The sequence below is a fragment of the Ceratotherium simum genome, chromosome 19 (assembly GCF_057802395.1).
Source record: "Ceratotherium simum simum isolate JZ-2026a chromosome 19, ASM5780239v1, whole genome shotgun sequence".
In the NCBI taxonomy this organism is placed as follows: domain Eukaryota; kingdom Metazoa; phylum Chordata; class Mammalia; order Perissodactyla; family Rhinocerotidae; genus Ceratotherium; species Ceratotherium simum.
Window position 1 is genome coordinate 46,012,342 of NC_141918.1, and position 144,179 is coordinate 46,156,520.

Genomic DNA, 144,179 nt, shown 5'->3' on the forward strand with positions numbered 1-144,179 from the left:
GTCTTTCGACCTGAGGACAAGATCTACTTTTCTCCATTTCGAGAGATCTTGCTTTTTGGAAATTTGACCTCAAGGTACTGAGTCATTCTTAAATCAACTGCAGCTGCTTAAGTTTGAACTGTTGCCTCAAAGTCCCAACTTGTTCGGTTTTGTTTCCAGAGGGTACCCTGTGTTAGTTCTCTCTTCTCTTCCTGAATTATCTTCATTAAGATTGAAGATACTGGAGATCCTTCTGGCATCTCATGAAATTAGAACTCTCTCAGGAATGCTTCGCTATAGCAAAGTTTCCATAGTTCTTATATAACTTGTTCCAATAAAACTTTATTCTCCAAACTGTTCAAAAACCCCTTGTTTTTCACTCATTGCAAAAATCTAGTCTTAATACATATGAAGAGAACATTTCTCCCTCTCGTGGGTGCACAAATTCTTATGGTTCTCTGTGATACTGAATCTCTTTTCAAGTGTTAGATGCTCAGCCTGAGACAAAGGTATGACACTTTTTTTGTGTGTGTGTGTGTGAGGAAGATCAGCCCTGAGCTAACATCCATGCCAATCCTCCTCTTTTCTTGCTGAGGAAGACTGGCGCTGGCTAACATCCATGCCCATCTTCCTCCACTTTATATGGGATGCTGCCACAGCATGGCCTGACAAGTGGTTGAGCCCAGGATCTGAACCTGTGAACCCCGGGCCGCCAGCAGTGGAGCACGCGCACTTAACAGCTACGCCACGGGGCTGGCCCTGTATGACACTTTTGACATTACACATGACCTCTGCTCCTGGGACCTGTTAACTCTCTACTCATTTCCTTTCTTCACTGACTCTGTGCTACTAGTCTTAACACTGTAGTGGCCTATTATAACCACAACTTAAAATTCTTCTCTCCAATTCCTAGTCCTTACTTCCCAGGAATGCCTCTGGCTTTTTAACACTCAGCAGCCTATACCAGAGGCTGCAATGCTTGCCACAATAGTAATCTCACAGGAGGAGCCGAGTCTCTAAGAGGTCTGCCCTGGTAGATGAAGCACAGATGAAGCTTTGGGCCAGTTCCCAGGAGACAGACTATGAACCTCCTTGTCCCTTCCAGTACAAATTGAAAAAAAAAAAAAATTGCAAGTCTCTAGATGCTAATTTGAACACCACCTTCCAAATCCACACTCTCTCGCTGCTCCTTAACTACTCTAGTAAGCTCAAAAACATTGAACAGGTCTGGCTGTGAGTCCCTTGAAGGCAGTTTAATTGATGTCAGAGTAGTTCCACACTAATCCTAATGGCCTATGCAGGGTTACTTTCTAGTTCCCAGACCATGAATCCAATAGTTTGAGATTCATGATGTAGATGCTCTCCTGCTCATTTCTGGAGTGGAGAATTAGCGGGGATTTAGTCGTGAACCTTAGCTCAAAGGATCCCATGTGAAAAATGAGTGAAACTTGAATTCATCTGGGTTTTCCTAGGCGGTGTATTCTCATTTGCTGTCTCTGCACAGCATCGTATTAACCCAGGCATGAAAATCAGAATCTCTGATATCCCTGAAAAAGTTGCCCGATCAAAATCTTATGTTTGGTAATTCTGACAAGTGTTGGGGATGGGGTATATCATGCACTGCACATCCTTCACCAAACATTCAATTGGTTCTCTGACCCACCTTGGCCTCTCTTCTCAAAGAGGAACCAACTTCCTTTTCGTATTTCATAGCATACTTTTATCCCCTTCTCTGAAGCCCTGGGGCCAAGAGACATCAATGCTCCTCAGAGACTCACTTACCTCAAGTGGAATTATCAAGAAATTTTCCTAACAAAGGCGGATTGCTTGCTAAGAGGAATTCTCATATATATTTTTTTTTGCTAAGGAAGAGTTGCCCTGAGCTAACATCTGTCGTGAATCTTCCTCTTTTTGCTTGAGGAAGATGCACCTTGAGCTAACATCTGTTGCCAATCTTTCTCTTTTTTTTGCTTGAGGAAGATTCGCGGAGAGCTAACATCTGTGCCAACCTTCCTCTATTTTGCATGTGGGTCACAGCCATAACATGGCTTGACGAGTGGTGTAGGTCCACGCTGGGAATCTGAACCTGCAAACCCAGGCTGCCCAAGCAGAGAGCACTGGACTTAACTACTATGCCACCAGACCAGCCCCTCATATTTTTTAAGAGAAGAAAAGTCTCAGGGCTGGCCTGGTGGCGTAGTGGTTAGGTTACGCACTCCACTTCGGCAGCCTGGGGTTTGCAGGTTCAGATCCCAGGCACGGATCTATGCACCACTTGTCAAGCCATGCTCTGGCAGGTGTCCCACATATAAAGTAGAGGAAGATGGGCACAGATGTTAGCCCAGGGCCAATCTTCCTCAGCAAACAGAGGAGGACTGGGTAACGGATGTTAGCTCAGGGCTAATCTTACCAAAAAAAAAAAAAAGAGAAAAATCTTCTCCTTAAATGTCATTTATTGGCCCCATACAATATGCCAGGTGTTATATTAAACACTTTATGTACATTATTACAGTTAATTGTAACAATCCCTTGAGGAAGTGTTATTTCATTTCAGATAAAACTGAGGCCAAGGGAGGCTAAGAAATTTGCTTACGAGCATATACGTGGTAAATAAGGGAACTGAGGTTTGAACCTAAGACACCACAGCCTATGTTCGTCATCAATACTACTAAGCATCAACTCTGTTCCTGCCACATGGTGCTGGGAATACGTATGATACCTACTCTGATGTACTTTGAGCAATATTACGGTAGAATGCAAAAGAACGGCTCTCAATAATGCAAAGGATTCAGTACTCTCAAAAGCAACAACACGTATACATAGAATATGCAAATTACTAAAACTTTTAAAAATGCTACTGCTTATTTTATGTGCCACTATGAAATCTGTGCCAATGTTAATAGTTAGAAGCAACTTCTATCATTGTTTTAATTGTAATACAGCAGGCTGTGGACTGGACGTGTGTCTCACATCACAGCCTACTAATTCTTGAGTACTTTGAGGATCACATCCTTTTGCTTTCTGTGAGGTAGAGTATGAACCATAAGAGATGCTCTCGGTCCTCAAGAGCTTATTCTAATTGGCTTGTAAGGCACGCATCCTTGAAAAGTTATTGCAAAAATACAGAAAGTATACTAAATGTTAAATGAGCGGTCCAGGTAAGGCAGTCCCCAAAGCCTGCAGTGGTTAGAGAAGTCTGCACGGAAAAGGTGAAATTTCCGTCCAGTGTTGAAGAACCGGGATTTGAAGAGTTGTAGAGAAAGGTGGAAGTACATTCCAGGTGGGAGGACCACCAGGAAGTGCACAGCCCTATCACAACCTGCTCCTGAACACAACGCGGCCCCTCACGCCAGCTCCTGGCGCTGTGGACGCTCACCCAGACAGCGCCGAGCAGCACAGGCGGCCCCTCCAGGAGCGGCCGGGTTCAGACTCCGCGCGAGGAAGCGCGGGACCGCACCCCCGCTCGCCGCACTTCCGTTTCCGGCCCTCAGGCTCCGCCTCGCCGGAAACGGCTCTGTGGGCGCCGAAGGGGCGGGCCGCGCAGGCGCACCGCGGGCGGCTGCAATGGCGCTGCCGGGGGTCGTGAACAGGTATCTGCTGCTCATGGCCCAGGAGCACCTGGAGTTCCGCCTGCCGGTGAGCGCGCAGCGTCCTCCCCAGCCGCCGACGGGGCAGGACGGCGCGGGGGTGGGGGGGCTGGTGTGCGGTGGGGGCGTCCGCGCTGCCTGAGCACGCGGGGGTCCGGGGGGTGCGTGTCGGGGAGGTCGCGCGTCCGCAGTCCCTCGGCCCCTGGACGGTGTGTGAGAGAGAGGTCGGAGACAGACTCCCTCGGCCTGAATGAAGCGTTTTCATTCATTCCTCCGCCCCTGTGCCAGGAACCGAGTTAGGCAGGTGGATGTGACCGGTCCCCTCCCCCCTGGAGCCCTTCGTGTAGCGGAGACAGCAGACAGAGATGCTCAGGGCAGTGTTGTAAGTGTCGAATATGTGGGTCAGGTTCCGTGGGGGTGGGAGTGGTGGTGGTAGTGGTGGGTGGTAGGGATTAGGTGATGGAGAAGTTGGATAAGTGTTTTATTTATTCATTCAAGAAACAGTTTCAGAGTTCCTGTAATCGAATGTGCCGGACGCTGGAGATACAACGATGACAAAGATATTTTCTGTTTTCAGTGAGCTGGCTGTTTAGGCTAAGGGGTGAGCAGATGCATAAACTAGCTTTATGAAATAACGTTGCTAAGTGTAGTGACAGATGCGCAGGGAAATATCAGAGCAGGGAGAGGGGAGTCTAATCCACCTGGGCGTGGGGGATGTTGGCTTTTAAGATGGCTTCTGTGAGGGTTTGACACTTGAACTGTAACCTAAAGGATGAGTAGGGTTAGCCCAGCCAAGGAGAGAAATAGGTAAATTAGAATTGCAGGCTATTCGTTATTACTGCATTACCAGATACGTAGCAGAGATTGATAAGAAGAGAGCAGGAGAGGTGGCCAGGGGCTGGAAAATGCAAAGCCTGGAGTACCCTGGAGTTTGGAAGAGGAATTTATTGAAGAGTGTTAACTAAGGAAGTGATAGAATCAGATTAAAAAAAATCACTTTGGCAGCAATATGGAGGATGAATTTGAGAGGAATAAGACTAGAGTCAGAAAGCAGTTAAGAGTGTGTTGGAATAGTCTTGTTAATAGATTAAGAAGGCCTGAACTAGGGCAGGGGGTGAGAGGATGGGATAGCATGGGCAAATGTTTAGGTGGTAAAATCATCAGGGCTTGATGACTGGTTGAATGTGGGGGGAAGAGGGACCAGTCAAGGATGACTCCTGGGGTGGATATAAGGGTGTCCCCATTTAAAATAGAGAGCACAGGCAAATGTAAGATTTAAATTTTGGTTATGCTGAATTTGATGTGCTTCTGTATCATCAAATGGAGATGACCAGAAGACAGTGAATATGAGTATGCATAGAGCGTGATGGAGGGGTCTGGGCTGGTAGTAAATATTTGGGAGCCTTCTGCATATGAACACTAGGAGAGAAAATGAAATTATTCAGAGAAAGTATAGTGTCAGAAGAGTGGTGGGCCAAATACAGGTGCTTGGAAGCATTGATATTAAGGGGAAGTGAGAAAAGAGGAGGTCATGAAGAAGGTAGACAAGTGTCAGAAGGGTATGAGGAAGGGTGTGAGAACATAGAAGTCAGAAAAGTAAAGTTTTAGGAATTTTGCTAGAGCTGTTGTGTAGTTTTAGGGGAGAAGCCAGATTGCTTGGTTTAGCGGTCACTGGAAAATGAGGAAGGAGAGATAGAGTATACCGCTCTTAACTAGAGCATAAGAGGGGTAAGTAAGAGATTGGCAAACAATCTGAGGTGGACCTAGGGTCAAGGAACCCCCACCCCCACCCCACTCCCTTTGGAGAGATTTTCATGTTTGTGGGCTGAAGGGAAGAGGAGAATGGATATAAGGGCACAGTAGGAGGTGTTGGCCTTTCAATAGAAGGGGAGAATGGGCAAAGGAGAATTCTGATGGGTTTGAGGTAGCTGCCCAGGGGCCTGTTTTCCAGGTAATGAATGAGTCAAGGTTATTTCTTGAGAGATGGGGGACCAAGCAGTTGAATAGAAAAATGAGAAAAATAGTAAAATTTGAAATAGTCACTGAGAACAAAAGAAGGAGCTGACAAGTTAAACCGTTGAGTGGAGGAGAACACAGGTGTTAGAGTAATGCTGAAAACCTAGCTGAGGGTGAAGATTGTGTGTTTGTGATTGTGCCAGGATTCTGTGATTTTCTTCAGTTGTGCTCAACTCGCTGGCCTTAGGAGTTATGAAGGAAGATTGGGGCATTGATTCTGGATTAGTTTTGTTGGGCAGGTGCATTGGCAAAATAGGGGTGCAAGGGCATGGAGTTTCATGGAGGAAGTAGTATTTTATTTAGATCTTAATTGATAAAGGAGATATTCTGTGGGTGAAGAGCACTGGAAGCCCACTTCAGTGAGGTAGAAAGAAAAACAAGTGTAAAGACACAGAGGATGGTTGATTATGGTGGTGTGGGGTGTGTGGGGAGGGAGGATAAAATAGTGGGCGGTGAGACTAGAGAGGTAGGTAGGATCCAGATTTTGGAGTGTTTTGAAACCATTGCAAGTGTTGATGCAAATAATCTGTAATCAATCTATAAATCAAAATTGGGGTGAGTTTATTATGAGCCACATCTGAGGACTAGCCTGGGGCCTTCCTTCCCCAAGGAAGGAAGAGCACCAAAGAAGTGGGCGTACAGAGTGGTTATATACTGTCTTGGAACAAAGAACATACGTCACATATGATAGGATTGTCCCTTTTACAGTTGTCACTAGATTGCTTTGCTGGCACAGCAGATTGGTGAACACAGCAGGTCAGTGGTCACAAGGTGAGCATGGCAGGTCAGTAATTAATCCTTAGCTTAGGGAGAGATGTTTATCCTTAAAGAAATGCTGATATGGGGGAAGCTACATCCCTATCTTTAGGGGCATGATTCTTGTCTCTAGGACATAGTAAATATTTAAAGCAGATGTACAATGCATGCTCAACAGGCCACGTCAGGCCCTTTTGGAAAAAAACAAGGTCAGGCCAAATTAGTTTTACACCAAGTGGCTTACTCATGTATTCCTGTATATAGTATTTCTTTTCATTTATTTATCACAAGGAATTTGGATTTTATTTTAGATTTGATGGGGAGCCATTGACTCCTTTTTCCTTTTTAAGCCAAGAAGTGACAAGTGTTTTTTCTTTTTAAACCAGGAAGTGACTAGTAATCATTTGTGTTTTAGAAAGATAATTCTGGGCCGGACCGGTGGCTTAGCAGTTGAGTGCGTGCACTCCGCTACTGGCGGCCCGGGTTCGGATCCCGGGTGCGCACCGACGCACTGCCTCTCCGGCCATGCTGAGGCCGCGTCCCACATTCAGCAACTAGAAGGATGTGCAACTATGGCATACAACTATCTATTGGGGCTTTGGGGAAGAAGAAAAGGAGGAGGATTGGCAATAGATGTTAGCTCAGAGCCCGTCTTCCTCAGCAAAAAGAGGAGGATTAGCACGGATGTTAGCTCAGGGCTGATCTTCCTCACACACACACACAAAAAAAAAGAAAGATAATTCTGAAGTACCAGAGAAGGGATACCACTTAGAGGATACTGGAATGGAACTAGGAGAAGCCAAGGAGGGTGAGTGCCTGTGGTGAGGCAGGGTAGTGAGAATGGAGTGGTTAGGCTGCAGTCTTAAGAATAGCATCCCTGGTACCTGGTGATTTTACCTGTTTCTTCCTCCTTAAGTTCTTCTTAGTAAGTGTCTTAACTTGGCACCTGTTTAGTCTCCCAAAAGCTCAGTTCTATTTTACGTCGTCATTGTCCCAAGGCTGAAACTCCTTAGTCTGGCATTCAGGGCCCATCACTGCATGATTATCTCCTCTGTCTCCTTTCTGCCCTCAGTACAGCCAAAACTACTGACTCCCCATCATTCCCTGAATGATGCCCCCTGTTTACCTGCTTTGGCCTTTGCTCCCTGTGCTCCCCTTTGTCTGGTTTGCGTCTTTCCTATCCCTGTCTTCAATCTTAATTATTTATTTATTTTATTGTGAAATTTTTGTTGTACATTATTATTTGTCAGTCACCATATAAATGCGTCCTTCCACCCCTTGTGCCCACCTCCCACGCCCCTTGCCCCTGGTAACCACCAAACAGTTCGATCTGTCCGTGTGTTGGTTTATCTTCCACATATGAGTGAAGTCATGCAGTGTTTGTCTTTCTCTTTCTGGCTCATTTTGCTTAACATAATACCCTCCTGGTCCGTCCACATCGTTGCAAATGGGACGATTTTGTCTTTTTTTATGGCTAATATTCCGTGGCGTATATATACCACATCTTCTTTATCCAGTCATCAGTCGAGGGACACTTGGGTTGCTTCCATGTCTTGGCTATAGTGAATAATGCTGCGATGAACATAAGGGTGCATAAGCCTCTTTGGATTGTTGATTTCAAGTTTGTTGGGTAGATACCCAGTAGTGGTATAGCTGGATCATAAGGTATTTCTATTTTTAATTTTTTTTTTTTTTTTAAAGATTTTATTTATTTTATTTTTTCCCCCCAAAGCCCCAGTATATAGTTGTATGTCATAGCTGCACATCCTTCTAGTTGCTGTATGTGGGACTCGGCCTCAGGATGGACGGAGAAGTGGTGCCTCAATGCGCACCGGGGATCCGAACCCGGGCCACCAGCATTGCAGCGCGCGCACTTAACCACCAAGCCACAGGGCCGGCCCTCTATTTTTAATTTTTTGAGGAATCTCCATACTGTTTTCCATAGAGGCTGGGCCGGTTTGCATTCCCACCAGCAGTGGATTAGGATTCCGATTTCTCCACAGCCTCTCCAGCATTTCTTGTTTTTTGTCTTTGGGATTATAGCCATTCTAACGGGTGTAAGATGATAACTTAGTGTGGCTTTGATTTGAATTTCCTTGATGATTAGTATGTTGAGCATCTTTTCATGTGCCTATTGGCCATCTGTATATCTTCTTTGGAGAAGTGTCTGTTCATTTCCCATTAATTTTTTAAAGTCAATATTCATTTAGATTTATGCACATATTTATTTATTTTAGGTTTATATTTTTACTTGATTCTTTTTCAAATCTGCAGTTTCTTTTTTTAAAAGTTTTTCATCCACTGCTAAATTCTTAATTTTGTTTTTTATCCCCTTCAATATAGAAAGCATAATTATGTTAAATATGATAAAATATAGAAATAGAGAAAGCATAGTTATGTTAAATATGATAAAAGAGGTCCTGTGGGTCTGTTTCTTTTGTGTATTGTTTCTCTTGGTTCTTTTTCATATGTGTGCTGGTTTTTTTTTTTGAGTATGTGCCAGATGTATTTGAAAACTTATTTGAAGAAATAACATGAGGCCTAGGATGATGTAAATCCTCTTAAAGACGACAAGAGCACATAGGAGCATTTTGAGGCATTAAGTTCTGTTTCTGTTGTGAGTCACACATACTCCGAGGCTGTGTAGCTTTTTGGGATCCCGATCTAACCTGGGTGGTGCATCCAGCCTCCTTTCCTCCCCATGGATGGCCCTATACTCTTTTTGTCCCTCTAGCTCCTTTAAGCTGTCAAAAGGGCTGTTCACTCTCAGAGCTGCTTTTGGAATTGGCAACTGCCCTGGGGAGCAAGTGGCTGCACCTTGGGATTTCTGTCCTCTTCTGGATCTTGGTTTGGTAATGCTTGTAATCTCTCCATGTCTTCAAGCAGATGTCAGGTTTTTCCAGTTCTTCTCAACAGGAGGTGTAATCTGAATTACTTAGTGTGCCATCACTGGAAGTGGAAGTCCTTTTTCATCTGTATAGATTCTTCCTGTTTTCAGGGCTTAAGTCAGTTTCCATTGAAACTTCTAAAACTGAAGTAGTCTTTTCCTCCCCTGGACTCTAGTATCATACTTTTTTGCTTTTACTTCTTTAAGAGCATTCACTCTTTTACATCTCACATTTCAGTTAGAGTTAAATGTTTTGTTGGTTCTACTAGACCTTAAGCTCCCTGAGGATAAATATGTCTTTCTCTCCACATAGCTCAGTGCCTTGCACATATCAGTTGTTTAATAAATATTGAATAGAGTGAAAGGATCCCTTCAGGGAAGGCCATCAGAAGGATCGGCTACACTTTTGGGCCTGTGTACTGTATTGGAACTGCTAGGCAGGAGAGTTGTAATGAAGAGCTGCCTTTATGATTTAAAATGAGAGATAGGAATGTAAGTGTGGTCCAGTTTTACCTCTGTAGAGTTAATCAGGGCCAATTTTAATTGGCAGCTGCCTTATTGTACTAAAGTAAAGTTCAGACACCTGGGTTTTATTGCTGGTTCTGAAGCAAACTAAATGGATGAAAAAGTGAGTGGCTAAAAGAACTAGAAAGCTGATGTTAATTAATGCATCAGGCATACCCCAGGTCATGCCATATTTTTATATCCAATATAAATTCTTTTGTTCCTAATGTAGAAAGATTCTCGACTAGAAGGTGACTTTGCCATAAGATGAGTCAATATTTTGTGTTTTGCTCTTTCCGAGTAGATTGACAGAGTAGTTTAATCCATGTTTTGTTTTTAAATTTGAAACTTCGGTTATCACCTTTACTCTCAGTTTTGAGTCATTGCTTAAGTTTTGGGTAGTGGAGCTGATGCTATGCCATAAAACTTTCAATAATCCTTCACTTTTTTTTTTTTAAACTGATAGAGCCTTTGTGTTTTAGCCTGTTGCTGATTCTTACTGGTTTATTCCAGGAGCAGCAAACTTGGATGTTTTCAATGTAAAGCTGATTTCACAATATGCTTTAGTATAGAATGAACAATAGTCATTCTAGACCAAGTAACTTAATCTATAACTTCATTTTTTCTTTTAGTATTATAACTGTCAGTCAGGCCTGATTTCTTGAGCTGCTGGACTTCAAGGACAGGGCTGTGGTCATCATCATCATCCTGATTCCCTACTAACTGCCTGGGTTCTGTGCTCCCCTCTCTAAGATCTCCTCACCTCGTGAGGTAGCTCTGATTCCTGTTTTACAGATGAGGGAACTGAGAGTCGAAGGAGCTGGTGTCTTGTATAAAACCACTAGCTGCTATTTGGAAGAGCTGAACATCCAATTGTGGTCTGACTCCCAGGTCCAATTAGGCCTCCTTTTTAAATTTGTGTCCTGTGTTGCAAAATGGCTTTTGGGCTGCCTTCAGTGATTTACTGCTAGTCTGTGCTAATTCTTGGTCTGTCCATATGATTCAACTGAATATAGCCTCTTCTAATACTGGGAATTAAAAAAAAATTTGTTGCATAGACAAAAGGAAAAATAGAAAAGGCACTAGTTGCTCAGACCTCCCATTCTGTTTGATCTTGAGGTAGAGGGTGTTCGTGGTCTGGGTATACTTTCTCTCGTGGCTGTGGCTTATGATGGGCTTGGTGTTAAAGGCTCCTTCTGCTAGTTGGGAGGAAAGAGGATTGTAGGCACCCAGCAATGGGGACACTTCTCTCTCATTAGGTTACCTCTTCTGTAAGACCTACACAGACGAGTGGGATTCTACCTGCTTTATGTTATTTGAGGAGACAAAATTTGTTAGTACAAACCATAAAATTTGTATAGTCATCTTATGTTTATCAATACAAAGTGATTGCTTCATAGAATATGCATACTGTCTGAACAGATTACTACTTTGCATACTTGATATTTTTAAAGTAGCTATTCTGTTCTCTTTCTAGTTCTGTAACTTTATCCAGAAAGAAGAGGAGGTTAACTTACCATAGCTTGTGTTTAATGAATCTGCAGTGATGCTCCCTAGTTAATTGCTTATTTCTTTTCTAAACATTCTGAAATCATCTGTTTAATTATTCATTTTATTTTTATTGATCAATTGTCAAATTCACTAATCTGTAGTTTTTGTCATCTGTTTTTTTCTCTTTCAAAATCAGGGCATTTTCCGACCAAGTCTTTTGGCAACTCTCCTGTTGTCTAAAATAGCTCAGAAATTACTTACTGTGTTTGTGACTGTAAAATTTTTTCAGAACTCAAGGTTGTAATTTGTCTAGTGTTGAAATTTAAGTGCCTCAGGTAGATCATCAACCCACTCTTTATTTTTTTTTGGAATCTTATTATACATGTATCTGTTAATGGACTTTGAGTTCCCTGTGTTAAAATGTGTTCTCTGTAATATTTTCAATATAGGAAATAAAGTCTTTGCTTTCACTTTTTGGAGGTCAGTTCACCAGTAGTCAAGGAGCTTATGGAAAGGTAAGTTGATTTATATTTTTCGTTAAACCATGTGTAGTATACTTATAAATAGAACCTTGAGTTTGAAGAGAAGAACTGCAAATCTTAAATTTACATTTGTATGGCTACTTGTTTCTGTTTCTGGGGGCAATTGAATAAAGAAGATATTTTGGAAAAAAATTTAGGTTTATTTCGAGTATTCATTTAGTTTACTAGTTTTTAATTTTTTTTTTAAATTTTTTATTTATTTATTTTTCCCCCAAAGCCCAGTAGATAGTTGTATGTCATAGCTGCACATCCTTCCAGTTGCTGTATGTGGGACGCGGCCTCAGCATGGCCAGAGAAGCGGTGCATCAGTGCACGCCTGGGATCCGAACCTGGGCCGCCAGTAGCGGAGCGCGTGCACTTAACCGCTAAGCCGTGGGGCCGGCCCTAATTTTTTTTTTTTGAGAATCTGTTTTTTGTTTTGTTTTTTTTTTAGGAAGTTTGGCCCTGAGCTAATATCTGTTGCCAGTCTTCTTCTTTTTCTTTTTTCTACCCAAAGCCCCAGTACACAGTTGTATATTGTAGTTGCAGGTCCTTCCAGTTCTTCTGTGTGGGACACCGCCTCAGCATGGCTTGATGAGCAGTGAGTAGGTCTGCACGCAGGACCTGAATCGGTAAACTGTGGGCCGCCAAACGGAACACGTGAACCTAACTGATATGCCACCAGGCTGGGCCCAGTTTTTAATTTGACAGTTGTACTGTAAATCGTATCTGTCCCTTCATTAAAAAAAAGAATATTGATAAGGTATGATTAGAATTCAAATTCAGAATTTAGCAGAATTTCAGACTTATACTGAGAATCATTTTAAAATGTGAAATTGTGCATGTGTAAGATTGTGAATTTATTTTGTATTTGATAGCTTATCAATGTATTAGGGAAGTTTGGAAAATAGAAAAAGAAAAAATCATTCACAGTTCTTCCTCCTTGACATGACTTATAATTTGGCGATTCTGCCTTCCAGTCTTTTCCATGTACTTTTTTCCCCTCGGTTGTAATAGTACTTAGGTACTTCTGCAGTCTCTTTTCCACTTGATAGGGCTAATATAGGTACGTGTTGCTACATAGCCTTCATCACTAACAGGGCTATGTGATATTTTCTACCATTGATTAGCTCTACCGTAATTTATCTAACCATTTCATTTCATTCAGGTTACTTTTAAATTTTTTCTAATAAAAATAATAGTAAGATTACCATCTGTTTTCCTGTTTGGATTATTTTGGATTTTTCTGTAGTGTAGTATCAATATTGGAAGAAGAAAGACTGGGTGTGGTAAGGAGGATTTCTTGCAAAAGATGAGAGAACTGAAGTTGCAAGTCCCCTGGTGTTGGACTTGTTCTCCTGACTGACTTGCACTTATGGAGGAGAAGGAAAAGAGGGAGAGTGTGGCTATAATTGGGTGAGGGTGATGAACTGAGGTCAGGGTCCTGCTGCGTTGTGCTGTGTTCTGGGTTCTCTGGGTGGAGTTTAAAAGTGCCTGTAATCTTGGGTGTTGACAGCGGGTTGGGAAACCCCCCTGATGCCGCTGGAACTTTTGTCTTTAGATAAAATAATGAAAATCAATGATAATTTAATAATACCCCCTTTGACTTTCCATCAAAGTTATTTCAAAGAACCCCTTCCCCTCCCCTCAGGTGACCACATCTACCTAGAAAAAGAGGGGTCATTCTAAGAAAAAAATTACTTAGAAGTTAAAAATAAAATAGCTTTATTATAAGGAATGACTAGTAACTAAAAAATTTTGAGATTGTACTTTGGGTTATAATATGCATTCTTTTGGTCAGACTACATAAGAGAGCAAATACAAAATTAACCTTAAGTTTAAATAACCTTAAATTTGCTGATGTTTTCATTAACAGAGTCATTTATAAAAGGTTGTCACCTTGCACTCTATTATCCTAACACGTTACCTATTAAAATAATTTACTTTTTTACTATTGAAGCAATTTTTCTTGGTTAGAGTCAGATCAGGTATTCTTACATAAAAGTAGCAAATAGGAATCTCTCCTTATTGACTTCTTGAATAAAAGCAAACGAGACCATAAAACCACTTAGAAGTAAGTTTTATATTGTTATTTCTTTCAGTCTCCTTTTTGGATTCTTAGCATTCCCTCTGAAGAGATTGCCAGAAACTTAATGAAACGGACAGTGTGTGCCAAGTAAGAGAAACCTGTAATGTTCTCCTGCCTGAGTGGACACCATACTTCTCATGACTTCTCTGTTCTACTTTTTGCTCTACTGGCGGGAAGTGGGAGGGGTTGGTTGCTGGGGGAGCTCTGTGGAGCTTGCAGTTACCTGCATTCGCCACTGGATGGTGGTGGAGAACAGAGGAGAGTTGTCTGCTGAAATTCAGGGTGAGAGAATCTCAGTGGTGAAATGCAGAAACGCTTGTTTTGGAATAATTTTTTTAAACTTCTGTATTAAGCAGGAATATGGGATAAGATGTAAATGCTATGTTGTTACATACTATAAATGCCACATTTAATTATAATCAAAATATTAAAAATCTAAAAATGTTTTTCTTGTAGATGGTTTTTACTTGGATGAGCAGATTAAAAGTATAAGATGATAAAAAGTGAGGACTGCCAGGAAATATGTCTTACTGTTTATTTGTTAGAGGAATTCTGGTGATCATGTCTTGGTATGGATTAATGTAATGATATCATTCATCGTTTATCCTGCCTGAGTGTTTTCTAGATTTTATCGTTGGCATCTGCTTTTTTTCCTTTTCTTCTTTTTTTTTTTTGCACAATTGGAAAATTTTCTATCTTTGGTTTTGAAAATTAAACTGTATTTTCAACTAACATCTTAAAAATTGAACAACTTATGTTATCCTTGGCTTGCTTTTTTTTCCTGAACATTTTGGCAGATTGCTGGAAACCTTCTTTTCCTTAGAAATTATAATATTTAATAATGCAGTGCAAATAGGAATTTATATATATCTAGTTTTATTAACATGGTTAGCAATGCCATGTAGCATGATATGTAATTGCTGTATTATTGAATAGACTTCAACCCCATCTTTAGTTAAATTCATCCTATTGAAAACTAGCTGCAGTACTAAATCTAATTTCTTAAACTGAAGCTTGTTAATGGATCTGTCTTACTCAATAAAAATGACTGGAAAATGAAAATGTAACTAGAAAACACATCCTTTGAATAATTATTACTTTAGATTAGCATATTAAAATTTATGGCTTTAAGAGGTGTTTGATTTCCAAAGATAAGGCTTATTAGGTTTAAAATAGCTATTTGAGGACTGAGAACTTGTACACTTTCTTCAAATCTCATATGTTCTGATGCATTTATTTTATTAATGGTACATTAGTAATTGTGTAATGATTGTATAATATTATAGAATAATTTCCTTGGCCATTTTTGATTCTCTGTATATTTTGCAGAGCTGAGGTTTTACCTTAAGTGATAGCTAAGTAAGAGGAGTATTACTGTAGAGGTCTTCTCTCTATAAACTTAATAGAAACCAAAGGAGGAATTCACTTTCAAAAGATAAAAATCACAATCCTTATTGTAATATTAATTGTTCCAGAAGTAAAATAGACTGTTACAAGCGTAGATTCAAAACTAACTTAAATTCAAATTTTTTGGTGGTAGAATCGGGATTGAAAGTTAATTTTGTTTAGTTGTTTATTTTTAACACAGAATATTTTGAGCATACCATAAAAAGTGAAAAATAGAACAAATATCTAGGTATCTACCTTGTTAGATGTCAACATTTTGAGATTTTGCCATGGCTTTTTTGTGTTTGTTTTAATTTTTAATTTTTTTATTGAGGTCATATTGGCTTTTAACATTGTGTAAATTTTAGGTATACATTGTTATATATCAGCATATCAGTTTCTGCGTAGATTGCATTGTGTTCACCACCAATAGTCTAGTGCCCCTTTACCTGATTTGCACTCCCCTCCCCCTTCTCTGGTAACCACTAATCTGTTCTCCTTATCTATGTGTGTGTTTGTTTATCTTCCATATATGAGTGAAATCATATGGTATTTGTCTTTCTCTGTTTGACTCATTTTGCTTAGCATAGTACCCTCAAGGTCCATCCGTGTTGTCGCAAATAGCACGATTTTGTCTTTTTTTTTATGGCTAAGTAGTATTCTATTGTGTATATATACCACATTTTCTTTATCTGTTCATTTTTTTATGGGTACTTGGGTTGCTTCCATGTCTTGGCTATTGTAAATAATGCTGCAGTGAACATAGGGATGCATAAATCTTTTTGAATTGTTGATTTCATATTCTTTGAATAAATACCCAGTAGTGGAATAGCTGGATCATATGGTAAGAATTTCTATTTTCAGTTTTTTGAGAAAACTCCATATTGTTTTCCACAGTGGCTGCACCAGTTTGCATTCCCACCAGCAGTGTATGAGGGTTCTCTTTTCTTCTCATCCTCTCCAACACTTATTTCTTGTCTTGTCGATTATAGCCATTCTGACTGGTGTGAGGTGATATATCTTTGTAGTTTTAGTGATTTCCTAAATAGTGATGCGTTTCCCTAATAGTGATGTTGAACATCTTTTCATGTGCCTGTTGGCCATCTGTATATCTTCTTTGGAAAAATGTCTGTTCGTATACTCTGCTCATTTTTTTGATCGAGTTGTTTATTTTGTTGTTGTTGTTTGAGTTTTTTATATATTTTGGAAATTAACCCCTTGTTGGATATATGATTTGCAAATATTTTCTCCCAGTTGGTGGGTTGTGTTTTCATTTTGTTGATGGTTTCCTTTGCTTTGCAGAATCTTTTTAATCTGCTGTAGTCCCATTTGTTTATTTTTTCTTTTGTTTCCCTTGCCTGAGTAGACATAGTATTCGAAAAGATACTGCTAAGACAGATGTCAAAGAGTGTACTGCCTATCTGTTCTTCTAGGAGTTTTATGGTTTCAGGTCTTACATTCAAGTCTTTAATCCATTTTGAGTTAATTTTTGTGTATGGTGTAAGATAATGGTTTACTTTCATTCTTTTGCATGTAGCTGTCCAGTTTTCCCAACACCATTTGTTGAAGAGACTTTCCTTTCTCCATTGTATGTTCTTGGCTCCTTTGTCAAAGATTAGCTGTCCGTGGATGTGTGATTTTATTTCTGGACTCTCAATTCTGTTCCATGCCATAGCTTTTTTTTTTTAAGAAAAAAAGAAATGGTTTACAGAAGCCATTTATGCTCCCTGTGCACATTTCCCAATTCCATCCCCTCCTTCCCTCAAAGGATATTTCCTTAAAGCATTTTTGTCAGAAAGTTTTCATTATTACACTGTAATCAGTGAAATATTTTAGATCATCGTTAACTATTAATAAGTTGACGTCCATGCTTATTTATATAGCACTCATGAGAAATAGGGCAATCCATATAAGCCTTATAATCTCTAAAACAGGGATCTTTTTTTTTTTTTTTAAAGGTAATTTATTTTGTTTTCTTTCCCCAAAGCCCCATACAACATAGTTGTATGTCATAGTTGCACATCCTTCTAGTTGCTGTACGTGGGACGCGGCCTCAGTATGGCCGGACAAGCCGTGTGTCGGTGCGCGCCCAGGATCCGAACCCAGGCCGCCAGTAGCTGAGTGCGCGCACTTAACCGCTAAGCCACGGGGCCAGCCCCTAAAACAGGGATCTTAATAGTACAATTATATATATGAAAACTGTTTACTCTGAAAATCTAAATCATAAAAGGTTTACTATAAATTAATGTTCCAATTATAACTCAAGCTTATATGTCTCACCTTTTTATTTTGACCTTTTTAAATGTAAATATATTAATATTTATAAATTCTGAAACTGATATGGAGTGGTCATATTTTATTGATTCTAGGTTATGATTACAAGCATTAGTTCCTATGTTATACTGTAGAATAGTTCATTGGGATAATTATGATCTGTGGAATTGTCTGTGCCTTTCCTGAATGGCCTGGAATGCCTGTTTTTTTTGCATTTTTATTTCTGAGAAGCAGTGTATCGTAGTGGTAAAGAGCATGGAGCCAGGAGTCAGAAGGATTGGGTTTGAATCCTAGCTTCATCAATTGCTGAATGACCCAAGGCATCAGTTGTGCCTCAATTTCCTCGTTGGTTAAATGGGTGATGATACTGGCAGCTACCTCATGAGGTTCTTATGAGAAATAAGTGAGTTAATATTAAATGGCCTTAGAACAGTTCTTTGTACTTTGTATTACATTAGGTGTTAGCTCTTACTATTTTTTATTATTTTGGTTTTCAAGGTTTTCCCTGTCAAGAGATTGCGTTGCCTATGTTTTCCCTCAATTTTTGCTTCCTGGAGTCTGTCTTCTCCCTTATGTTTCATGAAGGCAGTGAGCTTTGTTCTCTGCTGTATCCCAGTGCCTAGAACAGTTCCTGTCATCTTAATACATGTTTGTTGAATGGGTGAATTGACCAAGCTTATTATAATTTTTAAACAATAAGAATAAGACAGAAAAGCTGAATACATGGAATTTTGGGATATCTATTTTGGATAATTTTTTGTGTGTGTTGCTTTTCATTCACTTTATGTTTTGTGTAGCTGAGGTCACTGCTTAAGTGATAGCTAAGTAAGAGGAGAATTGCTATAGAGGCCCTCTTTCTATACATTCAAAGAAAGGAAAGCAGGAATTTGTTTTCAAAGGATAATATTCTCAATCCTAATGGCAGCATTAATTGCAGTTATAAAGTAGTTCGAATTTAGATGTGCAGAACTATGCTAATATATAGACCAAGTTCTGTTACAACTAATTCTAAAAACTGGTTGATTGCAATGAAATTTTGCTTTTAATTATTTAAATGTTCCTTGAAATTGATGGAAGCTTGAGAATATGTTTTATAGTAAGAGTTTTGTTTTTGTAAGTTATAAAAGTAACTATTAATTACTAAATGTTACTAAGTAATAGCTAAGTATTAATAGTAAAGTTTTTATCTGGTCATTTTTCTTTTTGTTTTATGGAGAAGACATTGGGAAAAATTAGATTTCCTGCAGCTTTTCACCCATTTCACTAAAATAAGTGGCTTTACTGCATCATTTGCATTCTAGTATAAAAATATAATGATGAAAATGTGGAAAAATCTTCATTTATGTTAAGTTTCCCTCCGTCTGTATAAAGTTCAATCTCTGTGTGTCATTTGGACTTATACTATATTTGTTTCCAGGATACGTATTTCTCATTTATAGCTTAGAAAACATAGGCAATAATTGTTTTAGTGGAACGAGCATAAAGAACTAGTGAAGTAACTGTTAGTTATTACTGCATGAACTAATTTCTACTGAGGTTAGTACCAATCATTTATTTCCTAGGTCCATATTTGAACTTTGGGGTCATGGAAAATCTTTGGAGGAGCTGTATAGTTCTCTTAGGAACTACCCTGTGGAGAAGATGGTGCGTAGTGAAATGTGGTTTTATATAGGCATATCTGCAGATACTGTAGAATTACTAAGCTTAAAGAATTTATTTGCCTTTATTTTAGGTTCCATTTCTGCATTCAGATTCTACGTATAAAATAAAGATTCACACATTTAATAAAACATTGACACAAGAAGAAAAAGTCAGACGAATAGATGTAAGTGAATGTAGCAAAAACCAAAAAACCTATGAGATGAATGTAGTTGAGCTACTGTTGATATATAACAATACCCAATGTCTATAAGGGCTTATTTTGTAGCACATTGTGTGCTAAGTACTTTTCATGTTTTGTCTTCTTTAATGCTGCTACCAAACTTACAAAATAAGTATTATTATATAAGCACTACTTTTTGCTTTTAAATTTTTATAGGACATTAGGATTACTTTTATTTTTTAGGCACTTGAGTTTCTGCCATTTGAAGGAAAAGTGAATTTAAAGAAGCCACAGCATATATTCTCTCTTTTGGAGGATTATGGTTTGGACCCAAACTGCATCCCTGAGAATCCACATAATGTTTATTTTGGTAGATGGGTAAGCAAGTGTTCTTTTTACCTATTTCAGTTTATTTCTTTAAAAGCTAAATGTTAGGGCTTTGTATTGGACTCTTTATATGTAGAACTTTAAAGGAGCTGAAGAGTTAGAAATACTGTATGAATTAAAATCAGTGGAAAATATGTGGTTATGTGTCTTGCTCTGTTTGTTTTTCCAGAGATTCCTGTAAAGTGTAAGAGACTTGTTAGATATAGGGCCCGGGTAGTAGGGGGTGGACCTGGAAGCATGAACACAAGACTTGTCAGAAAGTCTAAACTGCTTCTTTCTTCCTTTTTTTTTTTTGGTGAGGAAGATTCGCCCTGAGCTAACATCTGTTGCCAATCCTCCTCCTTTTGCTGAGGAAGATTGGCCCTGTGCTAACATCTGTGCCCATCTTCCTCTGCTTTATATGTCGGATGCCTGCCACAGCATGGCTTGACAAGTGGTGCGTAGGTCTGTGCCCAGGATCCGAACCCGTGAACCCTGGGCTGCCCAAGCGGAGCACATGAACTTAACCACTGTGCCACCGGGCTGGCCTCCTAAACTGCTTTTTTAATAAAGCAGAGAAAAGGCAGAGTACTGTGATAGCTGAGGGATCTCATTTGTGGAGCTCTCCAGTCTAGGTTTCCATTCTGAAAAGAAGTGAAATTACTTTAGGGCAGTTCTGCCCACTTCCCTGAGGCCATAAGTGGGTGAGTCGAAGCTGTGGCTTATGTTACGAAATATTGGTATTTAGGAGAAAAAACGAGATGGGTAAAGCTTCCTCACCACCAACCCCTGGAATAATTACATTCAAATTCAATTCAAATTTAGTTTGAAAAGTCAAAGTAAATGGAACACACTAAGAAATAAAAGGTATTTGTCTATAACTACCTCAATCACACTTTTTTTAACGGAACAAGTTTAGGGCAGTAGTAACTGGAAAGTTCTCATCATCAAGATACTGTGGTTTCATTGTGAATGATTATCTTAAATCTCTTCTGTACAGTGATACTAATGTGAAAAATATCTCTGATCTAGATTGCAGATGGACAAAGAGAGCTTATTGAGTCATACAGTGTCAAAAAGAGACACTTTATTGGAAATACAAGCATGGATGCTGGTTTATCGTTCATCATGGCCAACCATGGAAAAGTGAAAGAAAATGATATTGTCTTTGATCCGTTTGTTGGAACAGGTATTTATATTTAACTGTTAAGTTAGTGTAGAGACAATGCTTCTTAGTCACAGTCATAGTAATAATGCTAAAAGATTAAATGGACAGAACAGTGTTTTAATTATCATTAGATAGTGGCTAAGAGACAGCCACATATTTGTGTAATAGCAATATTTAACACTTGCACCACTTCAAAGATGATGCTGATAGAATTTTGTGCGTTTTTTCCCCAAGTAAACCACTAGGGGGGAGTATACAATACATTGCAACTGCACACACACATTGTAGAAATGTTGTAAAGCTATATAGGTTATGTAAATAGAAAAACTCTTGAGGGGAAGAAAGATTTGAGTGACAAGGTAAAAAAAATTGGTTCATCTTCTAAAATTGACAGCCACATACTTACGTGGAGAAAAATGGTTAATGTGCCTTATCTTTGATTTGGTTTGTGGAGGTTTATAAGTGTGAAAATAAGAAAAGTGACTAAGTATCAATGGGCTAGAGCCTCGCTGTTGAGGCCATGACCTGGGTTCTATACATACTTGGTTGGCTGTCCTCATCATTAACTTTGTGTGGAAGTCCTAAAATTGCAGTTTTACTTCATCTGACTCTGTGAAGACATTTTTCTGCTTCAGCCTATTTGTCCTCGATCTTGCCCGTACCTAGGGAATACTCATATTTAGGTTTGTGTGGCTAAATTCATTGTGATTCAGATTGTGTAGGAACAAATTATGCTGTGGTTGGAGTTTCGCCCTGTAGCCGTCTTTCCCCGTCAGAAACTCCCTAAGCAGTGATGCTGCAATAGCTAACCTTGGTTGAATAGTGAACATGCCAGGTACTATGCTGTGCACTCTATTGTTACTATCTAATTTAATTCTTACAACAACTGACATGGAGATACTTTTTAAAATCTTCCTGAGGACATGGTGGCACAGAGAGAGATGAAGTGACTTGGCCGGTGTTGTACAGTGTATAAATTTCATAGAGTCAAACTCAAGTTGTCTAGCTCCAGAGTTTATGCTCTTAACCACTGTCATAGAGCTGCCTCTCTCTGCATTAAGATCTCCAGCCAGCTACTACCCTGTAAACTAACTCGAGGAATAGGACCACATGTGATTAGGAAGAAAAGTATCAAAGTCGAGATTTCTATGGAAAATAATTTCTGAAGGAATGATTTTCTGTGTGTGTTGTTGAATTAATCCGCTAGTGAGTCTCTCTTCTCTCCGTCCACCCTATTCTCTGTATATTCCACCCCCAGCGTACTTAACTCCCTTCTTTCCTAACCTTGTTATCCTGAGTGCCTCCTCCTACTTTTTGAATTTTTACTGGAAATTATACCACACATATAGAAAAGTTACAAGAATAAAAATAGAACAAAGAACACCTACATATCCTTGACCCAGATTAAACTGTTGTTAACATTTAGCCTCATTTGCTTTATCATTTGTTTTCTCTTTATGCTTATATACATATTTTTTTCTGCACCATTTGAAAGTAAGTTGCATTCATCAAGTCCCTTTACCCCTCAAATGCTTTAATATGTTTCTTAAGAAAAAGGATATTCTCTTACATAACCACAGTATAGTTTTCAATGTTAGTAAATGTACTATTAACACAATATTTTAATTTTCATATTCCATTTTTATTAATTGACCCACTAATGTTCTTTATGCCATCTTTTTTCCTTTCCATTCTGGCATCAGGTATTATATTTTATTGTCAACATTTCTTTGATCTCTTTGATATGAAACATATCCAAAGCCTTTTTTTTAATGAAATTTGCACTTTTGAAGAATACTATCCCTCTTCCCTTTATTTTTTATCCAGAATGTTCCTCATTTTGGGTCATTTGATGTTTCCTCGTGATTAGATTCAGGTTATACATTCCTGGCTGGACTACTACATCAGTGATTTTGTGTCCTTCTCAGGGCATCCACATGATGGCTAACTGCTCTTCATTGGTAGTGTTAATTTTGATCAGCTGGGTAAGATGGTGTTCAATTTTTTTCCCCACTGTGTGGTTACAGTCATGTGCTACATAATTACGTTCAGTCAGTGATGGGCTGCATATACGATGGTGGTCCCATGATGTTAGTACCATAAGCCTAGGTGTGTAGTAGGCTATACCATCTAGGTTTGTGTAAGTACACTATATGGTGTTTGCAAAACGACGAAATTGCCTAACGATGTGTTTCTCAGAACGTGTCCCCATCGTTAAGTGACACATGACTTTACTATTTTTTTTCCTTTGCAGTTAATAGGCACATTAAGACCATGTAAATATTCTGTTCCATATCTAAGTCCTCCCTCACTCCTGTCAGGTGGTCAGGTTTAGCATCCACTGATGATTCTTCCCTGAACCAGTCTTGATTTTGATGGTTACAAAGGGATGATTTTCCACCTCCAGCACTCCCTCCACATTTACTAGTTGACACTCAATCTGCTGTAAGCAAGAGCCCTTTCTTCTCTCCTATGTATTCATTTATCTATTATTAATATGAATTAGTGAACTCTCCCCTTTTCCCCCCTAGTGGTCTATAATTCATTACTTAATTATTTTGTTGCTCAAATTGTCCCATATTTGTCTGGTGAGAGCCCTTTCACACTGGATCTGTCTTTGTGACATGTTCCTATCTTCTTTTCTTTGAGCACTTCCTTACTTTCTGGCTCATCTTCTACCTGCCCAAACCCTGGAACCAGTCATTTCTCCAAGGAACCCTCGTTTCTTTGGTGGGGAATGATATTAGAGACCAAGGTCTACATGCTAGGTATCTTCATTTCTAGACCCTTTCAGCAGGCACTCTAGGAAATATGTTTGTGTATGTACACAATATGCATGTAAATGTATGTGCAAATACACATGCACGTATTCCTGCATACATACTGTGTGTACATTTAGACATACATATACATATTTTAGAAATTGTGAATTTTCACATATACTACAAATTCCAGTCTATCCCTACAGATTTCTTTCTTGCCTAGCCCCAATTCCATATTTATGTGTACTTCCTTCCACAGTGAGAACCCTGGTTCCTATCAACATCAACACATTTACTCTCTTGCTCATTCATATAATACATTTAAAATAGTTTCAAAATTGCTTTGCCTATGCCATACAAAAAAAAATCTTATTAAAACATGTTTTCAGGATATGTATTTAGTTCCAACCTAGCTAAGGGGCAATAAAGTCAAATATTTTGCTTTCTTCATTTTCCCCTTCATTTAAAATTCAGTTGAGTTCCTTTTTTCCACTTTGCCCTCAGTTTTGGATTTTTACTCCTCCCTTTCCTTGTTGGTTTACTTTTATTTTTTTTATTTATTTATTTTTTGGTGAGGAAGATTAGCCCTGAGCTGATATCCGTTGCCAATCCTCCTCTTTTTGCTGAGGAAGATTGGCCCTAGGCCAATCACTGTGCCCATCTTCCTCTACTTTATATGTGGGCCACCTGCCACAGCATGGCTTGATAAGCAGTGCATAGGTCTGTGCCTGGGATCCGAACCTGTGAACCCCGGGCCGCCAGAGTGGAGCGTGTGAACTTAACCACTATGCCATCAGGCCGGCCCCTACTTTTAAAGATTTTATTTATTTATTTTTTCCCCCAAAGCCCCAGTAGATAGCTGTGTGTCATAGCTGCACATCCTTCTAGTTGCTGTATGTGGGACGCGGCCTCAGCATGGCCGGAGAAGCAGCGCGCAGGTGGGAGCCCGGGATCCGAACTCGGGTCGCCAGCAGCGGAGCGCGCTCACTTAACCACCAAGCCACGGGGCCGGCCCGGCCCCTACTTTTAATTTTTAAATATTTAGAAGATTAATTTGCTTCTGGAAGTCAGAACTACGCAAGAAGATATACTCAGAGAAATGTCACTTCTTTCCATATCCCTTCCGTCCTTCTCCCCCATCCCTTTAGGTAACCAACTTTGTTTTCTAGTTTATTCCTCCTGTGTGTGTTTTTTTTTTTAATGGTAAGCAGATATATGTACATTTTCTTATTTCCACTTCTTTCTTACACAAAAGATAGCATACTATATATGTTGTTTTTAACTTAACAGGATTTCCTGGAAATCACTTCCTGTTAGTTCATAGAGATTGTCTTCATTCTTTTTTATTTTATTTTATTTTTTTTTATTTTTTTTATTTTTTTTTTTTAAAGATTTTATTTATTCATTTTTTCCCCCCAAAGCCCCAGTAGATAGTTGCATGTCGTAGGTTCACATCCTTCTAGTTGCTGTACGCGGGACTCGGCCTCGGGTTGGACGGAGATGTGGTGCCTCGGGGCGCGCCCGGGATCCGAACCCGGGCCGCCAGCATCAGAGCGTGCGCACTTAACCGCCAAGCCACGGAGCCGGCCTCTTTTTTATAGTTGTACTCCACGGGTGTATGTACTGTAATTTTTTCAGTCTCCTATACCTGGACCTGGTAGTTTCCAGTATTTTGCAGTTACAAATAGTGATTGCAGTGAATAATCTTATACTTTTGTGCTGTTGGAGATATAGCTCTAGGATAAATTCCTAGAAGTAGGATTGCTGGGTTGAAGAGTGTATGCGTATGTAGTTTTGTTAAATGTTTTCAAATTCCTCTCCATTTATACCATTTTGCATTATTGCCAGCAATATCTGTCCTTTTTCCCTCACAGCCTCTCCAGCAGAGTATATTGTCAAGCTTTTGAAATTTTGCCAATCTGTTGGGTGAAAGTATTATCTCAATGTAGTGTTAATTTTTACTTTTCCTATTATGAGTGAAGTCTAATAGCTTTTTATATTTTAAGGGCCATTTTTCTAACTTTTTTGGAATTATCTTTCATGTCTTTTGCCCATTTTTCTGTCGTCTTTTTGTTCGCCCCTTATTTTTAGAAGTACTTTGTATGTTAGAGACATTAGCTCCCCTTTTTTCCTGTTTTTTATATTTATATAAAATATAATATATATAAAATATTTTCTTCCAGTGTGCCATTTATCTTTTGACTTTGCATGTAATTGCTTTTTGCCACTTGAAAGTTTTCCCTATATCCAAGTTATAGAGGAATTCAGCTATGTTTTCTTCTGGTACTTTTGTAGTTTTAATTTTTCTTTTTAGATCTCTGGTCCATTGGGAGTTTATTTTCTTGTATGCTGTGAGGAATGGGTCTAATTTATCTTTTCCCAAATGCTAAACCCTTTATTAATCCTTAATCTTGTTCTTGGACTTTCAAAAACCTTTTTTGTGAGATGAGAAGAATTCTTTGAGGTACATACATGTACATAATGTTTAATGTGCACACATATGTGTAGACCAGACCATAAAGTTTAAAAACAGAGTTTCTAGCATAGGTAAAATTTCCTTCCCTTGAGGTAGATGAGGCTGGGTATATTATGAAATGCCAACTTCCGTAGAAATCAAGGTATTGACTCCTTTAGTGTGGTAAGGGGTGAGGAGGCTTGCCCCTGATTTGCTTTAGGGCTGCTCCTTAGAGTGGTTAGCATATCTTGGTCATTTGGCAGTTTGTGTAAGACAGTTAATGGAAAATTAATTGAAATATATAGTTGAGTTCATAGAAGATTGCAAGAGGAAGATCTTTGCAGAGATGATGCTAAAATACATTTCATAATTTGTGTTTGTAGTTTAAACACATCTTTAGGACTTTGGCTAGTTTTTGCTTTTGTTTTGAAGCTAATAGCCAATAATTGTGAATAGACACAGTTCTTAAGCACAGTTTGTCCTCTTGGTCCTTTTCAGTCATTGATGGGTAGTACCTTCTGAAGGATTGGAGAAATGAGTGGTCCTGTGCCCTCCTCCATGGCCATAGTTTTCCACATAATATTTTTTGATATTTTTTCCTTCCTTTTATAGTATTTTTTTAAAAATTCAAGTGTATCCAATCCCTTTTCAATTTTAAAGGTTCACAACTGATATGTATTAGTTTCCCAAATGCTTTACCCACTGACTATTAATGACTTGTGATTATCTCAAGGTTATAGAGTAGGGTAGAAAGCTTCTGGGAAACTGAAAAGAGAGATGAAATCTTCTCCTGCCGAAATACCTTTCCTTTTTCTTTTAGACAGTCTACTGCATTGTCTAGAATGACAGTTATGAGCTGTAGAAACACACTTCCCTTTCCATTTTAGCAAATATGTTGAGTCTCATTTTAGTAAGTTTTTTTTTTAAGTTGTGTATCTCCATTTTCCAAAGGGGGAAGATATATATCATGGGTAAGCTCTCAGTAGTCAGGAAGTGCCTGAGCTGCTGTTCTGATATGAGCATCACTGAAAGAATGATCAGTGTGAATATGTTGAACACCTATGGTGGCACAGGCCTGCCTGTGATATGATACAAGACTTGAAGATGGTCTACGACTCTTTTTAACTGAGTGTGCAGCTTTACTTACTGAATTTAATTTGATTTGTTTAATATGTGTATCTGATTGGTAAGCTAATGTATATTTACTTCAGTTGCTGCTGACCCCAAAGGAGTAGTATGGTATAGACTACCACAGAGCAAACAGAGTGAGTTTTAAATCCTTACTCTATCAGTTACTATGTGACTTTGGGCAAGATTCTTAACTTGTCTGGGCCTCAGTTCCATCATTTGTAAAGTGGTAATAAGTAATACCTTGTAAGGATTAAGTGAGGTAATACATGTGTATGAAATTCTTAGGAAGTTACCTGATGCATAGTAGCCGTTCAGTGAACTGTACTGATTATCATTATTATTTTTTATTATTTTGTTAAGAACTCAGATGCCTTTTTGGTGTTGAATGATGTTAGATATAGCTAATATTGAATGGTGATGATGAACAATTTGGCCATGAACTCATTTTCTAGTCCCTTCTTTGGCTACATTCCAAGATATTCATATTTTGCAACTGTTGGCAAATTATGGCAGTAGGCAAGGAAATCGAGGGTTAAAATTTTGTAAACTTCTGGGGCCGGCCCAGTGGCGCAGGCGGTTAAGCGCGCGCGCTCCGCTGCGGCGGCCCGGGGTTCACTGGTTTGGATCCCAGGCGTGCACCGACGCACTGCTTGGCAGGCCATGCTGTGGCGGTGTCCCATATAAAGTGGAGGAAGATGGGCACGGATGTTAGCCCAGGGCCAATCTTCCTCAGCAGAAAAAAAGAGGAGGATTGGCAGATGTTAGCACAGGACTGATCTCACAAAACAGACAAAAAAAATTGTAAACTTCTAATTCTTTGTTTATAATGAAAAGTAATTTGTACCAGAGTCTGCCAATGGCTGTAGGTGGCTGTGGTATGATTTTATGACAGAGCTCCGTAGCTGTAGCTCTGATTCCTTCTCCCCTTCCCCTCAGGTGAGTCAGCTCCTTTAGTAATTGAGAGTACACCCAGGAGACTGTTGTACGCTCCTTGGCCTCTTCTGCCTTTCAATGGCCATGGGTAAGGAAAGGAGTGTAGCTCCTTTTGAAATTTTATTGTTGCAGAATGGTAGACACAGGAGCTGGGTGTTGGGAAACTGACTGTCCTGGTTCTGGGAGGAGACTGGAGAGGAAAAGAGAAGTTAGGAGAGAGATAGTGGATCTCTGTAAGTCTGTATAATAGTTTCTGCTTCCCATTTTATCCACGACTCTTTGTGGTCCCCTTTTCCTGAGTCTCATAGTCTGTCTGGTAGAATTTCTATTTCCTAGCAATATCATTTTGCTCAGGCTGCTAGTTTAATTTATTTCAGTTCTTTTTTAAAAAGGATAAAGTAGCTGTAATAGTATCACCATTTTTCGTCTTTTTCTGCTTTTCTTTCAGCAAAACCAAAGCCCAGTTCTCATTTCCACACTTTCGTAAAGCTTTCTACTTAACTCTCTAAAGATGAAAATCATAAATTAGTTTCTGTATCATAAATAAATTCCATTTATTGTGTCCTTTTGCCTGTAAGATATTACCCTAACCTTAAAGTGGTTACTCTTTAAGTAATGAGAAGTTAAAACACTGAGTTGCTAGTCTAGATCACATATATGGTATTCTTATAAGAAATTGGGTGAGTCACATTACCTGCCTCCTCAATCAACACTTTACTCCCCCCTTTTTTCTCACCCTTTGTTCCACCAAAAAGCTTCCAAAGAAACTCCAACTGAGGTACAACTAAATGCAAAAAAGTCTTCAGTTTAATTGAAAAAACAACTAGATGATTAACAGTGATTGTCCAGTGACCAGTTCAGAGAAGCTAATTTATAATGATTTTCTTTAAAACTTGAAAAGCATAAAGGGCACAGAGTTAACTAACAGATGCAGTCTAACAGATTATTCATCTCCTTTCAGCAGTGTACTCTAAATTGGGTCTTCTCAAAACTCACTAACCAAATGGATAAGGTTCTGTTTAAGGAAGCACAGGAAAGCTTTTCTGTTCCCCTTGACAACTAGTTCTTCTAGGTGAGTATCTGCCTTAATTGGCAGAATTGTAGTAATTCATCGTAATTTGGGTGAAGTGATTTTATGAGTATTCCAAGTCATCATGTACAGTACCTTTCCTGAATATGGACTCTTCCATTTATGGAGTAAGAATTATGAGGTCTTACTCACCTTACCCCTGATGCAAGTGCTTTTCGTAGTTAGTATGAGGGAACCTAGGTTTTGGTTTCTGCTGTACTTTAGTCCTCCATTTCTCTTCTTTGTGGACTCCAGTAGGGAGTAGTCGGTTAACGGTATTTTTCATGAGCGAAGTATTTTTAAGTACATGTTACCAAACTATGTTTTAAATGGCTATGGAAGGAACACCATTAATTTATAGATCTTGACCCTCTGGAGGCACTACCCATCTTAATTTTAGAGATCACATTTCAAAAGGATGTAAGGGAAAGAGCCCTAGTTATTTTCCCTTGTCTGAGTCTGTGCGTAGTCTAAGACTATATTTCTGATTTCAGTTTGACTGACGGCTCTTTCTACAGTATATTAGGACTTGCCCCCAAGCACTGAGAGCGTGTTAATCTAGATGATTAAAAAAAGTGAAGTTTAAGGAAAAGTACAATTATTAAAATATTTAACTTTGTGAATTTTTTCTTAAATAATTTAAAAATATTATTACTTTTTATTTTAAAGGAATTTCATTAATTTTTTTAAGCTTTATTAGGATTTTTCTTCATATGTGAGCTGGTCACACCTACCAAATTACTTAGTCCAGTCGGATTGTTTTGAGACTTTGATCTGAGTTCTTTGATCACAGCACTAAGTAAACAGAAAAGTCATTGTATTAATTATTTTTGTGTATGTTTGATAACACTTATTCAAAAATTCATATTTACAGTTTAAGATAAGAGAGAATTGCTTCACTGGTTATAGAAGTAACTATTCTTGTCCTAATATTTTAATTTTTGTAAAGATTAATGTCATATATTAATTATGCCCTCTTTAGTTATTTGAAACTGTCACTTCAGTGGGAATTGAGCCCAACTGTCAGAATTTATTTATTGCCAGCTCTTGGTGTAGCAGACTTATATGCTCATTTTTAAGAAAGGAAGAAGATGCTTTTTGTAGACCTTTCAAAATAAGATGAAAATGTCTAAATATACATTATTTTGATCAAAAAAAAGATAATTTTCCCTAACTAGTGCTGTTTAAAGTAATGATGCCAGGGCATACCTTAATTCCCTGCTTTGTGACCAATGTAGTAAGCACAGTTTAGGGGTTTGTCTTTTCGTTCTGAGGCCTCCTAAATATGGCCAGGACCAGTGTCATTCTAGGGTACACTGCCTGCAGCTAGTTTGTAAGAATCTGGATCAGATTAAATAGGGGAAGAAACGAGAGTCTGGGACTTTCTGGTTAACAGATCATAATTTTGTGATTTTTTTTAGGTGGCCTTCTGATAGCATCTGCTCATTTTGGTGCATATGTATGTGGGACAGACATAGACTACAACACAGTTCATGGCTTGGGTGAGTACAGGTTCTAGACAGTGTTACAGTCTTTGCTCTGTACCAAATGTGCCTTTAAAATAATTAAATAGTTTTATATGGTGTTATACATCTGTTTGTTTTTTTTTTTGAGGGAGATTGGCCCTGAGCTAACATCTGTTGCCAATATTTCTCCTTTTTTTCTTTTTTCTTCCCAAAGCCCCAGTAGATAGTTGTATGTCCTAGTTGTACATCCTTCTAGTTGCTCTGTGTGGGACACCACCTCAGCATGGCTTGATGAGTGGTGCGTAGGTCTGTGCCCAGGATCTGAACCGGTGAACCCTGGGCCACCGAAGTGGAGTGTGTAAACTTAACCGCTACACCACTGGGCCGGCCCCTATACATCTATTTTTAATGTTAAAATGCAGGGTTATGATATAATGTAGTTTCACTTATTTTTACAACAATAAGACTTCATTGGGTATCTGCTTTTTATGAAGTATCCAGTATGTGCAAAGTGATTTCTTGGGAGGAACACAAAGATGAATAAGAAAAAGCCCTCCCCTCAGAGGTATTTGTAATCTTAGTAAGAGATTTTTTTAAAAAATAGGCAAACTATAAGGTTATGAACTTATTGGGAAAGAAGTAGGAAAGAAGGGACTAGTCATTTTTAACTAAGATGTCCATGTTAATAAAACATACGGTTTCTATTTAAAGATTATCACCATTCTTTTGTTCAGTAATCATATGTTGAGTGTATACTGGAGTAATTTCTAGTCCTTGAGTACCATATACATTTTTAATTTCATAACTGACCAAAACATCTTTGAAACAGTTAAGATGACAGTAACTTTAAAGATGCTGCATCAAACTGAGGGTAACTAGAGACAAGCATCTGCTTGCTTTTGAGAAAATTTTGGAAAATATTTTAAAATCTAGAAGCTTAGCTAATAGTGTGATTGAATGGAATTGAATCAAACTGAAGAAGTATTTCTTTATAGCTGAATGGTATTAAAAATGTCAAGTTTCATTGATGATTTTGAAACTGTTTGTATTTATGTTGGTATTCCATTATACCTAGAATCAGCCTTTAAAACACTCTCCTTTTTCTCACCCAGTGAAGTTATTATATAGGTGAGAATTTATTATACTTTTTCTTTTGCTGAAGCAATTTGATACATTGTACTTGATCACCCGTCTTTTTTCCTACCTTGACTATAAGGAATTTAGTAATATTCATCGTAAGGAAAGTGAGTTATATTTTATAAAGTTCACCTAAATGGGCTAACCAGAAAAAGATATGCCCTGTCTGCAATATGTTAGAGTAGACAGAGTGCTCAGAAGAATTATTCTGGTTTGCTTTTAGTAGAAGCAGTATGTTTGCTTTAGGGAAATTGTCCTGTATAATTTATTTGAATTTTTATTTATGAAAGTTCTGTTTAAAAGTTATGTTAGAACCTTTCCATCTACTTGTGTAGAATTCTGATTGAGGTCGAGTTTTCTTAGAGCTGAGCCAAGATGCTGTTAGACATGCCAGCTGTTTCCTTTGCTTCTAACTCTTTCTGTACTCTCAAATAGTCTCAAGTTTCTCCTATTTTAAAACCTTTTCTATCAACCGTATAAGGGTCTTCTAGCTACCACTTGGTTTTCTTCTTCCTTTTGCCAAAGTGCTTCTTTAAAAACTAGTATTTAGTTGCTGTTTTCTCGTCTTCATCTCTTGCTCTCTGCTGCCCGTTATTTTCCAGCTTCTGTGTCTGCTGAAAACTCTAACTAAGGCCACAGATCTACAGCATTTGGCAGTGTTGACTTTCATAAAGCCTCCCTTGGTTTCCTAGACAGTGGTCTCATCCGATGGTACTGTTATTTCTTTGACTATCCATCTCAATCTCCTTAAGGCCCTGCAGTTTTCCTCGATGTCTGTTTGTATGTTGCTTTTCTCCGGGCATCTCTCTTTGACCCCATCTCTTATCACACTACATGTTGGCAGAGTCATGTCATTCTTCTCCTTTTGATTTTTAAGTTTTGTTTTTATTGTGAAGTAGATCATAATACATAAGAGTTTATAAAAATGGAAGAATAATTATAGAACAAACACTTATGTAACTGCCACTTAGGATAATAAAAAATGGCATTCATTCTTATGGATTTAACTTAAGTTTATATACTGTTGTCTCCCAAGTATATGTATTCTGGCCTCCAGCTACCTGCTGAATCTCTTTCTGAATGTTCTGTAGGTACTTCAGGGTGTATCAAGGTTGATATCTCAAATGAATCTCATCTTTTTTCCTAAGCTTGTTTTTCCTCTTGGTTTCTCCAATCTTAATTGATGGTATCATCGTCCACTCATGTCTCCTAAACTGGAACTTTTGAACTTCTTCCTTGGACCTCCACTTTAATTTTTCATCTACCATGCCTCCATTTTGCCTCTCTTCTCCATGGTCACAGCTCCTGCATTTCCCAAGTTAGCTCTCTTCACTTCTGTTTCACTTCTCTGATTCCTGAGATTCATGTTCTACATGGTACTGTTTTGCCTGAGGAAAGGGACCGTGTTCTGTTTGACGCCATGGTTTACTAGTATATGCTTTGAACTCAGTAAGTGTTGAATGAGTTTTTAAGCAGTTTTACTTGAAAGGTGACAGAACAAAATCAGTTAGACATCAATACATTTTACTGTTCAAAATATATTTTTATAACAAGTTGAAATAAAACTAATTGTGTAAATAAAATTAAGATTTTAAATGAAAGTAAGTTTTATTTGAATAGCTATAGGTTTAGGTGAGTTAAACATTACTTTTAGCTAAAGGACAAATAAGGATGCTCTGTTTGATTTAGTACTTTCTCCCTTTTTCTTTCCCTTCAGGAAAGGCTAGTAGGAAAAACCAGAAATGGAGAGGACCAGATGAAAACATTAGGGCAAATCTTCGTCAGTATGGTTTAGAGAAGTATTACCTTGATGTCCTGGTTTCAGATGCATCTAAGCCTTCCTGGAGGAAGGGTACATATTTTGATGCAATCATCACTGATCGTAAGTTTATTTTTATACAAAAGTGGGAGTAGGTTTAGTTTCCTAAAATCATTTACATTTAAAGTACAACATTTATCAACACACACAAAAAATGCCAACTTGTGCTAGTGTTCTCCCCATCCCCGACTTCTTCACATAAGAAGTGTGAGAAGGTGAAAAATTATGAGTTAGGGTGGGATACCAATTGAACTAAGTAGTTAAGAGCTTACTGTTTTGTTTCTTTAAACTATATACATTAACTTGTCATCGTTTTTTTCTCTTCAGCTTATTTTTTGAGGCATATATTTGTTTTTATGTTTGTTTTGTATTTGACTGTAGTTGTTTAGTACCAACTGGAGCCAAAATGTCATTTGCAGTTACTGTGTCAGATTTTGAAGAAGAGAGTTTCAGGTCACACGTTTCTCCATGTGGAAGCTTTTGTGTTTTTTTTGTAGTGCCTGATTTCACTGGCATCGCCTTTCTAGAGTTACATGAAATTTGGGGTTCTGAGAACCACTGGGCTTGTGAACCCACTGAGCTTCAGGAATGTGCATGAGAACTTGTTTCCTGTGCCTCATGAGTTCTTGGGCTTTTCAGGCATCCTAAGAACAGATCTGCCTTTTGTGTAGTATTTGGCAGTAAATATGTAAATAGTGGCAAAATGTATCTCAGCTGTTCTATCTCAGCCCTCTTCAGTTCTTTGGTAACTTAGATTGTTTCAAATCTAACAGAGAAAACTTATTAAGGCATTACAATGTATGAATGTACTTCATGAAAATTGGGTGACATTTTTTTTTTTGAGCTATATATATTTTTTTAATTGAGGTAACATTGGTTTAGAACATTATATAAATTTCAGGTATACATCATTATATTTTGACTTCTGTATAGACTATGTCGTGTTCACCACCAAAAATCCACTTTCCATCCGTCACTGTACAAATGCCCCCCTGTACCCCTTTCCCCCTCTCCCACCCTCTTCCCCTCTGGTAACCACCAGTCTGTGCTCTGTATCTGTGTGTTTGGTTATTGTTTCATCTTCTGCAGGGTGACTTTTTATTAGCAATCTACTTTATTATTTGCTCTCACTGGGTATGTATATTTATAAAAATAGATAATTTTTCCTCATTAGTTGAGAGTAAGTTATATACATACATTGTGTCCTCTTACCCCATACTTCAGTGTATGTTTCCTAAGAATAGAGATAGTCTCTTAGATAGCCAAAGTACAGTTATTAATTTCAGTAAATCGATACAGTACTTGAATCAATTATTTAATGAAGTAACATTCTTTATAGCATATTTTTCCCTCTGGCACAGTATCCAGTCTAGTGTCAGGTATTGCATTTAGTAATCATATCTTTTGGGCCTCCTTTAATTTGTAACACTTTCATTGCCTTTCCTTGTCATTTATGACGTTGACATTTTTGGAGAACACAGTCGCCTGCCCGCCCTCTCGGTGTTTTAAATAGAATGTTCCTCGTGTTACACATTCTCAGCTGGAATATTGCATAGTGATGATGTTTGTTCTTCTCAGGGTGTCACCCTTGGAGGCACATGATGCCCATCTGCCCCTCATTGGTCATAGGTGACATTTGACTATCCTTTTTACCTATGTTTTCTATCTAGCTCCATATGGAATCAGAGAATCTACAAGAAGAACAGGTTCACAGAAGGAAATACCAAAGGGGATAGAAAAATGGTAAGTGGGAGTCAAACATGATGTGTTACTACTCGGAGAAGAAACATATTGCTTCTTTTTAATTAACTTAGTTTAACAGTCTTAAAGTTTTTCACTGATTCTGAAATTTTGTTTTCTTTGTCTAGTCCAGAAAGCCACGTTCCTGTTTCCTTGAGTTATCATCTGAGTGATATGTTTTTTGACCTGTTAAACTTTGCAGCTGAGACCCTCGTATTAGGTGGAAGACTAGTCTATTGGTTACCTGTGTACACACCAGAGTATGTAATATTAAATAATTTTATTTTTAATTTCATTTTCCTTATAGTATTTGTATATCTAGCATAATTTTTTCCCTATCTCTAATTATATTCAGGGTAAATATGTTTGTATTTAATGTGTATGGTAGCCTTTATTTACCTACATATGTGTATAAAACAGGCCCCTTCCTCTTATCGATTGAATTGCTTTGACCTTTTTGTTTTACATCAAGAGTTGGCAAACTGCAGCCTGTGGGCCACATATGGTCCTTAGCCTGTTTTTGTAAGGCACTTGAGCAAAGACGGGTTTTTGCATTTTTAAAGGGTTGTTGAAAAAGAAAAAAACCAACAAAGAAGAAGATGTGACAGAAACATATGTGGCCCACAAAGGCTAAAATATTTACTGTCTGGCCTGTAGGAGGAAGAGTTTACCAACCCTGTTATCTACCACACTTAGCTCAGTGCCTGATGTATCATAGCTGTTCAGTAGCTGTTTTGCCAGGCCACAAACATAGGTAATTTTTAACTTAGCTGAGTGATTCATCTATCACTAGTTAGTTTTCATATATATTGTCTGTTATGATCAACTTAAATGCAGTAAATCTTTTTTAAAAGCTAAGACCAAAATAAGAGCTGTCTATATATTTAAAGCCCTGATTGTGTTCAACATTATTGGTTTGGGTTCTATTATTCAGTAATTATTAATTATAAACATAGCTGTGTACATAAACAATGACCTACAAGATGTCTTGAATAAGACAGGATTTTTAGATTTGAAAGATAGTATCAAGCTCAAAATTTGGCTATTCAGTCTGCTGTAGAAATCTTTTTAAAAAAATTATTTCAATTCGTATATTTACTATACATAATTCTACAAACACATTTTAGAACAGCATTAACTTGTCTTTCTTTTCATGATGACGGATGGTCCCCCAGCAGTTGAAAGCTGTACTGTTTTTTGTTGTTTGTTTTGTAAATGTTATATTGGAAGTTAGGATGGCCTCACTTTAGTCATGTATTTGTTTATCAGCTAATAAGACTGTGCACATTCATGCCCAGACCCTTAACTCTAGGCTTAGGTTCTGTTGCCAGCAATAGTCTCATTTAACCTCTTCATTTTATTTTATTTTTGTTTTTGTGAGGAGGACCAGCCCTGAGCTAACATCCAATGCCAATCCTCCTCTTTTTTGCTGAGGAAGACTGGCCCTGGGCTAACATCCGTGCCTATCTTCCTCCACTTTATATGGGACGCCACCACAGCATGGCTTAACAGTCGGTGCGTCGGCGCGTGCCCGGGATCCGAACTGGCGAACCCCAGTCCGCCGCAGCGGAGTGCGCACACTTAACTGCTTGGGCCACCGGGCCAGCCCCAACCTCTTCATTTTAGAAATAAAGAAAATTAATTCCAAAGAGTGAAATGATTTGTCTGAAATTAAAAGCTAGCTAGCTAATTGGTTTCCTTATTCCCAGTGCTCTGTTCACTCAATTCAACATCCTGACAGATCTCAGGTGTCTGGTATGTGAAGTGATAGATGGGATTTTATTAATATTTTCAGAGAAGAGCATATTTATTAATTTCTATGCAAAAGCGTTTCCTGCCTTAGACAAGCTGAATTCCAGCAGCAAGCATACTTGTCTTTTCGTTTTAATTCAAGTTATAGGGCTAAAACTTTTTAAAATTTATTTTTATTTTTTATTTTTTTGGTGAAGAAGATTGGCCATGAGCTAACACCTGTGCCCATCTTCCTCCCTTCTATATGGGATGCTGCCACAGCGTGGCTTGATAAGCGGTGTGTAGGTGTGTGCCTGGAATCCGAACCTGCAAACCCCGGATCACTGAAGCAAAGCATGTGAACTTAGCCACCACACCACCAGGCCGGCCTCTAAAATTTATTTTGAAATAATTTCAAACTTATGGAAAAGTTTCAAATATAGTACAAAAAACTTCTATCTCTCCCCTCATCCAGATTTTTCAACTATTAACATACACCTGCTCCACCCCACCCATTACATTATCTCACCCATTACATTAATCACATACCCATTATTATTAATCTTTTTTGGAACTATTTGAGAAGTTGCACATATGATGCCCCACACCCCTACATACTTCATTATATTTCTCAGAAACAGGAACATTCTTGTCAAACCACCATCAATCCCCGAAGTCTGGAAATCAGCATTGATAACACTGCTGTCCAGTTCATGGACCCCATTCAAATTTTACCACTGGCAGTCCATCCAAGAAAATGGATGGCCTTGACCCATCATGTCATTCTCCTCCAGTCTGGAATATTTCCTCAGTCTTTCCTTGTCTTTTGTGTCCTTCACAGTTTTATAGAATACGTGGCTTATATTATGAAGGTTGACCCTCAGCCAGGGTCCATCTGATGTTTCTTCTCTGACCGGACTCAGGTACTGCTCTCAGTAGGAATAGCACAAAAATTAGACTTTGTTCTTCATTCATTGCGTCACGGGGTGCACAAAGTCAACCCCTACTGGAGATCTTAAACTTGATTATCTTGTCGTGTTCTGTTAGGTTTCTCCACTGTGAGTCATCATTTTCTCCTTTGATTAGTATTGCAAGGGGGAGATACCCCAAGATTATACCAATATCTTGCTCTTCACCAAACCACTACTCACGTTGACAACTCCATTGTGGACAACCACCATAATGATGACTTTTCTGTTTCATCATTCCTTCTGCATTTGTAAGTTGGCATTTTAACTGTAAGGAAGCATTTTCCCTTCTCCCTCATTTATTTGTTAATTTATATTGATGTGAAGTTGTGGATTCATATATTATTCATTGAGTTATAATTTATTACTGTCATTATTTTGTTGCTCAGATTGTCCCAGATTTGATCAGTGGGAGTCTCCTTGAGGTGGCTCCTCTGTCCTTTTGAAATACCCCATTTGTTTTTGTGTACTTCTTACTTTCTGCCATTTCTGACCACTATTTTGAGTTTATTATTTAATGATAATTGAAATTAAATGTGGTTAAGAATATCTTTTGTAGTTTTTAAATTTATCCCTTTCTCTTTATAAAAAGTTAAATTGGAGGTACTTTTAACTATTTTTAGTATTTCTAAAGGCCTTAAAAAATGGCCATTGGTTATTTCTTCGGGGACTTCTCAGTTTAATAATTTTCGACAAGGGGAAATTTCCAAATGCATATAACCAAAAGGATATTTTAGAGGTAGAAGAGGGAGACGTGTTTTTATCACTTCTTTTTACCTTAAGTGTTTTATCAAGGGACAAATTTCATCCAGGTGTGTAGCTAGCAGACACATTGGAAGACCACTGTGGCATTTACTTTCCTGACTTATTTGTCCCTGGAGAGTTATTTCCAGGTCCTCTGATGTTCATTACTAGACTTCTGTTGTGTCTTCTCCCCTTCAGCCTAAGGTGATCTTATTAATGAATTCATTATTATTACTAACTGTTAACTTATTAATGAACTTAGTTTGTCTTGAGTTTCTTCTTCTTTTTTTTTTTGGGGGGGGAGGAAGATTAGCCCTGAGCTAACATCTGATGCGAATCCTCCTCCTCTCTGCTGAGGAAGACTGGCCCTGGGCTAACATCTGTGCCCATCTTCCTCTACTTTATATGGGATGCTGCCACAGCATGGCTTGACAAGCGGTGCGTTGGTGCGCACCCGGGATCCGAACCTGTGAACCCCGGGCCGCTGAAGCAGAGCGTGCACACTTAACCGCCGCACCACTGGGCCAGGCTCAGTTTGTCTTGAGTTTATGTTAGGAAATGAACTGTTTTCACTTTTGCAGCATACATCATCCAAAATCTTTACTCTTTTTAAAATAACACAGTGTTACGATGAATTTAAGACTCAAGTCACCTGCAAAAGTTTGAAATTATGTTCTTCCTTCTGAATTAAACAATTTAGAATTAGTTTGATTATGTTGTATTGAAAATATAGTTTTTTATAGGACTGGGAATAAAAAATTCATCTAAAAATTACATCTTGGCACAGCTTAATTTTAAACTTTTGTGTTTTTGATATAGTGAATATAGGCTTTTCGTCCTATTATTGAATTAGTTTACTCAACCAAATCTTGTTATATGATTCAAGTTTAAAAATAAGAATTACATATTATAATCAAGTTTGGGTATAAACCCAGGACATTTTGTAAAATATAAGACATAATAAAAACAAACTACTACCTAAAAGCTTAGTTATTTGTGAAGAATTGTCAGAGTTGATGACTGAAAAGGATTTTCTCACTGTTTGGAGATTTAAATTGCAGTGGAGACACTGCTGCTCAACAGACTCCTGCTAGTTTTCTTCCTCTTGTCTAGATTCTCCCCACTCCAGGGTACTGGGGTTTTGCCAGCATTGAGATATCCTGTCCACGTTGTATCTTTTCGCTTTTCTTTATTCTGTTCCCATCCCTTTCTTCTTTGCTCAGCTGGTAAAATTCTACTTATCTTTCAAAGCCTGGCTTAATTGTCACCACCTCTGTGACACTTGCCCAGCCCTACTCAACAGAATTAATCCGTCCTTCATCTGCGCTCTCAGAGCAGTTTATTCTTATCACTTGTAGAGACTTACCATGTAAAATTACTGTAGACTATTGGTATTTGAGGGTTTATTCACAATTTCAACTACTGTACTTGCAGATGACCCTGAAGATCTGTGTAGTATTCATTTGGACAGGGCATAAATTCAGCTCGTGTGTTTGATGTTACAGGAGTTGCTAAGCTACTGAGTGAGTGTATCTGTTTGCCCAGGTCCCACATATCCATATCATGTTGTTTTCTAAATGCCATTACACACAGATGACTCTGTTGAAGTGATTAGAAACGATGTTTCTTTGTGAAAGATGTCCTTTAGTAGAAATTTAGCTGTTAGCGCTCGTGATAAAAATGATGACAAAGTGAAGAAGACTAATAAAGTGCCCCAAAGTAGGATTTGGGGGTAAATTTTGATTGTAATAAAATGAATTTTTTCGTAGCTCAGAGAAGTGAAGAGAACATATTTTTCATCTCTCATCTACGAAACAGGAAAAAGTGATTCGTTAAACTGTTTTCAGTAAGGGCTCCAGTCAACACAAAATCTGTTTCTAGGTGGGAGGTGAAACTCTCATGACATTTGGAAATGGTTATCTTGAGGCATGAAGATTCGCAGGAAAATAAGCAACTGTCAAAGTTGATTCATGGAAAAGCTAGGGGCCTATACACACAGTTCTTTTGCTTTTTAAAAAAAATTGAAATATAATTTGTATACTATGAAAGTCACCCTTTTGAAGTGTACAACTCCATGATTTTTAGTATATCCACAAAGTTATGTAACTATCACCACTATCTAATTCCAGAACATTTTTATCACCCCAAAGAGACCCTGTATACTTAAGCAGTCACTACCACTCCTGTCCCTGGCACCACTTATCTCTCTGTAGATTTGCCTATTCTGGCTGCTGGAGGTTTTAAATAGATGTTTAGATTGTAGGGGAATAGTAATAAAACCAGGGAACTGAGATTGGATACTGTACTGTCGTACCAGTCCAGGCACAGTACAGATTCATAGCTTCTCCCTGGCAGTTTGCAAACAGTCCAGTGGTATGAAATATATTAGTAAATATATAGTAAAGAATTTTTTGTTAACTGCTATTTTTTATTTTTTAGTATGGTATTTTGGAAGTATACTATTAAATTGATTGGTTCATTAATAGAGTAGTGGTTAAAAACAAGTTTGTTATTGGTAATGATGACCCAAAATGATGTTCCTTCATGCTTAAACTCGAAGATCAAGTCAAAAAGATAATTGAAAACATGTAAATGTGTTTTTCTGCTGTTAGCCAAATACTGGTTAGCATCATTCATGTCATAAATATTAATTAAAGTTGTAGTGGTTTTGCACTTTTATATTTGATTTATAAATTTATTTTTGGTTTTATAGTTATATAAGGGAAATAAGCATAAGGAGTTTATGTCTAATTTATTTTTGTATATATTTAAGTAACATTTTAATAAAAATACTTTGTCAGCTCCGGCAGGAAATAAAAGATTATTTTTCCTTTACAAAGGAGTACATTACTAAGTTTCACAAACAAGTTTCAGACATCTATAAACCCTGCTGTTTGCAAGTTTAAGGTCAAGGCTATATCTTCTCTCTGTTAACACTTTTTATTTTAGTCTGTCAACCATGGTGTAGAATGTATTCCTTCATATCATAAATGCTCTGTATGAAGACTCAAAATTTGATGTCAACTAATGTTATAGAAGTACAACCTTTCCAACTATATAGTGAACATGAGAGAATTGTTAGATGAGGTGAAATCTGAAATGGTCGTTACTTGTTGGAAAGCCCCAAGGAAGGAGGCAGAGAATGACTTCAAGAGAATTCCTTCCACTGATAATAAAGTGAAGTGCATTATGAATGTTGCTTGGTAAGTGGGTGATGAAGGTTTTGAGCATGTGGTTGAGGTAATGAGGGAGAGCTCGCTGAAGGTCAGAGAGACCTAGAGAAGTCAGTAAAAGAGTGCCGGTGAGGACAATGTTGGTGCATCAGAACGGGCTTGCTGAGATAATGGTGGTCCTTGCATGAAGTGCTGATCAGCACCTTTCCCATTTTAGATCAGAGCTTTAAACTTTCTCATGTAATAAATGTTTGCAGAGATTTTCTAGAAAGGTATGAAGATCTGCACAGGAAAAATAAAAACTGGCAATCAGTGTTCTTAATCATACCCACACCTCATGAGCCCCCTCCCCTGCTGTTATTCTGAATTCTGCTCTGTATAGCTGTTGCCCACACATCTTTCACCTGTTTCTTCTGCCCAGATTGATGCCAACAGCCTGTCAGGTGTCAGGTTCTGAACGACTGCAGCCTGACTGTCCTGCTTTCTAGGTGTCGTCATCTCCATTCACACAGGACATGTGCTGCCCAGCAGCAGTCACCACCACTCATTGTCATGGCCTTGGTTTTATTTCATGGTTAAGATGACCGGAGAACTGATGTCATCTGTAGTGTGTATTTTAGTGGTAGTTTATTTGAACTTTAGTCTTGTATTTACAAAGTTAATAGAGGTCTCAAGATGCCATTAAGGTTTTGCAAGGGCACTTCATTTTATAGGGGAAAGTATATTCTCTACTGGACTTTATACTGTGGGAATTTATAAAAATTTCCAGATGAATTGGTCCCTCATGAATGTCAAGGGGTTGCTATAGAATGTATTTCTGCCTGTCTTATGTGGGATCTTGAGGGTGGAATCATTGTCTTGTATTTTTGTGGTTTAAATCCTTGGTGTTCTTCAACAAAACATGCTTGTATCCTCTCTCTCATTCTTGTTCTATAGGTAAAAATTAAACTGCTTTTTTTTGGATGTGGTAATACTAAAATACTTTGCTTTTTAAAAATATGGCTTGGTTATGGGTTATATGGGTTAGCATATGTGAAATAGAATGGTACAGTGTGTAGTGGAAGGATGTCCGGTACCACACTGGATAACCCCCGTGATGATCCTGTGTGGGGTGTGCATGTGCGTGTTCCTAACAGTCAGCCATTCTTTCCTCAGATACGTTGAAGAGATGGTACCCTCGCACCCTTGCCTGAAACTCATTAGCAACTGTGAGCAGAAGCTTTCTAGTCACACATCAAGGCGCTTGATAACAATGGAAAAGGTGAAGAATTTCGAGGTAAATTATCCGTAGTTTTTGGATAAATTCTGGAAGAATCTGAAGTAGATTTTTTCTAGTTTTCCTCTAATGGAGTTTGGAACAGTTAGTCCCTGATTTTTTTAATAGTTGTTGATGAATTCAGGAAGAGGCAGAAGTGAAGAGGTTTGTGGCATTTGGTGTGGTTTAGAGGGTAGCAATAAAATATAGAAGTTGGATAGAAGAACAGAAATAAAAGTTGACCCTAACTTCTTCAGGCTGTATTTGACATCCTTGTCGCTAACTCAAGTATAAAGCAGAGCACTCTTAATTAAATAACTGTTTTCTAATTAGCAGTCTACTTTTGTTACCATTTTTCTCCAAAAGCAGAACGTACTTGATTGCAGACTATACTGAGGAGAAAATGTCACTTTATATAAGGGAGAAAGTAATTTTCCCCCATCTATTAGGGCCCAGTATGTGTTCTCTTTCCCTCTCCGACTCGCACGCTTGTGCACACATGCACACACACACACACACACACGTACTCACAATTCATTTAAGCTTGAGGAGAAAGAACAAAACATCTGTTATTTCATGTCCAGATCAGAATTGATATGAATAAGGCCTCATGATGGAGCGTAATTAAATCTGCGGAAGGCTGCTTGGGCTGAACTTATCTGGAGTGACAACCAAAGCTCTCCCAAATGCACTGGAAACTTGGACGAGCCCCATCTTTGCTTTGGGATCTGTAGGGTACGCAGAAGAGGACAGGGTGTTAATGCCTGAAGATTTTGTCATACCCATCTCTACTCTGCATTTGATTTTTTTCATCTAATTCGCAGCTTATGGATTCTTTCACAAAATGAAAACTAATACTTGTAGAGTGCTTTTTGCATATATTATTTTATGTATTTCTTGCTTTTCTCTTTATTTCCATTTGCTGTCTGTCTCTAATTTAGACCCTTATTACCATATACCTGGTTTATGCTGATAGTTTTCTAAATTCTCTCTCATTCCATTTTCACACCTCTAGTTCTTATTTGTTAAACAAATCTTACTAAAACACCGCATTCATTATGTCACTTCTTTATGCAGAAAGTTTAGTGACTCATTTTTATTACTGAATAAGATTCAGAATTTTCAGTGTGACAACTTTCCTCAATAATCAGGCTCCAGTATCAGGGCATGTCAGAAAGCTAAGCTATATGTGTATATAAGTAGTTGATTGGTGTCCACTCTGTGTGTGTGTGTGTGTGTGTGTGTGTGTGTGTGTGTGTGTGTGTACTCGCATACATGTGTATAGGTTTATGTGATGTAATTAAAATGAGAGTATCTGATAGTCAATTTTAAAACAGAAATACTAGAAGTTTATATTCAAATGGCATATATCCTTGAGGTGGCGTCTTGTGTTCATTACATTTATGTGATAATTATTCAGCATGTTCTTGAAACTTTTAGATTTACATTTAAAGAAATGTATTCCTATTAAATAGTTATTTTGCTTTATAATAACACCTTGCTTTTCTTCAAATTGTATTTACTGGACTTAGCTGCTCATGTTTTATATACCAGACAGGTTACTTAATTGTTGTTTTTTGGAAATCAAATCCTGGTCCAAGGATGATAATTTAGCATTAAACATTTAAAACAGTAAGCAGATTCAGAAATTCCAAAAGAGGGGTTCCCAAATTGTTTAACATAGTGACAACCTTCCAAAGTGACAATTTTGAATGGTCACCATTTATTTGGATATATAGTAGAAACCCTCTTAACTAACCTCCATTTCAGACTTAATTGATAAACCAGTCCTGGCCATTTCTGCTCTAAAACACAGTATCTGATGCCTGTAATATGTCACATATTTCCAGCGGGTGAGTTGCTTCATATCTCCTCTATCTGTACACTTCTGTACTGACCAGCTGTATTATCTGTTTACCATGAGTCAGTTGTGTTTGTTCTGTGAGCTATTTATGCCAGTTATATTTGTTATGGTAATTATGTAATCTAATTAAATACTAGTTAGACCAGTGAAATATGAATGTTAGAATAAAGTTGTCATTTCTATGAAAACTAAGTTGAATGCTTTAGAAAAATAGGATAAAGTGAATTGCTAAAAAAGAATCTTGGATTGGGAATGGGTGAGATAACTATTTCTAAAAGGTTGGAAAAAAGTTATCACAATCTAGGTTTCTGTACCCAGCTTGCTTTGTAAGAGTTTTTAAGTTCTTGCATCATTTTACAGAAGCCAAAACTGGAAGTCTTTTTAGGTCTTAATTTTATATCAAAAGATTGATAAATGAATCTACAATTTTTTAAGTTAAAATAAGATGTTTAATATGTTTACAAAGCATTTGTATTCTTTCCTGCTTTTACTGACTTTTTCAATTAACTAACTGTACTATTCAGGCTGCCATAACGGAATACCACAGGCTGAATGGCTTACATAATGGAAATTTATTTTCTCACGGTTCTGGAGGCTGGAAGTCTAAGGTCAAGGTGCCGGCAGGGTTGGTTTCTGATGAGACCTCTCTTCCTGGCTTGCAGACAGCCACCTTCTTGCTGTGTCCTCTGTGCACACACACTGCTGACGTCTCTTCCTCTTCTTATAAGGACACCAGTCTACTGGGTTAGGGCCCCATAGTTATGATCTCATTTAACTTGAATCACCTCCTTTAAGGCCCTGTATCCAAGTATAGTCATACTGGGGGTTAGGGCTTCAAATATGAATTTTGACAGGGCACAGTTCAGTCCATAACACTAACGATTACCAATATACATTATATTGAGAGGCTTCTGTTGTACGTTGGGGTATGCTGTTTTCATACTCTCCTAGTCAGTTAATTCTCGTATATGTTTGTCTTTTAGTATTTTGAGGGAAGTAAGGAATTTGGTAATTCAAATAGTAACATTGCAGCTCTTAGAAATCACAGCACTTAATGTAATTATTTGAGTTAGTAGTAATAATAGTAACTAACATTTATGTGCCAGGCACATGAGTAATACATGTAAAAAACAAATATCACCTATAGATTTTGTAGTTTTATTAGAAAATAAAGTGAATGGCCTCAGCATTCTTTTTTTTATTGAGGTGTAATTGACATATAACATTATATTAGTTTCACTACGACACAATTTGATATTTGTATACATTGCAAAATGATCACCACAATAAATCTAGTTAACAGGTGTTACCACACATAGTTACAAAATATTTTTTCTTGTGATGAGGATTTTTAAAATCTACTCTCTTAGCAACTTTCAAATATGCAATAAATACAGTACTATTGACTATAGTTACCATGCTGTATGTTACATCTCCATGATTTATTTATTTTATAACTGGAAGTTTGTACCTTAAGACCACCTTCATCCATTTTGGCCTCCCCCCTACCCCGGGCAATCACCCATTTGTTTTCTGTATCTATGAGCTTGGGTTTTTTTGTTTTGTTTTGTTTTTTCAGATTCCATGTATAAGTGAGATCATATGGTATTTATCTTTCTCTGTCTTATTTCAATAAGCGTAATGCCCTTGAGGTCCATTCATGTCGTCACAAATAGTAAGATTTCATTCTTTTTTTTTTATGGCTGAATAGTATTCCATTCCATTGCATTCCACATTTTCTTATCCATTCGTCCATTGATGGACACTTAGGTTGTTTCCATATCTTGGCTATTGTAAATAATGCAGGGGTGCATATATCTTTTCAAATTAGTGTTTTTGTTTTCTTTGGATAAATACCCAGAAGTGGTATTGCTGGATCATATGATAGTTCTATTTTTAATTTTTGAGGAATCTCCATATTGTCTTCCTTGGTGGCTGTACCAATTTACATTCTCACCAACACTGCACAAGGGTTCTCTTTTCTCCATATCCTCACCAACACTTGTTATCTCCTGTCTTTTTGATAATAGCCATTCTAATAGGTGTGAGGAGGTACCTCATTGTGGTTTTCACTTGCATTTCCCTGACGATTAGTGAGGTTGAGCATCTTTTCATGTGCCTGTTGGCCATCTGTATGTCTTCTTTGGAAAAATGTTTATTCAGATCCTCTGCCCATTTTTTAATTGGATTGTTTGTTTTTTTACTATTGAGTTGAGTTCTTTATATATTTTGGATGTTAGCCCTTTATCAGATATATGATATGCAGATATTTTCTCCCATTCAGTAGGTTGCCTTTCATTTTGTTGATGATTTCCTTGACCATGCAGAAGCTTTTTAGTTTGATGTAGTCCCACTTGTTTATTTTTGCTTTGGTTGCCTTTGTTTTTGGTGTCAGATCCAAAAAATCATTGCCAAGACTGATGTCAAGGGTCAGTACAGCCTATGTTTTCTTCTAGGAGTTTTATGGTTTCAGGTCTTACATTCAAGTCTTTCATCCATTTAGAGTTAGTTTTTGCGTATCGTGTAAGATAGTAGTCTAGTTTCATTTTTTGCATATGGCTGTCCCGTTTTCCCATCACCATTTGTTGAAGAGACTGTCCTTTCCCACTTGTATATTCTTGGCTCCTTTGTCATAAATTAATTGACCACATATGCTTGGGTTTATTTCTGGGCTCTCCAGTGATCTGTGTGTCTGTTTTTATGCAAGTACTGTGCGGTTTTGATTACTATAGCTTTTTAACATAGTTTGAAATGAGGGAGTGATGCCTCTAGCTTTGTTCTTTCTCGAGATTGGTTTGGCTATTTGCGGTCCTTTGTGGTTCCATACAGATTTTAGGATTGTATATTCTATTTCTGTGAAAAATGCCATTGGAATTTTGGTAGCAATTGTGTTGAATTTTACTTTGGACATTCTAACAATAGTAATTCTTCCAATCCGTGAGCACAGAATCTTTCCATTTATTTGTGTCTTCAAATTTCTGTCCTCACTGTCTTGTAATTTTCAGTGTACAGGTCTTTTCCCTCCTTGGTTAAGTTTATTCATAGATATTTTATTCTTTTTGATGCAGTTGTAAATGGGATTTTCTTAGTTTTTCTTTCTGATCATTCTTAGTGTATAGAAATGCAACTGATTTTTGTATATTTTGTATCCTGCAACTTTACTGAATTTGTTTATTCTAACAGTTTTTTGGTGGAGTCTTGCGGGTTTTCTGTATGTATCATATCATCTGCAAATAGTGACAGTTTTGCTTCTTCCTTTCCAATTTAAATGCTTTTTATTTCTTCTTCTTGCGTAATTGCTCTGGCTAGGACTTCCAATACTATGTTGAATAAAAGTGGTGAGAGTGGGCATACTTGTCTTTTTCCTAATCTTAGAGGAAAAGCTTTCAGCTTTTTGCCATTGAGTATGCTTTTAGCTGTGGCCTTTTCAGATATGGCCTTTATTATGTTGACGTACGTTCCCCCTACCCACTTTGTTGAGAGTTTTTGTCATAAATGGATGTTGAATTTTGTCAAATTCTTTTTCTGCATCTATTGAGATGATCATATGATTTTTATCCTTTATTTTGTTAATGTGATATATCACGTTGATTGATTTGCAGATATTGAACCATCCTTGCATCCTTGGGGTAAATCCCAGTTCATCATGATGTATGATCTTTTTAATGTATTGTTGAATTTGGTTTGCTGTTATTTTATTGAGGATTTTTACGTCTGTGTTCATGAGGGATATTGGTCTGTAATATTCTTGTCTTGTGGTATCCTTGTCTGGTTTTGGTATCAGGATAATGCTATTAAAGTGTTCTCTTCCTCCTCTGTTTTTTAGAAGAGTTTGAGAAGGACTGTTATTAATTCTTCTTTGAATGTTTAGTAGAGTTCATCAGTGAAGCCATCTGGTCCTAGACTTTTGTTTTTGGGATGTTTTTGATTATTAATTCAGTTTCTTTACTAGTAATTGGTCTGTTCAGATTTCTTCATGACTCATTCTTGGAAGGTTGTATGTTTCTAAGAAGTTATCTGTTTCTTCTAGGTTATCCAATTTGATTGACATATAATTGTTCATAGTAGTCTCTTATGACCCTTTGTATTTCTGTGGTTGTAATGTAATGACTCCTCTTTCATTTCTGATTTTATTTATTTGAGCCCTCTTTTGTTTTCTTAATGAAATGTTTTCTTAATGAGTCTAGCTAAAGTTTTATCAACTTAATCTTTTCAAAGAATCAGCTCTTAGTTTCATTGATCTTTTCAATTGTATTTTTAGTCTCTATTTCATTTATTTCCACTCTGATCTTTATTTCCTTCCTTCTACTAGTTCTTGGCTTCATTTGTTCTTCTTTTTCTAGTTCCTTGAGGTGTATACTTAGGTTGTTCAGTTGATTTATTTTAATACAGGTAAAAAAATGTGTATTAAAATAATCTCAAATAAAAATATGTATTAAACACTTATTTTAATACATGTATTTTAATACATGAAAAAAACAAATATTACCTATAAATTTTGTAGTTTTAACTCTTGATATTAGAGAGCAAAGTGAATGACATCAGCGTTCTCTATTTTGTGGCTTCCATAAACGGTACTTGCCCCATATAATGGTTATGATAGCTTGAAACACTGTTCCAAAGAATTGGAAGGTGGATGATATAGAGAAAAGACTCTAATAATTAATGGAGCCATATAATAAAACAGTCATTTCTATTTTAATGTCAAACTTAAGACCCATTTTGGACAGTTTCACATTTGCTTTCCCCTGAGTTTAATTTGTTTAAGAAAGTCTAGTATTTTTTCTCCAGATTTATAGTATTTCTCTTAGCAAATTTATTTGATACTCAGAAGACACAGAATGATATAAGGATGCTTCTGAGAGTTTTTCTTCTGCATAAAAATGATAAATAAGGGCACGCACCTTAGATATTTTTAAACGTATGAGTGCAGTGCTAGTTTTTGTTTGGTTGGCTTTTATCATTTTACTTTTGTCCTTGTCAAATTGATTTTAAAAATGAAGAAAAAGGGCCGGCCCCGTGGCTTAGCGGTTAAGTGCTCGCGCTCCGCTGCTGGAGGCCCGAGTTCGGATCCCTGGCGCGCACCGACGCACCGCTTCTCCGGCCATGCTGAGGCCGCATCCCACATGCAGCAACTAGAAGGATGTGCAGCTATGACATACAACTGTCTACTGGGGCTTTGGGGGAAAAATAAATAAATAAAATAAATAAATAAATAAAAATAAAAATGAAGAAAAAAAGCCTAATATCAAGTAGTAATTTTTTGAAATGGTCTTCACTTTATAAAATCAATTTAATCAGTGAGTTTTAGCTAATATGGAGTTTACTATAACTGAACATACTTTGTCATGTTAAATTAATCATGTTTGCTTTTTAATTAATTACTTCATTTCTACCTTCTGTCTGTATGGAGAGGAGTGTATATAATTGCAGCAAGATCCTAGTCCTTTATAATGCAAGTGATGACATAAAATTGTCAAACAGTTCTCATACGCATCTAACAAATTATTCTCAGGCTTGTTCGGTGTTGTTGATTTTGGCAATGGAAGACTATTAATTTTAGATTTTTACACTTTTGTATACTGTGTCTCTTCATTTTTGATTTATCATTTGTTAGGTTTAACATCAGTATAACTTTTGGCCCACTTGATACGTTGTTATAAAGTGTTCTCCCTCTTCCCCCTTTTAAAATGTAAGCGTAAGTTATAAATGCAAAAACTGTCTACAGAATATAGATACTTCCTAAAATTTTGTATTTTTATATTATTGGCTATAGTTTTTAGACTTATTGAACATTGGTAGTAAAGAAGAAAATTCTTGCTAACCATGTTAAAATTATGAAGCTCCCTGATAAAAAGAGCCAGTTTTTGCCATTATTCCCTCTTAATATAGTCTGGAAGCTAAGGAATGATAAATAACACTTTCATAAAGCTTTGTTCTTTACAAAGCTTTCATATCCATTTGACCTTATTATTTTGCCCGTTTTAGAGATGAGGTAGTGGTGTAGGCCTCGCTCAGTTCACTTAAGTGGCAGGTGGCCAAGCTGAGACCGAAACTCCTCTTCATACTTGAAATTCTGTATCCTTTTTTCTACATCATGTTACATCTTTACCAAAACGCATTTCTGCCTTTAGAATATGCCAAGATTAAAAGGCAGATATTCTTGAATGACATATGACCAGTTTCTTGTAAAGACAGGCTTTCCTCATCGCTCATAGGGCCATGGTAGAGTGTGATTTGTTTTATTAGAGCTCATTTTTCCTGTTGATGGAACATGTAGTTGATGCTGCTGTGTATAGTTGTGATCACAGTGGTAACTCCTACAAAACACTTTTCTCATATAAAATTCATAGGAGAAAAATGGTAATCTCCAGAGTGGTCCAGAACAGATCAGAGTATGAGTGTAATAGTTATGTTTTCAGTGAAAGTCAGCTAGAACAATACTCTCTCAACCTTTTCTACCAGAATACTTAGACGAAAGAGTACCCAAAGTAGCCATTTTCAAGACTTCCTTGAGATCTTTTTTAAACATTCATGCAACTTTTATACTCTATATAGTACTTGTTTAAATATAAACAATTATTTTAAATTGCCATTGCACTAAATGGGCCATCACATGCCCTGTTTGTTTTGTGGCTTGTTTACCTGACATACCACCTTACACTCCTAGTGATTTGAGAAGTACTGAAGTATAGGTAAGTTTAGTTGTAGATATTATATAGACATTAATTTAGACTAAAGTTACAATATTGTGTAAATAACAGTTGTCATTATTTTTTATAGCTAGCCAGTATAGTTCAGATGATTTAAAATAGAGAATATTGGGAGGTCATAGTGGCAGGTGATGGAAGTTAATGTAATTTTTTATTTTGGACTGAATGAAAGAGTCCAGTAACATGAAGCTGATGAATGTTTCATTAATCAGAATGGAAGGTGGCGAAAATTGAGGGATTTGACTAAAGGACTGAAAGATTTTGAAGTTGTGTAGGGAGAAAGAAGCATTAACATTATAACATCATGTTTTATATGAGGAAGGGAGAGAAGAGACACTGAGGTCACTTGTTTGAGAAGATGACTCATGGATGACTCACTTGTGATGAGTAGTCTACATAGAATGATAGTAAAGCAGTGTGGCTAATCATGGACTATGGTGTTTTGCTGACATAATTCTGTGCCTGTTTCCATTATGCATTATCGTTTCTCAGGATTACTGTTGTTAGTTGTTTTTTCTTTGGCAGCTGTTTGAATTAAAGGTGGTTCCTTCTGGTTGACTATTCTTTTTGAAGTACTTTTTTTTTTTGTCTATCTCTTGCCAGGATGATGGGTATTTTCCTTTTGATTAGAGCTCTGAAATATTAGAGATTAGGTATGAAGTATTTCAATTGTATAACATGCCTGGTGGGAAATAGATTCTACTTCATTTGTCAATTAGAAAAATAAGACAGGGTGACACTAAGTAAGAACGTGGTAGTTGGATATGAACTCAGTCTAGGTCTTAATACTACAGTATTCATTACCATCAAAATGTGTGTCTCTGTAGGTGTGAGAGAGAGGGAGAGAGAGAACCTTTTTAACAATTATTTTGTATAGCAAAGAAGGCAACTATTTGCATTGTCTATAAGTTATGTTTTAACTTGAGATGTTTGAAAAAGACTTATAAAGCAGATAGGAGCCTGGTGATGCTGCATATCGTGTTGCATGAATTCACTTTTAAGGATCACTTCATCTACTTAGTTCTGAATGAATTGCTTTTGCTGTTAGTGGTACTTTACCTTGAATTTAAATCTTAGAGGGTCATCATTTGACTTTTTCTTTTATCCTTCTTCTAAACTAAATGATTTTGCCAAACAAACTGAATTCCTTGTTAAGTTAATGCTATTATGATAGTTTTAAATTATTGTTTCTGGTAAACCAAGAAAAAGCGAAAATCTATCCCCTACCAGCTCCAGGAATATAGTCATTTAAGATATCTGGATCGTTCTGCTTCTGTTGCTCTTTGGATATGACTGTTACTTGCAGGAAAAAGCAGTTCTCTGAAGGCAGAGAGAGCATTTGTCTTTAGGCTCCAGCTCTAATGCTCATATTTTTCAAGCTGTGACAGTAAAACAGTCTTTAATGTACTGATGATACAGAATCTTAGGCAGAGGTCAGTCTCGAAGTATAAAGTATGATTCAGGCATCCAAGGTATGAATGGTTTAGGGAAATGGGAAGTTTATGTGTGGAGTCAGCATAATCCTCTGGAGCTTTTATAATTCTCAAATGACGAACTTTCTACTTTTAATTTTTTGTACTTTTCTTTATTTATCATATGGTTATTTTAGAATTATCTTTCTAATGTTTTTTGAAATTCAAACATGAACTTGTGTCTTCTTCCCACTCTATGACCCACCAAGAATCCAACCTTGAGATTTTAACATGTATTTTTTTACCCAAAAACATAAGTGTACAGTTTAATAAATAATTATAAAGTGAGCATCTATGTAACCACTGCCAAGGTCAAGATTAGATAGTGCCGCACCCCAGAAGCACCCCCTTTTGTGGCTGTTTCTGATCATAAACACCTCCCCCTGCAAGTGTGATTGCTGGTCTGACTTCTATGGTCATCACTTGCTTACTTTCCTTTGTAATATTGTCACTATTGAATTCATTCCTAAGCAAATAAATTTTGCTTGTTTTTGATCTTTATATAACTGCATATGTATTTTTATTAAATTTTTCGTTTAATGGATTGCGACAGTTTAAAAAGTCACCTAGGAGATGAATAATCTCCAAATTAAAGTGAGAGAGTATGTATGTGTGTGCCTGTGCGTGTTTTGGTCTGTTATTCACCCTTTGCTGCTTAGGGTAAGATTCTTCTTAATTTTAATTAACTACTAGAAATAGTAACTAAGTTGTCATTACCTTTTTGTCTGGTGTGTTGACCCTGTATTCTTTTAATATTTGAAGTTAAGTTTTGAATTTTATAAAGTTGTAGATTTTAGTGGGGGGTATGTAGAAAGTACTCATAGTTCTGTATCATCATGATAGCACGAATATCCATGATGGTCTTTTTACAGTTACAAAGAAATTATGTGCTGAGTGCCAGATGTCAAAGTTCAATTGTTAAATGTCACTCATTTTCAAAACTCTAGATATGAAGATTTTAATATATATTAAAATATTTTAATAGACTTTAAGTAACTTAATATCTTGCAGAGTAATGAAATTTTTTGAAGTACGGATGATATGTAAATACCTAATTTAGGGATGACGGTTTCTGGCCTCACCTTGTTCCCATTAAGAATGCCAGAGGTTTCTCTTAATAGTACTGGCTGCCAGACTCGTGACCTGCTTGTCCTTGGTTGGAAATGGCCTCGTGCTGTTTATAGTTGTATAACTTGAGCACAAGTGGTTTCTGTAGCTACTGTCCAGTGCCAGATGCAGAACAGTGGAAGCTTTGATAAGGGGAGCAGGATTTTTAAACAAAAGCCGGACATGGGTAATTACCCTGAAGCTGAACTGAGGCCCATTATATTCAGCACTGTCATTTACATTTCATTTCACTCTCTGCTGATTACAAGAAAGAAAAGCTACCCACTGTTTTTCTCTTCCATCTCTTTGCCTTCTTCCTCTCACCTTATTTAAGTGTGTATATCAGCTTTAATCCGTTTCATGAATCCAAAAGTCTGTCTTGACAAAATTAGAAGAGCATGGCCAGTTTGGTGTCTTTCACTATGATGACAGCATCATTGGTTTTCACTTATCATAGAATAAGTTTCATAAGCCATTTGTATTCAAGTGTTTGCAATGAAACTGCTGTTTTGTATAAACTACTGTCACTTTAAGAATATAAATGACTTGAGGTTAATACTAGTGAGGTAGAAGAAATTGTTATCTCATTATCAGGAACTGTCAGTAAGTAAAAGGACAACTTAAACCTGACCTACAGTTAAAATAGAAGCCATTTGGTTTTCTTCTGAATGGCTGTCAACTTCATCTCCAGAGTGACACCTTTCTCGGGGAAATCTCTTGTTTTTAAGCAGTAATTTTATACATTGATGATTATCCCTAGGTATTTTCATCAAAGTTTGAGGGATTCTATAAAAGTAACTCTTTTGGCAGTAAAGGGACACTATGAGAGAATTTTGGCTTTAGTCAGAATGTGGGTAAGGAGTGGTATGAGAGATGAGGCTGTAGAATTAATCAAGGGGGATCCAGTTTGTAGTAGAGGATGGGGTGAGGACAAGGAAGTTGAGGAAGTTCATACCTGGTTACCCCTTTTTTCTGTGTAAAGAATGTAAGTTTTTGCTGAGAGTGAATAAACAGATAAGGTCTTGAGGACAGGTGAAATTTTGGAAAAGGTGCAGGAGAAATGAGAAAGAAAACTATGTCTTTTAATGATTGCTTACATTCATGTATTTTTCCTATTTTTGTATGTTTTCTTTCTCTGACTTGATTAGATGTTCCCTGAGGAGAAAACCATGGCTTTCATCACTCAGGCTGTGTTTATGGGACCGTTTGTATAAGGTGTTGAGGCTAAACAGACTAATAAGGCATAGTCCTTATCCTTAGAGAACTTTGACAGTGAGACAAATAGTCACCCAGCCCATTCCCACATAATGCATTTGGTTGTGTAGTGGTCTGTGCAAGGTGCTACATGAACGCCAGAGAGCGCCTACCTGAGGAGATGGCGCTGGAGTTGAGAGGAAGCCAATATTTTAAGCAAAGGTACAGAGGCATGAGAGGGGTTGTGATATATTCAGGGAACTCCGGACATGACTGAAATACCAAGTATTTGAGACAGGAGTGGTTGGAGATGAAGTGGAAAACCACAGGGATGCCTAGTGGTGATCTTTACATACCAAAGAGTTTCAAGTTTATCCTGTTGGTGATGGCAAGCCCATGAGGGATGTTAGTTAGAAGAGGGGCAGAAGTTCGAGTTTTAGGAAGGTCACCGGGCTTTAATATGCAGGCGAGTTTGAGTTGTGGAAAAGTTCCCTATGACACCAGTGTGGAGGCTGCTGGTGTGGTCGTGAGAAGATGATGTGGCTGTAAACTCCGCAAAGAAGAATTGGAGCTTGTAGAGGAGAAAATGGAATCGAGAGTTTTGGGGGAGGTAGATGGGGCAGGACTTAATGACTGATTGGGTAATTGGGGTGAGGGAGACAGGAGTTAAGGATAACTTTCAGAAATCTGGCTTGGAGTAACTGAGTGGATGGTAGTTTTCTTGCATGTGTTTTTATCTTTCCCCCTTCCCCTGAAGGGTAGGTTCCATGCTGCTTTCCTGGGCTACTGACTGCAGTAGTCTCCCAACTGGTTTCCCTGCTTCTGCAATTTCTCCTGCCATTACATTTCCTATACAGTAGTCGGAGTACCTTTCAGAATGTAAAGAGATAATGCGACTCCCCTGCTTAAAAGTCATCAATGTCTTTTTGTGGAATTTAGAATAAAAGTCAAAATCCTTCACATAACCTTCAAGGCCAGCCTCATTTACTGGCCTCTCTCTCTGAGTTCATTTTGTGTCGCCTTCCCTTTTGTTTACCAAGCCTTAGCCACACTGGCCTGCTTTCAGTTCCCGGAATGTACTTATCTCTTTCTAGTCTCAGAGTCTCTCGGAGTATGTTTCTTCTCTCATTGTGTTCCCTAGAATGTTTTCTTCTCTTTCTCTGAGTAAGTTTAATTCATCCTTCAGGTCTCAGGTAAAAGTCACTTCTCAAGGAAAGCCTTTCTCGTCCATTCTCTTAACCCCACCTAACTAGATGTCTCCTTACGGTCTTATGGACCCTTTTCTTCCCAGTGTTTAGTCACAGTTTGAAAGTATATGTTTGGGTGTATATTGTGTAATGTCATTCTGTCAATAGTATATAACCTCTGTGAATTTGCTCACTACTCAGTGAATATTTATGAAATGAGTAGTAACGTTCAGTGATTATTTTGGGCCCTTCTAGAATAAAAACAATCAAATTCAACAGTATTTTAATCATCCATTTGAAAGAAGAATAGGAACAGTTAGATATGGCTAGCTAAAAGTTTTGTGTTTGAAAATACACTGAATTTTATCACTACCCTGACATCACTCTTCAAAAATCAGTGTTACAGAAACATTTTAAGCTCATGATACCTAGGCCTCATTTCTCGTGAAAAGCAAACCAAAAAAGCAGCTAAATCGCCATAGCACCTTCCCTCTATTTGAGGAGGCGATGATAACAGAAAATGGCAAATTTCTGGGAGAAGACAGTAATTGGAAGGATAGTTTTACTTAAGTGGAGTTCTCATGACACATCTTTAGTTCCTTTAAAGTCTGAGCAGTTCATGACACTGAGTTTGAGAAACACTCTTACATATATGTGTTCTCACGGTATAATGCAGTGTCCTTAGTTCCATCTAAAGTGTTTCAAACGTTGCTGCACAATACATAGTTTTATTTCTTTTCTTGAGAATTTGTTCCCCTTTACATTAAAATTTATTACATTATAAGTGGCTGAAGTACATTCCTTTTAATATCTTTTTTCTTCTTTTTGAACCTCTATTTTTGATGTAGAGTTAGTTGTAAAAATAATTAAGGATTAACTTGAATAAGGTCTAGTTTATGTACTTTTTCTAGAGAATAATTTGCACTTCTAGGTAGGACATGAATGACAGTGATACACTTGAGCATCACCAAGGTGAATGTGTATTTGTATATTTCCACATCGTTCTTTAAAGAATGAGATGGTGTGAATCAGTGCTAATGCTCCCTGAAGGAAGATGGCCGTCCTGGTCATGTTGATGCTCTTTGACTCTCGATGTTTACAGCAATCAGGACTTACAAACAGTGAGGGAAACAGAGCGCTCCCGACTGTCGGATGTCTGCTCAGCTCTGTTTTAAACTGTCTTTATCCATGTCAGGAAATACTATCAAGAAGGATTTCTCTGCTTCAGCCAGCAGAGGGCAGTGTACACATAAAAGTGCACCACCAATTGTAAGGCTTCCTTTGGTTTCTTTGGCAAGTGTGTTAAAATTCCTCCAGTGGTTTATGTTTAGAATTAGCAGTACTGATAGGACAGGAAATTGGCTGGGTGGGACAGTGGTTAAAGGGGTTCTGTCTAAAAGTTTAGATCTGAAATATGTGCTACCATAATGTCGCTGTTCTGTGAGGAATCTCCTCTAAATGTCAAACTCCATTTTGAACCATCCACTAATCTACCATGTGGGAAGTTAACTCTTTAACCAATGTTTTGATGTGATTTCTACTGAAAAAAAAAAAAGTGTGATGGAAAAAGCATGAGCTTTGAAGTTTGATCTAGGCTACAATTCTGGCAATGCTACTTACTAGCTGCATGACCTGTGGCAGATTATTTAAACTCAATCAGTCTCCCTTTCCTTATCTGTAAAATTTAGATAATAATCTGCTATGAAAAGATGCATAAAATTAAATAATTGACTTACGTAAAACACATAGTTGTAGACATATGTTAGTGCTTTCTTGAATTAGAACTTGTGTATTTCTTGTCATATTTACAACTGCAATTTGTCTTACAAGGTTAAGTGATAGATCCAAAAGCTGTATATTTCTATTATGTAGCCATCTGTAGCTAGCATAAATTTTCCTACAGAAACTCTTAATTTCTGGTTATAAAAAGTGATAAACTATAGACTGTGTAACCAACAATCTTAATGTTTTATTCATATCTCCTTAACTACTGCCATGCTCCAAAATTTAACCAGTAGTTATGAAATTTGGGAAAGGTGTAATGTAATCTTTCATTGCCGTAGTTTTCTCTCCTGACACTTCCTAGTTCTGTGTGTGTTTTTGTTTTTCATGCTTTCTTGCTTACTAAAAATTGACGGAACTCAGGTTCTATGAAACGTAGATGATATCATGACTGATAGTGATAGATTTGGAAGTGTTAGAGAAACCAGCACTCGAACACTGGGGCAAGCTTGAGTTAACGAAGGACCTCTAGGGTTGTGTTGCTTGAGGATGCTCTTCTCCTTTTAAGTAAACACTTTGGCTTTCGAGATACTGAGTTGAAAAAAAAAATCTGTAGATAGTCTTGATTGAGATGAGCAGAGAATGTGAATAGAGAAGAGTCATGAAAAGGTGATGAAAAATATGTAGGGCTGAATATCATCATCTCAAGTGTGAGCCTTGGTAAACTAAACTAAAGATGGCATGAAAGAGAAAAGAGAAAAAAATATCGAGTTTGCCGTATTCCTTAGCATCGAGGTAACGTAAATTCTGAATGCTGCAAATAGTATATTTCATATGGACTAGGGTATATTTTAAATGTGTATTGTTCATAGGTATATGATATTTTCGTGTATGATATGTGTGTGATAACATGTGGTTGACCATAGATATACTGGATGTCTCTTTTGGAACATTTTATGAACCGTGCCTTTTCCACTTAGATGAAAGTGGTAGCCACAGTCCCTGCAATGTCTGGCTTTCCCTGAAGGACTTAGGCTGCTAGTAATAGAACGGCCCTTGCCAGATCCCTGGTGCACAGGGGATTTGGAGCTTTTGAGTTCTCTAGGAGCTTTTGTTATGAATGTCTTATTTCACAACCAGGGGGCAATCAGTCTTGTAGAAGGAGCCGTTCCAACATAGGACGCAAACGCATACCTCACATTGATTCTTGTCTACTCCCTGGGGGATAAAGAAAATAGGATTTTTCTTTTTTCCCCAGAGGTTGCATTTCTAAGGTTAATAGTCTTTCCCAACTTTTCCAGGAGCACATATTTGTCTGCCGTGGGTCCCTGTAGCACTGAACATGTGGTCTGTTGGGGCTTATTTTGCTTTTACTTTATTCTGAGGGAAACTTGAGGTCTGAGCTATTCAGATAGAGAATGTCGTAGGTAGTACATGGTTTCTTGATTTTGAGTTTTCCAGGCTTCTGCTGTTCACTCCCAGTCTCTGACTCTGATCTTTATATTCTCTGTTCTTTATCACCAGTTTTCTCTATTTATATCATTCAGATCAAAGACAAGCTATTTTGTAAAGCCCTCTCTGATCTATGAAGAAGCCTATCTTCCGTTGTGCTTTGGCTTTGTCTCCTGCCTCCTCTGGTGAGCTGCATGGTCGGCAGCTTAGGTGGGCTGGGCACAACTGCGCCCCCATCAGTCCCAGCCGTCCTCGTGCTCTCACCACACCTCTGCCTTCTGGAATCGCACATTTCTGCCCTGTCTCACCCTCCTCACCACTGCGGCTCCAGAACATCCTGTGCAGTAGTCTGCAGTGCATTCCACGTAGAGGTGATCTTGCTTGGCCTAGAGGACTCACAGGGAGAAGAGAGGAGAGGGCAGAGCTGGGAAGGACCTCGTGGCCTGACGGTGTTCTCATCCCTCTTGTAGGGAGGGGAAAGTGAGGACATTCAGCAAACTGGTGTGCAATTGAATCTAACTCCCAAACGTGAAGGGAAAAGCCTCAGAATTGGGGAAAGTTCGAACCCATTTAGATTTAGCCAGGAATGCTGGCATATTAGATTTGCATTTTAGTAACTTGAGTTTGATCTCCGTATGGACAGTAGACTGGAGAGGGAGCCACTGAAGGCAGGGCAACTGGCCGTTTAGGAGAAAAACAAGGAGAGATGAGGAAGGTTTAGACTATGGTACTGGAGTTACAGGTGAAGAGGAGAGTGGATTTGAGATATTTAGGATGCAGAATCTAAGATTTTAGGACTGACTAAATGTGAGGTGAAAAGGGAGCGGACTTTGACCAAGATTTCCGACTTTGATGACTTCGTGGAGACGGATGCACAGAGCTGTGAGGAGAAGTGGAGTAGCAGGAGAGATGTCAGCGTCTGGACATAGCTTTACAGGATAACCAAGTAAAGACTTTCTGCCAGGATTAAGCTAATGTAGTTCAGGAAGTGGACAGGTGATCTTATTGATTTAAGGACAGAATTTAGGACACTTGGAGGAGTAGATGGTGGATGTCCCTCCTTTTTGTGTGGCTCTTCAATCAGACTTTTGATAACACTTGAAACGCACAAGCCAAGGTTAGATGCTGCAACCCTGTTCTGTGTTGCTGCGGTCCCAGGTACAGTCCTGAGATGTGGACCAGACTTGAGTCCTCCTCTCAAGTCGACTGTGCTCCTAGGGTTGTAGAATCCCTCAAGCATCCCCGTGGCTCCTTCTGTCTCCTCCTGGTGTGAAAACTTTGTGTCATTGACATAATCCTCTTAGTTCGTAGAACTAAGCTGATAGTACTTCTGTCCAGTTCTGTTCCTTTCTGAGTAGGCAGCTCAGCTGTCAGAGCCTTCGTCCACCACCTGCTTATTCCGAGATTCTCCTGCTTCTTGAGTTGGGAAAAAAGTTAGCTCTTTTGGAGGAAACCTCATTCTCTTGTAGGTAAGAGTACAGTCTCTAGGGTCAGATATATGTGTGTTCCACTCCTAGCTCTGGCCTTAGTAGCTGTATTGTCTTGGGTCTGAGCTCTTAAAGAATTCCTCGTCTGTAAATGGAGATAATAGTGTACTTATCTCTTAGAGCTGAGTTTATGTTAGATAGTGCATATAAGGCATTTAGTATAGTTTTTGGCCCATAATAAATACCCAGTAAATATTACCTTTAATTTGGTATTCTTTAATTGTATACCTAGAGGTTGACCAGATAAAATTTATCTTTTATGTTTTGGGGATTATGTGGCCTGAAGTTAGTAACCATTGGCATATTTTCATGTGCTTGCAGGAGTTTGGAACTGTCACATACTTAGTGCCATAAAACTTAAGTAGCCACCTATTTTTTTTTTTTTTGATGAATCAGGAAATCTGGGTATGTTTAATTTGGTTTTTGTGCGATTTTTTTTTTTAAGATTCTGTGGCAAAATAGTTTCTGAATAAACAAATCAACCAAGATAATTTTATTTTGGCTAAACCTGGGCTTTTATTCATGTTAGTTATGAGGGAAAGGGTGAAGATATTCATCTCATACAGAAATAAGGAAAAATATAAAAATATTTTGAGGATTGTTATCTTCCAGGTGTATTTGTAGATAACCATTTTGGTACTGAAACCAGGATAAAAAATTAGGCTTCATATTTTCTAATTGTGTCTCTATACCTATTCTCAAAATCACATCAATCCACATGCAATTGAATATGAATTTACAGTAGTACATGGGAAATGAGATTTTATTTCTAATTAGATTTTTTTTCACAGTTTGAGATAGCTAGTGAAATTGGATGAGAAGCTGATGTTTCAGTGTTTTCTGTCAGTCTTCTTATCCCTCAGTTTTCTAAGCTGAAATAGGGCATTCTGACCCAGATGGATATTTCCAGTGTCCAAATGCCAGTCTGAGCTCTAGTCCGTACCTGTCTCTGGAGTCTAAATGTGTGGAAGTCACTTGTTTACCCCGTACCTTCATCTAGTGTGGCTACTTGAAGTTGCCAGGAATCATTTATTTCATTAACTGAATATGGATATACCCTCAGACAATTTTATTTATCTGTATGACTTCATGCAAGTACAATAATTTGTGATTATATACCTTTGGAGTAGAAGCTTCCTTGTTTGGTAATTCTTGTAGTCATAGATGATTTCGGTTTGTGCTGAACTAAGAATCAGAAGATGCACGTGCTCGTCTCAACTGTGTGGCCTGGGGTGATTCTCTTTGCCCTCTCTGGGTCCCTGTTTTCCCAGTAAAAATGTTTGTCCTCTCTGTGCAGAGAGACTCAAAGGAGGTGAAGTAGGTGAGAACACTTGGGATACCCAAGCATGATGCAAACAAGTGGTGGTACATTTCTAATTCAGGTAGTAAAAAAAAAACAAATGTGCACCAGAGCGTGAGATTTTGCTTCAAGTAAATGACTGCTTTGGTCGCAAGTTAACTAAAGAAATAACTCAAACATCTTTATTTTCTGTATTTTCCAACCAACCAGAACCGGGACCAGTATTCACATCTGCTAAGTGATCGCTTTCTGCCGTACCAAGGTCATAATTCCTTCCGTGAGAAGTATTTCAGTGGGGTAACCAAAAGAACGGCCAAGGAAGAAAAATCTAGCCAGGAGTGAAAATTAAGACTTTGACAAAGGAGAAAGAGTAAAGATTTGATAGAGAAGACATCTGGATGTGAACTTTTATGTATGATACAGAAAACGTGTACTGTTTCAAATGATTTTATGTAACAAAATAAATGCTACAAAGTAAATTGAGTAATTCTTTTATTTTTTTTTTATTTTTTTTTTTTAAAGATTTTATTTATTTTATTTTTTGCCCCCAAAGCCCCAGTAGATAGTTGTATGTCACTGCTGCACACCCTTCTAGTTGCTGTATGTGGGACTCGGCCCCAGGATGGACAGAGAAGTGGTGCCTCGATGCGCACCCGGGATCCGAACCCGGGCCGCCAGCATCGCAGCGCGCGCACTTAACCACCAAGCCACAGGGCCGGCCCGAGTAATTCTTTTAAAATTAGCTTTTTTTATAGACTATTTTGTTGTATGTGGTCTTTTGAACCTTATTTAATTTGTATTTGTACTTTCAAGTATTATGGAAAGTGACTGAAAACAGTTATATTTTTGGTAATTAATTTACAAAAGGAACTAATATTGACTTTTTAAACAGATAACTGCTGGGTATGTTATATAAGCAGTTCATGGTGGTTGAGAATTTATTCATTAGGTGGATTTAATTTGGTTTTTGATTGTAATTGGTTTAATAAAGCTTACTGAGGATTCCTAAAATTGTGTAGTGTTCAGTGCTTTCGGGGGGGATGTGATGAAGGAAATGAATTTTTATTTATAGAATCTGGACAAGTAAGTATAACAGTGATAATGGTGATGATGAGAAAGGCTAGGACCTGACAACCTTAAAAGATTCCAAACTTCTTGAGGCCTGTCCACATTTGAAGCTCGGCTGTACCTTGGATTTGCTCCTGCATTCCTAAACCTTGACTACCGGTCAAGTTAACTACCCACAATTCTTGGTTTAGAAAGTAACTGATAGTTAACAGCAGTAACAAGAACACAAATCCTTGATGGTTCCCTAATGGTGTTAAGACTAATCAGAGCTCTTTGAAATAGAAGCTATATTTTTCTTGAAGGAGGAACTTTGCTGAGTCCACATTGTGTCCATCATGAAAATGTCTTGTTTGAAAACCACTATACTCATTAATTCAGGATGCTAATAGCTTTCTTGCTTTTGGTGGTCAAATGTACCTCAGCAGGGTAGCAGTAAACGAATCCTCTCCCTCTAACCAGAGCTTATTTTTATTTATGTTATTATTATTATTTTAATGTTACTGCTGGCTTTTATGGACTCACAATTTGAACGTGCATGGCCTGGGACCTCCAGAAGACCAGTGCTGCCCAAGCAGAGAGAGCAGCCCATCCGCTGAGTTCTCTCTTTCTGTCCTGCAGCTCTGAGTTTCAGCAGTGGGTCTGAAACATTTCAGTGATTGTTTTGTTTGGGTTTCTGGATGTGATTTGTGGTACACTGGGGAAAATCGAAAAGTATTCAAGGATGATTTATTTTCAGTATTTGTTATAAACCATCTTATTTAAAATTTTTTGAGGTTATATGGGGGGTGAGTTTGAAACTTCGTAGCTGACTAAATTTGGAATATGAGATTTTAGCCTTGCCCCATTTTATGCTTGTCACAAAAATTAGTCCAAACAGTTCTGGAAAAGTTGCAACATTAATTTTAGTCACTTTGTCCTTAAAAATTATCCAACATTTAAACAAATATTTTGGATTATTTCTTATTACCGCTAATTGAGGTCTTCTGATCTTTAATTCTTCATTCTTGTGAGACTTATTTTCATATGTCAGTAAGTTCAGTCTCCCCTTCTTGAAATGTCACTCAGCTCAGAGTGTGAATTCATGTAGTTACTTTAATGTTGGTTCTCAGAAGTGAAAAAGAAACCTGATTGCTTTCAACCAATTTTGATTTTAGAGTAGAGGTTTCAGGTCCTCTTATTCTAAAAAGAGAGACTTTATTTTCTGGCGTCAGGATCTCATTAATTCTGCATAGGTTACAGCAGATCATTTGCAGGAGTGCTCCAGTTTTATGTGTGTTCCTCATGCACTTAGCAGCAGGAATATCACCCAGCAACATGCCTGCCTTTTGGATAGTCCTGGAGTCTGAATTCATGGTATAATCTGCGAGTGAACCCTAGGTGGTCTGTGGGCTGGCCTATTTAATGTTTATAATATGACAAAATCTATAATTTTGTTCCTGGCATATATTAAATGCTCGTAAAATCCAGACGGTTACCTTGGTGGTGTTTCATGAGAAGTAACCTCCTTCCTATCCATCCTGGCGGGAGTTTTTTGCTGTGATGGCTGGGAGGGAATAGTGGAGTAGGTGGTCTTGGGTGTGTTTAGCCAAAGTGGCCAGCAGATTATAAAAAGCTTAAAATCTGCTACAAATATCTCAGCCACTTCCTACCCAGGGTGACCCAGGTTTGGGCCAGCTCACCACTAACTTCCTCATGACTAATTCTTTAAATACAAAGAATGAGTAATAAAACCTTTTAAAACTGTTTAAACTCTGGGAGGTAAGACAGGGTTACCACTATTTCCTTGTGGAGAAAACTCACTTAAAATTTGAGATTCCCTGCATATTTAAGAAGAGTGGTGATTACAACTAAAAAGAACCTTATTTCAAGTTTGGTAGGGAAAAGTAGAGTAAGAGTTAACATACCGGATGTATTGTAATGAATGTGTTTATATTATTGGAAGAAAAATGTGCTTTAAAAGTTTGAGACATAGAAACAGCTTTTGAGGTAATATGTTTTATAATTAAATTAAAGAAGCAGAGATTTGATTTTTTTTTTAACATCAGGCAAGTAGAGGTGAAGGTTGTGTTATCTAGATGCCAATATAAGCAAATCTGGCTCTTGACTCAAAGGCCTTAGTCGTTTTGGGTTAGAACTGCTGACACTATGCTGGGAGTATTATCAAGTGTTGCTAATCCAAAGAGATATGGAATAAAACATAATGTTTATGTGTTGAAAATTGAAGGTGACATTTTTTGGACAAGTGATCTGCTTTCTATATTTTAATAAATCTCCCTTGAAAAAGCACAATGGAACTAAGCTGATGTTAATGGTTCTAACAGAAAAAAAAATCCTTTGTAGATAAATCAGAGTGTAAATAAATAAATTCATTAATGGAACATAGAGGTGGAAGTGGAGGTGAGTGTTGCTGAGAAAATTGATGACCTTATTGTTGATTTTCCCATTTGACCAAAAGGGAATAAATTTTACCAGAATAAGGACCTTGGCTCCTTTTACAAGAGTATGGTTTTGCTCCATTATGAAGTTATTTAGAAAACTAAACACTTGTAAGAATCTTTTTTCTTAGAAGGATTGTATTCACAGAATAAGCGAAGTCTACTTTCATTTCCAACTCACTCCCATTTTTGTCAGATATTTATCAAGTAATGTGGTTTGTAATCCAAACAAAAAAAAAGTGCCTTAATCCAGAACATACACATGGCCACAATAACACTAGACTGATGATGTTTGTACTTTACGAAAACATTGAGATCTTCTCTAAAACAGAGTGGTTGAAGAACATAAGGTCTAGAGTGTAAAGAATTGTAATGGAATGGTAAACATATCTGTGATTCTATCTAGCCATAGAATCATAGAGACAGCACATTCCTGTCCTTTGGGGTGAAAAGCTTCCTAGGGAGCCTGACCCTATTCTCTTAACAAAGATCTGCCTCAGGATGCTCAGAAGTTTCACTGTGTGGGATAAGCAAGTTGACATTTAGACATAACTGAGGCCAACCTGGAATTTGGCTCTTATCCCTTCCTTCCTAAGCCATTGTAGACAGGCTCTTAGGGGGATGGAGGCTAAAGTGTCATGGCAATCTCTTGAGAAGCCTGGGTCCTGGAACAAACTGGGGCTTAATAGATGAATGTTAGCATAAGCCAGCTTCACTTTATGTAACTGCTAGCCCTGTTTCTTGGGATATTAGGATGTGCTTAGTATATTTTTGTTCTGGAATTTGAATGTTCTTTCTAAGATAGTCGTATTGCAGTGATGCCAAACTGAACTGTCTAAAAAGGAATCTGCTTTGACCCCTATGACTTTAAAATCTCTCCTTTAATCATGCCTTCCTGGCTCTCCTGAGGGCTTATCAGAAGAACTCTATTTTGTCTAACATCCAGCAGTGAGGATTAGCTGGGCTTATGTGTAAAGTTAGTCAAATTAAAAAAGAAAAAAAAGGTTGAGAAAATTAAAATTGAAAATGTAGATGGTGCTTGAGTTGGACTTTGATGGCCTGCCCAAGTATTTTATCTAATGTGCTGTAGGTTTGTGAAGTGGATCAAGGTGGTCAGAGTGGTATTCGTGAGCTTTAGAAACCTATAAAAGCTCCTTTATATTTGTTTATTGTTTATAGTCATGGACTAGAGTATCTCATCACAAGTCTAAGTGCTTCCAGTACAAACAGCAAAACTTTTTTTTTTGGCAGTATTTCATTTTTCTACAATTTATACCTGTTGGGGAACAATTCTCTGTAGATGTCTTGCATTTCTGTATATCGTTCCAAGGAGACATGGACCCCCTGCATCCTAGACTGTTTTTCTGGGCATGTGTGAGCACCCTTGAAAAATATAATATTTCCACCTTCCCTGCCACTTCCCCCTTCTGAAAAACAACAAGTAGCAGGCTACTGGGCTCTTGTCAAAACTGAACACCTGAGCCATCTGACCTGCTGCTTCCATTGTGGAGTGGATCAAACAGACTCGTGACTACCAAGATGAGAAGGGCCCAGCAAGCCTCACTTGTCAGATGGAATGGGTATAGTCAAGAATGTGGCTGGCTTAGCCCCAGTAGCACCATCCACTTGGGGAAAACTTTATCCCCCATTCCACTGCCTAAAACAAAGGCACTGACTCAATGGCATTCTTGATTCATAAAGGCTATATTTAGTGGTTTAAAAATACATTTAGGTTGCATTCAGGTGATTCCTCTAGATACCTGCTGCCTCTTTCACTGATGGATTGGCTAAGCTGAAACCCTGCACTATTCAATGGGCTGCTATGGCTGCTCCATCCCAGCTCCAGGTATGCAGGACCGAAAATGGGTGTGGCTGGCCTGGTCAATGGGCAGAACTCAAAGCCATTCTCATAGCCCCAGCCAGTATCCTCCTTGCTGAGCCTTGTTATATTTTTACTGACTTATGCTGTTGCTATGACCTATGGTTTGATCTGTCACTTGGAAAACTACAGATTAGCAGATTAAAGACACCCTTCTTTAGGGGCTACAAACAGTGGAAACAGGTTGTGGCTGCTGACCGAACTGTCTGGGTCATTTTCTGATGAGACCAACTAGAGTAAAGCTATTCGTTGGGCTGGCACCACCCAGATTGCCATCATTGTTGCCTGGATCCACCATTGTCCCAGACATGGCAGCGCATCCACCATTATGGACAGAACACAAAGTAAAGGACTATGTTTCTGATGCAGAGCTGCCATTTGATGCTAGACTTGTGACTCCTGCCAAAAACTGACCTGGTTGCCTTGTGGTAAAGGAGACCACATTGCATGGAGTGTTGTCCTGCCTGCTTCTGGCAGATTGATTACTTCAGATCTTTGCACCCACTCTCAGAGCTATTGGTTGTGGGTCACTGCTGTTGACACTTTCTCAGGTTACAGTGTTGCTGTTCCAATCTGATCAGTTGACTCCAGCCACACCACTTTGGCCCATGAAACTAAACTGTGCCACGTGTTTGGACCATTTGGTATAACAATGGTATTATACCTTTTATTGCAAAAGCCACTCAACCATGGGCTGATAGTCAAGGTATTTGATAGACTTTCCATGCTCCCTACCATCCACGGGCATCTGGGATTTTTGAGCTTTGGAAATTTTCTCTGCATTTATTCTATGTTTTCTCTGGCAGTCCTTTACCAAGCCTTCTCAGAAAGGCTCAGTACATTGCTTCAAAGTTAGCTCTGAATAGTGCAGTGTTTTTTCCCTTGTCAGACACCTAAGTCTTTTAATTGGTGGGTTTCAACTCAGAATTCGTGATTAATACCTTGAGTCTCAGGCTGGGAAGATTTTCCAAAACCAGCACCATAGAGGGAGCTATGACAATCCGGTCCAAAACGACTCCTCTACCTGGTATGTTTTATTATCAATGTCGAAGCAGGAAAGTCAATTCCAGCTGATTTATTGTCGTTAATTAATTTTCTTCTTCTCTTTACATTTTTCTCTAGATCCCAAAAAACATTAAAATAAAACCACATTTTTTGTTTTATTTTAGGGGTAACTGCTGTTCCCTTTAGAAGTTGTACGTGTTACTCCACTTTTCCTGTTACACGTGTTCTAAGGCTTGCCTGCTGGTGACTGGTTGATGCAAAGGCATAGAAAGAGCATGATGTGTAGGGGAACTACTTGCAATTCAGAATCACTCAAGTGTGATGTGTGAACTGGGAATCGACAAAGTAAGGCGAGAGAGTATGGCAGGAGGGCTTTCTACCTCCTGTACCCCCGCCCTGAGGGAGGAAGGGGAGCTACCTCAGGATTTTCAGTGGGAAGGCGATATTATCAGGCTGGGTCTGACCGTCCCTCTGGTGGTAGTGGTTTGGAATGAAGGGAGAGAGACTAGAAGGTTGATGCAGTCATCCCGGTTAGAGATGTAAGGATCACAGCTAAAGCAGCGGTAGTAGGGTTGATTAGAGAATATTTAGAAGATGAAATGAGCAGGTCCTGGTAATTGTTTGGATACAGGATGAGGAGTAAGGGATGATGTCCAGGGTTCCAACTGGGTGACTGGGTGGATGGCATGACACAAACTGGAACAGAAAATGGTGGAAAGAGGATGCATTTAGGTTTGGACATCCTGGACACCAGGAGCCTATGGCAAAGACATGGAGAACTGCACAGCAAGCCGCTGAGTAAGCAAGAGCAGAGCTAGACAGAGATTGCGTATGTGAGGAGCAGAAGGTCCCTGAATGGGACAGATAACCTGAGTTAAGATACACTACAGCCGAAGGTTCATCACGTATTTTTCCCCTTGCATGATATGTGTGTTTACCAAAGCAAATTGGCACGACCCAATTCTCAGGAGACTGGATCAGGCAATTCCAAGTTTATTACAAGAAATTTATACTCAAGTTACTAATGAGATGAAATTATTCTGTTGCAGGGGACAACACTGGCTTTGGGGTGCTGTGCTTCTGCCTGAACTGGGTGGGTGGATGTACTCCATGTGTTGCATCAGTTAGTGCTAGATCGTAGAGTTAGGACTTAAAGAAACCGATAAGCTCTTGTTAGTTGCCTCTAAGAAAAGCCTGCTAAAGAAACACATAGGCCACCACTGTTTGGACACAGAATGTAGAAAAAGAAAAACTCAGAGAATTTTTTCTCTCTCCTTATCCTTTAAAATTAAAAATACTTCCCCTTCCTTTCTCTTAAGTAATTACATGATAGCTTTTAGGCAGCAACATAAAAATTGCAGGGTAGGCCAGAACGTGGGGAAAATTTTAATTAAATCGGGGGTTTCGTTTGTTTTTTCATTTATTAAGAAATGTTGGACCCAAAATCCCGATTTCCCCCTGCCCTCTTTTTATATATCCTTATGCATTTGGCAGAGAGCATGACAAAACCTCTTCCCAGCTGTGGACCCGCCAAAAGACTTTTCTGAAGCTCCTACTAATTTGGATTAAACTGACTGCTTGAAAGCTTCACACAGAAATCTTGCCAAGAAATGTCATAAGCTCCCTTGACATTTAATTCTACAAACAATCTTATCTTTTGGAGCAAAATAAACAAATAAAAATTTATTTTTTGATTTTGCCTTTGTTAGCTTCTTTTCTTTCTTAGTTTTGGAGAAACAGATCAAGAACCTGAAAACAATAGAACCTTGTTTTTGCCTCCAGTCTGGCTTTCTGAACCCACAGAGAGGAACTTGCAGGAGGCTGAGTGGATTCCTAAGGCAAGAAGGACAAGACTGGTGCTGTGTAGTTAATCAGGCTTCTGGGAGAAGAAGTGACCCATTTCCACTAGCTGTAAAGTGGTCCAGAAGACTCAGTCTGACAGTAGGTGATGTCACCTCGTGTGTCAGAACCAAGGGCTAGACCTTGAAGCCTGTCAAGTTGATCTCTGTGTACTTCGTTGCCATTCTCAACAATGAGAAAGACACAGCCCCTGTCCTCAATGAGGTTATAGCCCCAGGGCTAGCGGTGGTGGTAAACAAAGAGCTAAATAATCAGTTAATATAGCGGTCAGTCTTTCCAGAAGGTAAGCCCAGGGTGAGTGTAAGAGGAGCACTTAGCCACGTCTAACAGTGGTTGGTGTGTTAACCATGTCTTTCTGATATTTTAACATTTGGGTCCTTGCTGACCCAGGAGAGACTGCTCCTCCCAGGCTCAGCCAATTCCTAGAGGTAGTAAGGGGCTTGCCTGCAAGTGTGTCTTTCATATGCAAACTCAGCAGTGCAAAGCCCGCATTCCCCACCACCTCCTCTCTTGGCTGGTACACTCTGGGCCACCATTCCCTTGTCCTAACCATTCCAGGGCCAGGTACCAGGCAACGAGCGACAGACCCTATACCCCAGAGCCTGCTGAAACTATTCGAACTAGCCAATCCCAAGCCTGCTTACCCTGCCTCTCTCATCCCTTCCTGTGGGAACCCCAATAAAGGCTCTTGCTTATATTTTCCCCTTGCTCCCCTCCATCTCCTGACCATGCTGTGTGACCCTGCGTTGCAAAGCGTGCCCTCTTCTTTTGGGAACTTCAAGGACCAAACTATCTTTTCAATGGCAATTGTCTTCTGCTCTCCTGGTCTCGCCATACACGAATAATCATAAAATGTACTTTTTAAAACATGGGGGTGGGAGAAGATCGGGTCAAGGAAGACTTCTAAAACAGGATGACATTTAAGTAGACTGCTGAAGAAGAAGGAGTAGATGTTACCATGATGTCAGGTAGTGAGGGCGGGAGAGGGATTCCAGACTGAGACATCAGCATCTGGAAAAGCAAATTTGGATAACAATTCAAGCAGTTCGTATGCCTGGAGCTAAACTAAATGTGTTGGATGAAGAGAAGAACATGAAGCTGGAGAGGAAATGAGGGCCAGATCATAAAGGACTTACATGTCTTTCTACAGAGTCTGGACTTGATCCTGAGAGATGCTCCCTGCCTAAGATGTTCTTCCCTTAAGATGATTTGAAGGCTCTTTGGGAACTTCTTACAAAATGGCGCCCTGTGGCTGAGGTGCTTGATTTCCTTGACAAAGGGGTCCTGTGGCGATGGGGTTTGTGCCTTTGCCATTGCTCTAGGGACTGTTTCTCCCTTGGCTCTGGGTCTCAGTTCAGGGGCTCCGAGTTGGGCGAGCCACATATTTAAGGCTGCCTAAAGCAAAGTATTATCACCTCAGAGCCGCAATTTCTTCATCTTAAAGCCTTTTTAGGTTCAGTTACACTGTGTACGAGATTCCCCAAATAAGTGCAGCAGAAACCTCCCTGACCCTGACTGACAGATACTTGCTCCAGAGCCAAGAAACAGTCTGCAGTTGGCCTCTTGCAACGAGGGAGATGATTTTTGCTTATTTCACTCTTCACACAGTGCTGACGGTGTAGGCCTGTAGAAGAGCAAGCTGACGAAAATAAAGTTTGTGTGTTGCCAGCTCGTGTTTGTCGTTATTTCCAGGACAAACACAAACCCTGTCTCTGGGAGCTGCTTCTCCAAGACAAATGAGCTGTTGAAGTGCCATGATTTTGAAATCCTAGCAAGACACGTAAAGGATATTTTACTGATCAACCTCAAGGAATCTGTCGTAAATAAAAAATGGTTCGACATGCTTCAAACGGTGTTGCTTATTTCAGAACTTTGCCTTGGGGACCACTGTGCTGTCTTCTAAGACACAGAGTGTTCTCTGTAGGAAAATGGCTCAGAACTCCAAGCACTTCTTTTTCCAAACTCCTTGCATAACCTATCAAGAGCATCTAGCCTTTTTTGAGTCGCCGTATTCTGATGACCTTTTAAAAACCCATTGATAATGAGGATGAGAGGGGGGACTCGTTTGCCGTTCTTCTTTCCTCTTGGCCCCTCCCTCTCTCATTCTTTGCTTGCTTCTCTTTCACCATGTACTGCGTGCCTGATATATACCAACCACCAACAACCTTGCACAAAGTTATACATAGTCTTTGGTTAAATTAATTTTTGTTAAATTACTAAAAAAATAGTATTCATTCTGAGTTCCAAACTCTGGTACTTAAAAAAAAACAAGCAAAAATATCAAACAGAAAAGAAGATTATACCACTTTTACTAGACTGTTCTCTGGGTGAGATACTGGTGAGGCTGGGGATGGTGGGGAGGTAAAGTGGGGGGATATATTCAGTCTTAAAGGAATTGAAAATTTTTGTCCTTTAGTATGTATTATTTCTTTTTATGCCTTAACCATGTGCTTTAAATGTTCTTGTTTCCTCCTATAAAGTTCTACAGCCATCCTTTTCATGCTTCCTCAGTGTTCCATAAAGTTCTGCAGCCCTTTTTGAAAATTTAAAATTTTGTGAATAGGCAATAAATTTACATGGTTTAAAATTCAAAGCATTTCAAAAGGGTATACCCAGTGAAAAATTTTCCTCTTCCCCTCTTTCCCTCCCAGTCCCTCAGCTGCCCAGCTCTCTGCCCAGGGGACAACCACTGTCACAGATGACTTAGCTCAGTGTTAAACAACATAGGGTCCAAATGTGAAGCCATAATTGCAACACCCATGTGGAACAATGGCAAGAACAAAGGACCAGGAATTAGGGGCCCCGTCCCAGCCCTATCAGGACAGCGCTAACCTCATCTGTGTTTATTGCTCACTGTTAACATGGCAGTAATAATGATGTTTCCTTAGTTATGTCCCTCGGAATGAGAATCCATTGAGATGATGTGTACGAAAACATTTTGAAAAATTGTTCCATAAGGGAAAAGAAAACCCAGAGCCTAAAGCTAAACCCTTCAGGCGTGTTTGCCCCCGGAAGGAGGAATCGTCCAGGATATTGCCCAAGAAAACTTTCATTTGATTTCAAAGCTCCCAGTGAGGAGATGTGGAGAGGCTATCGGGCCCAATAGAGAAGGATACAAGGTGGATTTATTTCCTGTCAGTTTCAAATCCTCTCTTGAGTCCTCCCATCACCCAGCAGAAGCCATGGCCTCTTTTAGATACATAACTAGGCAAAGAATGCGACTCCTTTTGTAGCTGCTGATCTGCCACCTTTGGGGTCAGCTGAGGCTTATGTCCTGGGCTGCTTGATTCCTCTCTGGTTCCTAGAGTGGTTTCCAATCAAGGAAAGATACGGTCAAGGCCACTTTGAAAAAAGTGTGAGTTGGGAGAAAATACAGACTGCTGTAGGGCTACCGCTTCAGGATTGATGTCACCACTATCCTCAGGGCAAAGCTTGTCTTTTACTGCAGAGGAAGTTGTACTTGGGGAAGGAATGCAGACTCCGACTTGCAGTTAAATGTGCCTGTGTGAAGGGGAACCGGCCTGATAGCCGGGGCTGGAGCCCTTGTTTATCTAGAGAAGATAGGAAGCAAGGAGCTGAGATAAGGTGGGCTTTCGCTTGCTTGTGCCTGCACCTGGCCCCGGAAAGGCTGTGTCTAGTGCAGATAGGAGCTCTGGGTCTGCCTGCTGGGTCTTGTGCGGGGCCAAATTCAGAACCCTTCAGTAATATGGAAGGGACCCATGTCCTCTGGTCAGTGAACTCTGGTGCAATTTTATCAAAGGAACCCTAAGCTTATGCTCTTTGTAGGCTTCTTTCTTTTCTAAGAGACAATGATTAATTTGCAGAGACTCCATAAATGATAAACTTCTTTTGAGCATTGTTGTTCCTTCACAAAGCAGCCTAAGCAAAGCCCCAGGATGTCTGGGAGAGTGTCCGAGGTGGACAAGCCTTTGCTGCCTCGTCTCTCCCTCTTTCTCCTTCTCCATTCCTCTGTGGCAGGAAGGGAGGGTTACTCCACAGGTAACAATCTGATGGTGTCTATGGTCTTCTTGACTTTCTGAGACTGGGAATTGAAGTCTTGTGTCTTAGTTTATCTTTGAAGTTACTTACCTTTCATGCATGAGGGAAAAATCGGATACTTTTCAAAGAGGGTGTTTTGGTGACTTATATTAGGGTGTCTGGGGAGACACTGATTCTATTAGCTGCTCTATTAAGGGATCTCTGGAGAAGTGGGAGTACCCCACTGATTGTAAGGGATTGGTTGCTTTTTGGTCAGTGTTGCATACAAATCAGAGCTCTGAACCCTGTAACTCTAGGAGAAATCATAGCGACCCATGAACCAGGCTTAAAATGTGCAGATACCAGGAGCTTTGTAATGGGTTTGGTAATAATTAAAATATTTAAAATGTTTCTGCCCAGGTAGCAATTAGTCTTCAGGAAAAACACACAAAATGTGTCATTTACACCATTGCCTTCAGTCAGTCAAAGCCAGTATGCGAGATGGTTTCAGCTATTTTGACATCAATGGAACTCAAGGAACCTAGGTCAAGACCTCCTTATTGCCTTTGTTGTCTTCCGAGTCTTTCTACAAGAGCATCTTTGCTAAGGGGCAGGTAAGGATCGAGAGGCTTAGCTGGATAGCTCTGTCTCCCCAGTAGTATTTCAAAAGGTTAGGGCCAAGCAGATGACTGAGCTGGCTGGGTTTTGTTACTGCATCTCAGACAGGCCAGGGAGCCTGCTTCGGGTCTTGAGGTTATTCTCTTGTACTCCTCTGGATGTTTCAGCTCCTTGCACCTCTGCTCTCTGTCGGCACCACTGTATCTCCCTGTTGATGGCCAAAGATGGGGCAGATAACAGTTCTACTATAAACTGGATTAGTTACTAGATTTCTAAGTTTCTGTTCCCTTCTAAGATTCTGGACCCAGCAAGATCCCAGAGGTGGTGCAAGCCAAGAGTTTATCTCTCTATTCAGGGTTCTCCTCCTTACTCTCTCAATATATTTTGGACCAGGCATCATGTGGCTAAAATGAGTATCTATGACAGCTCTTATAAACAGAACAAAAATATGAACAGGAGGAAAAGCAGTTAGTGGATAGAAGGCAGAGGCTGGGAGTGAGGGATTCAATGAGCTGCAATGTTGATGATAATAATTCCTGGCATATACGAAATATTTAATAGGCTGACATTGTGATAAGTGCTTTTTATGTAATATTTAATCTTCATAACCATTCTATGCCCTAGGAATTATATCCATTTTACAGATAAGGAAACTGAAATTCATAGAGATTAAGCAAAGTGAGTGGTTTAATGGTGAGTAATGTTAGAGGTGGGATTTGAACCTACATCTGACCCAATGAGATCTGTCCTTCTTACCATTATGCTCTACTACCAATAGCTATCAGCTCTTGCCTCCTATAGACTGCAGGTTTCTCCAGGATAAGGCCTTTGGCCCGTTCCTCTTGGTGTTCCCAACGATATTGTCTGGTATAGAATTAAATCCTCCTCTCGCAAAACTATGGGGCCTCCATTGACATGGAACTGCACATTGTCATGTCTAAAGACAGCTCTGAGAAAATATTCAGAAAATTTATCTGGCGGAAAGGAAGGAAAAATAATCGTGGTCCATGGAAATGTGGGCAAGAACTGTTTCTGCTGACCATGACGTTTTCAGGAGCCCTCCACTCACCAGCATTCCAGTGAAAAGGAACAGACAAGGATCATCAGGAACCGGAGAAAGATTATATAGACTCGATGGATTTATTTCAAGTGCATTTTAACTTTTACTCTTCATGAACAGGTTCTGTTTTTTTCCTCCTGTCTTCATGCCATAGACCCAACCTAGACCTGGTGGAAGGATTTTTATGACACTTCTTAAATTCAGAACCTTAGGTCAAGAAATCAAATTTAGAAATTGAGGAATTGTTTTCTCCTAAAGGTTAGCTGCTCTGTTACCTACAGGCTCTAAAAATAATGCTTCACCTCAGAACCTGACATCTGCTGCTGTTTCTTTTTCACTTTTATCTTATCACTGGCTCTCCAGCTCAAGCTGTCCACCAAGGGAAGTGAAATGCCAGAGAGGGTGTGTGAGGTGCCCCCACCTCTCCTTCAGGCAAGCAAGGCCAAGTGCTTTCCAAGAACGCTGTTGACTCTGCGTCTCTACAGAGAGAATAGGCCATTCAGGTGCTGCTCTGTCACTCAGTGTGTCTGTGACAAGGTGCAGATAAAGAACCTCACAGCACCCAGAGAGTCTGGGTTGGCCCTGCTCACAGGATGTGGCCAGTCACTGCTGGAGGTGAAGACAAGGCCTGGGCTCTATCCAGCATGCACATAATAGATTCGCTTCAAAGTTTCCCTTTTTTCTTTTGATTGAGAAATGAATTCCCCAACTCTGATGACAGACAATGCCACATTTTAAGGGCTGGGGGTAAGTCAGTATATTAGATTTCAGAGTCAGGCCGCGTTTTGAACAGGCAATATAGACTGCTTGTTGTGTCCTTTCAGATCAGAGGACAAATGCTTTGTTTGCGTAGTTTCGGTGCTCAGGGAAATGGGATCACTTGGTTTCTTAGTCTTTTTGGGCTCCTATAACAGAATACCACAGACTGGCTGGCTTATAAACAACAGAATTGTATCTTTCATGGTTCTGGAGGCTGGGCAGTCCAAGATCAAGGCCTTGGCACATTCCTGTCTGGTGAGAGACCACTTCCCGGTTCATAGACGGTTGGTTGTCTTCTCGCTGTGTCCTCACGCGGTGGAAGGGGTGAGGAAACTCTCTGGGGTCTCTTTTATAAGATCACTAATCTCATTCACAAGGCTCCACCCTCATGACCTAAGTACCTCCCAAAGGCCCCCCCCCAATACCATCACACTGGGGGATTAGGATTCCAACATATGAGTTTTAGGGGGACACAAACATTCTGTCCATTGTACCGGTATAAATGAAATCCACAGGAGTCATTTGAGCAGGCAGTCTCAATCTCCTTCCCCACCAATCTTCCTAAGCGTTACCAAAAGGTAAGTGACCTCTTGACACTGGAAGTGTTGGTGAGAAGTGCAGTGACTGAATGAGGAACTGCATGATGTGAGAGGAGAATCACTGGCCATGGCTGAGCCGCAAGGCAGGGGCAGACTCAGTCCTCTGGTCTCTGTCAGCATTCCACCCGAGCTCGTCAGAAATGCTGGATCTCAGGCCCCACGCCAGACCTGCCAAATCAGAATCTGCATCTTCACAAGATCCCCAAGTGATTTATATGGACGTTAAAATTTGATCAGCACTGCTCCAAACTCAAAACAAGTTTCCATTAATACCACGTATGTTACAACTATTGTCTGCTAGCAGAGAAGAAAGATGACTGAACTCATTAACATAGTTCTTAAACTTTTGTCATCAAGGTTAATCATTTGTTTATTTAAACTAAAACGGCCTGCTTGTTCTGAAACCATTTATTGTGCATCAGTAAATCACAGGCTTCCTTTTTTTCTACATGCTTCACAGTTCTCAGAATGGACAAAGGATCAGTCCATTCTTTTAGCCACTGATACCTGTAGCCCGTTCAGTCTGCCATTTGAATATGTTGGTGTCCTTCTTTGCCCCCAATGACCAGTGTGTAGCCACAACACCATTAGAAGCTAGTGGCTGTTGTGGATAGCTGTTGGTTTTTCCTGCCCAGACACCTATTTCCCCTTCATTTTGTAATAGCACCTTCCTTGTCAGAGACCTGCAGGTTGATGGCGCAGTCAGTCAAGGTCCTCTCCCCTCCAATGGCCTGGGGTTGGCACGTGACCAAAGTGGGGCCAACCGGATGCTCTCTAATTGTGGGACTGAAGCTCATTCATTTTATCCTGATAGCTGAAAGGACCATTGCTGCCTAGATCCCAGAGCTTCTGGATTGCTGTCCTGCCCCACGCCTGGCTGGTCAGCTTTTTCTTCTGTTGCTAGTCCATATTCTTACAATACAGTCCATCTTTATTTGTCTAAGGGAGCCAGAGTTCCTTTCTGTTGATTCAAACCAAAGAACCCCAGCTGAGCAAAGGAATCTAAATATGGTTCATATTGTGGAAAACCAATTTTGTTCTTTATACATATATATGTGTGTGTGTGTGTATATATATAAATATATTTTTTTTTGCTGAGGAAGATTCACCCTGAGCTAACATCTGTTGCCAATCTTCCTCTTTTTGCTTGAGGAAGATTGGCCCTGAGCAAATATCTGTGCCAATCTTCCTCTATTTTGTATGTGGGTCAACCCCTCAGCATGGCCGCACCTGGAAACCGAACCTGGGCTGCCAAAGTGGAGCATGCTGAACTTAGCCACTAGGCCATGGGGCTGGCCCTCTAAGTTCGTTCTTAATGAGGAGGGAAGGTACTTATGAAACACCACAACTTTCCATTTTGTTTTATTGGCTGGATGGTGTTCTACAGCCAGATATGAAAGATTTTAAGGGAGCTCAATGTTATTTATAATTTTTCTCCCTTACCTGGCTGTGGCTTATTATATACGTGTATATCTGTGAAAAGGCTAATTTTGATTAATAATCACCAGGATGCAGGTAGTTGATACTTTTGTGGCAACTTCAACCTTCACCTCAGTGTGTTCTTAGTTTTTAAACTTGTGACTTTGGTGTTCAGGTGCTCTTGATACATCCCAAGTGAATTAAAAAATAAGCCCCAGGACAAGGAAGAACACGTGTATAACTTGTCAATCTATCGTAAGGGAAACAATAATGTCGGTACAGGCCAATCCACTTAATGACCATCCAAGGATGTTACTGGGTTGACAGATTTTAGTTTTATCTGTTTGTTCATTGAGCTACAAAAAAATTCACACACCTTTCTCACAAATATATTTCTTTGTTTTCTTAGTGAACACAAAGGACTGAAGGTGATACAGATTAATCAAATAAATAAATAATACTGCCTTATAAAAAAATCAGTTGAATCAAGCCTGGAAGATAACTAACACATAGGTCCTATTTTTAAAATTTTTAAATTTTGGAAAAAAATGGAAATGGATCCTGGTAAAACATTGGTTGATTTAATGTCCTAAATAAATAGTCAATGCTTTTTAGCCATTAAAAAATATTGTAGATTAATATTTATAGGACATATGTTTAGAATAGATAAATGAAAAAGGCATATGTACCATGTGATTGCATTTTGTAATTTGTTATTTATAATAATGTTACATATACATGGAAGTATTCCAGTGTCTTACAGCGATTATCTCTGGTAGTTTATTTTATTTTATTGATTTGTTTTATTTTCATTCCAACTATGTGTATTTTCTGATTTTTATAGAAAACATGTTTTGCTTTTATAACATGAAAAAAAGAAAAGGGTATTTTTAGTTAAAAATAAATTAGAGACTCTAGACTTTGTGTGTAAATTAATATGGGAAGATATGTCAAAGTTTAGACATCTAGACTAAACCTCGTGATACCATGTAGAAATTGTAGAGAAATACTGAATTTTCCTGAGAATTTGGGAGGAGTCTTATTAGCTTTTATTTTTGATTAACCAAATTCAACGGAGCTTAAATTAAGAAAATATTTTTGTCACAGTTCTGTTTGATTTTGTAAAAATGTCCTGCAGTTGGGAATTAAAAAAAAAAGAATAAATTAAACTTGTTTTATAATAGACATTTCTGTTTTCTAGACCAGAGCTTCTCATATTTTAATGTGCAAACAAATCCCCTGGGGACCTTGTGAAAATGCAGATGGATGTGGAATGAGGCCTGAAATTCTGTATTTCTATCAAGCTTCCAGCTGGAGCTGGATGCTGCTGGTCCATGGACCAAGCTTTGAGTGGCAAAGCTCCCTAGAGAGAAGTTGTCATTCTTAATGACATTGGAAATCACTCTGAGGCAAAGAAAAATAAGCAATCAGTGAGCAAAAGCTTTTACAGCCCAAGGCAGAAAGCTGAGAGGTTTTGAGCCTTCTGGATCTGGGACTTGAATGTTCCATCAGAGTGGAATTGAGGTCAGAGATCTAGGAGTAGGAGTGAGGGGTGTGATGTTGGATCAGAACATGTGGAGGTGAGCCTAGGAAGGACCCAGGGAGAAGGGAGACCATCCCAGTGACGTGGCTGTTTCTTATGGTATTATTTGATATGATATTCCTGAAAACAGCTCTGCTGGTCTCCTTCACCCAGTGGATTAGAAAGAGATAGATGTTGGCAACCTCTGGAGAGGATATTTTGGGAGAAGTGACGGCTTGTGAACATGAGGGGAGTGGAGAGAGAAGGTGGTGGTGGGGTCTGAATGTTGGTGCTGACTCCTGAGCAAACGTGGGCCTGTGGTGGAGGGAGAAATGGACCATACACCAATGTGGGAGCTTTGACCTCCGGTGTGTCTGAGCGCAACCCAGGGCGTCTCTGAAAATCTGTCTCTGTGCCAACTGACACCCCGGATTAAACCGGAAATCTGTGGACCCCTTTTAAGAACATGTAAACAGTTCCAGAAGGATTAGTACTTTCTCTTCTCAAAATGGGAGTTAGAGTACCTTTAATACACTGCTGCCAGCATAGCCCAAAGCCTTGGGGTCCCGGACTGAGGTTGTGTAGGGGAAATCGAGGCAGGAACCATTAGATCGCATTTCCTGATTGACCTGCCTTCTGAAGCTGAAAAGGCTGTCTCATAAGAAAAAATTAATTTGCCTCCGAGATACAACAAAAGTTGCAATTAAAGATTAGAGACAATCTTTCAAAACTGTGTATTTAATAAACTGTGACAATTTCTGAAAAGATAATAATACTCAATAAACCATAAAATGCAAATTCTATTTTGAGAGCAAACACAAGGTCAGAAACATGGTTTCTCCAGGCCAAAAAATCACTTGAGTTAGAAGGCCCAGTGGTTTATGTTCCAGCTCTTAATCGTTTGTTTAATGGCCTTGTTTTATGTTGGTTTAGTACCTTTGGTGCAGAGTGGAGATAGTTAAAGAGGATCATTAGCTGCAATTACTTGATAGTAGAACAGAACCTACGTTTACTTTAGAAGTGAAGGCTGATCCCCAGGCCAGGTGGGGCCTCTACTTTGAGTCTGGGAGCATCCAGAGTCATGCTGAGACCCTCATCAGCAGAGATGTGCAGTCCCCACTCACACTAGAGGACGAAGATGAAGCAGGAGAAAGCAAGAGGGAAGAAAGGATAGTTCTCAAGGCTAGAAACCACTGACAATATTTCACTTACAAAAATATGAATAATTTGCCTATGAAAAGAGCTCTAAAGAACTAATAACTGAATCTGAAGCTTCTTTTTTAAATTATTAAATAAATAAGCTCGACAAGACACCTACTATAAAGGGAATCTGTTAGCTAGACTAGTGTAAAGGAGAGAAGATAATTGGTCAAGTCATCTTGTTCTATCACGGTGTCCGCTGAGCCTGGGCCTGGAGAAGCTACACAGCTCCTGGGAGATGGTGGGAGGGTGGGAGCAGAGCTGAGAGGGGCCCATGCGGAGCCCTGCCATGAGGCGGCGTAAAGGATGTCCCCTTTGTGCTTCATCCACTGTTAGTGACATTTTCCTGGTACATTTGAAGATTCCAGATGTGAACACCAATAACTTACCCTTTAATTCTGGGAAACTGCTGGCTAAATTGTGGTTAGGCTAGCTTGGTTCAATTTCTGACACCTCCAGTCACTAATTACAACAGCTTGAGTAAATTACTTAGTTCTGTCTGTGCCTTGGTGTTCTTAACTGTGAAATGGGAATAATAAATGTGCCTATCTCATAGGGTTTTTGTGAGGATTATAAAATTAACACATGTAATGTGCTTAGAACAGTGCCTGACTCACAGTAAGTACTCAATAGATAAGACTTTTAATCAAAATTATATTATTATTATTCTTTAGCTGTGCAGTCATGGGCGAATTGCACTGTTTCTCTGAAATTTTCTGTATAAGTACAATGGGGATAATAGCGTCTATTTTATGTGCTTATCCTGCGTATAAAAGGATAGGTGCTGAGACAGATGCTCGGACTAGACAGGTGGAGCTCGGATGCTGTTGGGCAGAGTTGGGGAGATCCCAGGTGCGGGCACAGTCATTCACATTGGGGCAGAGACTCCTTAGGGAAGTGAACTGAGATTTAGACCGCTTGCCTGTTTGATGGCTACAGGGAGCCATGATCAAGGCCAGATTGTGAAAGCAGGTGAGCAAGGAAATCCTCTGGAAGAAACACATTTGCAGGCCAGGACTGTGGCTGGCCTCTGCCCCAGGGCCAGGGTGAGGCAGGGATGCTCTGGGACCAGAACTCATTCTCCTGGCCTCGCTGTGAGGGAATCACAGGTCCAGGCGGTTTTTGTGTGACCCTTTGTGGATTGAGTACAATCCTCAGTCAGAATACTCCATTCTCTTGCCTAGAGACACTGGACACCCTAGGTGAATTGTTAGACCTACCCTGAGGGCAGGGCGGAGAGCAAGCCACATGGGACTGCAGGGCTGGGTGAAGCGCACTCCACCCAGACAGCCAGGACATTGGCTCCACCATCCATGGTGAAAAGACGGTGCATTGCACAATGGCTGGAATGTTGGGGGGCCTGAGCAACTCTTTTCACAATTTAGTTTTTAAAATAAAAAAAAAAATTACTGTTTTGTAAAATATATCATATACATAAAACGTAAGTATATTGCTCAATAAATTATCACAAAGTACATACTTATGTAACCATCACTTTAAATCAAGAAATAGAATATTGCCTAAACAGAGAGCCATCCATCTGCTACTTCCCCAACACAATCGCCTCGGTACCCGCTAAGTGTAACAATAGCCTGGCTTTCAGGTAATCACTGCATGGCTTACCTTATGGTTTACCACCTGCGTGCATCTTTACACATCATAGTGTAGTAGCTTCTTTTGCTCAATAGTTTGGTAGGATTCATCTATATTGTTGCATCTAGGTGAGGTTTGTTCATGTTCTTTGCTGTGTGATTATGCATGGTTTACAGTATTGATCAGTTCTAGTGATGATGGACATTTGGGTTATTTACAGTTTTGGTGTTCATGAATAATGCTGCTGTGAACATTTTTTCATATGTCTCCTGGTGAGACGTGTATACCTGCATTTGATTGGATTTATACCTTGGAGTTGACTTGCTAGATCATAAGACATGCATATTTTCAACTTTAACAGATAATGCTAGATTATTTTCCAGAGCGGTTGTACCAATTTACGTTCCCATCAGGAGTGATTAAGAATTTTAATTGCTCCACATTATCACCCATACAGTCAGTCTTTTAAATTTTAGTCATTTTGGTAGATGTGTACTAATTTTCTTGTGTTTTAAAAAAAAATTTAGTAAGTTTTATTGATGTATAATTCACATATCATATACTTCCCTCATTTAGAAGGTACAATTCAATGGTTTTTAGTGTATTCACAGAATTGTATAACCATACTTATTGTTTGCAATTTTTATTTTTCTGATTCCTAATAGATGAGCACCTCTTCACATGTTGGTAGATCATTTGGATTTTTTCTTTGGTGACGTGTCAATTTTTAAGTCTCTGCCTCATTTTTTCTTTTTTTTCACATGGAAGATTAGCCCTAAGCTAACATCTGTTGCCAATCTTCCTCCTTTTTCTTCTTCCTTACCCCCTCCAAAGCCCCAGCATATAGTTGTGTATAGTTGTAAGTTCTTCTGGTTCTTCTATGTGAGCTGCCACCACAGCGTGGCTACTGACAGACGAGTGGTGTGGTTCCACACCTGGGAACCAAACCCAGGCCGTGGAGGCAGAGCGTGCCAAACTTGAACCACTAGGCCATCAGGGCTGGCTCTCTGCCTCATTTTTTTTTTTGGGGTTGTCCATCTTTTTTTTATCGTTTCATTAGAGTTCTTAACAATATTCTGCATATGAGCCTTTCTTAAATTTGTGGCTTTTTACTTGTTTAATATTACTATCTGATGAACAGAAGTTTTCATTTTTGTTGTAAATTAAACAATTGTTTTCTTTATGGTGAGAACTTTATGTGTCCTGTTTAAGAAATACTGTATATTCCTGACTCATGTCGTGAAGTTAGTCTCCTATATTATCTTCTAGAAATTCTGTTATTTTGCTTTTCACATTTGGATCTATGATCCACTTGGAAGTGATTTTTAGTGTATGGTGTGAGTTAGGGAGGTCAAATTTTATTTTTATTCCATTAGGATATCCACTTTCCCTAGCATTATTTATTCAAAACCTCTTCCATTCCCTACTGCTCTGCAGTGCCACCTTTGGCATAAATCAAGTATTTGTTAATGCATGGGTCTGTTTTAGGGTTTTCTTTTCTATTCCACTGATATAATTGTATATTAATTGTATATAGTTGGGCCAATAACACACTGTCTTAATCGCTATAACTTTAGAATGTGATTCGATAATTAATATCTGGAAAAGAAAGTCATCCTATCTTTTCTTCTCTTTGTTTTCTTTCTTTTTTTTTTATTCAAAAGCATCTTGACTATTTTTTTTTAATATACGTAAACATTTATTTATTTATTTATTTTAATATTTATTTACTTATTTAGTGTGTGTGTGCGCGCGCGCGAGGAAGATCAGCCCTGAGCTAACATCCATGCCAATCATCCTCTTTTCGCTGAGGAAAGACTGGCCCTGAGCTAACATCCCTGCTGATCTTCCTCTACTTTATATGGGATGCCGCCACAGCATGGCCTGACAAGCGGTGTGTCGGTGTGCGCCCGGGATCTGAACCCGGGCCGCCAGCAGCGGAGCGCGCGCACTTAATCGCTACGCCACGGGGCCAGCCCCTAAACATTTATTTTTATTTTTTGTGAGGAAGATCAGCCCTGAGCTAACATCCATGCTAATCCTCCTCTTTTTGCTGAGGAAGACCGGCTCTGAGCTAACATCTATTGGCAATCCTCCTCCTTTGTTTTTTTTTCCCCCAAAGCCCCAGTAGATAGTTGTATGCCATAGTTGCACATCCTTCTAATTGTTGTATGTGGGAAGCGGCCTCAGCACGGTGGGAGAAGCGGTGCGTCGGTGCGCGCCCGGGATCCGAACCCAGGCCGCCAGTAGCGGAGCGCGAGCACTTAACCGCTAAGCCACAGGGCCGGCCCTGAAAGCATCTTGACTATTTTTAACTCTTTGCATTTCCCTATAAACTTTAAATCACCTTGCCAAGTCCCACAAAAAGTCTGTTAGAATTTTGACTGGAAGACTTTCTTAATTCTCTCTTTTTTTTTTTCCATTTCTACTAAGTGAATCTCGGAAGAATTATTTCTTCTCACTTTGTGAATGACAATATTGCAGGTCTACTCAGTTCAGGTGCACTACAGCTGTGATGGCCATGACAGCAGGAACCAACCTCCGGACCAGCAGTTGTAGAGTTGTCCAGGCTTGAGGACTCTCCGGGTTCCTGCCCTATAGGAAGGGCCAGGACTAATTTAGGAGAGCGTATCTGGGGATTCTTGGACACACAAGAAGAGGACTCCAGGAAGAGACAAGAGCCTGCTTATTTGGGGAGGGAGAACTTGGAGTCATTGTACTTTAAGGTATCAAGGTGTGTACCTGGAAACTGGTGAAATCCAATCCCTCTGGTTTCACGATGACTGAAAGAGTGAAGGGTTTCTGTGAGCCCTAAAAATGCCAAGTTACAGATGCTCATGAGCTACCTTCCTCTCTTCCCTTGCTTTGCCCTAACTACCTGTAAGGCTGTGCTTGACTGAGCACACAGCAGGACTGGGCTGTAAATGTTAGGCAGCACGCTAATGCAGCAGTTGACCAATGGCTTGGTAGTTTGTGATCAGAGACAGGGAATTCCTCTTGTGCCGATATATTGTTGTGACACCAAAGAGACAAAGCTGTGAGCAACCATGAACATGTCAAACTTGTATGACTGTGCCTTGCCTTACCTTTACTATTTTTGCAAGAATTCTGAAAACATCCCCAAAGCAATTATCATCTGGGTTTCTCTGGTTTTTACCTAGTTTTCTTTTTCTTAAATGAAGTAAATTTCTCAAATAAAACAAAACTCCAGGGGCCGGCCCAGTGGCGCAAGCAGTTGGGTGAGCACGCTCCGCTGCGGCGGCCCGGGGTTCGCTGGTTCGGATCCGGGCGCGCACCGACGCACTGCTGGCAAGCCATGCTGTGGCGGCGTCCCATATAAAGTGGAGGAAGATGGGCATGGATGTTAGCCCAGGGCCGTCTTCCTCAGCAAAAAAAGAGGAGGATTGGCGGATGTTAGCACAGGGCTGATCTCCTCACACACACAAAAAATAAATAAAACAAAACTCCAACATTGAATTATGCCTGGGTGTTCCTGCTGGTTTAGTTGCTTTGGACCCTTGTCCGAGCCCTGCAACTGGAGACAACCATCAAGCTGGGAAGCTGCATGTTATCCTAATTCCCCTTGTTAAAAGCTTCATGCTGGGAACTCTCCATCTGGGGCTGCCAGCGGGGTATGGCTGTTTCCGAACCTGTCATCCAGAACTTGCCAGCATTCAGAGGCATCGTCTTCTCTGGTTATTGGAGACTTCTAAGGAACAGTTTTTCTTTTGTTTTTGAAGGCTGTAACTGTGGACATGAGGGCAGAGATTGACTATAGTGATACCTTTGGTTTCTGTAGATGAAGGAAGTTTCTTCCTAGTTTCATCGAAACAAAAAAGGATCTGTCTGAAATGTCCTGTTGAAATTACCTTTATTTTTGAAGAGTCAAATAGAGGAGTTAAGATATGGCTACTTCCCAACTGGCCCCTCGGGGAGAGTTTGGGGGCAATTAGAGACTTCTACAAAAGCAGAACCACATGAATCAAAAGAAAACCAAACATACCGATCATGCATTAAATAGTAGCCATGGGCTTCCTTTCCTTCTCTGAGTTCTCTGGACAGAAGCTAAATCAGGAAAGAGAGACTAATGTCTGGAGACAGTGACTGAGATGTACTTCCTGTTACAGATTGAAGGAACTTTCCCTTTGTTTGCTTTTTTTCTGGGATTCCCATCTCAGAATCAAGAGATGTTGGTTTCTAGTTGCTGCTAGTGGTTGGAGTCCAGAGAACTCTGGAAGTATGCAAGGCTTGCCCTTGCTACACAGACCCCCTCTTCTGCTGTTTTCTCTCTTTTTGCCCCCTCTTATGTGTCTGGTACTTTCATGTGTTCTCTTTCTCCAAAATTTGAATAAAAAATGACTATCAAATCTTGCATTCATCCTAGGGGAGAGATGTTTGCCAAACCAGATGGATTCATGAGATCAGAACCCTAAAATAAAGGAATGAATCCCTGAAGATAGAATTCCAGGAGTCGGCCAATTGGTGGGAGAGTTTGAATGGTTTTCTCTCCTCTCTCTTCTCCCTTCCTCCTTGATCCTATGGAAGTCATAGACCTAGTGCCTATCTTCCAGGAACTTACATTCTACTTGGTCACACCATCACACATAAGCCAAACTTGAACACTAATGACAATATAACAGCAACACTTATTCAGCATTTATTTAAACAGTGTGCTAAGCTTCTCATATGTGTTATTACATTTAATCCTTGAAACAATTCTGTGGTGTGAGTTGTATTATTGACCACATTTGTACAGATGGGGAAGCTGCAACTTAGTGAGATTAAGAGCTTGCCCAACACTACACACCTACTAAGTGGAAAAGTCAGGCTGGTCTGACTTCCAGCCACTAGGCTCATTCAGGCCTACGCTGGGCCTCACAGGCCGCCATCATCTGGATCATAGGAGATGGAAATAAAACGCCAGTGAGGGAAACTTTGTGGAGGTGATGGGACTCGAGTCAGTGAAGGATATACGGAAGAAGTGGGCAACTGGGTGTCATTGATGGCCTCATTATGCCCTCAACTCTGATCAGTTGGTTGCCTTCAGAAGCAATAGTCATTCTCATTGCCATACGTGAGTGTTTGGACTGTAGTAGTTTTCCACTCTCAGTAGAAACTGGTTATCATTAATCACTGTGTGCAGCCCTGTTTACTCTGGGGGGCTTCTTTTAGATGTCGATAAATCTTTCTAATTAGCTGTAAAAATCATGAAAGGTAGACGTCATGTTTTAATCATAAGCCAAATAGGACCTTGGCTTTTGTGTCATAGCTTGAATTCTTATTTTCCTTTTCCAAACTGCTTTGAGTTTATGACATTTTTAGTAGATCTCCTGCAAGTCCACAGAGCTCAGGATTGCAAAAGCTATGAATTGTTTTCAGTAACTCAATCACAGCAAAGCAAAGCAAAAGCAAAAAAAAAAAAAAAAAAAAAAAAAAAATCAACACATTGTCAGTGGTTTATTTTCCCATGTGTTGGTGGGATATTAAAGATCTTTGCAGATAATTCAATGCAGGCCTGGTTGTAAGAATAAAAGCTAGCATACTGATCAGTGAGGGAAAACTGTTTTTCTCGCAAAAGCTATAGCGAACTCTTCCAAGAGTTAGGAAGAATATAGGATTAGAAGTCACACTATAATTTGCCTTTAGTGTTCACATGTAGCATCAGAACAGGTTCAGAACATAATGGCCACAGCTGGAAAAATCAAGACTCAGTTGACGTTTTCTCCATGTCATGGCATATCAATGGTTCTCAAGCTGCAACGTGTAGCAGAATCATCTGGAGGGTTTGTCACAACACAGATTGCTGGGGCCCCGGGACGGAGTTTCTGCCTCAGTAGGTCTTGGATGGAACCTGAGATCTGCACTACTGACAAGTTCTCAGGTTCTGCTGATGCTGCTAGGGCAGGTACCAAATTTTGAGAGTCTAACTTCCAATCCTGGCTCAATGCTAACCAGCTGTGTGACCTGAGCCCTTCTTAGTGTCTTTTTCTTTGACTCACCTACACCTAGTCCAGTGCGGGTTCAGGAACCACTTTAAGAACCCCTGTGATGTACCTAATAGCATCTGCTGGGATCCCAGCTGATAAAAATTTTATTTCATTGTTCCTTCCAGTTTGAGTGGGATCTGCTTTGCTTGAAACTTCGATGGGGATTTTCTATTTCTTGAGCACTCTGAGGATGGACTAATGCTGTTCTTCAGCATCAGGTCATGCAATGCACACCTCTGAGTCTGATCCTCGTATGAATATAGAAGCCGCAACATTGAGCGTAGTGCAATGAAACCTGTTCAACAAATGCTTGTTGAGTTGAAACACGGAATTTTAAATCTAAACTTGGTGCCAAGAGCTCATCTGTAAAATAGTATCCTTTGAGTAGGTAGAAATAATCAGCATTTTATACACTTTATATGTGACTTAGAATCTATACAGAATTGGGAGTACAAATTATCAATCTCCCTCAATCTTTATAAAAGTTGACTGTAATGGTAGAGTATTTGGGGCTCAGATCCTGGAGGATCCTAGATGAGGAGTGTTAGTGGTCCCCCGACCAGGATTTCTAAGAGTAACTTTCTGGCTCTGTGCCCCTTTGAAAGGCTTTTTCCTTGTAGTCATTGATGGCTGGGTCTCCAGCATAGTTGAAAATGCAGTTTTGTATCGTAACAAAAACACCATGAGCCTCAGCTGGGTACCACCTCAGAGAGAGCTTTACCTAACCTGAGCCCAGGAGAAAGAGCACTCGCCCTGATTCTCCACTCTCCTCATGAAGACTACAATGAGAGATCATTGAAATGCCTCTCTCGTAAAATACTGTCTAAATCACTGGACTCAGCATGCCAAATACTTGTTGATAATTCCACATTCTATTTTTAAATGTCAGGGCAAGTTACTTTATTTCTGTCATTAGTAAATGAAGTCCTCTAATGGGACATTATGAGTGATCCACTCTTGTTATCCATTCTCAAACGGGTACGTGAATCGCAAAGTCGCAACATAAAACCACTTTGGAAATAATTACTTGCCTAGGACTCAAACAATTCGTGTGACATGAATATAAAATGGTTCCTATTTTATTATCCTATTTACAGTCAGTGAGCATCAAAACGTTGGCTGGTTAGATAATGAACCAAGATACTTTTGTATTTCTTATGAGTGTGTTATATTGTTATATTCTTTTTCAGTGTCTTAGAGAGGACTTTGGGAGATGTTTTTCCCGGATATGAATATCAGGAATACAAGTGTTTCTCTTGAACAAATGGTTTCTTTTAATTTTAAACAACGTGAAATGTGTAGCTAATCAAGTTTCCTTTCTCACAGTAACTATTAGACAACTTGGTCCCCACTTGTGACTTGTCTATCAAAAGTGCATTTAACTTTACGGGACATGTGCATTTGCCTTTGTGTGTGTGTGTGTCCTATTCCTTTCTTATCTACTTTATAAAAAAAAAGACTTTATCATTGTAAAATAATTCATGTTTATCTCAGAACATTTGGAAAATATGGAAAAGCAAAAATAACAAACCAAACCAAGAATATTTTTGCAGTCCTTTTCTATGTATATATACATCTCTCTATTTAAATAAATTGGCATAGTAGTATGTAACTATTGTAACCTACTTTTTTCTTTAAACAGCGTGAGTCTCTTATCATCTACTCAATTTCCGCTATCCTTCTGTGTTTTATATATCTTTGTGAACTATCTAAAATCCTTTTGGAACAAGGGAAGGTATATGTGAATAATCAAACTTAAATAAAGAAAACTCTATCTGGTGGCTTGATTCAGATGATAGAAGAATAATAGTGATCAAATGAAAGGTGAAAGATACAATGAAATCCCCTGCAGTTTCCCTAAGCAATGATATTTGTGATGAAGAAATGAATAAAGTACATATCCTTCATATAGAAATATGCTACCCTTCATCTCAACATATATTACTGACCTAGCATCAAGAAAATACGGTCTTAGTCTAAGAGGTGTTTTTCTGAGGGTGACAGATCTGTACCACACTTAGGTCTAGACACAGCTGGGCTAAGAGTCCACTCCACAGTCGGGGATCAGTAGGAAGCTCACTGAACCCCACAGGGCTGAGGCCCTGCTTTGTTTTTATCAGCTGCAGGCTAACCTGCTGAGCCCATCAGCCTAGCCTGAGGGTCACCACCTGCCTCTGGCTTGCTCTCTTGGGGTTCCTGACAGTCCTTGCAGGGATAAGAATGTGAAATGCCATATCTCAGCTTCCTGGGATGAATTTGTGGGCAACAAGAATTCCCAAACCAAGGATTCATGAAACACCCTGTGAACTGTCCTGAGAGATACACAACTTAACTTGGTTTTTAAATCATGTCTTTTAAAAAGATGCCCATGGCTCCAAATGGAATCCTGAATATTCCATGGCTGTTTACATTAAGGAATTAAACCAGCCAATCTTCCTTACTATCTTTACCTTTGTGCCTGTGCCAAGAATTCCCCTACTTTGCATTTTTACCAGGCTGATAGCCCCTGAGGACGAAGTTGAAGCACATCTTCCTCCCAGAAGCCTTATCTAAATGCAGCTCCTGATGCATGTGCTCCTGTACTTAGGGCTTACGTAGAACTTAGTACTTATTACACCACGATTGCTCATTATCATGTGCTCCACTGGACTGCCAACCCCTTAAACATAGGGCATGGGTTTTGTTCCTTGTTATAGAAGCACACTATTTATTGAATAAATAAAGGATATCTAGATTTTTCTCATCAAAGTAGAGTTCTTAGGGTGAGGATGCGGATGTATAAGCTAAAATATTTTGAATACCACCTATAGCTAAAAAAAATGATCAGGAGGGCCATTTCAATGGAGAGAAAAGACACTAGGACCCAGGAGTTATCATTTAACTTTTTTTGCTGTTAGGCCCCTGGGGCAATGTCTGTTTTTCTACATTGTTAGTGTAAAATGTGTTTTACTGATTTTTTTTCTTAAGAATTAATTTTTTTACATGCTCTTTTCTTCAATCACAGAGAAGATGTATCCAGAATGACAACTTCTCCATTTCTTATTTCAATGAAACCTAGATAAATATGACTTATCCTATTTTATCCTATTTATCCTCTTACCCCACCTGAACCAGACTTTAGGAAAAAAAGCAAATACAAAGAGCAGGTAATTAAAGAATTATTTTCAAGACTGGCTACCAGAAAAAGTCTGAAGCTCAGTACTCATTCAATCCATTTCTTCATTTATTGAAGTACCTAAAAATAATCAATATTCACGGTGTGTTCCATCATCAAAAATTTCTTAATTTTTTAAAAACAATGACTGATAGGAATAATGCATTTGAGAAACGTTCTCAATAAAAACTCAAAAAATCATTTTAATGTAAACAGAACATCCTCTTTAGGGAATCAAGGTTTCAAAATTAAGTCCTAAATGCCAATTAAATGCTCTGTATAAAAAAAACACTTATGATCAACAAATTAATCATGGAGACATATGCAGGACACCTTGAAACAATTGCTTTTCTCCCTCTTATTAAAGGAAATTTTCAAATTTCTGTGTTAAGGAAGTCGGAAAGTAAATGACTGTGTGAAATCCACAAGTAAGGCTTTATATAACTGCCACCTCTCATCTCTCCACAGGGGCTGCTGGGAAATAGTAATGTATTAGGTAGTTACCCCTAGCTGCTGCAACAGGCAAATCCCCAAGTCTCAGTAACTTAATGTCATAAAGTTTGTTTCTTACTCACATGGAGTCCAGTTTGGCTTGGGGAGTCCTCCTCTGTCTGGTAGCCATGCCATCTGGACCACAGAGTCACTGTTGCAAAGGAGGAGGAAGATGGAGAAGTCATATGGCCTTTCATTGTTTTGGCCTAGAAGTGACAGGTGTACTGTGGTTCAGAGTCTATTTGGCCACAATCAGGTTCAGAGTCTACTGTGTCTAGTCACAGGGCCCAGATAACTGCAGAGGAGGTGGAGACGTGTGTATGAGCATGTGGATGGTTGGTGAGCATTAACTGCTTCTGCCGCAATATCCTTGCCAATTAGATCTCATCCATCCCCTTTTCTGCCTGCTCGGTGTGCTACTAAAATTGATGGGATAGGGAGTAGGAGTAGGGGAGAAACTGAGGACAAGAAGACATATGTAGTGGATATCTACTTTCCCCTCTGGTAGCAGAATCCACATTTCCTTATGAGAACCATCTGTCTCCCAATTTCAGTTCATACAGTTCTGGCTTGACCTTTCCTTTTCCTCCAGGGCTAGGCGTGTGTCCTATGCCTGACCAAGCAGAGATAGCCATGAGACAGGAGAGACCTTCTTTCAGGTCTCCCTAGCTTTAAGAGCTATATATGCCTATAGTTCCAATAGCTGTGCCAATATAGTGCCACCACTGGATGTATCTGCTTGAAAATGAAGCCAAACAAAGAGACTGTAGAGCCAAAAGGAAAGAGACAGAATTTGGATGACCTTGACAGAACACCTGAAACAAGTAGTGCCAGTTCGTGCCTTGACTTCCCCAGTTATGTAAACCATGCATTCCCTTAGTTTGAGCTAGGATGAGTTGGGTTTCTGTAAGTTACAACCAAAAGAGAAGACCTAGAAGTCATCACTCTACAAAACTTCAAAACAACATCCTTACTCCCCTTTGTCGTTAAACCCAAATAACTAGCAGTTTCCTAAGAAAGTACTGGTAATTATAAACTATGCATTGACATCACAGAATTGTTGCTTTTGTAATACGGGTACCAAATAAATGAGGAGTGATTAATTATCCTATACGTGTTTCTTCTAATCCAAGTTCAACTATTAGTAGTTTTGATAATTACCAGTTGGCTGATTATATCTGAATCAAAATGGATTTAATTTTGTTAGTTAATCTTTTCCACTTGTGAGAAGTCAACTATTTAATCAGCTTGAAGAATATTAAGGCAGAAACTCCCCTCCATCCCTGTCACTTCCACAAAAATCAGACTATTAGTCAATAGAATGTTTTGCAAATATCTAAAGCAAATCTGAGTAATGTTTTCTCTGGCCATGGCACTGCAAAGGTATAGATCCCACGGCAACCCAAGCTCTGCAGAGCGTGTCGCGGGATTGGGCCCAGTTGTGCTATTTAACCCAATGCTTCCAGAGAAAAGACTGAAAGAAGATACGCAGTAACTTTCTGGTGACCCAAACGATTGTGACCTCAGTCTCTAAATCACATGACGTTTGCTTACTTTCTTTCCAATAAGCTGATTAATTATTTGTCTTTATTTAGTGTTCTAAATCAGGAGCCAAAAGAAGTTGGAGCAGCTGGGGCCAATTTTTAAATTTAAAACTAATGGAGCCATTTGGCTGTCTGACGGAGAACTGAAGAGTGACTTTTCTTTAACATTGTCATCACCACAGTGTCCAACCTGCTCTGTTCCAGATGTGCAGCATCTGGGCTTTGAGGAGTGTGGTGAGGAAACCAAACAAGACATGTGGACGTCCAAAACGAGATAAGAGGCTCCGACAGATCACTTTCCTTTCTTATGTTGTTTCTTTCATCTGATTCTATCAAAGTTTGCTGGAAACCTCTATCTGGAGAGCAGCATTTCTCCTCTTTTATAAGCAAGGCAGCAAATGTAAAGAAAGTTTTATTGTTCAAGATAATTAAATGAACTGGATAAGAATCCACGTGAAAAATCTCCTAAATCTCTCCCCATAGAACGACCTCAAGTAATAAGGTGAATTAAACCAAAATCCTCTTATTGACCGGATAGAAAGTGTTACTGGCTCTAGAGGAGTGGGTGAGAGGAATCAAGTTTCTTTTTAGAAGATATTTCCTTTCTTTCCAGACTGGGGCTGTTTTTCCTTCAATATATATAAAGTAGACATTATTTTCTTCCCTATGTTAGAGTCAGGATTTAACAACTTAGTCGACAATTTCAAACGACAATAATTGGTATACAGCAACTTTGACTGGGAAAGGTTAATGTTAAGCTGTAAGTAGATTCTCTAGGGGTAGAAGGAGGCTGATCATTTGACTATTAGCCTGTTCTTCATTAAAACTCTCCTTATTATGTGGTTAACATGATCACTTCATGTCTAAAAAAATCTTGAAGTTACATAAACCAAGTCTGGGTTGAAGCTAGGAGTGTATTAGCATAATTCTACTGATGGAGCAAACATCCTTTGTCAACTAATCATTGCGTATTTGTTGAGGATACTCTTCATGCTTGCAGGGTATTAAGAAGTGAATGCGGGCAGAGGATAGAGTCCCTACCTTGTTCACAGTCTAGTTGGTGAGATTATGCCAGCACAGATTAAACAATGGTTACTAGTAAAAGGCAGCATACTATGTTATGTGGTATAGACTAAAACCCTTTAGGAGCTCGGAAAACAGGCTGCAGTCATGATAAATGACAACAAGAGTGAGAGATTGTTCTAGGATTTAAGAAGGGTTTAATCACAGACCATGTAGCTCACCTCCTACACGTGCCTGAAGAATACACACCCTTAATCACAAGATAGACTGGTTTGGGAATATGAGTAGCTCCATGCTAATGCATCATCCCCACTGAGGAAACAGCATTTGTAGCCTGCTTATTGTGGCCTTGTTGCATAAATTTTATGCTCATTGGAGAGAATATTTATCCACAATCCATACCATCCTTTCTTATTCTTATAAAAGTGGCCTCTGAAAGGGAAGATAGTCACTTTCCCGCGGGAAGTACAGGACTCAGAGTTGGAGAAGGCACTTTGGAATTGGGAGAATTGCCTGTGAAGTCAAATTTAGGTAAAACGATAGCTCAGCAGCCATACAGAAATTGTTCCCTCATGAAGAAACAATAGTGTGCACTGGGTAATTCAATAGAAGACATTAGTCATTTATCATCCTTAATTATCAGTTCTCCCTAACTGCATCTGGTTTGCGTTTTTTATTAGAAAGTTTTTTTTTTTTGAGTTGGACCCGGGCATTTCTTTCTTCTGTTCCTGACTTCATTTTGTTATTCTTTTTAAAATTCCATCACTAATTCCCATGATGTGAGGAGGTTCCTATTTCATCAGGCACAATAAATCAGGCAGCTCCTCTGTTGTAACGTTGTCCTTACTGTGCATTTGTCCTAGGCCCCGGTTCACTGAGTTTACTTGAGGTTAGCGAGTCAGGCTGCTTTGAGGACAAACTCAGCCAGCGCCGAGGGTAGGCACGTAGCCCCGCCAGAGGAGCTGAAGGTATACAGCTTCAGTCAACTTGAGGGAGAGCAGCTGCTTTGGAAAAATCAAGTGGCAAAAACTGACCCTGGGACATTTTGCAGTTTGCGAGCTCTTGTCCTGCTGCTCTGGACAGTGGGTGGTGGCCGAGGTGCACTTTTGTGTGTAGAACTGATGGGCAATAGTCTTCTCTCATGAAATAATAGTAACAGCTAAAATTTATCACATGCTCTGCATTATGCGATGCACTTCTATGCATTGTCACATGTACTACTCAGAATAACCCTTTGAGGGAGGTAAATATTATAATTTGCATATTTCAGATGAGCAAACTATGACCTTAGAAAGGTGAGTTGCTTGTTAATTTCTCAACTCGGGAGGCCCTGGACCGTAAAGGTAGAATACATCATAACCTCAAACCTGCATGAGGTAGGCTGATGCTACAATTTCTCCAGAAAGAATCATTTTTACCATGAAAATCTCGGGACAACAGAGGTTAGCTCCATGTTTTTTCTCTCCCTGGTCTGGGGTTTCTTTTTACTGAAGTTGTAAGTCTATGTAGAGGGCAGCAGTAATCATGAGACACGGTAACCGTCAGAGTGCGTTGGAATGCAGAGATCTTTGGTGGTGGCTAATTGATTGTGGTGTCCCTAGGAATGAAATAGATGGATAGTCTATTAGAGTATTGCTTGATCTGTATAATAGAAAACTCTAGTTCTCATGGCCAAGACCCTGACTTAAGTTGCCACAATGAAGAGTAAGGGCCACTCACCAAGTTTCCTGACCTAAGCGGATTCACAGACTCGGAGCCTCTTGGTTGAAGGAAAGGCCAGGTCTCCTTGAGGAAGGACACTTCATTATTGCTTCAAGTAAATACCATAAATCTTCCTGCAAGTCTTTTCTCAAAGGGAGCTGCTGCCATCTGATAGACTGTGCACTGTGGAAAAGGAAATACCCAGATCTTTCAGGAATTACTAGATACAGGCTCTTAATTATATTAATTCTTATAACCTAAACTACCCACTGTAGGCTATCAGTTAAAATGGGAGTTTTCAGTGGTCAGGAGACAGAGGAAGTCTGAGCCCAAATTTAACTCACAGCGAGCCCAGTTGGTCAATTGACCCATCCTGTGGTTATTTCCTCAGTTCCTGTATATGTATAATTGGAATAATTGGAATATATAATTGGCAACAGTCAGAATCTCCGCATTGGTTTTCTGACCCATGGAGTAAAGGCCATTATGGTGGTGGTGGTGGGGACGGGTAAAGTGGAAGCCCCTGGAACATCCCATCCCTACAAATATAGTAAACCAAAATCAATATCACGTCCCTGGGGGAAACTGCGGAGATTAGTGCCACTATCACAGACTTGAAAGGTGCAGAGTAATGCCTACCCCGTGCCCATTTAACTCACCTGTTTGGTCCATGCAGACATTGACTGGATCTTGGAGAATGACTGTGAATCATAAACCTAACCAGGTGGTAACTCTAATTGCAGCTACTGTCCCAAGTATGGTATCTTTACTGGAACAAATAAACACAGGCCCTGGACCTTAGAATGCAGCTATTGCCCTGAACTATACCTTTTCCTCCAAACCAGTTTGCAGGAACCACCAGAAGCAGTTTGCTTTTATCTAGCACGCCTACAGTAGACCTTCACACTCTTGAGTCAGGGCTATGTCAATTCTGCTCTCTGCTGTAATATGGTTCGCAGAGAAATTGGTTGTCATGACACTGCACAAAACACCACACTGGCTCTCTACATAATATGATGATGATTGGATCTGATGAGCAGAAAGTGGCAAATCAGATGCCTTAGTAATAAATATATAAAAAAGAGAGTGGGACATAAATCCTACAAAAATTCAGGGGCCCACCACCTCAATGAAGTTTCTGGGAGTTCAATGGTTGGGAGTAAGGTGAAAGATAAATTGCTGCACCTTGCACCATCTACCATGAAGAAAGAGGTACAATGCAATACAAGGAGGTATGAGGTTTTAAAAAAAAAAGTTTTGAGGTCACGTAAACCACATTTGAGCATGTTACTCCTGGCTATGTGCAGAGGTACTCCACAACGCTGCCAGTTTGGAATGTGAACCAGAGCAGGAGAAGGCTCTGCAGCAACCCCGGCTTCAGTGTCTGCTGCTCCACCACCTGGGCCTCGCGACCCAGCAGACCAGTGACAATGTGTGCATAGCAAATAGGGATGCTGTATGGAGCTTCTGGCAAGTAGATTTCTAGGCTTTTGGAGCAAATCTATGCCTTCCTCTGCAATTAATTATTCTGGCTTGCTGCTGCACCATGTAGAGACTGAACGCCTAACCATGGGACACTAAGTGACTACGTGGCTTGAACTTCCCATCATGAATTGGGTGTTGGGTATGTACAGCACAATCTTTCATCAAGTGGAAATGATATATGAGTATGAAAGATGACATGAGTGGAGCCATATTAAAATAGAGCTGGAGTGGCCATTTCAGAGGAATTGCCTTGCGTGTCTTATTTTCTTTATTTTCCAAACTGGACCAAACCGCCAACATTCCAGGAAGTCAGTAAGGACAAGAATATCCTGTTTGTAAGGACTGATGATCAAAGTGGACTTTGCTGATGACTGAATTGCTAACCAATCAGTGAAGCACAAGTCTAGCCTTTTGCCTGATGGCCGAATCTCAAGCCAATTGATGAAGCACAAACCTAGACTTACCTCATCCAGCACCAGTGAACTCTTCTTAATACAACTTACCTCATCTTCCTCCCTTTTTGCCATAAAAACCCTGAGCCCCTCTCCTGTGATCGGAACACTACTTGGATTTCTACCTGAATCTGCGCTCCCTGAATTGCAATTCTTTGATCCTAAATAAACACTTTGCCTCTTGAACTGGTTTCTGTTTTTGTAGGTTGACATAAGAGACTGAGCTTGGGCAGGTCTAGAAGGTACTAGTAAGTTGCTCTAGCAGGTGGTTCAGACTCTTTCAAAACCGATTCCTGTTGCATTGCTTCCTCACCCTCAGTTCATGCCTGTGACCCCTAGAGGAGTTTCTTACAATCAACTGAATAAGGAAGAAAAATCTTAAGTCTAGTTTACAGATGGTTCTGCATGTTGTGCCAATACCACCAAAAGTGGACTGCTGTATCATTACAGCCCTACTTAGGGGTGACATTGATGTGACATATCCTACCGTTTCTGTTCCTCTGAACCCTGGATAATACAATAGACAACATCATTGTGATGTAATATATTACCAATATATTTTGGTGTATTTTATTGTAATTTCAATATTGTGTATTGTAATGCAATATCAATTGTGTATTACAACATACATGTAATAATGTAATATTAATTAACCATTCACTATGTGTTCTCTTCTTTGAAGACTTTGTTGCCACTCTGTAGAATCTTGCCCCAAATTATTATCATGTTCACTTTTTATAATTTCCTTTTTATTTTGAAAATTAGTCTTTAGGCATATCTCTATTCCCTAAAATTCTTTAACTATTATCAGTTTTTATCTACTTTAATTCAGGTTTTTTAGTGTTCTAGAAATGATCCAGGATACTCTTATTTCATTTTATTTTTTACCATTTTGGAATTTCACATCCACTAATTTAATATCCATGGATATTCATATCCATCTTTCAATTCAAAGATTACTGTTTTCAACAGATAATGCTGGAGCAGGGGCAAAGATTCATCTTAAGCCGTTGACCTTACCTTTCCTTTAACCACTTCTTGTTTTTAACCATGATTTTCACTGAGCATTCTTTTTGGAAGCCTCAGCTTATCTGGAGAGCTTCACATTTCTGATATACTTTCAGTCCTTGACAAACTGATATCCCACCATCGTTTCTCTCTCTGAGGTGACCGAGGTGCCATTATTGAGTTTATCAACAGTAGTTTCTAACCCTTCCTTATCCTGGAGCACTCTCCCTTTTCCCTGGCCCCAGTTCACTCAAGTCTAATCATAAACATCTTTTGCTCTGGGGGATTGCTATGACCCTTTTCACTAGATTTGATCCCTTAAGTGAAGTCCTCTGCTGTTTACTTCCCTGGTACTCTGTATCTCTCTTTTCTGAATTTGCAGCAAACTTTCCTCATTGGGTAAATGTCTGTCTTTTTCACTAGCCTGCACACTCCACTAAGGCAGGAATCTGACTTGGTTCCTAACATGAGTACCAGTTAACCTATGCCAGGAAGTGTTCTAGACTCGTTAGTTAATCATGAAATGGGTAGTTACCTGTTCTAATTTCGTAGGAGAGCTAGGCCCTTTTACCATTTTCCTTTGGTCTCTTGCTATTTCAAATTCCTTTATCTTCTATTTTTCTAATGTTTGATATGTGAGGTAGCGTAACATATTTAATATGAGAACGCTACTCCCTGCGACCCTGCATGTGCCTCAACGTCTTCTATGTTTTCTTTTGCAGGCCTCTAGTGTCAGCAAACTACAATAGGCCAATCCTCGATGCAGTGGAATTCTTCAGTCAGTTGACATCCTGGCTGTGTTCAGGGTGATGCCTGCCTGTTATCTCGTTTCTAGATGCAGAGGTTAAACAAATGTATGAGAAGTGGTATCAGAGGTCTATGGTTTTAAAAATTGGAGGAAAATGTCCTTGGATTACTCACATTAAAAGGGCACATTTTCTAGTCTCTAATTCCTGTGCTGAGTTATTTAAAAGTCATAGATTCAAATTAAGAAGTATTCAATTCAGATATCGTCCAAATGTAACCACAAATGAAATTTTGCCTCTTCTATTCTTTACACATTTACTCTTAACACATTTGTTTAGCTTGGTTCTGGGCAAAATTTACTTAAGCCACGATGTGTGTAAGAGAGGAATATTTAGTTAGTGGCATCACGTCCATACAGTTGCTCAAGCTAGAAACCTAGACATCACTCTTGACTTTTCTCCATTCCCATGTCTAGCCTCATCAGAACATTCTGTGTATTCTGTCAATTCTACCTCCTACTGCCTCTCAGATTCATCCCTTTTTCTGCATATGAATTTCTACTACTGTGGTTCATAGTCTCGTTATTTTTCACTCAGATTGCTGCATCTACTTCATCTGTTCCCCCCGTCCTCAGTCTGTTTTCCAAATCACAACCAAGTTAAGCCAGATCATGCATTTTCTTACTTACGGTACTTCAGTGATTCCACATTGTCTATGGAGTTAAGTTCATGCTTTTTGGCACCACATCCTAGGTCTTCCATCCTTGGTTCTGATTTAGTTCTTCAGTCTTATCTTGGGTCGCTTCTTCCATACTCTAAGCTCCATGATATCTTGTGAGTTTAGGCCTTTGTACAAAGTGCTTCCTCTGCCACAGGTCAACTTTTCTCTCTTATTTGTGCAGCTAAAACCCTTTGCTTTTACTATAGTTGAGGCGCCACTTATGAATGGGCTTACCCTCCCTCAGGACTCCCCATAGCTCCCTGTGCTTACCTTTGTCATAACATTATTCACATAGTGTTTTAGCTCTCTCTTTGTTTTCCTGTCTCCTCCCCACTCCCAAAGAAGTATAAATTATTTAGAGGAAGGAGCTTAGCCTTACTGTGCCTAGCATGGTGCCTGACACAGAGAGGGTGTTTCAATAACGTTTGTTGAATGAAAAAATTAATGAATAAAAGGAAAAGAGTAAACATCCAAAAGCTCCCTACTCTTTATTAGTTCACAAACCTAGTCAAGTTAGCAGTTTACCAATTATAAACCATCACAAGCTCTATGCAGGAACTCACTTTTGTTCTAACTGAATACACTGATCTTCAAAGACACAAATGACGTTAAATGTTTTGTAAATGAACCCACTGGAGTGTAAGAAGGGATATTATGTTGGAAAACATGAAACAACCTGAAATAAAAAGCAGATCATTTCCCAACCACAAATTGCAAATTAAAGAAGAAAAATCTTCAACTAATATTAAAACCTACTTTAAAGTAAATACTGCCAACATTTTAAAGGGAGGACACAACCGAATCCAGGGACAAGACTGTACAATGAAAACAAATGGTAAACTAAAGAACATTAGCCAAGAAAATGAAATGCCAGGAAGCCCACTCGGCCGATGAGTGAAAATGAAATAAATTCAAGAGTTTTAAAAATGTTTGATTTCTACAGGGTTGTTCCGTTGTTTTTGGTTTTGTTTTTCCCTGTAAACTGATCTCAGAGACTTTTGCTTTGCAGAAAGAGCTATTATGGCTATCATTTTATCGTGGTGTGTGTTTGTTCACATCTCACACAGGCACTGAATTATGAAGAAAGGAGAGACTTGTGGGAGGCCAGGGGTAGGCTGGAAGCACTTTTTTTTTTTTTTTTTTGGTGAGGAAGATTAGCCCTGGGCTAACATCTGTGCCCATCTTCCTCTACTTCTATGTGGGATGCCACCACAGCATGGCTTGATAAGCGGTGCATAAGTCCGCAAGCGGGATCTGAACCTGTGAACCCTGGGCTGCCAAAGCAGAGTGCACAAACTTAACCACTATGCCACCGAGCTGGCCCCTGGAAGCACTTTTAAACTAGGTAATGAAAAATAGGCCCAGCTAGAACGATGACTCAAAAACTGGATTCTTCCCAACATACATCCCCAAAAAGAAATGCTGAAATTCCTTCCCCTGTCCTCTCTGCTTTTACAAATACTACCACTTTAAGACCTGTCTCAGTTTCCCCTCAGCTTCTTGGAAGCAACCTCAGAGATTTGGCTGCTTTGGCTATTTCTCCTGACCCCCCGGAGAGCTTTAGAACCAGACTATTCAATTGTTCGTATTATAGTTATTGCTAATTATGTTTTTGTGTGTAAATATTGTCTCCCTAATCAGATTATTCCCTCTGCCAAGAACTGTGTCATTGACTTCCAAAAGAATTTTCCTGACAGTTATTAGCACAATGTACAGTGTATGTAGCAAGCACTCAGTAAACATTACAGTTAAATTGAATTAAATTAAACAAAAGACATTTTATGACAGAGATTATTTTCCCCTTGCAAAATTATTTATGGAAAAAAAAATCAGAATTAAGCATCCCTGTATCTACCAAGTATTTTCTTTTCTCCCTCTCTTGTTTCCCAAATTATAAGTGGGCATAATGCCACACCAGTGGTTTTCAATCCGGGATGTACATTTGAAGCAGGTGGAGAATTTTAAAAATACAGATGTCAAGGCCACTACCTAGACGAATTCAACTGGAAGACACCAGGCAGTGTCAAAGGATCCCCAGGTGATTATAATACGCAGCCAGGGAGAAAAGCACTGCTAGTCCATCAACTATTGAGTCAGTCAATTGATAGTGCCAATCTATCAGGTTGTCCATGGAAACTGCTCCTGTGGGCTCCTACTAGTTGCCTATTTTAAGTATGTCATGCTGTTCCTGAGGTTTAGGCTTCTCAGATATCCCAATATCCTCTTCCTTGGTGTGTAGGTACTTTTCTTGCACTCATCTATTGATAATAAACAATATAAGCAACTTTTTTTTTTTTTTGCTGAGGAAGATTTGCCCTGAGCTAACATCTGTGCCAGTGTTCCTCTATTTCGTATGTGGGTCACTGCTGCAGCGTGGCTGTCTGTGAGTGGTGTAGGTCTGCACCTGGGAACTGGACCTGGGCCACCAAAGCGGAGCGCACCAAACTTAACCACTAGGCCATGGGGCTGGCCCCTAAGCAACTTTTAACTAGAGAGTAAATTGGGACAGTCAAAGTTTAGGGAGTTTACTGAGAACAGAAGTTTAGCTTGGTTCTATACACTTACAGGAAAAAAGAGAATTGACTTACTTTGCTGGAAAAATCAAACTCCAAACTATTTTCATCTGAAACCTACATCACTTTTTATATCTAAAATAGCTAGTTATTTTTCAAGAATGAGAATTAGTTCTCAACTTTTTGGATAATTGCATAAACTCCAAATATTGCTTGCATTTACAGACCAATATTGTATTGTTGTGTTTTGTTCTTATTTTAAAATTATTTGTTAAGCTCTTACTATGTGCCAGTCTCTCTGCAAAGCTCTTTACACATAATTTCATTTAATTATCAGACTATCCATTTGAGGCATGAGCTGGTGTAACACCTGTTTTATACACAAGAAAACAGGCTCGAGAAGATAAGAAACTTACCCAGGGTCACATAGTTACTGAGAAAGAAAGGCAAGATTCAAACCCAGGTCTGAGCGTGTCCAAAGCTCTTAACCTCTGCGTGTGCTCCAGGAACACCTTCTACCCCCTGGTGCTGCTGAGTGAAGTGCTGAATGAAATGCTTAACCTGAAATCCAAGGGTGATGGAAAAGACATAAATTGTAGGGGGTTTCCTCTTCAAGTAAGTTCAACTGTAAGTCAGTTAGGAATTTATGTCTACTGTAATTGGGTTTGTAACTTTCCACTAGAATGTGTTTTGGATGATCTTGTAAAATTTCCAAAGAAAATTCATGGGATTTTTTCCCAGTATTAAGAGATGGGGTAGAGCAGCAATGTGGTTTTAATGCATGGTGTATTTATAAGGAAATTATAGAATATATTAACACAAATGTTCTATGTTTAAATCCGATGACAGTTCAACTGGTTCTTGAACATGCTGTGCTGTTCCACGTCTCTGTGGATGTGCAATGCTGTCTGCTCTCCCTGGCCACGTGCCCTCCCTCCCCTTGGTCATGTCTACTTGTCAAATTCCAGCCAGTCCTCCAAGATGCTCAAGCGTCTTTCCCCTTGTTGAACTCTTTTCACTAACCCCCGCCCTTCCTGGGGGTGGAGGGTGGGCCTAAATCACCATTTTCCCTTGTCTCTCTACTTCAGGCCAAACCTATGACTTTCTCTGTTACCGTTTCTACAGTGCTCATGAGGTTCTTTTCTCATTTGTCTCTTCTAGGAGGTGGAAAGATTCTTTGGGGCAGAACTGTCTCTGATCCTGTATCCCCAGTACCTAGCACATGGTATGTGCTCAGTAGACAGAGGGTTAAATTTTTGAATCAATTATGATTTGGACAAACTAGAATTAACCTAAGAGGCTACGCTGTGAAAATCGAGCGAAGCTTTCACCCTGATCTGATTAGATTTCTATTCCCTTTGGAAACCTGTCACTCCCCACCTCCCAAAAAGTTTAAGGGAAGTGTAGGTACACATATACAAATAAACACGTTTACTGTTGAACAAAGATAAAGCCTTCTCTGAAAGCAATTAGTTGATCTGCAGCGCCATTGGCAGCAATGCGTATGTATGTGGGTGTGTATGAATGGACATCTTGGTCTTGTGTAGTCAGTTTCTCGCTTGAAATTTTGATATTCTATGTAATATTAAAATTTAACACACTAAGACATCCTTATTTCACTGTTTGCTCTAGTACACAAGACTGGTTCATCCTAACACTCATCTACGGAATTTCCGTTACTAAAATAGCCACTTTGGGGGAGAATTATTCCATACATGCGGGGTGTGGGTGTTAGTTTGTTAATATGTGAAACAACATCTGAATCCAGCTTTTCTTCAAAGCTTTTTTTTTGAAACAGATGTGCTTTCTCATACTGAGGAGAGATATTCAGGGCAACGTCTCTTGGGTGCACTGGGTCAGGTCCCATCTGCCTGGAACTGTGTGGATCCTCGACCCTGAAGGGCATGGTGATCCAGGGTGGCATCTTGATTGTTTACGTAGAAGACTACCCTCTTTTGCGTTGAAACAGTAAAAGTCAAATAGTTATCTCTCAGTCTAAAGAATGTTGTGCATCTTGATGACACACTGATTGCTTTCCTTCAGTATTTTCTGGTCTTAAAGTGACCATATGGAAATTCATTCAATTTCTTGAGGTCTTTTCAGTTTGCTCAAATTCTGGCTTCTTAACTTGTTAATACATATCCCATGTGTTTAAATTACCCAGAAGAGAGGAGTTAAAAATAACTCATCACCTACATTTATGAGTCCTAAGTTATAAATGGTCATATGATTTCAAAATTTAAGAAGCTGTGCAAGAAATATGAAATGGCTGGTTAGGGTAGTTATTCAGATGATTCAGGTTTAGTCTTATAAAAACTTTATTTGGTATGATTAATCATAATTACTGGCTCATAGTGGTTGAATTCTCTGTGTAGATTTAGTTTTAATTTTAATTTAAGTACCACACCTGGTTTTCTAACTTTGTTAGAAGGAGGAACTGGAGAACACAGTGAATACAGTCTGAGGTCTTTTCCTCTTCTTAGTGGTTGGTCCTTATATTTGTTTATTTCTTTATTTTTGTTATGGTATTTGGAGTCCATAGCAACTGTGAACTCCTGCGTTTGTCTTGGCGATTTCTAGAAATTTCAGGAACTTTGACCAATCCAGTGGTTTTGCTCCCAAAGATTTATTTGCCAGCTGATCAATTGGATACCGGAATTCTCACAAATAACTAAAAATGACACACTGTTAATTTGTGACTCAGAGAGTATGTGAGCTTTGCCAGTCTTGGTGGAGCCAAATGACACAGTTCTAGAAACTGAGAAAGACTTCTAATTTTATCTCAATGTACTTTGGATCCCTCACTCAAATCTCTTATGTGCTGGAGTTTGTATGAAAAAAAATCTGATATTTTAATCTGCCCCATGAACTGTTTCTTACTTATGAAATATTTTCCACATTGCTTATTTAATGCAGGTGGAAAGAGGGAGATATTTTATTAGGAAGGTATTAAATTATTTCCTTACAAGTTCAAGTACAATTTTAAGAGTTTTATAAGTTATCTTCACATTTGGTTGGTTATAAATCTGAGTTATGTGGGTAAGATAAAAACACATAGCGAATTAGGAATTTCTCCTAACATGTTAACCCCATCACATTGCTTAGTTTGAACTGCAGACACCTGAGAGGCAGAAATAAACACTGTTGGCTCCTTTTGATTTCTATACTACAAGATATCCATCCTCATTGCACACTCTCTGTATGCTATGTATTTGGAATGTTAAGATAACTTGACTATAAAGATAATTCCAATATAAGTATGTAGGATGAGAAATTTGGAGACCAGTAGAAGGGACTTGTAACTGTTTTCTTCTTATGGGTGTAATAGGATTCCAGACAAACCTGGGGAGGTGGGTGCTTCAGTTCTCAGTACGCTGGCCAAGACTGTTTCATTTGGTACCCTAGTGCAGATAATAGGATGTATTTTTTTCTAATATTGGATCAGTTGGGTGCTGGAACTCACTCAAGAATTTAGAAACAGAAAATAAGATTAACTCTCTTTGAGAGGTAAATTATAGAATTAACACATATTAGTGGTCGAGTACATTTAATGAGGCACTTCACTAGCTTGAGGCCTGTAAGGCATATATCTCCTATGTTCACAAGTTTGTAGGACATAAAGTCAATATATAAAAATAAATTATATTTCTAAATACTAGCAATGAATAATTACAAATTTTCTAAGTTAGGAGACTTATCCAGAATCCTTCGATCAGCTCTAGAGTTTTTCCAAAGTGTGATGTGAGTGGCAGGAGGACTGAATGCTTTCTGGAACTATGTTCTTGAGCTGACTGTCAGGGTCTGTGTTCTTGAGCTGTTGGCCCTTGATTCACGGTTATCAAGCCAAACAGTGGGATGGAAACAGTGATTGTGTACATGGGACATCACTAACCAAACTAACAGAGCCGTCTTATTGAGCTTGGCTCTGACCACTTTTTTTTTGGTGAAATGTGCTGGGGGTGGGGGGCTTTGTATGCTCATATTCATGGTCATTTAATTTTGTTTGTGCTTTTCAAAGTAATAAAATCTCATGTGTCATTTTGAGCATGGTAATCTGTCCTTAAGTCCTGTGTGGAAGTAGAAACTGTGTCAAAGAAGAGCATACATCCAGGGGGATGGAGACAGATTTTCCTTTAGATGAGAAATTTTATCATTTAAAATTGTTGCAATGCTATATGGGAATCTATCTATCTATCTATCTATCTATCTATCTATCTATCTATCTATCTATCTATCATCTATCTATCTATCTACCGGCAAATTTATGTGTCGATGTCGACATAGTCTCAAGGAGCTTTAAAATTACTGTCATGGTCACCTGGATTCGATACTCAGGATTTTGCCATAGAAAACCTCTGATCTGTTGTGTCTTCCAAAGGCTTTCTGCCCAAACCTTGGGATACAATAGGCATGTCAGAGGAAAGGTTATTCCCTGGCTGGTAGGCATGGAGAATACCAGGGATCTCATCTAGGCCTGGCCTGGATTTGAATGTGGAAAGAAACGACACAATGGTTCTTTTTTGTAGCTTTTAACTACTATGTGTGAGGTGAATGTTCGAGAACTGCAGGTCACATTAACTGTGGTCTATTTTCTATTTAATTAATAACAAGAGGCTTTTCAAAGAACTCGCACATGTGTTTACTCCACCAACACATTCTGCCTTATTTCACCCTTACGATGATTTTGTAAGGCAGGTGAAGGTCTGCTTTTTGAAATAGTGAAAGAAGCTTGGATTGAGAATCAGATCTAGATTCTAGTAACTACTAGATTTTGTGCCCTCAATTTCCTCATGTTTAAAATAAGATGCTTCTAAAACTCTCATTATTTCTACTCTACATAAAGATAAACTCATACAACACAGAAATGTTAAGTTATTTCTTCAAGATCACACTTTTCCATGTACTTAGGGTAGACTCTAAGCTTAAAGCGTTCACCTCTAGAATTTAGGGACAACACGCTTGGAATGTCAAATACTGGTAATGTTTAGAAATGGATACTGGTAATAATCAACATGTGGGCCGGCTCCGTGGCTTAGCGGTTAAGTGCGTGCGCTCTGATGCTGGCGACCCGGGTTCGGATCCCGGGAGCACCCCGAGGCACCACTTCTCCGTCCAATGCGAGGCCGAGTCCCACGTACAGCAACTAGAAGTATGTGAACCTATGACATACAACTATCTACTGGGGCTTTGGGGGGAAAAAACTGAATAAATAAAATCTTTAAAAAAAAAAAAAAAAAAATAATCAACATGTGATGGATGAGACTGGCGCTCCTATTTGATCATGTAAGCATCAAGTCTTCCCTGAAGAGTACAGACCTGGAAAGTCATCTCTTCACTTATATGGCCTACTGAAGACTGATGAAGAGTTGAATTATTTGTAGGAACCTGTCTAGGTTTTAAACATAGCCTAAGGGAGAGGAACCTGTGCCTCACCCTAGTCCTCGTAGGAGATAATGTCCTAGAATGAAGTTGACTGCATAGTTGCTGGATGACCCTGTTCCCTAGGAATATTTAATTCCTTTGCTTTTTTCTTTGTTTGCCATATAACCTTCTGATACCAATGTCAAGTCAATGTAGACTCACTTTATTCAGTCAGCAAATATTTTTTGAGTCTGCCTAGTGCTAGGTCTATAAATTCAGAGTTGAGAAACGTGATCTCTGTCCTTGTTCCTGTTGGGTTCATTGTCTACTTGAGGTGGGGAAGGGGCAGAGAAACCAAACATGTAAAAAATAATTATCTTAGAGTTGGATACCTGCTATAACAGAGATATGAACAGATTGTAATGGGAGCAATGAACTCTTCCTGGCCCAGGTTTAAGTGGGGGAGAGGAAGCAATCAGAAAATTTTTCACATGGAAAGTAACACTGCATCTGTCTTGCAGTATGAGGAGAGAAGGGAAGAAGAGCTTTCTAAGTGGGAACAGCCATTCATTAAGGCATGGAGGCATGAGAAAACATGCCTTATTGAGGAAAGAATGGCAGATTTTGTGTGATTGGAGCTTCGTTTTGGGGAGTTATGGGCAGGCATGGGAGAAAGAAGAGATAAAACTGGAGTCAAGCTGACATCAGACACTGAGTGACTTTGACTGCCAGGCCAAAGTTTTTCTGCCCAAAATGATGAGCCAGCAGAGGAAGAAGAATTTGTTATGTCTAACCATAGCAGAATTCTGGTTCTCTTAGAAGTTAACTCTTGACTGCAGATTATTTTGGATTTTGGTGTAGTCTATCTTTTGGGCCAGCAGACCCATAGAATTCCAGGCTCATTGGCAACATACCTAATTTATCAGTGCAAATTGGCAAAAAGTGGTTACCGTTCAGTCTATTTTAAGTCTTGTTAGTTTCAGTCTCCTCTTGGGCCTGATTGGTTCTGGGTAATTCCAGAAGATAGTTTCTGGATTTGCACAATGGAATACCACTCTCTGGCTCCCTTTGTGATGTTTCCTACATCCTAAATCAGCTGATCTCCAACTCTGAGTTGGCAGCAGATGGAGGTCAGACTCCAGATCCTCTCAGTCCTAGCCAATTGTTTACATCGTTGGGTCATGCCATGTCTCATTTCAAAAGCCTGGATAAATTAGATTTCAGTCTCTTTCTCATGAGAATCAAATACTTTAGATAGCTTGACGATCATGAGCATTAAGGCATTGTTGCCGTTTGTGGCCTTGTCTTTAAACCTCTGTGAATCGGAATGGGTTTTATTAATCTTTGTATTCCCCGTCATGCCAAGAATGGTCTTGTGCCTGCACTAGGAGATCAGTAACTGTTCAATGAATGATGACTTCACAATCATATTTCTCCTATAAATAATTTTTAGGTTGCATCTGGAATATGCCTCTTGCTCTTTTGCATTCTCTATTAACCTGAAATTGATTTAAGTTGATCCAACTTTCTCTGAGAATTTCCTTAAGAAGAGGCTCGTTATATCAGAGCTATGCAAGGCTAAAATTTGAAGAACAGAATTCAAGGCAGTGAATCACTGCTACACATATAAGCTTGGGGTTTGTAACCACAGTCAATGGCTGGAATCTTTTGTAATTACAGGGATATTATTTGTTTCATCAAACCATTCCAACTTACAGGCATTTCTTCCTCTCAAACAGAATAACTTTTATTTGATGTTAATGTACCCAAACTAAAGATGCCTAGATACAGAAATGCGTGGGTTTATATTTTTCCCAAAAGGTGTGATTTGAAGGTGATGGCTATGAAATGGAGGAATGTTCTGATAGTATTGTTAGCGAAAAGTTATCAACTTCAGGCTTCTAACAGAATACCTGATTGGAAAAGGACTTGCCTTCTTGGGGAGGTAATCTCCCTGCCTCAACCTCTCTGTTAGCACTGATGGTGTCCCACTAGCTGCTAAAAAGCAGCAATAAATAATGCTTATGTAACAGGACCTACATTGTATATCAAGAAGACTGTATAGTAATAAATGCTAATTATTTTAAATAATACTCAAGAGAAACCAAACTTCCAGAGAATACATTTTCAGTGTGTCAAGCTGATGAATAAAAGAAGCATTTTACATCATTTTGGCTTTCCTTACATTAGGGCAATAGTATATTATGTTACTTGTCTGCGAAATATGACATAATTTTTATTCTATTGCATGCATATTGAGTGTGAAACTTTCCTTCATCTTTAATGGCTTCTGAATGATGATTCAGGAATCTTTTTTTAAAAAAATATATATATCCTGGATGTTCTCAAACTTTTTAGTCAATTGAAATAAAAAATATCTGAACTTGAACGAAGATTTCTTCATCTCATCTTTATTTCTTTTGCCTCTAGAGATTTAGTTGACTTATGAAGACTAAAATTCGTTTAAGCTCTTTATTTCTGAACTCTTTCTTTCCTTTTCGTTTCAACATGTGTGTGTTCTTGGGGCAAGGGCTGGGAGGTGTGGGCAGTGAGGAAAGGAAGTGGAGAAAGGCACTTAAAAAGCCCTCTTACTGTTTTAAAGAACCATCTCCAAACTCTTTTTGTTTATTCTTATGGTAAGTGGTTTTACAAAGTGCTGGGTAGGATAATTTCCCTGAAATTTTCCCTGGATTTTAATGACCTGAAGGATTATTCAAAATTTCTTCCAGAACACTAAATGGAAGAGCGTGTGGTCTAGTCTGGAGTTTCCCCACTGTTTTTCTGGATGGGTCACACCTCTAGACTCAGCAGGCCACCGGAGAGGAGTGCCCTCCCCTGCCCTTGAGGCTGTAATCTGTGGGAATTACTTATTGTATTTGGTATCCACTCCCTTCCCGTCTCTGCTCCCTCCAGTCTTCTTTGCTGCTGCCCTCATCCCCTCAGTCAGGTGCAGCACAGCCCTACCCCGGGGTGTCCTACAGCACAGTGTCGAGCTTTCTCAGTAACACCTCCTTCAATCTCGCCCACCCCAAACTTCCCCACCCGCATTACAATTTATCTTCTCTTTGTCTCAGGTGCTATTAAATTTTGAAGACTTATTCATGGTGACTCACATATGTTCCTCTTAGACATATTTGCCTTTTAATTACAGGTATGTTTCAGATGCATTATTGTGATGCAAAGAAATAAATTGTGGTTACTTTGGGTTCCATAAAGGTCCGAGCATTTTTTTTTTTTTTGGTGAGGAAGATTGTCCCTGAGCTAACATGTGTGCCAATCTTCCTTTATTTTGTACGTGGGACTCTGCCACAACATGGCTTGATGAGCAGTGTGCAGGTCCACACCTGAGATCTGAATCCACGAACCCCGGGCCGCTGAAGTGGAGCACATGAACTTAACCACTCCGCCACTGGGCCAGCCCCTGAGCTCTTTAAAAGTGTATCTGTATCCCTCCATATAGGCCACAGGTACTGTACAACCTGTCCCAACCTACTTCTCTCCTCAGCGGTAATTCTCTATCTTTCGCCTGACATAGTTGCAATCACCGCCGTTCTTTATCCTTCTTGTTAGAGATCTGAGAAACAAGGCTGAGGGAGGGGTGGGGGCCATGACAAGTTGGAGAGCAGTATAGGTAATAGAAGTCTATGAGGAATATGAATATCTATGTGCCAGTCCCTCTCTTTAGTGATCACTTAAGGATCAGTTTCCCTATTTGTCACATGGGCCTATGTTATGTTATGTTTATGGATGCCTCCACCACTTTGCTCTTTCATGTTTCAGTAGTCTAAGAAATTTCCAAAAAAGGGATTTTTAAAAAAAGGAATGGGTAAGAAATTATGGGTTTAAACTACTAGTTAATTTAGAAAACGTAGGCATACGACGTTCATTAACTCCACAAATATGTATTGAGTACCAGCTGTGTGCCAGACACAGTTGGTAGATAAATAAATTAGGCAGCTGCTCACGTAGGATTAAATCTACCAAGGAGTTGCTCATCAGCCTCTCTCCTTTGGGAGCCACTTCTCATTGTTAATAACTTGGTGGCATCCTTATATTATTCATAGTGAGCGCCTGTCATTTGGTTGCAATTCAGGAATATATTGCATTTGTATATACGGCTTCAAATGTGTTGTATTTTGAATTCAGGAGGGAAAATTTCCCTAGATTTCAGTAAAGCCATACTCTGGTGTACCGTTAATACTCTATCTCTTAGTTTTCACTTGCACGTTCTCTCTATCCAAGCATACCACCTGTTCAGCAAAATTCCCCCTCTAGAAGTCTTATTCTACATATCCTCTGTTAAAATGAAAATAAATTTGATTCTTTGCTCAAAATTTGTCTACATGCTTGTGAATTGATATGAGAATTAATTGACTACAGATATGGGCTTTCTGTGTATTGCTAATTGAGACTTAATGCTGAGATATCCCAAATAATTCTGATCAGCTTCATGGATGGCAAATTGGATCCCTGTACTTTCCTGATAGTGATGAAAGTTAGAATTTATGGAAGTCAACAGGGCTTATGTGCAGTATCTCATTTAACTGATGCCAATCCTACGAGGATGGTTCCCTTTCTTTTCTCGATTTTGCATTTGAGGAAACAGAAACTAGGTTAAGTAATAATGATAACAAGTCAAATTTAGCAGATATATTTGGGAGTGTTAAAAAATCAGATTCCTCTTTGACATCTGAGACATAATAAGGATACAATAAAAGAATGTTTTTCTGAATATATTTTGAGAAGGAGAAAGAAAATAAAACACTTTAAGGACTGTGAAATCCTCCCCATATCTTTGTAACGCTGAGTGTAGAGGGGCAGGAATTAGCCCTCGGTAAAAAATTCTAGATATTATTAAATCTCTCTTCATTTTGATATATCACATATGTGTGAATATGAAGCAACCCCAAATATTAGGCCATTTTCCATTTTTCCAATGAAAAGATAATAAAAACAGTTTTGTGGCCAATTTGAATACATAAACTCTTTCAGGGATAGATAAAATAGGTAATTTGTACCTATAATACCTGATTGATTAATTAGTTGTCTATATATATTTTAAATAAAATAATATATTGATTTTAGCATCAATATATTGATATAAAATAATGTGTATTGATTTAGAATTACTTCTATATTGAATTAGAAACACTTCTTTTTTCCACCCTTACATTTCATGAAACAATTTCACTTCAATGTCTCACATACTTCTTCAACATTAGTGTCTTTTTTATCACTGGAAGAACTTTTTGAATCACCTATCAAAGTTTTCCAAACAATGTCATCTTTACTTTCACCTGTTTGAGTTATAAGATTGTTTGATTTTGTGTATGATGCTGATACTGGAAATTTTATTCTATTTGTAACTTCTGTATTATATCACTTATTATAAAGTTATTTTCAAAAAGCCCACTTACAATGCCAAATCTGTGTTGTTTCTTTACCTCCTATCTCATTTTTAAAAATCAATTCTTTTAGGTGGCCTCTATAAACATCTTCCGATCAAACCTCAGTCAACATTACTGCATTGTTCAAACTAAAACAATTGAACAAGTGCCCTGTAATATGAGTGATTTTGTAAGGACTTCAATATATGATGATTCTCTCATTTCTGAAGAATGATTTTAGAGGGAAAACAAAAGCTAGATCTATATTCATGTATATATGATAGTTCCAGAATTTTCACTTCTGAAGCATAACCATAGTGACTTATGGACATAAAATGATATGGAAATTTTATATCGGGTCCAAAGTGATCCTGTAATGTCTATATGACCCAACCTTTTATTTTAAGCTCTTTGCTTACAGTGAAGACACCAAGGCCAAAGATAAGATGTTAACAAAGTTTCTTGGGTAAGATTAATGAGTGAAATAAGTACATGAGAGTCAAACCTGAATATATTATTATCAAAAAGGAGGCACAGAAGTTGTCCTTTCTGATTCTACTTGAAAATCATGATGAGAATAAACAGTGCTTTTCATGTGAGTGAAAAGCTGGAGGAATGTCAGAGCCAAATGTCAGAGCCAAACCAACTCTCTTCTTTGGTAAAGATCTTGCAGTTTCATAGTTAACAAACACCTTTAAAAGCTGAAGATGTGCCTGGCACTTTGCTAGGTGTTGGATGGTGGTGGTGGTGCTATGGTTTGATGCAAAGAAAAATAAAAATGCTCTCCTAGTTTTCAAGGAGCTCATGGTCTTGGAAGAGGAAGAAGCCTCAAGATCTGAGCTATGAGAATAGTTTCCAATTCCTGCTCTCCAGGAAGGGGATGGGGAGGATAATTAGGCTTAAGGCTTAAATTGAAGGCACTTCAACGAAGACAGACCGGGTAGCTACTCTGGGAAAGAGATGGGATGAGGGAGGATGGTACATGGGTAGTTCCAGCATCAAGGAAAGAGGGGAATAAGCCTTTTAAATCCCAGAGGTTGAAAAGGAAAGCAATCAGACTTCTGAGGTGATCTTCGGGATTGGAACAAAAGATGTGGTTGTGGGTCTGGAAGAGATGGGCATCTGCACCAGTCTGGGCGTGGAGCCTGTGCTGTGGGACAGGAGGGACTTTGGAAGGGACTGGCTGAGCATGTGCCTGGCAGGTCTGTGCAGCCTGGGTGGAGGGTGGTGCTAAGGGAACAGTGCTGCTAGCAGTTTTTCCCTCTTTCCAGGAGCTATGCCAACCTATGGCACTTTTTCCATGCTTTGGGTTGAAAGTTAGGTGACTCTCCTATTTGGCTCATTTAAGCCTTTTGGGATTCTCAGATGATGCAGGGGAAGAAGTGGAGGACCAAGCTATTATAAGATTCTTGAGATAGTTTTAATTATATTTGGTGAAATAAGAGATAGGATCACATTTGTACCCCACGTGTTATGAGCATTTCAAACCAATTCCATTTTATAGATTAGGATTAAGATTGTGATTTGCTCATTGACAAGTAAATACAATACTGAGATTTCAACAGCTGTAACTGGGTGTCTTAGGCAATCTCATTTCCTATTTAGTACTTTTCCTTCTTTTTGATAATGTTATTCTTCCCCATTTCTTTGTACCCTTAACACATTATTGTCTCTCAGATGATTTTAGAAATCCTTCTTGTTGCAGATGACAGAAATCCAACTTGAACAAGCTTGAGCAAAAACGTTTCCTCCATGGAATTTGCTATATGGAGGTGGGGTTACCTCACATAATCTGAGGGCAAGAACGTGGCTAAGCCAGGTTGGACTAATGCTATACTACCATGGTGCCTCCCACACTACCGATGAAGTCTGGCCTCGGGAAGTCAGAGGAGGGGAGCTGAGGTGACACCTCGCAGAAGAAGGTATGCTCTTTGGCAGACAAAAAATGTTTACTACAGTTAATAATAGTGATTTTGAAATTGATTACAATATATACCCCACTTACACAACTACTTGATGCAGTAAAGCAACAGGTATGTCTCTTCCCATTTTATAGGTTAGCAAACCAATGTACAGAGAAGTTACACAATTTTCCCAAGGACACAGAGTTGGTAAGTTATGGAAATGGAACTCAAGCCTTTTGTACCACATCCTCCTCCTAGAGGCTTCAATTCTTAAAATAAATCAACTCTGTTGTTCAGGTAGTTTTATTTATTTGAAGGAAACGACATTCTGGGTTAATTTTAATTAAAAGTACGCTGAAGGCACACTGAGTTTTCAGACTTGGACAGATGATCATCTAATGGAGCTGTAGGGTTTCCATTTCTCTTTTGGGTGGGAGAAAGGTTATTTTCCATGCTCCTCTTTTTTTTTGATTTCCTTTTGGCATCTCTGTTTCCCTCCGTACTTTTCAACATTCAAGCCAGATGCTAATTGTCTGTCTGAAGACACTCTGCTTCTCAAATATACCAAGATGCCAAATGTATGTGTAATATTTGACCATATGTGAATATTCCAGTAAACTCCTGGGGACTTATGTTCCAGTGTCAACACCAAACAACAGAAAGACTAAATTCTATCAGAATCCAACCAGAAGAGTTGCATATGCCTCATATTTATAAATATCCAGTAGATGTAATGCATTCTAAATTTAACTTTTTAGTACGATAGAGTTGTTGCACGCTATCTCCATGGAGGCAGTGGCAGCTTGCAAAAAGACAAATCAATGGGACCTCCTCAGATTATTGCTGTCATTACTGTTCATAACAATTGGTTATTGTGGAGAAACTTGCAAACAAGGGACATTTCTCAAGATGAATCCTGAAAGAAAAGAAGAGAAGAATGTGTAAGTGGTAGGCAACAGATATGTTAAAAAAATAAAAGACTGAACTACCTATACAGACTGGACCAGGAAAATTCCCCTGAAGCTGGACAGGGTGGGATTCAATTCTGGAGTTTAAACAAAACATTTCAAAGGACACAGCATAGAGGCTAGAATTTTGAGAAATGTATGTTCTGCCCCTTCCTCCCCACCCCCACCCTGCGACCTCCTGAGATGCTGGCCTAATCATCATTGAAAATCAAAAGCACAAAACAAAATCACTTCAGGAGCATTTACTCCATGTAAAGCTTTGTTTTGGACCTGGTGAGAGTTAATAAGATGAAATAGACAGGCCTTTGTTCTCAAGTCACTCATGGTTTAGTACAGAGAATCTCCATTGTCATCAAAGTGACAGAACACAAGGCAGGAAGCAGGAGTGGAAGGCAACAGTTCTCTGGAATGATTCGGTATCGCGAGAGAGATTGAGACTCAGCTTGCCTCTGAGCTGGGTAAAGGATCTGGGGAAAGGGGGACTCTCTTACTGAACTGCAGTCTCTTCTAGCAAATATTAACAGTCCTATTGGTAATAATAACAGCAAGCATTTATCAAGTGCTTACATGTTCTAATCACTTTAATTCTTTAACTCATTTGACTTTCAAAACAACCTAGTGACAAAGATACCATTATTATTCCTGTATTACAGTGGAGGGTACTGAGGTTCAGAAGGTAACATAACTTGCCAAGGTCATATAATTGTTGGGTCATAAAATTGTGGATCCCATACAAAATTGCATTTTAATTCTACAGAGATTGGGGCGTGTTAACCATTTTCTAAAGGAGGTGTACTCTGTGTCACAAATGTATTACTCCTCATCTCTGCCAAAGCAAACCCTATTCCAACTGTGAGAACTGTGGGCCTGGCTCTATTTCCATTGTAAACTCTGAGACCCAGGGACCTCTCTTCTCAAAGTGCATCTAGAGCAATTATGCATGCCTCCTTTATCTGGCAATTGATCATGAACTGCCCTATGCTAACTCTCCCTCATCATACAATATTGTTTAACTTTGTTTAATCTTTCCATCCAGGTTGTAGACTCTTTCATGTTGGTGGCTTTGTCTTAGGGATTAAAAATAAGTCTTCTAGGGGCCAGCCCCATGGCCTAGTTGTTAAGTTCAGCACACTCCACTTTGGTGGCCCGGGTCTCGTTCCTGGGCGTGGACCTACACTGCTCGTCAGCAGCCATGCTGTGGCAGCGACCCACATACAAAATAGAGGAAGATCAGCACAGATGTTAGTGCAGGGCTAATCTTCCTCAAACAAAAAGGGGAAGATTGGCAACAGATGTTACCTCAGGGCAAATTTTCCTCAGCAAAAAAAAAAAAAAAAAGTCTTCTATAGTTTCTACTGCAATGCACACTGTGATGAATTTTTTTTTGGACTCATTTGAGTTAAAGTTGTATCAGTTATCTACTGCTGCTTAATAAATTGCCACAAACATTGTGGCTTAAAACAATGCACATGTATTATCTTACAATTTCTGTTGGTCAGGAGTCGGGAATGTCTTAACTAGGTCCTCTGCAAAGTTGCAAGTGAAGTGTCATCTGGGGCTCAGTTCTCATCTGGAAGCTTGAGTGGTGTTGGATGTGCTTCTAAGCTCTCTCAGGTTGTTGACAGAAGTCATTTCCTTGTGGTTGTAAGACTGAGGGCTCCAGCTTTTTGTTGGTTATCAGATGGAGGCCACTCTCATTTCCTAGAGGCTGCCATCAGTTCCATGCTACATGGTTCTCTCCCATAGGCCCTCTTCCAAAATTGCAGATCCTTTCTTCAAAGCCAGCAACTGAAAGTCTCTAGAGAGAGTCTGTTAGTAAGATGGAGTCCTACATAATGTGACCTAATCACGACAGTGATATCCCACCACCTTTGCCATATTCTATTGGTTAGAAGCAAGTCACACATCCTGAGCACTCTCAAAGGCATAGAATTATACAAGGGCTTGGACAACAAGAGTTGGGGATCATGAGGGGACCACTTTAGAGTCTATCCACCACAAAAGTGAAAAAAGCAGGAAATGCACATATATTTAAGACTTTATCAAATTCAATTAGCAAACCAATAACAGTCCTTGAAATAGAACTCTGGAATCTGATTCTGACCTTCTTGTTCTAACAACTAAATCATCACCATCCATAGCGAGATGTCTTTGGCATCTCACAGCAAGTTCTATCTGGTGGTGTTGGAGCCCAGGAATGAATCAACAGGGGGTGTGTGTTGAGAGAGATAACTTGCTATAAATAGTCACTGTCCAAAGTGGTGTGATCAACTCAAACTTGACTCTTGCTGGAGCTGAGATGCAAGGTCTTCTCTCCAGGAGTGAGTGGCAAAGACCTGGGTGTATTAGGATTGGGGTTTATTCAGTCTCTCAGGGAGAGAAGTTGGAAAGGTCCAGGTGGTTTGTCAGGACCTCAGCCTGGAGGGACACGAATATAGCCTGGTGGAGGATTCGACGGATAGCAGGAAGCTAAGGTGGAGCCACAGCTATGAAGAATGGACCAACATGCAGGTGGGATCTAGGTCAGATTGTGAATCATTGGGCCCATCTCTCGCTCGCAGGACTAGCATTTGGCTGCATCTGTGGGCAGAGGGAAGTCTCCGAATGTGCTCCCTGTGGAAAGCCTCACTGAAGAACAGGTCTGAGAATTATCTCAAGAAATCTAGGCTCTGATTCCATATCGAACAAATTTGTGGGTTTCAATACATATTTACATTTTGTTTTTCCCTCAATCTAAGGCACATTTACTTAATTATGTTTAGTAAGATTTCTCTTTTTCTTTCTTCTTTTCTCTTCTTCCTCTATTCTTTAGACACCTTAGCTTTCATTAAAATCCTTAGATTTCTATCCAGTTATTCTTTTTTCATTGAAACCTAATGATAAAGATATAATCCTATCAGTTGAACAAACTGGATCAGATACATTTTTCTGCATATTGCTTATTTATTATACAACTTCCTCTGCCTTTTAAAATAACACATATTTTATGGTGTCTTTCTCCCGTGATTCATTTTTGGAACTGATCCGAGAAGGAGTTATTCTCCAGACATGGCACCATTGACCCTCATTTCGAATTACATTTTTTATTTATTTTTAAAAAGATATTTCATTCACAGAATCCCCACTGAGCTTTTTATTGTGGAAAATTAGGGCCCGTAAATCATCCCCCTCAGAAAACTATAAATTTTATACAATTGAAACATTCCATGGACTGAGCTTTGGCACTTTGATGAAATCACTCCTTTGCTTCTCATAATTTATGAGCTTCCCCCATTCTCCTCCCTCCTCTTCCATCATCACCCTGCCCTCCTAGCAAGAGTGGGGGTGGTATCGTGCCTTTAAATTGCTCACTGGGGTTTATTGAGTATAATTTGTGAGTGAATTTATATGAATCCACAATATTGCAATTTATCCAAAATTATGAACAATAAAACTTTTAATTTTCTTTGGGCAGGCAGAAGGGTAATGGGTTGATCACACAGGAGGTAGCTCAGCTTATGCACTGGGGAAGAACAGAGTCCCTAGAGCCAAATGACGTGGGATCTGCCAGTAGTTTCCTGTGAGACCCAGGCCTCGATTTCTTCGCCTGTGGCTTCACCTGGGCAATCTTTAAGGTTCCTTTAGCTCTCATACATTCTGATTCTATGGATTGAAGGTGGTTCTTGGCATGTTGCTTCTTTTAAAGGGTAATTAGGAAAACCAACAGGATATAGCTCAAAGGTTTGATGTGCTATTTTGGATGTGGGTGGTTAACTCTGGTTTTTTAAGGGAAAGGAGAGAAAGCACAATAGTAGTAAAGAACAAAGCACCCCTGATTCTTGTCTGCCAGGTTTGCACTGGATTGTGAGGTCTTGGAAACCAGAGGCTGTGTCTTATTTAACTTGGAAACCTTGACTCCTAGTATAGAACCCAATACCTGGGTTTCTGATAAAAGAATTGAGTGAATACAGAGAATCAAAGGTGTGTTGCCCTCATAAATTTAAGTGCCCAGAACAATGCCAGACACATGGTAGGTGCTTAATACATATTCATTGACTTTCCAGCAAATGGGCTACTTGCCATCATGGGGATGTTGGAATTTCCCTGTGTCCATTCCCAGTCCAGATGACATCTCTATTTTTACATCCTAGTGTTTTTCCTTATTAGAACTCCAGATGGGTCTTCTAAGAAATTGCTAGCTTTATGGCATTGCTAGTCCTCACAGTCTTGGAAAGAGTTTTCCTGCTGGCGAAATAGGCCAGCGTTAGAAGAAAGGGGTGGTATAGCAAAGTGGCTGTGACTGAGCTCTGGAGTGAGACCTGGGCTCTACGTCTTAATAGCACTGTGACTTTGGGTGGAATATTCCCCTCTCGCCTCCCTGCAGGCTCCACTCTTTTTATCTGTAGAATGTGTGTGTGTGTGGGGTCGTATTTGTACTTATTGCTTAGGGTAGAAGTGAGGAGTCAAAGAGATCATCCATGCCAGGTGCTTAGGCCAGTGCTGGCATACAGTAAATATTCAATAAATGTTAGCTGTGGCTTATTCTGAATTATTCTTAGTAGAATTGGTGTATACATCAGTAATTGGTTAGTTCTTACTTTTGTGTTAAAATTCAGATTCTGTTGTGGCAATGTAGCTATTGTCCTATGTAAAATTGATTGTAGTTTTAACTTAACTATTTCTTTAGCTTTTCAAGGTGTATTTTAAGATCCTTGCATTAAAAGGAAAGAGTAACACTGATACTTATTAAAAGAACCTCGCCATTTTGGATGGAGAATGTCTCCTGGATTTCTGGTTAATCTGAAATACAGTTTTTGGGATTCCAGGCTTACAGGAGAGAATGAGAATATAGTGCTGTAAAAGAAGTGTCTGGTATCTCTTTTTTTCCATAAGATGGAAAATTTCCTTCCCGACAGTAGTCAGTTAAGACTTTGCCAATATGCAATTATAATATGACACACTACTATATAATGAAGACTATCACTAGGGTCAGAAGGTAAAATGGTCCAAAATACTCAAAAATCAAGGTGAAGACAGTTCCCTTTTCTTTGACCTGCTTGCAGGATACCCTGACAAGGAACGAACTGGAATATGTGTCTTGGAAATATTTATCTCCTAAAAATTAAAAATGTAAATAAGCAGTGGAGTTTGGGGTGACAGGATCTAGAGTGATGGCCACCACCCCCCCTTGTTGGTAAAATACGGCTCACTTAGCGACATTTCAGTCCTAAATCACTTCACTGCAGGCAAGTTTGCCGCTGAGCGGGTTGCACAAAAACATTCCTTCAGGACCATTTAAAAAGGCTGAATAAGCAAATTATCCTGTGTGACCACACTCAGAATATCAAAGGGGCGGTTCAGGTACACATATTATTGCCCATGGCTCCAGGCCCAATAACCTTTTCCTCATCGAGATAGGTTCCCTGGACAGAAAACAAATCTCTTTCCAAGTTAGAGAACTTTATCAGATTTATCTCTCACGGTCAGATCAGCATGCAGAAAACAAATGAAGTCTGCAGCATGATTCAAATTAGAAGGAGCAATTTATAGTGCTCACTGGCTTCTCATAAACCTTATTAATGTTTGGCACGGGGTGCCAAGGAGCCATAAAGAATCGTCCTGCTAAACATTTCTATCTGCTTAGTTTCTTATTATATGTCCTCAGCACAGCTTAAATAATGGCAGCCAGAGCATCTCCTGAGCAGGAAATGAGCAAGTCACACATGTTTTTGTCTCATAATCAAATATTTTTCCCTATCTTTTAGAAATCTCCCACTGGGAGGCAAAGTAGTGTTTTCTGGGTTTCATTTTTCCTTAAGCTGTTGCCTGTGATTTCCACTTTGTTTTAGATTTGTCACAGGCCTAAAATGGAATTAAATTGCCTATTTATGCTCATGTCCTCTATTATTTTGGATTTGGGACAGTTCTTAATTGAATCATGGCTCTACACTTGCTTGAATTTATAGTCCATTTGAATTCTAGCCCCTGGCGTCCTAATTATGTGAACACTTTATGGATAGTGCCAACTTGCTCATTTATTAGAGTTAAATTTTCTCATTTATTAAAGCTTCTTAATGTATTTGACCTAATAAGACAAATAGGTGACATTTGTTGACTACTTACCATGTGGCAGGCACCTTACATTTTTATTTTATTGAATCATCATAACAACCTTTGGAGGAAAGTACCATTATCACCTTCATTTTAGAGATGAAAAAAATAGTTGCCTTGGGTCACATTGCTACTAAACAGAAGAGCCAGGAATTGCATCCTGACAACCTGCTCTTAACCACTGCATTGTGCTCTGTCTCCAACAGTAATTTACAGTTCATTGAACATGACACCCTAGAAAGCACGAGAGTAACAGAGAAGATAGGAGGAGGATGGGAAGAAAGAAAGGTAAATGTAGAGAGAGGAATGACATGGAGTTTTACCAACAGTAGTCACACAATTGGCTCTTGTTGAATTGAATTGAATTGGCTTCTCAGGTGCCTTGTTAATGGGCAGTGATGTGGGTGGGCCATCCAGGCACTTTGAATAACTAGAAATGGACAATCTTCCACTATAGAGGATTACACCTTTTTTTATAATTTTTTATTCCGAAATAATTTTAGAATCTCAAAAAAGTTATAAGAAAAGTGCAAAGAACTTTCCTATCCCTTCACCCGGTCTCCCTCATTATTAACATTTTTACCATTTTCTCCCTCTGTGATTATACTTTACAAACTATTTGGGAATAAGTTGCAGACACAACGGCTCTTTACTCTTAAATACTTCGGTGTACAGTTTTAAAGAATAAGTAAATTCTTTTACATAACAACAGTGCGATTATTACTTGCAAGAAATTAGCACTGATTCAATGTTAATGTCAAATCTACAGGTTTTATTTATATGTCACCAATTTTCCCAATAAAAATATTTTTGGAGGCGGTGTTCAGGGACCAGTCTAGGATCACCTGTTGCATGCAGTTGTCATGTCTCTTTAGTGTCTTTTAGTCTGGAATAGTTTCTGTCTTTGTCTCTTTTTGTTTTGACATTTTTAAAAAACGTATACTGTTTTGTAGACTGTCTTTCAATTTAAGTTTGTCTGATGTTTCCTCATGATTGGATTGAAGTAATACACTTTGGGCAGGAATGATTGTGTTGTTGCGTTCTTCTCAGTGCATCATGTCAGGAGGCACCTCATGCTAATTTGTCCCATTCTTGCTGATACTAACAGGTTTCTCTATTGTAAAGTCACAACTTTTTCAATGCATTAAAGTTAAAATTTGATTTAGATGCCAGTTTCCTGGGAATTTGGTTCAAAGCAGGTCCATCACCCAAGTAGCTTTGAGTATTCTGAAAAAGCTGGTTTTCTGATCTGTAAGTCTCAGGACTACTCTGTGGAAAGTGGTGATTCAGCTGAGATAGTCCCTTAGGGAGAATTAACCTAGGTTCCATCCCCATCGCCAGAATCTTCAAGTTGTGATTCTGTTTGTGCATAGGAAAGTATCTTGGTATTTGGTGAAACTTTAATGATATCAATGGAATATCAAAATATTTCTATGTCAAAACAAAATATGATTTTTACATAGATTCAGATTATGGGTGTGCAGAGCCATTTCTAGAGCAATTGCTCTTGAGGTGGGAATGGAGGGTATGGTCAAATTAGCCCTATGTTGTTTTTGGACAAGGAAGTAGATGATCTCATATCTAGTCCTCATATCTAATTCACTGCAGCAGGATTGGGCCAAGTGGGAAAGGCTAGCATCTGATTCTGCAATCTTCTCCTGGAGTGAAGGAAACTCAGTTTGGCAGAATGTTATCTCTTATAACAGGCAATAAGGGATAGTGCTAATACATTATCTCCTACAATGAGGCAATAGGGGATAGTGCTATTTGAGAACATTTGGTGATCACATTAAATGATGAAGGAGGTGTGTGTCCAGACAGCAGGCAGTTGGATCCACTAGCAGCCCACTAATGTGTGTGTGTGTATGTATCTGTGTGCTTGTGTGTGTCATGAGGAAATGGGGAAGGTGCATAAGTGGGAGTGGCACAGATAGAGAAGAAAATTAGAAGAGGTAAGACAGGTGAGGACCCAGTCATAAAGGGCTTGGGGCATTAAGCAGATGCACAGACTGGTACTCCAGCCCAGGGGCATAAATCAGAAGATTGCAGAATAGGAATATAAGACCAGATCTGGGCTGGTTCCAAGTGTGATCCGAAGGAGCCTTCTGTGAGTGAAGCTAGAGGACTAGTGAAACTTCTAGCCTAAATCTGGACTGGCCAAAGAGATTGAGGGAGAGAATCTGAGAATTCCAGCTGGGGGAGAATTCCATAGGATCTGTGGACCAATCCTGACAGCATGACCAGCTTATGGTGTTAAATATCGGAGGCACAAAATCAGCAATTATGCCATCAGCCTGAGCAGTTATACTCACCCCATCCAAGCCATACTCACTTTACGGTTGCACCATTATTTTTTTGGCGTTTCATGAAATTTTCTCTCTTGCAAGGTTGTTTTTCAATCATGTATCCCTTGTGCACTGCTGTTGGGGCTGATTTGGTCTGGGCTCCGTACCCTTCCAAGAAATACATTAAGACTGCTCCTTTCCATCCCTCTGACTGGGCAAAAGTGTAAGGAGAGAATCAGAATGCTCAGTGAAATATATATGTTGTTAAAGAACTGTATCAGGGGCCAGCCCCATGGCGTAGTTTGAGTTTGGCGTGCTCCGCTTCAGTGGCCCGGGGTCATGAGTTCGGGTCCTGGGTGTGGACCTACACCACTCGTCAGCCATGTTGTGGTGGTAACCCACATATAAAGTGGAGGAAGATTGGCATGTGTGTTAGCTCAGGGCTAATCTTCCTCAAGCAAAAAAGGACAAAAGAACCATGTCAGAATAAAATTATTTTAGAAAATAATTGCTTTTAAAAATCATCTCCCATTCTTACCCTCTGTAATTCTGTCTCCTTTCAGCTTCCTTTATTTTAATCCCTTTCTCCTCCCATGACATTTCCTATTTTTTTAATGTAAGCAATGTTCCTAGAGATCACAGCATTGAGGTGGTGTATAAACACACAATGAGGCAGAATGGAAACCCTTCCTGTTGTAACAGAAACCATAGCACCACATGTGTGTGTGTTTGCACGTGCGTGTGTGTATGAAGCTGGTTTTGGGTCAAAGCTTTGCAGAGCTCATGCAGTTGGGAAAACGAAGTGTTTCATTGTGATCACATTGCGATTTGAGTCTATTGTTGTTGTCACCACGATTTGACATTTATTGTGTGTGTATAGTCTCCTAGACAGACCCTGGAATTAGATGTCAACTCTGCTTAGTGGATTTATGCTTGAAATTAGAGAGCAAAGCCACAACATGGAGAAAGATAATACCTCTAAAACAGAAATATTGAATAATGCATTCCCAGAAAAGGTAGGTCAGGAGAAAATGAGTTTGACCCAGGCAGTTAGGAATGAAGGAAGTATAAGAAGACTTAAATACTAGCTTAGGGATGGTTTGCAGCCATTTCCAAGATCCCCAGCTGGGACCATGAAGTCTGCATGATCTAACACTTCAGTCCTCCTCTGCCACAGCTGGGGCCCCATGGGGAGGAATCCTGATGAAGAGACTCCCTGTCTTGGATAATAATAACAAGCTGCCCTCTCTGCAGGCAAATTTTCAGGTGGAGTCTTACTCTACCGCTTGCATAACCAATGCAACAAATAATCAAATCCCCAAAGAGGGCTGCCGAGGGAAACCACGAGATTTTTTTTTTAAGGATGTAAAGGTCATTCAAAAATAAAGATATAATTTTTTAGAATAGCTTCTTTCTCCCTTAACATGTGCCTCCGACCATCTCCTTTTTTTCTACCTCAGACACCCCCTACACTTGTTAATATTAAATGTCTCTTAAGAACAAAAGTAAACGGCATGTTATTTATGGAAACTGCATGATATTAACTTTGCTAATTACATGGTTGCTCACTTTCCCAGGACCAGATCACCTCCCGTTTGTTTCCAACTGCTGTGGCCACCGTGTGGTTTAAGAGTAAGACAGAAATAATAAGCTCCAGGTTTCCAGAGTAATCACGTGGTCTTTCTGCAGCTCACACAGGGAATTCGCCATCTGGGTTTGAGGGCACATCCTCCCGAGATAGAGTGGAGTGAGTTGGGCTTCCCCCCTCACCCGTCTGTGTAACCATTGGGGAAATTTTAAATGGAGTTTTGAGGCCAAAACAACCCAAGTTCAGACACCTGGTACAGCAACTTCTTGAGTATGTGAAATCTTCAGCAAGTACCTTCTCTGTCTCTTGGCTCTCTGTGTGTAAATTGGGGATAATGCGTCCTAATTTCTAGTGTGGCTCTGAATCTTAAATGAAGTGATACAAGATGAGTAAATTATTAATGAATGATGGTTCTTAGTTTCTTTCCACTCCATTTTATCCTCTTCGAAACTCCTGAATACTAAGCTGAGAAGGCATTAAAGATGGCATACATGCCAGCCTTGCTCTCAATCCAGAATGAAAAGCTCAAACTGGGCTATATTCGGCAAGGGGATTTGCTGTGTTGTAGGGGCTACTATTTGCCCAGCATTAATCCTTCCTCCAATCTCTCCTTGGTTGGAGAACTGGTGCCACCACCTGCTTATGGGAGAACTGGACTATTTGTTCAGTGATGCATGTCTCTGGACCCCAGAACCGAGCTTGAATAAACTGCCAAGTCAGTTAGCAACCCGTTGCTGATGTCTACTAGGGATGGACGGAGTGGTTCAGTCCTTCTAGATCCGTGAAATAATTCCTGTGGTTACATCAACTACTTGAGTCTTTGGCTCTATAAATTATTTCTGTCTCTTCTTTTTTTTAAGGGTTTTCTGCTTGAGTGCTGTTTCACCTCAAACAGCCAGTTCCATTCTGACATAGCAGAGATGCGAAGCTTCCCTCCACGGACACGGCTTGGCTAGAGGCCAGCCAAGAGTTCCTCCAGGATATTTTGGCTGTAGGATAAGTTACAGATAGCCTGGCCTTGCTAGCTGCGATGATCATTGGTTGTAGTAATAATAACAATCCCTGGGTACATAACTGGATGTCTAAAAATATGAACTTTATTAATTATCCTGCATTTCTGGTTGGCTGCTGGCAGCTCCGTCTAGACTCTATTTCTTGGCCTTCTCTCATCTGTCATTTCTACCACAAATCCTCTACTGATCTTGAGTTGCCTACTTTCCTCTATTTTATTGTCTTTCTTTCAGCCACTGGCTTTTACTGCGATTTTTCTCTAAACCAGAGATTTAATGTCCTTCTCAGCTATAAGGAAAAGAAACTGAGCCCCCTTGAATCAGTATGTCCCCGTGTCTTCTGTTTTTCTATGTCTGCTACAGCCCAGATAACCTATTACTGAGGTCGGTTGTGTGTTTCCAGACTATCGAATCAATTCAATATACCCTTATAGAACTGGGGCCTGAGCTGGTCAGGCTGTAGGCTGGTAGCTGGAGACACAGACATGAAACCCCCTTCCTGCTCTTGAGGAGCTGACATTCTAGTTGGGAAGGTAGGCATTTAAACAAACTACCAGGATACAATGTGCTTAGTGCTATAGCAAGAGTATAAACAAGGTGATTTTTGGCATGTGACGTTGCCTCCATCTTCTTCTAGAGTAACTATTTATCTGTTTGCCCAGGCAGTTCCAATTTATTAAGAGGGGCATCTTTCAGTCTTGGTGTCTCTATTTGGGTGATAAATTGCACGGTCTTCTGATTTATAAATCAAGCACCAATATATGAGGCTGGTGTGATTTGGGGATAATTACATTCCTATTTATCAAGAATTTTTGATTGCTGGCTTTACATTAGTGGTTGAGGTGGTGGGGTAGGTTCCTGAGCTGGTTCTCCTTCCTCACCAGCAGCAATACTTGTACTTTTTAAGATTACATCAAATGTGGGGTAACAATCCTTGGCCCCAGCCCCTTTGTGTTTTTTAGTAAATAGGTTCAGCAATAGTATGAGTTTTTAAAAGCATTTTTTTCCTCACCAATTTGAGTTTTAAAATAACTCTCCAAGGAATTGACTAAATGTCTGAAAAAAGGATCCAAATCAAGATTTTTTGTTATTCTAAATACCCTGTACCACTCTGCCTTAGCCTGGTGGATGCTAGGGGGAACTGCTTGCAATTATTGCTCATAGCTTAGCTTCAGGGTGAAGGTGAAAGCAAATGCCGGTCATGGAGAAATCTAAATCTGAATTTGACGTGATTCCAAAGAATCTAAGTTCAAGTTAGCATATACTGAGAGATTGTATTGATTTTATAGCCAAACTAGAATTCCCTTATTCATTCATTCCTCCATCCACTGACTGGATAAAATCCACACCTACTGAGTGTTGTGTGCCAGCCAATCTACTAGGCACACAAGATACAGTGATGATTTCTGCAGACATATCTCTGTCCCCAAGGAAATTACAGAGTAGAACCTCTCAAAGGGATTTTAATTTTATCCACCTGCTTTGTGTCTTCTCCCTAGATCCTTGCTACCCAAAGTGTGGCCCAATACCAGCAGCATCGACATCACCTGTGAGCTTGAAATGCAGAGTCTCAGGCCCACCCCAGACCTAGTGAATCAGAATCTTTATTTTGAAAAGATCCTCAGATGATCTGGGCAGACTCTGATTCAGCAGGTCTGGAGCAGGGCCAGAGATTCTTCACTTCTAATAAGCTCTGAGATGACGCCCAGGCTTCTGGTCCAAGGATCATGCTTTGAGTAGTATGGGACTATACCAATGTTTTTCAAATTGTAGGTTGCAACCCAGTAGGGGGTCATGAAATCAGTATAGTGGGTCATGACTAGCACACTGAAAACCGTTTTTAAATATAACCAAATAGAAGGGAAAAAAATCAGAGTGCATTTCATGTCATGATGATAAGTATTGTTTCGTGAAACTTGTGTCAGCTTTTTATACACACACACACACAAATGTAGACGTACTGAGTCCTGATGAAAAGGTATTTCCTAATATGGGTCTTAGCCAATAACAGTTTGAAAGTTATTGCTCTAGACAAGCTTATCCAGGCACACAATGAAGTCCTCAGAGCTGACTACGGGATAGAATGGAGATCTCACAGCAAAGAGATTCTGTTAACATTAGAACCATCCAGAATCCTAGTGAAGACTCCTAGGAAAAAGTAGAACATTGGTGCTAGGGACATCCTCTATCAGGGGTGCCAATTTATGTGATGGTTGGATTATGAGACACCATGTTTAGTCATATGTGCCAATTGACACTAGGTGTTGGCGTCACTCAACATTTTTTTTTTTTTGGTGAGGAAGATTAGCCCTGAGTTAACATCTGTGCCAATCTTCCTTTATTTTTTATGTGGGGTGCTGCCACAGCATGGCTGATGAGTGGAGTAGGTCTGTGCCGGGTTCCAAACCCACGAACCCTGGGCTGCTGCTGTGGAGCCTGTGGAATTTTAACCCCTCAGCCACAGGGCCGGCCCCCTGACCCAACATTTTGGACTGTGAGCTCCTGGAGGGCGGGACCCGTGTGTTAATCCTAGAGGCTAGAACAGTGCCTGTCCCATAGCAGGAGTTTCCACAGTGTACTGTGACCTCGATTTCTTTCACACTACTCAACACACCATCGGTCTTCTCTGCCTCTACCACCACTAACCATGTCTTACTCAACTTTGTTTTTTTCTAGTGCCTAATTCAACACCTAGAAGATAGTAGATATTCAGTAAATTCATTCATTCAACAAATGTTTTCTCTGTTACTCTGTGGAGAGGATTATCTCTCAGCTGTGCTGTAACATTTCTAGAAGGCACACAGGTGAACGGGGTTGATAAATAGCAAACCTGTGAAAAACAAACTCTCCTGTGGCCTAAATGGTGTCACATCTGTAGAGCTATAAAGTGGAAACAAGTCAGTGTTGGTACCGAGTTTTATGCTGTATTATTTTACTTTCCATTCCCTTCGCTCAAATTTTGGCTTTTCTCCTAACATTTTTGGGTGTCTACTGGTATCTCCCACCTCCAAGCATTTCTTGTTTCATGTGTGTTTCTTCCATAGACTGTGTCCCCTAATTCACTAAGGAGCTGGAATAACATGGCCTAAATATCCACCGTCCAGACACCCTTCCGGAGGGTGTCAGCTCTATCCGTGCCACAGTCAGGGACTCTTCATGGCAGACGGCTTCCTCTCCCTACCGACCCCGCCACCACCCCTCTCCCACCGCAGTGATTGCTGGTGCTGGGCAGCTGTGCTCAGTATTACCCGCTTTCCCTGTAGTTCTCAACTTTGGCCATACCTTATCATCACCTGAGGAAATTTTAATATTGGCCATGCTTAGGTTGCACTCCAAATCAGTGAAGCCCAAATCTCTGGGGGTGGGACATAGGCATTGGTAGTTTCTAAGCTCCTCAGCTGATTCCAATGGACAGTGAAGCTTGAGAACAATTGATTAGGCAGAGAATGCAGCCGCTTGATCGTTGAGGTTTAGGAAGTTTCTTCAGCCCTCAAAATACATTTGTATCTCTTCTGGTTCATACTCCCCCGGCCCAAATCTGACAAGTTTTCATTGCTGTTTGAGGTAAAACAGTTAAAATGTATGTTACCAAGAGGGGAAAAAACATTAAATCATTACTTGGCTTATCACCTGTGCTGGTTATTAACTATTTTCTCAGTTTCAGAGTCATTCTATATTCCACTTTGTGATGCTGGGGCTGGGACTCTGCAAATGACAATTCTTCTTAGCCATCTGGCTCCTTGGGGGCACTAGAGGAAGACTTCAAGGCTGCGAGAGGGAGGAGGGACTTCTCCTCCCTGTCTGCTTGCTGTTCCCATCAGTCACCCCAGCAGTGACATTTCACCCTGGAGTGGCAGGACGTACTAGTTTCCAGCTTCTTTTGGCGCTCCCAGAATCAGTCGCACTGCATCCCTAGAGGTACTGGCAGCAACCAGGTGTGGGTCCCAGCTTCTGGGGCTCCTGCTCCCAGATTCCAGGTTGCCGTAATGCCCTCTGGTTATTTATCGCCTGCGTTACCTTAGTGTCTTTTTTTTTTTTTAAATCTTCCGACATTTGTTTAATCAGTTTCCTATATTAAATTACTATGTGGAAATCTGTTCTTTTCTTCTCTAACTGGATCTGACTCTTACAATGCCTTACTTTAAGTTAGTTTTCAGATTATCTGGTTTAACCAGTAGCATTCTGCATCAAGGTGGGCTTTCTAGGAAGGCAAAGAACAAGACGGCACTGGTGGCTTATCTCCAATTTGGGCAATGGGAATGTGCTGGAAATCTTCCTAGGAGCCAAGGGTGGGGGCGAGGATGCTAGAATGAAGAAGAAGTGGACAGACATGGGGGATGAAAGTACACTGAATACAAACCTTCACAATTTTGCTAGATCTGTCTTAGCTGAGAAACTCTGAGAGTATGAATCAGAGATAGATGGTAAGCAAGAAAGAATCCATAGTAATCCACAGTGACATTTGTTAATAATACAAACCTTCTGATCTTCATCCCCTTTCCTTCCCACAAGTCCACAGTTTATAACTGTTTGCTGTTTTTGTGGTTTCTCTTTTACTATAGGGTAGTGTAAATTGTTAATCTTCTCTTGAGTGTGGGATGCACTACTCCTACTGCTAAGAGTGGCATGTCTAAGACCATCCTATCTGTTCTTATATAACGTGTAGTAAATCCATGTGAATATAAGTCTCATTGAGACAACAATTTAAGTTCCGCTTTCTCAGATTTGTCCACTTTGGTCAGCAAAATCTTAACTCTGAAAATAAGGGAGGTTCTATTTGGCCCATATCCCTACTGTGCCTTTACAACCATTTTTATATAAGAAATGAGTTGACTCGCATAATGTGATGAGTGGACTTTGAGTGTTCATGAGGCAGAGTTAAATTCACACACCACATTCCTACACTATTTCACTGTCTTGACGTTTCACTATTATTCACTTTCTTTTTGGAGTTATTTTGTGCTAAAAATGAAAAAGTTTTAGTTACCTCCTCAGGATTTTGGCATATGCAACAATGTGAAGAAAAACTAAGCATTACTAAGATGCAGAACTTTGGATCAACCACTAGCCTAGGAGTTCAACCCCAGCCTGTGATTCAAATTGTTACACCAAAAAATTACAAAGTTGGACTTTTGGGGGTTACTTATCAATAACAGAAACCACAAATATTAAATCTAACAATGTCTGGGTGCTGCTTTACCAAAAGTGCACCAACTGTCAAGATTATACATTAAATTTATATATTCTTGCTAAAGAAATGGGATAACTATTTGACAGTATATTTAGGGGAAATTTTGTACAGCCTGGATCCTCTACTATGAATTCTATATCTCCTGGTCTCTGGTGAAATCTTTATTTCTTGCTTCTGATGTTTATTATTAACTATAGAAAATTTTATTCTTGATGTCTGTGGAATTGGCTGAGTAATACTGCTCCTTTCCTTTCCTAACCCAAAGAATCTCATTTGCCTTTTCTTTGATGAGTCTGTTTCTCTGTGGGATCAACATTCTCTCTCTATGATGTTAGAAGGGATGTTTTGTACCTTCTTTGACAGGCAGAGTCACTTCCTGTTCGTCATCTGACGATGGCTTCCCTATTGGATGATAATAATCAGGAGACAATCATCCTTTTTCTCTCACTTTGAAAGGTGAGGTCAAACCATATAGTTAATATTGTCTAGTTTACTCTTATGTTGATTATATTAGTTAGTTTGAGGGCATTTGTGTGATCCAGACCTTCAACTGAATCTTCATTCTGACCTGTTATTATTCAGTAGGACCCCAGATCCATTCATTAACTTCAAAAGAATATGGATGGCTAACTAACCCTGTCATCTGATATAGGGAAAAGAAAATTAAAAAAAAACAACAATGACAATAAAACCTTTCAAAATGTATGTCACCAGAAAGCAGTGAATGTTAGAAAGATCACTGCAAATGGAGTCAAAAAATGTAGATTCTAGTCAAAGCACTACTGCTTATTAACAGTGTGACCACGAGCATGTCATTTAACCTCTCTGAACCTTAGTGTCTTATTCTATAATGCAACATGTAAGTTATAATATGCATTTTGTCCACCTCGTAGACAATGAACACTTAAGAGCCTGGAAATTCCTTAACTCTTCTGTTCAGGTTGACTTTCTGGAAAAGTGCTTTATTCTCAGAGGATTTGATGATTGAGTTATCTTTATATTCTGCTGCTCTCAGTAGATTTACCATAAATGCTTCCTGAGAGTCTCTCTCTTGAAGAGATTCAGGCCCCAGTTAAGTTCATCCCAATTAAAAATAGAACCCTGAGTTGCAACAGCTGTAGCACCTCTTAAACCTCTTCAAATAACATTGAACAACTAAGTGCCTGCTACTGTGGAGACAGTGCCTACAAAACCAGCAGCAGGCACTCTCAGAAAAGGATAACACTCTACGTGGCTGTCAGTCCTTAGTAATTTCTAGTAGCCAAGAGATGCTACCTTATCTTCTAAGAGTTCTCAAATTTCCTTGAGGAAAAAATTGCATATTCTTTATTTTCAAAAAATCTCCTAGCACACGGCAACATAATCCTCCATAACAAGCCTGTACTAACCGCCATGCACAGTCAAGATGAAGCTCTATCATTGAATGGAGTGGGTAGCTGTGGTAATGTTGGTGTCTACAGGTTTGGGGCAAAGGGCTGATGAAGTGATTCCTTTCAGAATATGAGCATTGATTCCTAGCAAGATGGAAGAATTGACTTTGTTTTCCTATTTCTTAAAGAAATGACTAGCTTTCAAATATACGACTCAAGAATGGAATTCAGCTCTAATGGATTGTTTTCTGACTTTGTTTCTTATTTTCTTTTGATTCTTTAAGAAGAGTTTGAAAACAAACTTTCTTTATCCTCTCTGTAATAGAAATTTCTACTACTAAGAAATTACCAAGTGAAAAATTATAGAGGGTACTTTATAAGGCAAAGCTCAGAAGAAGATATCTTTATCCTATTACAACAGCTATTTGCTGTGGAGACATTTCTTTTCCCTTTCTTAAAGCTAAATTGCTTGTATCACTATTCATTAATAAGCAGAATGATAACTGTTTAGGCTGCCAAATCTCTTTTATGAACATTTCCTTAGGTAGGTGGAATTTTTATACACTGTCCCAAAGGGCCAAGTTGACAGACATGGAGTTTTGCTTTATTTCCACAAAGCTCTGGATCCAAATCCCGGGTCAAAATATATGCCATTCAGTTTTTACATTGGTTGTGTGATCCCTCTGAAGGCTGGCCCTAGAGAGTCCTTTCTGACAAGACTTTCAGCACAGCCATTAGTCGCTAGATAAACACATGACCGTGGGCCATTTGTAAAGTGAAAGCGCCTCAAATAGAGGCTTGTCCTTCACAGTAAGAACAGGTCCAATTTCCTCAAAAGCTCAGGGCTGCCTATGCGGTGTGATTTGAGAAATCTTGAATCTTTTGTCCAAAATATGTTTCCTGTTGAGCCCTACATTTTTACTAATAGTGTATCACTACTGTGGGTTAAATCTGGCCTTTCCAGGCCATTATCTTTAAAATATGGCAATAGCTCTGGGAAAGGTCCTGATGCTTTAGTGTGTTTGACTTTATAAGATCCTTTCTCCTTTGACAAAATAAATAGAGTAGGGTGTGAAAACTGGATGGTTGGCAAGAAAAAGGTGTAGAAAGAAGAAAAATAATGCACAGAATGGAAGATGAAGTGCCGCTGTGCCAGTGAGAGTCAGCCTGGTTCTCTATTAGATGTCTTGAATTTATGAGTGAGGATTCAATATGCTGTGCACTGTGTCAGCCTTTGGAACAGTCCCATGAGCATCCAGCTGAGTGTAAATTGAGAATATCTTTCTGGAAAAACAAGTTGGAAATATTTATCAAGGGGATAAAGAACATTCACATATTTAGAACCAATCATTTCAATTGCAGGACTCTATCTAAAAAAAATAATCAGCAATGAGCAAATTTGGACCCAAAGATGTTTATCGGGACAATTAATTATAATTGCAAAAATAATGGAACAAGTTAAATGTTTATTAATAGGAGAATGAATACTATGGGAATGAATTCATGCAATAAAAGTGACTAAAGCAGTTTACAAATGATACTAATAATATGATCTCAAGCATATGAAACACATACGCATAGATAAAAGAACAGATTTTTAATTAGTGGTTGTCCATAAGTGGTTGTTATTTTTCTTTATCCTTTTTTGTATTCTCCAAATCTTCCACAATGGTCATTTATTACTTTAGATTCAGAAAAAATGTTGTTAAAAAATTCATCCAAGATCAAATGTTTGTGTCAAGGTTATAAACCTAAAATATGGGTGTCCTCTGAGGAGGTTGACCATTGCTGTATAGCAATTTCCTGGTGGATAATTAAAGATCTGTCAGACTTCCCCTTATGTATGGGTCCTTTATGTTCAAGGGCTGTAATCCCACATAAAGATGTCTACATAGGATGAAATTTGGCACCTGACGTTTGACTTTGGATAGTATTGTAGCTTGCCGTGGCCAAATCTGAGATAAAAACAAGTTGGATGAAGTTGAGCACAGAGAGATGTTTCTAAGCCATTTTCTGAGAACTGGACAATGGCAGAAACATGCAAGAAGCAGAGGAAGACTTGAATCAGGTCTCTCTTAGCCCAAACATATATGTTACAGTTTCATCTATTTACTGGACATTGAGCTGGGTCATCAAACTCTTTTTTCCTAAGTTTGATTTGCTTTCCGTGTTTCAGACATATTTGACATATCTGAAGAGTGGATCTGGATTAACTCTCTTGGTACCATTTTGGTGGTCTTTCCTCCACCTGGAATACCTAGGAAACCTTGTCCTCTCACTTTCCTTAGGCTCATGTTACGTGAAAGCTCTTCCTTGAAACCTCTACTGCTGCCCCCAATGAGTGTGACCGCCCTTCTTTGAACCTCCGTGGTACACATATAGCGTTTTTACATTAACTTTCTATTAGATTGACAATTTCTTAAGCACAAGGGCTCCTATGTCTTTTATCCCCCTGCCTTGCCCATCTTGGCAAGATTGAACTTATTTATTTAATGAATCAGTTGTTAATTTGGCTAGTCCAGAGTCTGCCTCCCTCTCTTCATGCAATTTAGATATGATGCCCATCAATCAGCTCAAACAATCACTACAAGTAAGGGTAACAACGAATTTTTCAAAACTTCTCCATGAGGTATCTTTCTAGAGCAAATTATTTACGGACAGAAAACACGGAGCACAGAGCTACAAAGTCCTCGTGATTTCAGTTACCAGGGCTCTCCCCCATGGTTTATTTAGCTTTCGTAGTATAGAAGAACGATGTTGGCTTTAGTGTTGGGAAGAACTGGGTTTGAACTTAACCTTGACACTTACTGGCAGTGGGATTCTGGGTAGATGATTTAGCCTCTCCATGCCTCAGTTTCCTCATTTGTAACATGTGGAATTAATTAATGGCTATCTCCCAGCATTGTTGCGAGGATTATATGAAATGATGCATGAAAGCACTTAACATAGTGTCTGGCATACAGATTTAAGTCTCTGTGCTCATGAGGACAGAGAACCCATCATGTCCTAGACAATTTATGCCCTCTTGGAAAGCCAGGGCTAAGCTCCCTGGACTTTGCAGGGCAGTATTTACTTAAATTCTGGGTCTGTTGCTCTGAAATCACTAATCTATTTGCATGATACAGGCCCCCGGATGGTGGCTCCTTTGGAACTTTTGAGGGAATACTGTGTTGGAATATTGAATAAATTTCTGCAGTAAAAGCCTATTTGGCTACAAGTATATAATCTATGAATCTTTTGTATCCTCAAAGCAAGAGAGTTCAGTGGGCTTCAGAGCTAAACTGCTTGGGTTAAAAATCCTGCAGCTGTACTTAACCTCTCTGTTTCTGACAGAGGTTCTTATCTGTAACATGGAATAATAATAATAATAATAATAATAATAATAATAATAATAATACCTGTCATGTAGAGCTGCTTTGAGGATAAAATGAGCTCCTGTCTGCCGGGCACTTAGAACAGTGCCTGGCACATGGCAAGCAGTCAGCCAAAGCTAGTATCTCCTAATAATTGATTGAAAAAGTGGAGCTCTTCAGGGACCATGTTGAGCCAAGTATTCCAATAACGGAATGAAGCTTTTGTCGTAGTTCTGGTGCCATCTTTGGGGGGAGGAAAGGAGCGTCGACTTTGGAGGCCTCCTCACTGTGGTTTGGATTTGTTAACAGCCCTAGTCAAGGAACACAGTGCTCTGAAAAAGCTGCCAGACGCCAAAAGAGATAAGGAGCGTCCTGTGAGCAGCGACAGACTTGAACAATCCTAGCAAACAGACAAGGGAAGCGATGGCTCTGCCGAAGAAATCTTGTCCTTCAACCTTGACACCATCGATTTTTTTTCACCGATGCTGGTGACCATATAAATAAACACAGGAGCTTCCTGATAGTGGAACGTCTTTATTTTCTGATGTAATTCCTACCTCTAGTCACCACACCTCTATTCAATACAATAGGGATGAAGTGGTATGCCTGAGTGGATAACCAGATGACTAGATGATCTGATATTAAAAAACTAAAGGATAGTATAACTTGCTCTGGTTACCTGATCTATACTTTACGGCTAAGTTATTCTGACATTTCTTTCTTCTGGTACCTGTTTCTCACTTTCAGATATTGAGTCTCCTCTAACGATCTGTTTGACTTCTTTCTTCTTGCTCTCCTACATTCCATCTCTTGTCTTTGTCCTTCTTTTGAGTTTTTAAAATTTAATCTTCTAATCCTTTGATTAAATATCTATTTCTGCTGTAAAAGTTTTTAATTTATAATTTAACGGATGATTTAATTAGTTTTTTAGTTTTTCTCTGTTCCTTGCACTGTTTCTTCTGAGTCTCTTCTTTGTTTTTTTGTTTTGTTTTGTTTTGGTTGGTTTCTACATTTTATGTTAGGATATTTCCTCAAATGCCTGATGAACCTAGCTTGTCCATTCATGATTATAAGTGAGGTACTAAAAAGTATTGGCAATACCCTTCACAGAAGACCAAAAGGGAGTGAGTCAGATTTCTCATGGGCGGGGTCCCAAAAATGTCTGAATCTTAATTCTTCTCTTTTGGCTCCCTCAGTTTCTCTGGAGAGGAGTTTTACACTGTCTGGGAGGGATAAGGTGGATGTCAGTGTTCTCAGAGCTGAATGTGGACGGGGAATGCAGAAGTTGCACTGCTCAGTATGCAGACTTTCCCTTAATCGCCCCCTTTCTTAGCACAGGTGTGACACATTGCAATAACAGTGCCAATTCTTCACACCTCCCTCTATTCACACCCTTTGCTGTGTGACCCTGCAGCTCCTCTCACTACAGAGGTGAGGTCCTTCCTCTGTGCTTTAAATTTGGGCTGGCTTTTGACTCACTCTAGGCAATAGAATATGGCAGAATTGACAGTGTCGCTTCCAAGCCTAGGACTCCAAAAGCTGTGTGCATTTTGACCTGTTCTCTCATGCCTGTCATCAGCACAAGGACATTTTGAGCTCTCCTGCTGGAAGATGAGAGGCTTGTGAGGCTGAGTGGAGGCACCCTAGTCACCCTAGCCAAAGAGAGCCCAGATCAGCCGACCAGTCTCCCAATATGTGAGCATGTCCAGTCAAGGTCAGCCCCCTAGCCGATCTCCAGCTAACTCCATATTCATAGGCAACACATTTTTATTGTTGAATACCACTGTGGTTTTGTGGTTGTTTGTTGCAAAACATCATGGCCATAACAGATAGCTAATACTATAGGGTTCCAACCTCCTTCTCAGGGCTGCAAATCTCCTCAGAAATTAAACCCCTGTCTTCTGCTCAGATTGGAGGGAAGTCGCCAAGATATGTGGGATGGGAGAGGGACTGGGATGACTAACTGCACCTAATACTAATTTTCAACCAGTCCTTTTTTGAGTCATACCCTGGGCTCCACACTCAGAGGTCTCTGATGTGACAATTCTGAGCTTTTCCAGGGCTCTGCGGCATAATTGGAGTTGTTTTTGCATCTCGCTCTGTAGGCACCAGGTTTTGGACTTCTGTTGGCCAAGTCACCTGCCCGTCTGCTTTCCAGAGCCTGAGGTTTTGTTGCTCACTCTTCTGTACTCTCATATCCTCCTTGGTTCATGCTGTCCTTGGGAGCTAGGGCCCTTTAATTCTTTTTCTCTCATGGAGAGGGATTTCGGAGGAAGTGGGGATAAATGTGTTTCCATATCCCATGCTTAGGCAGAAATATCTCCAGTTATTTATCTTTTCTCCCTGATTCTGTCTTTTTTTTTTCTTGCGAATGTTCATCTGGTAGGTGTGATTTACTTCAGCGTGTTAAATGAAATGATTATAAACATCTCTCTGAATAATTTAACGATATAATGATAATTGACTCGTTTATCAATGCTTTCTTTCTTCTGTATTGAATCTCATATATTAATTCGTTCACCGGCTATTTATCAAGGGTCTATTATGGCCCATGTGTTGTGCCAGCACTGGCGAAACAGTGGGGAACAAGGTAGACGTGGTTCCTCTCCTCCAGGAACCTACAACATAGCGATCTACCAACAGTCTTCCTTAAGCACTTCTTTCTGCAGTGTCCTAGGAAACATTCTTGAGGCCACTCAACAGCTACCTCCACTGTTCACATGTGGGGGGCCAGTTTAAGTGAGGAGTCACCTAGTCGTCAGCTTAAATATTGGGCAGTAACTTAACCTCTTGAAGCCTTGGGATCTTCAGTGCAGCGCGAAGTATTAAAAATAAATTAGAATATCTTGTTAACATTTAAAAATCATGATTTCTTCTTTCTCTCTAACACATATACACACACATGCAGGAGCACATACACACATACATGCACACACATTCTGATCTCCAGCTTCTTTTGAAAAACAAAAAGACATTGCCACATTGGGCCTCCTTCCTGCCTAGCAACATTAGGCAGAACTCAGTAGGGGCTGGCATCTTTTCATGGGGCATAGTGTACCCTGTTTGCTAAGGTCCCCACCACTTCCCATTGTAGCAGACCTGGCTGTTTTACACATTTGCATTATTTGTCTGGCCTCCATGGGCATTTCAGTTTTCCACCTGCTATGGAGATTAGGAAATTGGAGTGTTATTTTAAAAATATTCTTAAAGGAGTATTTAGTTAATCTGTAACTTTCAAAGATATGAAACTTTCCCCAGATCATGTTCTTTTTCCATTATTAATCGAATATCCCTAAATATGAATGTATTCACTTGTATATATTTTTAAATATATTCCAATATTTAATTGTTTCACCAGTATTATTAGTGACTGGGTTGCAGATTCTAAACAGGCTTTTGACCTTCTTAGGTATTCTATTCGGTGAAATCCCTCATCCACTTGATTTCTGGCTCTTCATGCCAGATCACTGTACCCAATTGCTTGGGTCCACAGCCCTCTCCAAATTGTTTCTGCCCTGTTTTCACTTTGACTTAGGCTCCACACAGTTCTGACCTCATGCCTTCACTTATTCAACCTCATGCTCCCCTTTCAGGACAGTCTTCATATTTGCCCTCTGTGATATTTGGGCTGTGGACATCCCTTGGCTGGCTCATTCTTCCAGTCTTTAGTGTCGCCCATTAACTTCAGTGGTTCAACAGAACCATCACCCTGCCCCTGCAATTCTGCAGGCCTTTGGCTGGTCCAGCCCTGCTGAAGCCCATCCCTCCCAAGATCAAAAAAGGAGGTTCAGAAATCCGGTAAAACCTTAGCTAGGGTCTTGTGATAGTTAACTAATTCAGTAGAATACCCTGGAGATATTGAGATTGATTTGAACACTTGAAAAACTTTATAATTGGTTTCCACCTATGGAAATCCATGAACAAAGATTGATTTTCCATATCTTAGGGGAAAAAAAAATCTTTGTTCTTTGGATACTATATGGTGCCCTTATATTTTGCCTGATTCCTTCAAGGGACACAAGGTTAATAAAAGCAAGTATAATCCTAGGGAGTTGTAGTAGGACAATATTAGAAGGAGGTTGACAGCTGGTCTCATGCTTCCCTGTAGTGTTCAGTCCACTTCTGAGCGTTACGTTTTGATCTGTGCACCAGCGAATGAGGACATGTAGATAAACTAGAGGGTGTCCAGAGGAGAACCTTCAGGATGGATTGTAGGAACCCACAGCCATATTATGACAGGAGAGGTTAAGAAGTCTGTGAAGAGTAAGCTTGGAGAAGACAAGACTTGGAGGTAGTTTGAGAGAGGACCAGGAAGGTAGTTATCATCAGAACCACCAAACTGTCATGTGGAAGAGAAAGCAGATGACTCCAAGGGATTGGAGTTGGTTCAATGGGTAGGAACCCCAGGGAGACATATTTGGACCCCTCCCATTTTTTTTCTTTCTGTACCCATCTTCCTCTACTTTATATGTGGGACGCCCACCACAATATGGCTTGATAAGTGGTCCGCACCCGGGATCTGAACCTGTGAACCCTGGGCCACCAAAGTGGAGAGCGCAAACTTAACCAGTACGCCACCACGCCAGCCCCTGGGCTTTTTTTTTTCAAAAAGAAGGATAATTCAGAGCTGAATTTGCTGCCCCGGGAGAATATCCTGGACCTCTAGGCAACCAAGCATAAAGCAAATGACCACTTGGGGGGGATGTTGTAGAAGAGATTGACTCATTGATGGGATGATTGGCCCAGATGATCTTTAAGGTTTCCTTTTACCCTGAGATCCTACAGTGTTTGAAATTGTCATAACAGGACAGTCCTGCACATTTAAAAATTAAAATTGCTATATTGTGCATGTGTTTAGATAACCTAGGAATTGATTTATTTCTGCCTATTACAATGATAATAATGAAATATTAATGTGTGGATATGTTCTGCTTACTCATGTAGCAAATTAGACCTCTTTTTGGTCAACAAGTACTGCTACATATTGTTGAAATAGATTTGGCTGCTTTTTCCATAAATTAATCATTTGGAGTCAATTAAGATAAAAACATAACAAATGTCAGCTTTGGCCCCAATTTCTGAGTTAAAAATAATATTTATTCCTTTTCTCTTTTCCTTCCCTCC

General features: G+C 39.4%; 1 protein-coding gene across 9 annotated transcripts; it reads left to right on the forward strand.

Annotated features, from left to right (window-relative positions):
• Positions 1–3,515: 3,515 nt before the first annotated feature.
• TRMT11 (tRNA methyltransferase 11) lies at positions 3,516–63,210 on the forward strand. 9 transcript variants are annotated; one of them, XR_015555272.1, is made up of 14 exons: positions 3,516–3,615; positions 11,670–11,735; positions 13,844–13,917; positions 19,053–19,134; positions 19,223–19,315; positions 19,556–19,690; positions 20,711–20,867; positions 30,618–30,698; positions 33,517–33,681; positions 35,289–35,361; positions 35,487–35,618; positions 37,931–38,012; positions 38,137–38,308; positions 43,130–43,250. XR_015555272.1 is itself a non-coding variant. In XM_004422293.2 (13 exons), exons 1-13 carry the CDS (start codon positions 3,544–3,546, stop codon positions 63,067–63,069), a joined length of 1,383 nt encoding a protein of 460 aa, XP_004422350.1. In that variant the 5' UTR covers positions 3,516–3,543; the 3' UTR covers positions 63,070–63,210. The 9 variants fall into 9 exon arrangements, 8 of the variants coding, with proteins under 8 accessions (XP_004422350.1, XP_087300187.1, XP_087300185.1 ...); XM_004422293.2 differs by lacking the exons at positions 37,931–38,012; positions 38,137–38,308 and adding an exon at positions 62,938–63,210; XM_087444061.1 differs by lacking the exon at positions 38,137–38,308 and having other exon boundaries at positions 43,130–43,169.
• Positions 63,211–144,179: the final 80,969 nt, after the last annotated feature.

Coding starts and splice junctions, on each gene's coding strand:
- TRMT11 (XM_004422293.2), top strand. CDS start 3,544: ATGGCGCTGCCGGGGGTCGTGAACAGGTATCTGCTGCTCATGGCCCAG. Junction 11,736..13,843: donor GTCAAGGAGCTTATGGAAAG/GTAAGTTGATTT, acceptor TATTTCTTTCAG/TCTCCTTTTTGGATTCTTAG. Junction 33,682..35,288: donor TGATGCAATCATCACTGATC/GTAAGTTTATTT, acceptor TTTTCTATCTAG/CTCCATATGGAATCAGAGAA.